This window comes from Emys orbicularis, chromosome 8 (assembly GCF_028017835.1).
Source record: "Emys orbicularis isolate rEmyOrb1 chromosome 8, rEmyOrb1.hap1, whole genome shotgun sequence".
NCBI lineage: Eukaryota > Metazoa > Chordata > Testudines > Emydidae > Emys > Emys orbicularis.
In genome coordinates, this window is record NC_088690.1 from 109843065 (window position 1) to 109987243 (window position 144179).

The following is a 144179-nucleotide window of genomic DNA, read 5'->3' on the forward strand; positions in this document are numbered from 1 at the left end:
GCTCAGCCAGGGGGACCAGATGTCCCTATCCAGCAGAACTGTCTCTCTTAGCCCAATAGCCAACTCTCCAGCTGTTGACTCTCCCCAGGACACCCTTCAGGAGTGGCTTATTGGAATTCCCATCTCCAGATTCAAACCGTCTTGTGCCTTTTCTCCCATCAGACCCACCCACATTCACAACAGAACTGCCCCCAACTGCAGCATATGTTACTCTTGCCTAGTCACTGGGCACAGACCCAACGCTGAAATCACGCCAGGCAAAAAGAGATGCCCAGCTGGTTCTGGATGTCTGGTCATGCAATGCCAAGTTCTGGTGCGCAGCGAGTAGCCCTCAGCCGCTGATTAATTCAGGCAGACTCAGTCTTCGGGACAGCTGGACTCAGCCCCTTATCTTTGCAGACAGTTGGCTTTTCTTCCTTGTACATCTGTCAAGCCATCTTGAACAGAGTGACCTATGCTCAGCCCTGGAGAGCGTCCATGTCTTTCCCGTCACGGACGCTCTCTGGCATGTATTTATGTGGTGGTTTGAGGGCCTCCATCAGCTGGGTGTTGTGATGCATCAGCTTGCCCTTCATGCACCCCATGATCTCAGGGAGCTGGGCAGTCAGGGTATAGCGCTGCAGGATTGTCCATCACAGACATCCCTGATTCCATCCAGAAGATCACAAGGAAATACTGGATGTTCTTCACACCGTGCATCTGGCTCACGCTCCCCTGGCACTTAGCCTTGCTGTGTTAGCACTCAAATTGCTGCTTCCTGACGATGTTCTTCTCCTGGGGTTGCCAGCTGGCACCAGCATGCTGCTCTTGTTGCGGCGCAGCATGACGCAGGTGGGGAAGAGCTGGGCGGCCAGGAAGCCAGGGCAGGCCAGGCACAGGCTGAGCGACACCAGCTGGCAAACTATAGCATCACTGACACGTTTTCAAAAACTTATTTTATCAGTTTGATTCCGCCCCCCGCCGCCCAACTTACTGTTACCAACCGAGGTTCCAACCTGAGGCTGAACAGCTGCCCTCTTCTAATTACACTGAGCCTACAATTCAGCCCTCTTTGCAGACACCAACTGGAGACCCAGCTGCTGCTGGCAGGTGCAGGAGCTGAATAACTGCGCATGCCTGTGGCAATGGATTCACTCCATAACACGGCTCCTTTCCCTTAGCCCTCTCTCCTGACCCCTCTGGCATCAACACAGGCCGAGAGCCAGCTGCTGGAACAACAATCTCACCTGCGAAAAGAGACAACTACTATCTGTGACACCACAGGATGCCGCTATAGACTGGCCACCTTGGGGAACCACAGACCTGAGAAAAACACCCAAAAAGGTGCTCAGTAGACACCCTCTCTCGAAGGGTAGGTACAGAGCTAGCTTATGTGCTTCTGGTGCTGCTCACCGTGTGCCAGGCACTGCCCAAACAGGATGGCAGACACGGTCCCCACTCTGAAAATCCTGAATTTTTTTTTTTTTTTAATAAATGCATTCATAGAACTAACAACAGGCTGTAAGTCTCTTAATGGAGTTGCCATCCCTAGAGTTTCCATCAGGTACCTATAAACCACTGTGCCCCAGAGTGCTGGTTGCTCCCTCTTTGCTCACCTCCTGCTGGCTGCAGCCTAGAAGGGGGCCCTGGGTCGCTGGCCAGAGCCCAATCCAGAACTCAATTCCCTGCTTTCCACTGCTGCTGTCGGTCCCTTTATCACATCCTCAGGCAAAGGAGGAGGGAGGTGTGTCTATAAGTGAGCAGCTGATTGTCTCCTCCCAGGCAGGTCATGTGAAGCCAGCATTAGGCCATTACTGGTGCTGGCAACTGTTACGCCCTTTCACTCAGACAGTTGAAAGAGAAAGAGAGAGACAGGGTGTGTGTGATTGAAAGAGAGAGAGTGTGTGTGTGTGTGTGATTGAGAGGAGCATGTTCTTCAAGGTGTTTATTTTTGCTGTAAAAGTAATTTAGCTACATCATTAAAAATCTTTTCACTTTTGTTTTCATAAGTTAGAATCATAGACTCAGGGTTGGAAGGGATCTCAGGAGGCATCCAGTCCAACCCCCAAGTTACACATAAATAAGATTGTAGATTATGCATATTGCCCCCATCCAGTGCCCTGAGCACAAATATTTAAAACCAGTGCAATTCAAGAGGTCAAAAGTGTATTTATTGGGACCAGGGAGTAGGGTGACCAGATGTCCCGATTTTATAGGGACAGTCCCGATTTTTGGGTCTTTTTCTTATATAGGCTCCTATTACCCCCCACCCCGTCCCAATTTTTCACATTTGCTGTCTGGTCACCCTACCACGGAGAGTTATTGGGCAATGCTGCTTAAGTCCTTGGCCCCCTGTCTTCACTACAAGTCTGACTTGTAGGGCAGGGATGGTGTCCCTAGCCTCTGTTTGCCAGAAGCTGGGAATGGGCAACAGGGAAAGGATCACTTGATGATTACCTGTTCTGTTTATTCCCTCTGGGGCACCTGGCATTGGCCACTGTCAGAAGATAGGATACTGGCTAGCTGGACCTTTGGTCTGCCCCAGTATGGTTATTTTTATGTTCTTATGACTGCTTGCTCACATTGCATAAGCAGGACTAGAGAACAATGACTTAAAAGGGCTATAGCATGATATCGGTCCTATCTATGTAGAAAAGATTAAATTGGGATTCCCTCGTGCTTAACAATAGTATTTACACGTAGTGAAGTCTGTCGTGTACATGAGAGCACTGGGTAGTGCAGGGCTGCTAAGAAGTAACTTGTGGCAGCCCTCACTTTTAGTATGCAGGTGTGGTCCCAGAAAATGCGACGTATTCCAGCAGATAATGTGGCAGCTGATCCAAGCTCCAGGAGAGGTGCTGTTATCCATCACCACTTTCTGGCTTTACTATCTGAGGAAGAAACAGAGACACCACAACACACTTCCACTTAGCCCTGCCAGGTCTGCAAGGCAAGTAAGCAGCGTCTCGGTTAATGGTGGCTAGAGCTCAGACAGATCCACCAGTATGAGAATCACAAATGTCCCAAGGTCTGTGGCTAATACCCTGTACTCATAACCACACAGACACTTTTCACCCAGCCGTGTTCTGAGGGAGGGACAGCTCTTCAAACTCCATTCCCATGTTCCCCCCAGAGGGCCACTTGGTCCCTCGGGCACTTGCTGTGACTTTATTTCAGAGCTAAACTGCTGTTACATTTCAGTAACATTTTCTCCTGACTGACACTAACTTCTCTGTGGTGGGGCTGGGCTCTTTCCTTTTTGTTGTTTTCTGGAGCCTCAGACTCAAGGAGAAGCGATGCCGCATTTCACAAGCAGAAACACAGCACAGAGAATGGAAATACACAGACTGAGTGAGGACAGAGTCACTGAGCAGAGCTTCATTCTGACTGGTTCTTGTAGTGGGAGGGTTATCCTGCAGGCATGAAAAAGTAGGTGAAAGACCATTGGAATCTCACCAAATTCCAGACTCTGGTGTTTTCCTTTAACTGTCACTTAAATAAGAACTTGTTTGCGACTGAATCACTCTCCCAACAGAGGACTGGATGGCACAGGGGGTTGGTAATGGGCTAGATAAGGACTTTTCACTTTCCAAGTTGCTAATTTGAATCCAATCCAGGTTGACAGTAACCAAAAGCATCTCCTATTTCTTGGCTATGCAGTGTCCCATCTGAAATGAGTTTGGTTCCCAGTGGATGGGTATCCACATCACAAAAAATCACCATTGCTCCTGAAAATAGGGTGACCAGACAGCAAGTGTGAAAAATCGGGACAGGGGATGGGGGGTAATAGGTACCTATATAAGAAAAAGCCCCCAAAATCGGGACTGTCCCTACAAAATCAGGACATCTGGTCACCCTAAATGAAAAACCTTGGACCCATGTAGGAAACTATCTGCATGAAAAGATTGGTTGTCTCATGTCCTTGCAATGGTTTAATACAGCCATACATACACTCAGTACTGCTTGTGACAGTTCTGTTTTGGCAGGGCCTACTCCTGGGGGAATTCTGCACCATTGCGTAGGCACAGAATTCATGTGCCCTGCAGATTTTTTTTTCTCCACAGAAAATACATTCTGCCGGACAGGTGCTACAATTATGCCTTTCGCTCACTAGGGACTGCTGTGGTGCCAGAACAGAAGGCAGCCAGATCACGAGCCAGAGAAACCAGCCAACTATGGATAGGGAGGAGAGTCTGCGTTCTTCACAGCACCTTGCCCATGGGGCCAGATGAGGAGGCACAGGATGGGATGGGATGGGGTGGAGTGGTGGGGAGGAATAGACAGAACAGGGCACACAGGGCTGCTGGAAGGGGATCACATAGACTGGGGTTCAAAAGAGCTAGTGGGGGGACAGACTGGGGTGATGGCTGAGTGGGGGTGCAGCGCCACTTGGGGACTGGGGATAGGGGGTGGATAAGTGGGGGTGCAGGAACACATGGGGATGGGGGGGATACAGGGACACATGGAGACAGGGGCAGATGTGCCTGATTGAATGGGAGAGGCTAGGGGTCAGTCAGGGTCTGCATGGGAGAGGCTCCCCAACTCCCTAACAATCCTCCCACCCCCAGGGCCGGCTCCAGGCACCAGGCAACCAAGCACATGCTTGGGGCGGCACCTGGTAAGGGGCGGCCAATCTTGGGGTGGCGGGGGGGCAGCGCGGCGCGGCATTCCGCGGGGGGGTGTGCTCCGGCGGCGCGGCATTCCGCGGGGGGGGGCGCTCCGGCGGCACGGCGCTCGGCGGGGGGGCGGCACGGGGCGCGGTGCTCGGGGGGGGGGGGTTCCGGCGGCACGGCGCTCGGCGGAGGGGGGGCAGGCTCCGGCGGCGCGGCGCTCGGGGGGGTTCCGGCGGCGCGGCGCTCGGCGTGGGGGGCCGGCTCCGGCGGCGCGGCGCTCGGCGGGGGGGGGCGGCACAGGGCGCGGCACTCAGGGGGGGCGGTTCCGGCGGTGCGGCGCTCGGCGTGGGGGGGCGGGCTCCGGCAGCGCGGCGCTCGGGGGGGTTCCGGCTGCGCGGTGCTCGGGGGGGGGGGCTCGGGGGGCGGCACTTTTTTTTGCTGCTTGGGGCAGCAAAAAAGTTAGAGCCGGCCCTGCCCACCCCAAAACCCCTGTTCCACACTTCTCTCACCCACACCCAGGCTCCTTCCCAGCAATTACTTCCCTCTCCCTCAGTACCCCTGACTCCTCAAAGCCTTTGCATTGCTTCTGAGGGGGGCAGGAAATACAGTTCTGTATTGCAGTTCAAATGAATTATTACTCAAAGTTCTGTATTAATATGCCTAATAAGGAATCTATTTGTCAAAAAAACATTTTCTGAATCTTTTTTTTTGTCTGTATTGTTACAGACTACTCGCTGACAGGTATTTTGATCATATTGTGTTATTTTGACAAATAAAATATGCAGAATTTTAAAATATCATGTGCAGAATTTTTAGTTTTTTGGCACAGTTTCCCCCCAGGAGTACATAGTGCAGTTAATGTCTAACTCATGCAAATCAAGGGCTATATGCTGCAGCTGAGAAAACAAAAAGGGAACGAAAAACAACTAATCTGGAAGATAAGCTTTGAATCCCTAATAACCTCAAAGATCAAGTTCAATAAATACTGAGTTACAAAAGCTCCATTTCTTTGCTTGAGATAGACACCATGAGAATATGCTGACATGGAAGAGGTCACTTGCTGGAAGGTGATAGTTAAATAAATGACTTTCATAGTGCTTGAAGAAATGTCTGTGTGAAGGGATCAATGTGAGGACTGGGATATTGAAATAAAACTGACATGAAAGGAAACGTGTCCAAGTAAGGCACTGATCTGAGATTCAGTGGGAGGAAGGAAGCCCCCTAACCCTGAATTGTGGGAAGAGAACAGCAACTGCTGTCATGTTTTGTAACAACGGTAGGACCCATGGATCTTGTCATTCAAGGGCCTCTGCTTCAGTAAAGCCAGATGCAGATAGGCAGGTATCTCCCTTGGAGACAGACTCAAGCGTAATCCAATTTAGAGCAGCAAAACCAGAGGCAAAATGGAGAGCACAGTCCTCTCGGCCAGGAACTATGCTTTGGCAGCTGGATCTACTGGGGATGAATGTGTTAGTGACGTTCCAATGAACCGTAGCAGGCTTGGGATTGGGCCTGTAGGCTCCAAGGAACCCTGGCACAGATAGAGATACCCTGATCAGACTGGGGTCCGCTGTAGCTATTGGTTGTGCTTAGATCCAGATGGGCTACCTTGGGTCTAGCTCCTAAGGGGATGGGGCACAGCCCACCAGGCCCTGTTGTTTCTGAGACATATATAGAAATATCCTGGACAAACCTTATTGAATTAAGTTTACATAGCTTATGAGTTCATTGTGTTAAAAATGCAAATGTTTGTATATTATGATGGGATTGTATGTAACTTCCTTAAGAGGGAGACATGACTAACGTAAACCCTGGGGAGTATTATGAGCTTCCAAGGACTCTTTTAAAATAATGGGCCAGACAAGATTAAATTTTTAGTTAAATGGGTTTCCTTGAAAATACTTGGGAGGAGATGAATGCAAATTACACACCTCTGGACCCAGACTTTTGAAGCTGCACCTGCGTAGGAGGAGACTTTTGTCTGCTGTTCACCTGTTACATGAGGACAAGATCAGAGGCCTAAACTGTATAAAGGTGTGACTCATAGATTCACGGGAGTGCTTGTTCTGAGTTAAAAGCTGTTATACACTTGTGACCACAGAAAATCCTCTTGGCGAGGTTTGAAAGACTGATCACCTGCCAGAGCCCTTACTGGGGGAGGGCAGGTGATCTCTGGTAAGCTGCTTATCATGTGTGTAGATTCTTATTTCACTGTGATACTTTTCACCTTAAGAATAAATGTACTTGCTTAGAGGAATATCTACAGGGACGTTTTGGCATAAGCCCACGTGACCTTGGCTCTTGAGACTCACTGCCCGCGAGGGTTTTTTCCTGTACAGACATTTCCTGGCTTGCTTGGGAATTCAGTGTAGACAGGGTACTGTGCAGCCTGGACAACCCGTCAGGAGGGAAAGCGACACAGGTCTGTGCCCAAGAGAGGTAGAGGTGATGGCTGCAAGCTGGGAGCAAAGTATGAGTACCCTCACATGGGGCCGTTGCCCCAAGGGCCCCAGCTATCATCCGGAGGAAGGGGAGAACTGGGTCCTGTCACCCCCAGGGCCCCAACTGGGAGCTAACAGAAAGTTGAGAGTCATTAAGAAAGGGATAGATAATCAGACAGAAAATATCATATTGCCTCTATATAAATCCATGGTACGCCCATATCTTGAATACTGTGTGCAGATGTGGTCGACCCATCTCAAAAAAAGATATATTGGAATTGGAAAAGGTTCAGAAAAGGGCAACAAAAATGATTAGGGGTATGGAACGGCTGCTGTATGAGGAGAGATTAATAAGACTGGGACTTTTCAGCTTGGAAAAGAGACGACTAAGAGGGGATATGATAGAGGTCTATAAAATCATGCCTGGTGTGTAGAAAGTAACTAAGGAAGTGCTATTTACTCCTTATAACACAAGAACTAGGAGTCACCAAATGAAATTAATAGGCAGCAGGTTTAAAAGGGGGGAGGGATAGCACAATGGTTTGGGTATTGGCCTGCTAAACCCAGGGTTGTGAGCTCAATCCTTGAGGGAGCTATTTAGGAAACTGGGAATTGGTCCTGCTTTGAGAAGGGGGTTGGACTAGATGACCTCCTAAGGTCCCTTCCAACCCTGATATTCTATGAAAAGGAAGTATTTTTTCACATAATACACAGTCAACCTGTGGAACTCTTTGCCAGAGGATGTTGTGAAGGCCAAGACCATAACAGGGCTCAAAAAAGAACTAGATAAATTAATGGATCGGCCCATCAATGGCTGTTAGCCAGGATGGGCAGGGATGGTGTCCCTAGCCTCTGTTTGCCAGCAGCTGGGAATGGGCGACAGGGGATGGATGACTTGAGGATTCCCTGTTCTGTTCATTCGTTCTGGGGCACCTGGCATTGGCCACTGTCGGAAGACCGGATACTGGGCGAGATGGACCCTTGGTCTGACCCAATATGGCCGTTCCTATGTTCTTTATAGAGCCCTGGGTCCCATCCCCCCAAGGCCCCAGCTGGAAGCTGTGAGGAGTGGGCCCTGGGGCCCTAGGATCCGGGTCGGGGCCCGTGGCCTCCCCCGGCCGGCCAGGAGCCCCCCTATTAACCCGCCCCCCCCCCCCCAAGCGTTTGCCTGTAGGCGCCGCTCCTCCCCCCAGCCTAGGGCAAGCGCCCGCCCACCCCGCTGGCGGAAGCGCCGAGCAGAAGCCCCGGGACCAGGCCCATCGAGGAAAGCGGCTACCGGAAGTTAGAGCAGCCTTTCCCCCCCCCACTCCTTGCGCATGCGCACGTCGAACAAGACGCTCCGCCCTCCGTCACTCCCTTGCGCACGCGCAGTCGGGCAGCCTATTGCCGCCCTACCAATCGCTTTACGAAGCTCGCGCCGTTGGAACGAGCGGTGCGCACGGGCAGTTGGGCGGCGTGCCTCCTTCCTCGTCCCCGTCCCCCCCTCCCCCCGCGCATAGCCTCAACTCTCGCGAGACGTTCTGACGCGCAGGCGAGGTCCGCCAGCCCGCCCGTGGCGGGGAAGGGAAGGAGCAGACGAGTATAGGCCGAGTGAGAGGCTAGAGCGGCCGGCGGGAAGTGGCGGCTCAGGGCCCAGCTTCCCCTCCCCAGCCCGCGCTCTCTGTCTGTGCGCCTGTGAGGAGACGGCCCGGGCGGAGAGAGCAGGTGCCGTGGGGGGAGGCCCCGTGAGACGCCCCCTGAGGGGAGCTGAGGGGGAGGGGGGAGTGGAAGAGGAGGGGGCTGGGGAGAGGTGGTTGGGGGGGGCTGGGAGGGGGAAAGGGGTGGGGGGGTAGGAAAGGATGCAGTGGGGAGCAGAGCCCCCCCAGCCATTGCCCCCCACGGCTAGCGCCGGGTGCTGCCAGTGGGGGTGACAGTCGCTGGGGAAAGGCGCCTCTGGATTATTTCGGTGCCTTTTCATTTCCGTGGTGACTGAGGAATGTAACTTCCTCTCTTGGAAAGCCCGTGGAAGGTCCTTGGGGGGCAGTTTCGCTGCCCAGGGCTGCCCTCCTGTGGCCGGATGTAGCCCCTCTTCTTCAAGGGGATTGATAGGTCCCGGCGTGAGACAGTCTCCTGCTAGATAATTCGGTGGAGGCCTGGTCCCAGATCACAAGTGTGCCCTCTTTCTCGGGAACAGGAGCATCTCGAGGCAGTAAACATAGGGCTTCTGGCTGGTGGCAGATTGCACCGGAAGCAGTAGATGCAAACTTCCCCTTTGGCTCTGGACCCCATTCCTGAGCTGCCCACAAATCCTTGGAGGCTTGGCTGAGGCGGCCAACAGGTATGCCATTTACATGGAGACCTGCCCACTAATAACGAGGCACAGATAGTATCTCATCCCTTATCGGCTGCCAAAAAGCCAAAGATGGTAACAGCGTAATCTCAAGGGTGGTGTGTTTCCTCTTCTCTCTGTCATGGCAGTAAGGAAATTCTGGGAAAACCAGAGGTGGCAAGAACCAAAAGGCCTACATTGATAATATTAAACTTAACGAAAGTTTAATTCCTTGGCAGGTAAAACAATATTGATCAGCACGTGCTTTCACAAAGTTTTTGGTGGACTGTTTAGTTTCACTGCCGCTTCTGTAAATAACTCCAGATGCCTTGCATGTTGTAACTTGCTATAATCTTGGTGCTTGTCTACACGTGGTTTCCATACTGCTTTAACTATCAGCACAATCCCCTAATGAGTGCAGTTATACCAATGTGTTTATTCCCATAAATGTATCAGAATAATTTTTACTGTTGTAACTGTCCACACTAGGGGTTGTACTGATGTAACTATATCAGCATAAAAGCTCACTCCTTACTGGAATAGTTAAACTTCTACAAAATCTTTGTAGAACAGGCCTTGGGGAATTGAAACAGAGAGCAGCATACATCTTTCAATAACAGTGTAGTAGGGAGCTATTTACTCTTACTTTCTAGCCCTAACAGAACAACACTGTTGCAAAAGCTGTACAAAATTAAGGTATTAGGTCCCTTTAGGCTTGTAGAAATAGGCCTTACATTTGGAGTGCAGACCTAAAAAAGGAGAGACACTGGCTTGTATCAATTGGATTTAGTAGTCCTGGATATCTTCTGCCAATTTAAAACAGGTTTTGCTTTTTTCTCTTACTGCTTATTGCAAGGATATTCTAAAAGCAGGAAAGAATTTAGTTTAATAACTCAAATATGCCAGCTGAAGCTGATACCCCAAACCAAGAACATGCCATTCTAACTTACTGTCTGTCGTTGTGATCTGATTTGTCAAGATGTATTAATATAAAGTAACATGTTTGTGTGTGCTTACAGCACTGATTAGATTACACAACTTGCGGTTCTACACTATCCTACTTACCATCCAACTTTGACATCAGGTGTTTCTACTCCAATTCCTGCAAGATGCCAGCAGCAATTGTGGAGAACAGTCAGGTTATCTGTGAAGTATGGGCAAACAATCTGGAAGAAGAAATGAGGAAAATTCGAGAAATAGTTCTCAGCTACAGCTACATCGCAATGGTAAATATGCTGTACTTCAATGATCACCTGCCTTACTAAACTGAGGAATTTCAATGCGGGTAGCTTGATTGCTTGTATGTAAATATAAGTGTATTCTAAGGTCAATTTAAGATGAATAGTAAGTGGGGGAACAGTTGGAAAGCTGCTTGGCATTTAAAATGTTACTTGATTTTTTTTAATATATGGTCTTCAATATCTTGCTTAGCGTTTATGTAGATTCTCTGTGAAATCACACAAGTATACAGTGGGGCTTGAGGCCACATTGAGCAGCTGAGATCTGTTAATGCTTAACAAGTAGGAATGTGGTATTTTGTTCATATAATAGATTTTAAAAATAATTAAGATGCCTAGTTGGTTATAAGCTGTTTAATGTAGCTAGCATATTTTTCTTTTGAAGGGCTAGTTCATATTGGCTTCATGCTGGTATATGGCAACAGGCACACAAGTCACAACTTGTTAGCTAATAGGATTGCTCGCCTTTTATAATGGCCAGGTACTGCTCCCTTATAGGAAAGAAAATGATTTGGGCTCGAATCTCATGTTGACTTATTCAGGTAAATTTGTTTAAAAGGTCCAAGAATCTTGTTGAGAAACAGTTTCAGGAGGGGAGTTTTGTAGGGGGAACTTTCAGACTTTAAAAAAAACAACAACCCATAAAGCTGTATGTTTTACTTTGACATATGTCATAGTTACAGTATTTACAAAAAAAACCCTTTATCTTCACATAGCATCTCTAAACCTCAAGGTATCCAAATTTCTTTACGAATGCACACTTAGCATCAATAGCCATATTTGCCTTTTGAAAGTAGAGAGCTCCGTATATGCTGTGGTACAGAAAAGAGACCATTTTTAATGGCACCCACTATGCAAGTGTGTAAATATGAATCAGTTCCATCACCACTGAAATGCACACACCTGTGGATGGATCGTAAAGGTGCTGAAGCAGGAGCTTCCTCCTTTCCCATCTATAACCTCTTCCTTTTTGAGCTTTCAAAGTTGAAATTTAAGTTGAATTTACTTGACAATTCCATGGCCAAACTGGTGTCTCACATGCATGATTGATGTAGAATCAGGCAGAAAGATGATGTTGGGCTGTGGAAGAGACTGTCAAATACCTAAGGTTGAATTCTTGTATACACTTGCATTTCCCATTAAATTAGACTATAGAAAATGCATGAGCATATCTGTGGGTGGAATTTACCCCACAAATCTGAAATAATAGTAGAGAACACACAAACATTACTGGCCAGATAAACTGTTTTTTCATATATTATATATTTTCTCCATTATTAATGTTCCTCTTTCTTTACATTTTGTTCATGCAGAAGTTTCTTATCAGTTTAGGGCACCTGGGGTGTGGTGGTGTTGTAGTAGTAGTGTCTCCCAGAAGCAATGATGATCTGCCACAGCATGGGAGATCACACAACAAATAACCACTGTGCTGATTTTTAAAGTGTTTTTAGGACATGTGGTCAACAGATTATAAAATAGGTTTTAGTAGATATTGGGGAGATAACTGATTTATTCTAGGAGGAAAAAAAAAACTTCTCTAGATTTATGCAGCAGCATTATAAACTGAAAGAAAGGGCACCATTGATAAATGAATAGTAGCAGGAGCTAACAAACTGTATCACCACAGAAAGATTCTTTTTTTAACGGAGGCCTGTGGATGAAATAGAAATTATCTAAAATTGCAGTTTCTCTTAGCATTCTCTAAACTTTTTGTTCACTTAATCCAGTTTTATTCTAGTTGTTCAAAGGGTATGAATTGTTCATCAGGTGTTCTAGTTATTAAATATAATTGGAGGATTTGACTTTAAAACTGTGAGCAGACTAGCCTTCCTGCTGGGAAGTAAAAGTAAAACGGCAACTCTCCCTGAAAAGCACCAAAACCATTCAGAGAGGTGTATTTAATTTTTCGTACTTTTCCTTTACAAATGTTTAAATCAGTAGCAGTACAGTGTATGCGGTGTGTGGTGCTGGTTTCAAAAACATAGCAAAGAAAAGAAAAATGCTTCAGTAGGAAATGAGTGTAAACCTATCGACTGTTTGTTTCCTGAATTTATCTCCCAGCTTCCTGACTTCCACACCAAAAATAAATAAATAAATAAATAAATTGTGATTTTGCTTATTATTAATGAAGAGACAGATTAGGAAACAGAAACATGGAGTGATTGTTGCATCAAGTCAGTGTATTGTACTCTTTGGCCCGAGTGTTACCATTAGATACCGAAAGTTTTGTTATGAACAGGAATGCCTATAAAATTCTGAGATTAAATGCTTGAACAATTTAGCTGTGGGCATCCTGTGATTTATCAGCTACATCATCCATCCCCCATATTTTAATATGGGAGTATACAGTCAATGAAAAATATCCCATTTTGGTAATACAAGAGTCATGGGAATACTTGGATCATGCGATGTCTAATATCGCTTTGAGTATGTGTGCCCAGAATAGATTAAGGGCCCTGTTCTTCAGTCTGTGTATGTAAGTTAGTGTTGATGGGTTGTGTGTGCACACTTCTCCCTTAAGATCTCTGAAGTGTGCTGTAAAAGTTGTTCAGCTCAAGTATTCTTTACCTCCCTCATACAAATATTTAACCTTCGTTTAATGTACTAATTTGTAAAAGCAGGTAAATCTTAAGGATAGGCAAAATTTCTTATGTGGAGCTATCGCTCTAGGTTCAGGGTGGTTGAATTATGGGGACGTTTTCTTGACCTTACTCCCTCATCCTGTCTGAATTTACATTTTGGTTCTAAATATTATAAGATCTTGTGTATTAGTATTCCTTCCTGCCCACTAAAAATAACAGGAGTACTTGTGGCACCTTAGAGACTAACAAATTTATTAGAGCATAAGCTTTTGTGGGCTACAACCCACTTCTTCGGATGCATATAAAGAAGTGGGTTGTAGCCCACGAAAGCTTATGCTCTAATAAATTTGTTAGTCTCTAAGGTGCCACAAGTACTCCTGTTATTTTTGCGGATACAGACTAACACGGCTGCTACTCTGATTCCTGCCCACTGTACTGCATCTGTATTGCTAAGGGGGCCAAGTATGGATTTCGTGGTCGCTGTATAGCAGTTTAAGGTTGTGTAGTAAACAGCATTGAGAAAAAGCTGATAAAGCAAATACTGTAATTTTGTACATCTATATAAAGGATGGGAAGTTTAGCATTGAGAGCTGCTAGTGTCAGACTGAATGTGCAACTTGCTGCTATAGCAAGGTTTAACTTTTCATGCTCCTTTCCTAGGATACAGAGTTTCCTGGAGTCGTAGTAAGGCCAATTGGTGAATTCCGTAGCTCCATAGATTATCAGTATCAACTTCTTCGGTGTAATGTTGATCTTCTGAAAATCATCCAGCTGGGCCTAACTTTCACAAATGAGAAGGGGGAATATCCTTCTGGGATCAACACCTGGCAGTTTAACTTCAAATTCAACCTTACGTAAGTCTTCTGAGTCAGAGAACAATCCACTACTCCCTGCTCTTCCCATTATACTTCTACCTGGCGACAGCATGTTTCAGCATGTCCATTGCCAGCAATCGAGGCTGCACCAGGAAAATTCAGATCTCAGCACAAAAGGACTAAGTTGTGAGCCTTTCTGACACCATGGAAGATGTTGTAATACTCAAAGTCAAAGCCTAGTTAAAATATTGCTCTTGATCCGAGCTTCATAACATGTTGTTTGCTTGACGGTACCGCCAGATAGTTTAGTTCCAAACCTTGAGGTACCTTACATTTGCTTTTTGGAACCTGAAAGACTCCTCCAGGTTATGATTTTCTGTAAACTCCATCTCCGTTGTCCAGAAATAACAGATCTGCTCTCTTCTGGTTCTGCAACACTTAAAATCTATGCCTTTTCCCAGAGCTGTGCTGGAGTACAAGTTATGACCTAAGCCAAGAATATTAACCAAATTCCATTAGCTGTCCAGCAGCACTAATCTTGTCAAATAGAACAGGGTAGTGATTCTCAATCTTCTCCATATCATGACTCCATGTAACAGCAGAAATAAGTTTCAGGACCCTTTCACATCTAGCCATAAAGAAAGGGTGGGTGTGCACTTTAGTAGAATTGGCTGGAAATTTTGTGACAGTGTTTTTCTGTCAGAAAATGGCACTTTGTCGAAAGCTAAACACTTTGCGGAAATGTATCAATTCCAACAAAATTTAATTTTGAACAAAACAGACAGCCTCTCAATGTCAAAATGTTCTGGTTTGTCACTTTTGGAATGGAATGTTTCGGTATTTTTTTTAAACTGCTTTTTGTTTTGATATTTCTTTAATATTAATTTTTAAAATTAAAAATGTCAATACAAATGAAACATTTTGATTGACCCAAAACAAATTTGTTTTGAGATTTCATTTTGTGGGAAACTTCAAAATCTTTGTTCTCGTTGTTTCAGAATGGGAAAAAAATTAACTTGTGAAACAGAAAATCCTGTTCCTGCCAAGCTCTGTGTGATACATCCCTTCTCCCCTTTCCTAGTCCTGTTTGGGAAGCCACAGAATAGTCAATAATTAGGAGTGGAAAAAATACAATTTGATTTCTCAAATGGCATTGGAAATGAAGGAAAATAATACATGCAGAGATGTGCAATGGCCTTTACTCTCAACTCTGCTGACCGTATTTGAGCCACATCTGCTCACTTCTGTGACAAAAAGTCTGTTTTGCTTCTGCTAGCTAGCAGAGGCAACAACGCTTAGAAACTGTCAGCCAACACAGTAAAGGTGGGTTCTTCTGGCTTGGACATCAGCAGTGGAATTAATAACCAAGTTACAATTGCAGAATCGCTATTGTTGGTGTTGCATAAGCCAGAAAGATGGTTTCAGTTGCAGCACCAGCAGTTTAGAGAACACTTTTACCTGTAATCTGAATTGATACGAAGTTCACTGAGACATAAAAAACAGTCCAGTGATGCCATTATCAGTCACTGTACTAGTGTTTTGAACTGAAGTATTTGCAGAATCAGCTATGAGCCTGCCAGATCAGCACATCTAATGCAAAGCTGCCTTTCTCTTTTAGGGAGGACATGTACTCCCAGGATTCCATAGACCTGCTTGCAAACTCTGGGCTGCAGTTCCAGAAGCATGAGGATGACGGGATCGATACCTTGCACTTTGCAGAGTTGCTCATGACCTCAGGGGTGGTCCTCTGCGACAATGTGAAATGGCTCTCATTTCACAGGTTGGTGCAAGAGGAATTGAAAGTGCGTTGCTTGTCAGAGAATATTGAAGCAGCAAAATGAATAATCTTGTCAGATTCACTCCCACCTTTGATCTTAATGAATAAAACACAGATTTTAAGGAGATGAATTTATAACTCTATAGTTTGTTTTTCAGCTACGTAAAGTACAAACTGTTCCTATCCAGCTTATCTGGTGTTGGAACTTCCTTTGCCCTAAACTCTAGACTTTTAAAACTTTCCCCTTTGAAAGCAGGAGTAATTACCAGAAAACTGAAATAAAAAAATAAGGAACAGCTTATTAAACTCCCAACTCATGTGCATTGTAAACTAAAGGGTTTGTTTTTCTGACCCTACCACAGTGCTGCTTTCTCCCTTTTATGAGCATCATTAGTATGTAAGTTTACTGGACAGAGGAAAAGGTCTGTGTAGCTGAATTGCCCCTCTTGTAGTTGGCCTCTTGAACTACTTAAGTGCACAGCCACTTTCTCATCTGTCGCTCACCCAGGTATCACTCCTGGAGGTGAGGATGAAAGGCATGGGACCCTAGGCTTTATGCCTTCTTATCTTACCTATTGCACATTGCTCCAGCCACTGAGGCCAAGTTTACACGAGTGTAGACAAGGCAAGTGGTAGGAGGTCCTTCCTTGAGGTAGGTGGTTGAGGTAAGCCCTACACTCCCACTTAGGGAAGTGAGTAAAGTTTTATAAGCCCCTTAGATGTTAATGTCTGAATTATATGCAGTAGAGAGCTATCACTGGTCTGAATGATATGCAGTAGAGAGCCATCACTGTGAGGAAGGGGATATTGCTTTTGGTTGTGGCTGCTGCTGGCTTACCAGATTTTGCACAATTCTCTCTCAGTGGCTATGACTTTGGCTACATGGTGAAACTGCTGACGGACTCCAGGCTTCCAGAGGAGGAACACGAGTTCTTCCATATCTTGAACCTCTTCTTCCCATCCATCTATGATGTCAAATACCTAATGAAGAGCTGCAAAAACCTTAAGGTATTTAGTTCTTGTCAGTAACTGTGTTGAGCGAAGAACGTATTGGGATTTGGATTTGCCTTGTTTATAACATTCTATACATAAGTGTGTAATAAGCCAAAATAGGGGTTGGTTGCAGATGTACAGTATTTTAAAATTTGGTGGTGAGGGGTAATTCCTCTGGCTGCAGCTATGTGTAGCCATGTAATGGCACTATGTACATACGACAGAAAGATTTGTTCGACCTCCTCTGCTCTTTTGACTAATCAATTAGGGAATAGTTCACAGAATTCATAGGGTATTTATTTCTGAAGCCTGCTGAGACTGGGCATACTTGTCCTCTCTCTGAAAAGATGTGGTCAGCATTTTCCTTTCAAATGAATTACTGCATGACTTGGATAACTGCTAAAAGCTGACATCTGTTCATCAACTTCCAGTCCCAGAGTTTTCCCCTCCCCCAGAGCTGAGTTGTTGTTTCCCGTGGTATGTTATCTGAGCACTGGAATACCCAAGTTCTCATCCCAATTCTGACAATGTGGCTTTAGGCAAGTATTTAACCTTTCTCTGCCTCACTTCCCTTGTCTGCAACATGGGAAGCACATGTACCTACTTCCCAGCTGCATTGAGGCTGTATTAATGTCTGCTAAGTTTTTTAATATTTAGCACCTATGGGGCTATACATCTTCAAATCTCTTTCTATGATATTGAACTGAGAACTCAGCCGTTCCCGTGCTCAGATGACCTAGCATTTGTCACTCAGTTCAGGCTCTTCTGTTTTTTTAATTAATACTGGCACATCAGCTGTGATTAACTCTAAAGGCAGCCATTAACCTTCATGTCTAGCGGAAGCATGGTATGTGGCAGCACTGGGAGGGGAGCGATTCCAGGTTATTAAATCAGTGGTTTTTCTCTCTCATTGTAGGGAGGCCTTCAAGAAGTTGCAGATCAGCTGGATTTGCAACGAATTGGACGACAGCATCAGGCAGGATCAGACTCTCTGCTCACAGGAATGGCATTCTTCCGAATGAAAGAGGTATCCCTGGCTCCCTCTCCTCCTTCCAACAGCAAGATGAGGGGGACATAGTTTATGGCCTGACTTTTCCCTCCCCTGCATGCACTCCCTGGCCTTTTCATTTTTGGATCCTTATTGTCAGCCCTTTAGGCCTTAGACTAGCAGTCGTGAAACTCGGTAGTGTTGGCAAACATTTCTTCTCCACCCATCCCCTCCTCCCCATGGGTTTGTTGATTGCAGCCACTTCTGGGGTGGAGGGTGGCATTTAAACAGAGCTGTACTTTGGGGTCAAAGGCACTATAAAAAAATGGAGAATTTTTCCCCCCTCCAGTTGTTCTTTGAGGACACGATTGATGATGCAAAGTACTGTGGGCGGTTATATGGCCTTGGCACAGGAGTGGCACAGAAACAGAATGAGGATGTGGACACAGCCCAAGAGAAGATGAGCATCTTGGCTATTATCAACAACTTGCAGCAGTGATAACTGGGTACCACTCGGCAAGATATGGTCCCAGAGTGGCAGCTGCAGTCCTAAACTGTTTCCAGCAGTCTCTCTCATACAAATGACGTCCAACAGTATGCATTTGGCATGAGGACTAGAGATTTGCTGAAGACAAAAGATGCTCCTCGTTTCGGTTCAAACTTAGAAGGGGTTTATAACAATGGCAGCATTGGTGACTTGCCATCTTTTTAGTACCAAGGACAAGAGACACACAATTAATGTATATACCTCTGTTTTCTTCCTTTTAAAATATACTGAATCTGCAAGGAAGACTTTACTCCAGAACGTTCAGCAGAACTGAGGTTCTGAAATGCCAGTGAAATCAGAGAGACAAACGCATTTGCAGATTGTGCTTTAAGAAGCTTATTTTAAATTTTTTTGTTGGCTGTAAGGATGACATCTGCTCCTCATCCTTTGCTTGTTTTTATCTTTGCGTATTCTGTAGAAACGACCCACTCGTTCATGGCAGAGTTTTGGGACAGGATAATGTAAGAGACTTTCTCTGGAGCTAAAACATTCAAATAGATCTGTCTTGGTAACTGTCAGACATGGTGTACTTGGAGCTGAGGGGACCACCTTCGTAGCTTCTAATTCAGTACAATTTCCCACTTTCTTTAGGACTGTTGTGCCAGAGAGGTGTGTCACACCTGTAAGACTCATCTATCTTCTCATAGGTATTAATACAATAAACTGTTCTGCAATCGTTTAAATGGCCTAGAAGTTTGCCTTTTCTAGAAGAGATTTGTAACAGTTTGGACCAAAATTGATGTTGACTTCAGCTACTTGGTATTACCTGATAATGTGGAAGATTTTACCCTTTTCATTACAGCATGAGCAAGTTTAGTAGGTGCATAAATGTGTAAAAAGTGGCTCTAGTTTTATATTTTAGTGATTTAACAGCCTGTCAAAGCAATTGGATTTCCCTTTTATAGAGATAATATCCCAAGGGTGGGAAGCTCACAATTCTGTCTTTTTAAAAAATTAGATATTCTAAAAGTACACGCCTATATTTTTGAACAGCTTGGAAATATGTTTAAAAGAAAACCCAAAACTTTTGTCCAGAGCAAATTAAAACTATTTCTGAGTCTTGCATTTTAACAAGCTTATAAAAATTCTTGATTTTTTTGCAATGATTAAAATGTTATAAGCTGGTATTTAAAATGCGTGTAAATACTATTGATGTTTTTAATTTTGTAAAATAAAGATTTTTTTTTTAAACCAGTTATAGGTTTTGATCTTTTCTAGTTAATTCTAATACTTACAGCCAAGTACCTCATGAAATTCTACATTAACTTTTCCAAATTCTCTACCGGTAAATGCAGCAGGATATGAGCATGGCAGCACTGATCAGACAGACTAACGCAATTGTGCTTCATCCAATAATTAATGGATCTTTACCTGCTGCACGTTGCCAGTTGTGGGATACCCATTAACCAACTCCAGGAGGCTAGTTATTATATCTTGGGACATATTATATTGGCTGTAATGAATGTGGGAGGTTCTGCAGTTCAGAAAGGGGAATGAACACATGATTAGAGGGTAGCTGTACCCCAGCCCTAAATACTTGTTAATGGCAGCTGAAGTAGTTTGCTGTTGGCTCCCAGGTCTATTGAGGTGAGAAACAGAGCAGAGTTTTCTTATGCTGTGTTCTCTTGGAGCCTTGCCAGCATGTAAGGCCAGTTTGCGATGGAAGCTGACTGTTTCCCTTATATCTTTGTCTTATGGTGAGGGCAGAAGCTTCCTCCAGGCACAGCTACGCCTGCCTTGGCAGAGGGTGAAGGGGACTTCCTTATGGAGCAATAGCACCCTCTTCTGGTTTCCAGGCATCTTGCTTTGAACATAAGAACATAAGAAAGGCCGTACTGGGTCAGACCAAAGGTCCATCTAGCCCAGTATCTGTCTACCGACAGTGGCCAATGCCAGGTGCCCTAGAGGGAGTGAACCTAACAGGCAATGATCAAGTGATCTCTCTCCTGCCATCCATCTCCATCCTCTGACGAACAGAGGCTAGGGACACCATTCTTACCCATCCTGGCTAATAGCCATTTATGGACTTAGCCACCATGAATTTATCCAGTCCCCTTTTAAACATTGTTATAGTCCTAGCCTTCACAACCTCCTCAGGTAAGGAGTTCCACAAGTTGACTGTGCGCTGCGTGAAGAAGAACTTCCTTTTATTTGTTTATTTGCACACAAGCAACATGATTCTAGGGTTACCTACTTCTCCATAGACCACGAACAAGGGTTCATCAGACCAAGATTAGGGACTTCGCTTCTACAAATGGTCTTTTCCTTAGTATAATGAATATGCTGCTACCTATCTCTGCTCTGCCAAAGCAGCTTTAATACCTTCCCTTCTATCCCTTTAAGTCAAGTTTACATGTTAGACCAGAACAAGTGCTCCAGCTTTACTCATGCTGAATTTCCTTGCCCTAGCTGCACCATGTATGTAAATCCATCCCTCTGAACACTCGCTGGTCTCAGTTACAGAGGTTCCTTGAGCTGCAGCTCAGCTTTTTGTGATGGCAAACGTCTGGGCTTCAAGGGAAGAACTGACATTTCAAATTAAAACAAGCAAAGCCGTACGTGAATCCTGAGGCTAGCTGTACATGAAATATTAAGGGTCAACAGTTACTTAGTTCACCTCTAACACATACCAAAGGCCTTGATTTTTACATCCCACCTGAAAGGGCCAAATATACCATCAATGTAGCAACAGGAGGAACCTACTTTCCTCTTCAGCAAACATTCATAAAAGGTTGCCACTCCTACCTTCCCCTAAGATGAACATGGAGACTTCATTTAGTCAGGAAAAATTTGTTTGACAGAACTGAACCTAAAGTAGCATATGGTACAATGTGAATAAAACCTGACTGTCAGCTTAATACACTAATACCCTTCAAAAAATAACCTCTGGTTTCTTTCTCCCCAACCATCTTTCAAATTAAATTCAAAGCGCAAAATGTAAGACTTTTATTTAAAGAGGAAGCAAAACACTTTGCCTTCCCCTACCCCCACCCCCCACACACACAAAAAAAACATGTGCCCAAGACAAACTGGGTTAAGTAGTAAGTTGCTTAAAATTAAATCAAGTTACTGCTCTTTAATTAGATGGCAACTACTACCTTTTTACTGCCAAAGTGTGGATGTAGCAGTCTAATTTGGTTACAAATGTGTATGTAAATTCAAGGGCTTCTCTGGCATAATTTCCCCTCCCCAAAGTTTTTAAAAAAGCTAATTTAGACAAGATGTATATATTAAAGGCAAAGGGCAGCTTTCCACTTTTACAAGCACAGTATCAATTATGGGCTGTAAGGGGCCATTAGTAACTGACAGTCAGTGTGAGTCTGTATATAAACTTGATTTTTGGTACTCCATTTTCTAGAACAAAATATCCTCCAAAGTATGGTGACCACAGAGAGAGAGAGAGAGAGTTCTTCACTTCAAAAAGAACAGTACAGCCCTGGCTTGGAGCAGCTGCTGGTAACTCAGGCTGCCCGGGCTTGAATATAACTTCACGTTAAGAACTTTCTGCAGATTTTTTCATAAACTTCAGCTCTGTTGTATTTCCTAACCAGGTCCAAGGCCTGTTGCTGCAGTTCTGGACTCAGCTCTGTGGGGCACTGGGATCCAATATGAAGTAGCACAAGGCCACACTCCAGCACATCTGGGAAAGGGAAGACCTGCAAAGAGAACCATAGATGTTATCTGCTCTTTAAACAAGGGGGTACTAGCATGTAAAGTAATTCAGGGAGAGGGAAACCATCTGTGGAAATACTGCTGACAGTGGCACAAAGTGGAAGAGCACTTGGGAAAAGCAAATCTTTTGCTGCAGTTTAATGCATTCCCTTTTCTAGTACAGAATATATTTGTGTTTAGCCAAGTTTGTTTCCTCCTTCTTGAGCTTGTATTCAGGATCAGAACGGCCGCCTTCTACTTTTACTGCAGAATCCAGAAGGGTAGGGGATGAGGACAAGCACACATGGGTTTATATTGATTTTTTTTTAAAATATCACGTTAATTCATCATCTAATTTCAGCTGTTATTGCTGAGCTAGTAAGAAGCGTTTATTTACACATGGTGAATTGCCTGCCAGGTGCAAAGGTGCGGACCTCAGACATCTGTACAGACTTGTGTAATGCTGGGGAGGAGCCACTGGTCATGATACATGTAGGAACCAGTGACATCAGGCAAAGGTTGGAGAGAGAGGTCCTTGAGGCTGCTGTTAGGTAAGAGATTGAAGACCAGGATCTCCATGGTAGCATTCTCTGAAATGCGTCCAGTTCCATGTGTGGGGCCAGTTAGATAGGCAGAACTGCAGGGTTTCAGAGCATGGATGAGATGATGCTGTTTGGAGGAGGGATTTAGGTTTATTGGGAATGGAGGAGTCTAGATGGAAAGGATGGGATCCACCTAACCAAAACAGAACCAGAGTGCTGGCATGTAAAATTAAAAAGGTTTGAGGAGTTTTTAAACTAAAGAGTAGGGGAAAGCTCACAGGTGTGGAAGACAGACAGACATCCCTTAGGGGAGGATTTATTAAGGAGGATACTTTATATCCTACAAAAGCAGAGAGGATAGAAGCTGATAAAAGTACAGGTAGGAGCTAAGAGGAACAGTCAAATGAAAGAGTTCCATTCAATTACATCAAATGAAGGCAGACTATTGACAAATTTTATAAGTGCTTGTCTACAACTGCAAGAAGTCTAAATACAAAGATGGGTGAACAAGTTCTTTGTATTAAATGAAGCTACTGATATAATAGGCATCACAGAAACAGGGTAGAATGATGATGATTAGTAGGACATGGTAATACCAGGGTACCAAATATACAGGAATGAGAATAGGTTGTGCTCGTGGGGAAGTGGCACTATCTGTGAGAGTCAAATATAGTAAAAACCTTAACTGAATCAAGCAGTACCATAGAATCTCTATGGGTAGAAATTCCTTGGTTGAATAGTAAAAGCATAGCTTAAATCAGCCTCTGTGCCAGGTGACTGATTTTTAAAAAAAGACTCCAAAGGCAATCACAGGCCTAACTTCAGTACCAGGCAAACTGGTTGAAACTACAGAAGAGAACAGAATTATCAGACACCTAGATGAACACGGTATCAGCACGGCTTTTGTAAAGGGAAATCATGCCTCATCAGTCTATTAGAATTCTTTGAGGGTGTCAACAAACATGGACAAATGTGATCCAGTAGATATAGTGTACCTGGACTTTCAAAAAACCTTTGACAAGGTCCGTCACCAAAGGCTCTTAAGCAAAATAAGCAGTCATGGGAATGAGAGGAAGGTCCTCTCAATGGATCAGAAACTGGTTAAAAAGATAAGAAACAATGGGTAGGAATAAATTATCAGTTCTACAGTGGAGAGAGGTAAAGAGTAGGGTCCCTGAAGGATCTGAACTGGGACCAGTGCTGTCCAGCATACTCAGAAATGGTCTGGAAAAAGGGGTAAACAGCGAGGTAGCAAAGTTTGCAGATGAAACAAAATTACTCAAGATAGTTAAGTCCAAAGCTGACTGCAAAGACTTAAAAAGGGATCTCACAAAACTGGGTGACAAAACAGCAGATGAAATTCAGTGTTGCTAAATGCACATTGGAAAACATCATCCCAACTATACATACAAAACGATGAGGTGTACATTAGCTGTTCCCACTCAAGAAAGATCTTGGGAGTCATTGTGGATAGTTCTCTGAAAACATCTGCTCAATGTGCAGTGGCAGTCAAAAAAGATAACGGAATGTTAGGAACCATTAGGAAGGGGATAGATAATAAGACAAAAAACCATCATGCCTCCATATAAATTCATGATATGTTCACACCTTGAATACTGCATGTGGTTCTGATCACCCCATCTGAAAATAGATATATTAGAATTGGGAAAAGTACAGAGAAGGGCAACAAAAGAGATCAGGGGTATGGATCAGCTTCCATGTGAGGAGAGATTAAAAAGACTAGGACTGTTCATCTTAGTATAAGAGACAAATATGGGGGATATGATAGAGGTCTTAAAATTATGAATGGTGTGGAGAAAGTGAGTAAGTGTTATTTAATCTTTCACATAACACAAGAACCAGGAGTCACCCAATGAAGTCAATAGGCAGCAGGTTTAAAACCAACAAAAGGAAATACTTTTTCACACAGCGTCCAGTCAACCCCTGGAACACGTCACCAGGGGATGTTGTGAAGGCCAGAAGTATAACTGGGTTCAAATGGGAAAAAACAAAAAAAACAAACCATACGTTCATAGAGGATCGGTCCGTCCAAGAGCTATTAGCCAACGTGGTCAGGGATACAACCCCAAGCTCTGGGTGTCCCTAAACCTCTGACTGCCAGAAGCTGGGGCTGGACAACAGGGGATGGATCACTCAATAATTGCCCTGTTCATTCCCTCTGAAGCATCTGGCACCGGCCACTGTCAAAGACAGGATACTGGGTTAGACAGACCATTTGTCTGACTCAGTATGGCTGGTCTTATGTTCTTACATAATCACCATAACTAGTAAGGAATATTTTTAAAGCACATGAAAGATTCATACTGGAGTGTAGTTCAAAGTTCCAGCTAGTGTGAAGACTTCTCAAAGTCCTTCTAACTATACTGAAGAAGTCACGTTTGAGGAGGAAATTACATCACAACAATCTACAACACCTCACCCAACTAGAGAAGCTACTCATGTTGTGTGGCCCAGGAAACTTTTCTCAGGTTTAGTGCAAACAGTCTAACCAAGGAGATGATGACTGTAACCAACTGAACTCTCTCAATGCAACTTTTGTGTTGTGACTAGAGCCAATGGCAAGCTGCCATGTGTCTATCATTCATTTTTGGACTGCAGTGAAGTGGTTTCTCCTGTCCAGACATGATGGGGTACTTGTCTCTTTAAAGTGGCACAAACAAGTATATCCAGGCAAAAAGCAGCACTTTGCCCCTCTACCTACATCAGACAGTGTGGAGATGAAACACTTGAGCAAGCCTAAATCTAGACTCCTGCTTCCCGTTAACTTGCAGAACTGGAGAGTGCAATAGTAGCATAGCACCTGAAGTGCTATTTTCTTTGGCCAAGAAACTACCTTATTAGCAAGCACCAAAGATTGTCATCTTATTGACCTGTATTATCCCATTTTAAACCTTACCTTTAAACTCTCTGGAAATTCTGCTAATTTCTGGTTTGCCTCTGTCAGCTGTTTCATCAGCTCAGGCAGGGAAACTGGTTCCTTTGCTGCTTCTTTACTGTCAAGAGAATATAACATATGTTACAATAATTGCTTTACCTAAGTGTACTGTCCCCACGTTCAAAGCAGGGGAGACTGGTAAACTAAACCAAACATGGCCACGTACAACTCTTGAATGACAAAGGCCAAACAAATCATGCACCAATGGAGAGACAGAAATTCTTCTGTCTAGCCTGCCCTTTCAATGCATTGCTTAAGCTAGGCAGCATTAAGGCATTTTGTATTTTAAGGGCATTTACTCATCTACAGTAAGCTTAGGAGTGTGGCAGTTCAGTTCAGAGCTCTCCGACAATCCTTTGCCATCGGACGTGAATTCTCATTTGTTCAAGTTTTTGAAATGGCATGTGAACAGCATCAGTGATTTTAGTTTCTCAGGACTGGTACAGTGAATGAATTAAGCTGGAGGCCAGAGCAACTGCAAACTGAGAAAGCAGAATCTGATCTCACTCAGCACCTCGCTGTTTTGAAACCTACCACTGGCTCTGGCGGCTTGGGGACACCAGCCCATCCGATTCAATCTCGGAGCTCACATGCATCTTGCTTTCCTGTGCGCCATCTTTTACGCTTTCCTGGAGGTTGTTCCGCTGGTGCTGGCGGATCATGTCTGCCAATGTCTGCTGGACCTCAGATACATCCTTCTGGGTGCTCTGCAAAGCAGCATGCACTTCGGAAAGGAGCATTTTATAGCCATTCAATTTCAACTGCCTCTCTCCCAAATCGCTTAAGCTAGCTGTTGTGTTGCTTTCTGTCCTACTGGTATGGTCTGCGCTGGGTAGGTTTTCTTCCATCTCAGTTTGATTAGCAGTTTCTTCAGGGGAAGAGACAGCTGTAGGGTAGCTCTGGTCAACAGCTGTCTGCTCACTAGGACATGGCACAGAATCCAGCACAGCCTGTATTGAGACAAGGGAATCCTTGGGTAGGTTCCACCATAGATCATACAGCAGCCCATAAGCCACAAAGCCCTCTAAACTTCTGTAAGCCGCCATGCTCTGAGTGTTTGTGCTGTCCAGATGGTCTCTCAGGTGATCACAGCCTGAAAAGGGATTGGAAAAGAGCTGTGTTAAAAGGGTTTCTCCAAAACAATACACAGAACTGCCCAATGCCCATATTTTGCAAAGCTACACAAGGGGCCCAGATTCACTGTGGAGTTAGCTTTGAAGTGCAGTGAGCAGATAGGGACGGCTTCCTAACATTTACAGAGACCCCCACAACTTCCAATGGTTTGGAAGCTAAATGATGCAATAGGCATTGCTATAGCAGATCACCCCTGGGGTCCATTTAGCCAGTATCCTGACTCCAGCAATACCAGATGCTTCAGAGGAAGATGTAAGTAACCCTGCAGAGGACAATTATGGAATAACCGGGTAGTTTCTTCCTAACCCCAGGTAGTTAGTGGTTGGTTTACATCTTGAAGCTGGAGAGTCGATCTCCCTTACACAATGTTTTAGCCTAACTAGTGTGAGCGTGGATGTGCTGATGGGAATGTCTCCTTCTTTTGAGTTCTACTAAGATCTAGTAAAGCCCACTGAGGGGACTGGCGTTTATGGAGATCCCGCACTGAAGAGCTGCTCACAATGCCAGCAAACTGAAGGAGGAGGTTTACCTTTGGGAAGGAGGAGATTGCAGATTTCTTGCATAAGAATAAAGTTCCCGGCATCATAGCTGCGGGTCACAGCTCCAAGAATAGCCTTCACTGCCTCATCCCATGAAGCTGTCTCATGGCTCAGCACTGCTAGGGTGAGATCGTGGGAGATATGGAACAGGAGCTAGAGAAAGCAGCAGGGTCCTTGTTAAGAGTTCTGTTGCAAGCCACGAAGGGGTCTTCAGGATAATAGAAGTGCAGCCATATGCAAGGCTTACAGGTTGTTTTCATTGTGAAAGGAACCCAGAAGAGTCCCACTTAGCTCTGCTACAATGTACATATCCTCTTTCAGCTGAGGAGGTCAAAGCACTTTAGAGCGGCAAGTAGGACTATGGGCTTTACAACGGCAAGCATGCATCCTATTCTACAGCTGAGGAAACAGGACTATGGAAAGGTTAAGTAACTCATCCAAAGTCACACCGGGAGTCTGGAGCAGAGCTGAACACTGAACTGAGATCTCCTGGGTCCCGATCTAGTACTTCAACGCTAAGGTCTGGTCTCCACGGGGGGCGCGGAGATCGATCTAAGTTACGCAACTTCACCTACACTCCTGCGGGTAATGTAGACAAGCCCTAAGAGCACTCTTCCCCTCCTAGCATCTTTTTATACACAGTCTTGAACCATCAACCTGGTCATGGGAGCCAATACAGTCTGCCACACAGTGAATGGTTAGTGCTGTTGTGACCCCAGTCCTATAGTTAAAGTTGTGCTTGCATTACAGTAGAACCCCTATTTTCCCTACTGGAGATTGTGGAGTTCATAAAAATCAAAAACATTAAATGGAACATCTCAAAATTACAGTAGGTCTGTTGCATAAGGTTCAGTACGGGGCACTGCCTCACTTTCTTCTTGCCCTTCACACCACTGCAATGAAGGCACCGGAACGGGAAGACTTGTTCTTCACAGACAATTTTCATTACGTGATTCTTCCCTCCCTCCCCACCTTGGGAAAAATGGTTCATATAAGTGCTCGATCGCAAGATCGGCATTTGTAAAATCAAGGTTCTATTCTATTACCTCACCCTGTCCCCACTTTCAGAGGCGCAAGTGCTAGTACACACAGATTCTAGATAAATTACCTGTTTGGGATGTGTGTTGCTGGTGGCAGGAGGATACTCAATACTGTGCAGCTGCTCAAATACAGTCTTGGCTTGTTCAGTGGTATTCACACCAAACACGCTCCGCCACACCTCGCTCACCAGCTCCAGGAAAGAGCCCTGGTTCCTCACAACCCAGCTGTGGTAACAGGGCAGAGAGCAGCTTTTCCGTTCAGTTGGATTCCTTTTGCTAAGGCATTTGCACAGCAATTCGTTAAGGCAGAAAACTAGTCTTTGTCCCTGAAAGCGAAATGGAAGAATGCGCTGAACTGTTGCTAAATCTGAGGATAAAGAAAAACCTTCAACGATATGAGAGCAGACTGAATAAACCCCCCTGGCAAGTAAGTTCAGTGAAATCTTGTTTCACTAGCTCCGTGCTCCAGGCAGCGCTACTGTGGGATGGTATTTATAGGCCAGAAGAAGACCCTTATGATCATATAGTCGGCCCTCCTCCAGAACTCAAGCCAGAGAATTTTGCCCACCAATTGCAATATTAAGGCTTGGCTGAGCTAGTGTGTATCTTTTAGGAAGATACTGAGCTACATATTCTTCCCACTGCTGACCTCTGCTTAGGTAGAGTGACCCCACTGCAACACCGGATCATAGTTGTATATTAAAAAAAGTCACAGGACAATTCAACAACGGTAACTCATTATTTAAAAAAAAAGACAAAAATGCTCTCCCAGGGTCCAGTTCTCCCCTTCCATGTGTTTTGGCATCTCTCGCCCTTCCACTCCTCCATGTTAGGTATGCATGGGGATATCCTATCTATCTTGGATTGCAAACCACCCATGACAGGGACCCTTTGCTTATGTCTGCAAAGTATCACACACACACAGTGCTATAGAAATAAACCTTGGGCAAAACTTTTCAGTCAGGAAGAACCCCAAAGGGAGTTTTCAGCCGGATCACAGCAATATCTGCAGGCTGTTCTAATGCAAGTCGAGTGGTTGCTAAGTGGGTCTGTATCTGGAAGGAGCCTGTTGCCGTAGGGCAGGGGTGGCCAACCTGTGGCTCCGGAGCCACATGTGGCTCTTCAGAAGTTAATATAAGCACTGACTCTGGGGCTGGAACTACTGGCGCCAACTTTCCAATGTGCGGGGGGGTGCTCACTGCTCAGCCCCTGGCTCTGCCACGGACCCTGCCCCCACTCCACCCCTTCCCGCACCCTCCCTTGAGCCCGTGCCTTCGCTCCCCCACCCCCCAGCCTCCTGCACACCAGGAAACAGCTGATCGGGAGGGAGGAGGAGGCGCTGATTGGCGGGGCTGCCGGTGGGTGGGAGGAGCTGGGAGCGGGAGCTGCTGGGGGGCTGCTGACGTATTACTGTGGCTCTTTGGCAATGTACATTGGTAAATTCTGGCTCAGGTTGGCCACCCCTGCTATAGGGGGAAGCAAACTCACCAATAAGCTTTCCTGCTGCCGAAGGACCTCCTGTGCCCCCACCCAATTCCTGGCCGATAGCAGCTCCTGAGCACATCGGAAAGAAAATGTTGTCGCCAGATCCTTTTCTCCAACTATTTGAGCCAACTCTGCCGCCGTTTTAAGGGATACCACATCCCCTTTTTTTGCCAGCACTTTAACTGCATCATAGGGAGAGGCAGCCCCCAGGTAACTAGAGAGAGAGATGAAAACTAATTAGCAGCAGGTTAGTATTAAGATGTCATTTTCCTACTACACATTGCAGCAGCCCCAACCTGCGCTGTAGGAGTCTCTCTCTCTCTCTCGCTCTCCCACTTCTTCATTCCAAGAGCTGTTCTCATCTTCCCTTTTCAAAAGATCTACGGCAAACAGGTGGCAGCTGATCGGGTGCAGGACTCCAAGGGGAAAGCCTGCAGTCACATCACCTGTAGATATCTCTGCCTGCTTTGAAGTGAAACGACTGATGGCATGCACACCAGGCACAGGAAATGAGAGATTCTGGGGGAGGAAAGTTATACCTGCCCATCCCTATTTAAGCTGTAGCATCTCTCTTCAAAAGACATTCAGTCTTGATATAAAGACTTCAAGTGATGGAGAATCCAGTCCCTTGGTAAGTTGTTTCAATGGTTATTTACCTTCATAGTTAAAAATTTGCACCTTATTTCTAGTCTGAATTTGTCTAGTTTCAGCTTTTGACCACTGGATCTTGTTAAGCCTTTTTCTACTAGAGTAAAGAGCCCTCTAGTATCAGAAATATCTTCCTCACGTAGGTACTTGTAGGCCATATCAAGTCACCTCTTAAGCTTCTCTTGGATAAACTAAATAGATGGAGCTTCTGAAGTCTTTTGCTACGAGACATGTTTTTCCAGATCTCGTAGCTCTTTTCTGAACCCTTTCCAATTTTCCCAACATCCTTTATGAAGCGTGGACATCAGAACACCACCTAAACTCAGAAGTCAGCATCAGCACCACATGAGAAAGTTGGCAGGCTGAGGTAAAACTATTCCAACAGATGATGACAGTTTTCAAAAGTGATGGGTGACTTTGGGAGCCTCAGTTGGGAGTATCCAACTTGAAACAACGGAGGTGGAGGAAGGATGGCCCAGCAGTTGGGATGCCCGCCTGGGACTTGGGAGCTGGGTTCAGTTCCCTGCTCCACCACAGACATCCTGCATGAAATTCACTCCAGGCAAGTCTACACTACAAAAGTAAGTCGACTTAAGTTAAGTCAACGTACAACCACTGCAGTAATAAAAATAGATTTTTCTTGGCTACCCTATGTTCCTTCTGTCAGTGGTATGCATCCTCACCAGGAGCACTTCCACCGATTTAACGGACAGTAGGGGCACTGACTGCCCAGAGCTGCGAGCCCCAAGCCGCGGGGCTCTGGGCGGTCAGCCACCAGCGGCTGCAGGAACAGTCAATGCAGTGTCTACGCTGACATTGCATTGACCTAACTATATCGACCTAAGCACTATGCTTCTCACAGAGGTAGAGTTATTAGGTCAGTGTAGTGGGCGCCTTCGGGAACAACATTGTAGTATAGACGCTTGCAGAGTAAGGTCGATTTACATCGACCTAACTCGGTTGTGTACAGCAGGCCTCAGTCTCTGTGCCTCAGTTCCCCATCTGTAAGATGGAGGTAACAGCACTTCCCTACCTCAAAGGGGTGTTGTGAGGATACAGACTGAGGTGCTCAGATACTAAGATAATCAGGGCCGTGTAATTACAGTCACCAGAAATCATGGCCTCAGAGATACTGGATTTATGGCTTGTTACAAGTCTGTAACCCACTTATGTCCTATGACTGCAGAGGTGTTAAATGCCTACTTCATTTCGAATGGTCTCTTGCAACATGTGTTAACTCCTTATGCTTAACAATCTCTTCCACCTTGTATTTAGCTGCGACTCTCCCAGTACTTTCCCCTGACCTGAAGAAGAGCCCTGTGGAGCTCGAAAGCCTGTCTTTTTCACCAACAGAAGTTGGTCCAATAAAAGATATGACCTCACCCACCTTCTCTCTCATTCCTCTCTCAGAAAATCTTAAAATGGGGCCACCAAAACGAACACTCAATTTCTCAAAAATCTCAGCCATTATGTTTAGAACAGTCTCTCCAGAAGAGCTAGGAAGGTTCTCGCTTTTAGCCAGTAAGACCATGTTGTTCCCCTCTGGCTGGCACCTACCATTTGGCTGCTGTGGAATAATGACCATCTTTTTCCAGTATTGATGCCCAGCAGGTGTAGAGATCCTTCAGGACTGGATCTTCGGGACGCAACCTGGCCTTAGCAATTACAATCGCTTCCCTGCGGCAAACAAGAGAAACTCGTATGAGAGAATCCAGTTTAAAATATTACCTGCATACAAGACCACACACTAAGGCTAGGTCTACACTACCCGCCTGAATCGGCGGGTAGAAATCGATCTCTCGGGGATCGACTTATCGCGTCTTGTCAGGACGCGACAATCGATCCCCGAATCGACGCGCTTACTCCACCAGCGGAGGTGGGAGTAAGCGCCGTCGACTGGGAGCCGCGGCAGTCGATTTTGCCGCCGTCCTCACAACAGGGTAAGTCGGATCTGATACGTCGAATTCAGCTACGCTATTCGCGTAGCTGAATTTGCGTATCTTAAATCGACACCCCCCCCCCCCCCCCGTAGTGTAGATGTAGCCTTAGGCCCACTCCTTTCACAGCCACAGTATCCCTGGGGTTTCAAAAGGAAACTGGCTGAAGTATTTTAGGCCCAAGATGTAGGAAAGAATTCTCTCAATCGATCAAGCTATTGGTTCAATTAATTATGGGATTCCACCTCCAGTAGCTGCAAATACCCGATGCTTCTGAGGAAACCAAAAAATGCAAACACACCTGGCTAGCTATGCAATGCGGTATGCCTAGGGGAGAGTTTATTTTAAAATATGTATCTTGTTTACAGTAACTAATGGTAATGAGAATGTTTCCATTCATTGTTATTTCACTGCATCCTATTTAATTTAAAAAAGGAACATCCATTTGAAATCCAGTAAACTAAAGTAATAATGAGTTAACAGTAGTTTCACAGACAAAAAACCTGCCCGGGTCCCCTTGCCCACTAAGTATTATGATTTTGTCTATTTCTCTATTTTGTAAAATGTTTTCTCAGTCAAGCAAACAAAAGAAAAAAACTGACTGGCTATACCAAAGAAAAAGTGGGACTGACTGAAAGCAAAGTACTGCCAAATTCACAAAAGAAAGAAATTAGTACATCTTTTCTCTAATCTCTTTCAGTGATCTTAGGAGTTACCTGTAGCAGTAGTTAAATAAATTCAGACAAAAGTCTGATTTTTAAGTTGTCTAGTTCCTTTTAAATACACCTCAATATAACGCTGTCCTCGTGAGCCAAAAAATCTTACCGCGTTATAGGTGAAAGCGCGTTATATCGAACTTGCTTTGATCCAGAGTGCGCAGCCCCGCCCCCCCGGAGCACTGCTTTACCGCGTTATATCCGAATTCGTGTTATATCGGGTCGCGTTATATCGAGGTAGAGGTGTAGTCCCCTGCAACATCTGTGATTCAGATATTACAGTAACATACTAGTACATCAAAGCCAAGAAGTGAAATTGACAACAGTCAGACCTCTCCATTTGCATTAAAAACTATCAAAATGGTCCAGTGCAGTGACCTGTAAAAATGGTTCGTTTTCAGTAGCTCCACAGCCTCGTACACTTTGTGAATGGAGAGGAGATGAGAGGCAGCCTTGACATACTGTTCCTGAAAGCACAGCTGTTTCGCGAAAACTTCTACTGTCCACACCCAGGCCTGATAGCCAGCTGCAAGACAGAAGGTAGCACAGCTAAAGACAAGGACGTACACTTAGGAAGGATTCCCTGTAAAACTGACTTCTAAACTCAGTGACTTCTGCACATAGCCCGTTTCTGCCTTAGGATAGCTCGTTATGTTGTAAACATTCTAAATTGAGTCACCTAAGCAATGGGACAGGGAAAAAGTTTGGAAGTGACCATGGGACTAGACGGTACCAGGATCAGTTCTTACAAGTTTATTTAAACAAAAATCAAATGACTGAAAGGACCATCACATGTCAGAGGACAATTCGTTTTTGTGCTTGGAAGTAGATGATTGCCCTGTCTGGGAATCCGAAAGGAATTCACAGGGCATTCTTCCCTCCTCCCCCAGTCCCAGAGATTGTCTATGGGGATTTCTCTCTGTCTGTTTTGTATGCAGGTATTGTTAGCACAGTGTTACAGACAAGACCTGCTTCGGGTCCTGCACAACTAACACTAGGATACCCTTAAGAGCTAAATCCATTTGCTTACATGTTAGAAGAACAAACATACCCATGGGTGACATTGCTACCAGCTGGTCTGTCAACTCTCCCCGCTCAGCAGCTGACTGGAGGATGCCCTTCAGATCTCCTTTCCACAACATGAGCTGCTGGAACAACTCCGAGTGCCCATTCTCCAAGTGGCTTTTTCCTATTTGAAACAAACATGCCTCTTGGTTCGGTACCAGCACGAGTGCAATAGTGCCCTATGCTGCACAGGGGAAAGCGAGTGCACCCAGGGCTAAAACAGAGGCTGCAAGTCTGAATTTGAGAGAAGCAAGCACAATGCCTTCTCATCCAGGCACCATGCCTGGCTCCAGCCAGTGCTCTCGCACCCTTGTTTTAATGGACAGGGCATTCACAAATTAAACAAGATTCACGTCTCTCTCCACATTTGGAGGATAATGGAAACAATCAGATATGTTTCAAACCTGATTCATTACCCCACTTACCTTCCACCTCCATCATCCTGTACAGTGCAGCTCTATCTGTAAACATCCCCAAATGAACATGATCCCCTGAGTCTGGGGCCAAACCCTCATTCAGGCCTACCAGAGAGAAAACAAAGAGCGAGTGAGAACGATCTACATGCAGTGAACATACTAGGAGCAACCAGGGAACAGAGGGTGGAAAGGAGAAAGAGACCTTCAAATCCATTTTATAATTACACTCCACTTTACCTTCAAAAATACGTGTAGCAGATAGCTTCTGCTCCCTGTCCTATATACAAAACGGATCTAATTGGTTCTCATATGCACACCACTTCTATATCCGATTTAAAGGACCTTCAAGGTGGAGTAAGAATATTTATCCAAACCCAAGTTCAGTTAGTATTTTGATTTATGCCCTTTGCATCTAAGGAAATCATTGTGTGAACAGAGACATCTCCCTCATAGCCCAACTTCTCCTGCAATGAAGTCATACTCTTGTGCTTGACACTAATCCATATTTGAGTTTGCTATAAATAATAAAATCTGTAACACAAACACAGAGTAGACTACTAACAGGGAAAGCCAAAGTCATGAATTTTCATGCCTACAGGTATAAAGTTTTATCCCACCTGCACTGTTTAGACCCCAGATTAGAATGTGCCCAGTATTGGTAAGGGTATTCCAATCCCCCGGTCTCAAAAAGTGGCCACAATGGCAGAAGAATGAAGCATTATGGGAAGGATAAAACAAGATTTGTTCACCCATTCCTATGTAACGGCCAAGATTTTCACATGGCGATGCCTAAAGTTCATCTCCGAAAGCCATATTTAGGTGCCTTGATATGGATCCAGGAGCCCTATCTTTGACACCCATTTGTGGTAATCTTGGCCAAAATGCTTTTGGGGTGGGGCGGGGCGGGGTGAGGTGGGGCGGGGGGGATGCCCTAGCTGAGCAGGAAGAGGAAGTGCAGCATTTCTCCTGTACCTTTGGATCTTAGACATGTAGCCAGCATCAAGCAGTCCTGATGCAATTCGTCTTTCGACCTCTGGTCCATAGATGTGCTGATAGGTAGGATAGACCGAGGTTTTCTCTTCTTCACAGAGGCATCAGGGACTGGAATGAAGTTAGTCACATTTTAGTCATTGTCGCACAGTTCCAGCACTAGCCATAATCATGTCTCTCCCTCCCACAAAAGAAACCAACTCATGACACAGTAAGAAATGGAAACTTAGGGTGCTGTAGAAACTATATCTAAGCACCACAGACATCTGTTTTAGGGTCTTTCTGCCTTATGAATACTGATCACTATGCACAAACCAAATGTTTTTCTGCCTCCTGGTTTATACTGAAGATAGCAGCTGTATGCACTGAGACATTCACATATCACACTAAACTTAGCCATTTTTCCTGCTTGGCGGGTCAGTTAAATCAAAAGTAGTTTGAACTAACATGATAAATAGTTCTGAAAGCTCTCTCTCTCCAGACATTGCTTAGCTGATGTAACATTAATATGGGAAGCTGCTCTTTTACAGGAAACAAGCCTCAAAGTATGGTGGCTCTGTCTGGTCCCTTAAACCCAATCTGTGTCATGACACTTGTGCTTGAAATGTACCAACCTGGTTTCTCTTTAGGGTGATCCTTTTTCACGGGAGTGGTTTTATGGTTCATGAAAGGTTTTGGCAGGTCAGACACAGAACAAACACGTGGATACAAAGGGAGCTCCTTGGAAACTGTGGGATTAAATGAATGAAAGAAACAAGAAGCTATGGACAAGCCCAAGACATTAAAAGACATAGTGTCAAGGTTTAATGTAGTGTCAGTGAGGGGTTGAGCATCTTTGTTTCCAATGTAGGTTTAACGTCTTGTAGTTTGAAGTATTAATTGAAATCAGTAATCTAGAGGGAATCTGCAAAAGCTGCTCCAAGTTTGGGCCAGGGACAAACCAGAGCCTGGCTGATTCCAGGATCACTTGAGAGGGGCATGAATGTGGCACAAAGCCACCCTCCCTTCTTCAGCTGTCCCAGGCACAGCCGAGAATCTGGTCCCTGGGCATGCCCTCTCACGACCATGATCTGCAGGCTACTAAGCCTCTTCCATTAACTAAGACAATCTTGGGACTGGTAATTACCTGCCAGAGAGACCTTGTCAGAGAACTCCTGCGCTTCCTTTTCTTCCTCGTGGTCTGATAGCCCATTCTCATCTAACAAATTGTCTACAACCTCTTCTCCATTCACTGTGTCGCTCACATCCTGCTTTGCTGGAACCTTCCCCATGGGCTTTTTCTTCTTCTTGGCTTTGAGTTTGGGTTGAGAGCTCCTTTTTTTCTCCAAGTCTGTGCTCTTTTTGCCTGGAAAAGATTGCAATAATTATGTCTATGAGAGACAGCAATCTGCTTAGATATTAGCATGTCACCTCTGGAGATCAGAGCTCCCATTCTGGCTTAACTTCCTAGTCTATAACGCTGGAGGTCCCATCTACAGCTCCACTTGATCCGGGACACTGAGGGTCTGCCTAAGAACTAAAGGGCAAATTTGAATTTAGAACAAATATTACCACTGTCTATTTCATTACTCCTATCCCCACACCTGCCCAGTACAGAATCCTCTGCTCAGGTATACTGACCTTGAGGGGGCCGGGTATACTCCTGCTTTGAGGTTAGCCATTTATGAACACAAAAGTCATCTGCTCCTGTATAAACAGAATCTGGATCCACTGGTGACCACTGAACACAAAGCAGCCGGCCCCGGTGCCCTCGATAATTGCACAGTGGCTCCTCCTTCAGAACATCCCACACCTAAAAACAAAAGCCCTTTTTTTAGAGAAACCAAATATCTAAACAAGTCTGATACCCCTCTAATGTTCCGCATCATCATCTTCACCCATCACCAGCAGCTTTACATTGAGGTCTCCAAAGTAGTCTAGAATGTTTCACGAACCAGTAACCCAAACCCAACACACAGAAGGAGATGCTGAATAGTCCCTTTTGTTGCTACTGATAACAATTGTACATTCACGTAACATCTTTTATCCTGAAGGATCCAAAAGTGCTGATGAAAGACCCGATGAACTGAACCTGTGAATCAGTTTACCATTACTGAAATGCAGTCACTTATGGCTTTAAACACAGCAACTATTAAGCACTGTCCAGAAACATGGTACAATAGAATATCCTTTAATAGATATGAAAAGACCTCATAAATAACCCTAGAACTAAGGAGTTCTCTAATAGGATTAAGTGATTGAGTCTAATAATTCAAAACACACTCATCTGAAAAGTTTCAGTGTCAAAACTGATAATACCTTCAGAAGACCGGAGGGCAAATTAAGAGGCCTTTATTTGTTAGAGATGTCTCACGCTATGCAAAGCATTGCAGACTTGAAACTGGATGTGTTTTGAAATATAAGATCAAAGCTTCTGTTATCCAGTGTAAACTCAGACTTCAACGAGATGATCAGACTACGTTGCAAATATATTTAACAAAATTATTTGAAAACCCATTCTCTTGCTCTCAGGCTAGGATTCTGCGCTTTCCTTCTGTTGAGAGATGTGATCACTTACATCTAAAACAGAGATAGTTGTCTGTGCGTGTGTGTCTGTGTGTGTCTCTCTTTCCTCTTTAGGTCCAAAATTTGGCAAGTAAGTGAAAGGGAGATGATGTTCAAATATTTAACTCTAAAATAGGAATGTCTGTAAACAACTTCTTTTATTCATCACATGGGCACTTAGATGTTTTAGTTAATCTTTAAGGCATTCTTACTGTAGAATTAGTGTAGTGTGAATATTTTCCCATAAGTGAGATGCGCAGTACTGATCGATAAGAAGATAGTGCCAAGTTCTGCATTTCCATTGCAGAACTTCTATAGAGCTGGATGGGAACTGTGCAATGAATATTTTTTTCCAGTGGAAAATACAGTTCCCATTTAGTTAAAATTTTCCATTAAAAAAATTCAGGTTTTGCCAGAAATGTTTGAAAATTTAAACAAAATATTCAATTTGGGGTCAGGTTGAACAAAGCGAAACATTTTGGTTTAACTTCGTCTGACATTTAACACACAATCCACAGCAGTCTCCCCTTTGCTTAAACTGCCATGATGCATCATGGGAGATGTAGTTCAGCCAGGGAGTGCAGCCCAGAGGAGCTTGGGTGCATGAGGCACTGGAACCACAATTCCCAAAAGGTACAACAGCAGCTCATGAGAACCAGATTAATATTGATTCAAGACAAAAATAAATGTTTCAATTGGGTTCAACAAACTGAAATAAAATATTCTGATTCTGGAATGTTGAAATGTCTAGTTTCTACATTTCCCAATCAATATTTTTAGAAATTTTCACTCCACAGAAAATTTTGATATTTTGACTGTCCCAACTTGTGAAGACGACAAATTTTAAAATATCAATTTCCAACCAGTTCTATGCAGTTCTCTGCATTTTCATTCTACACAATTATTTCAGTGCCAGAGGCATCATCAGGAAGTCCTTACTACTTTTACTGTTTCATTTTCTCCTCCAACCAAAAACACACATAAGAATAACCATATTGAGTCAGACCAATGGTCCATTTAGCCCAGTATCCAACAGCTGCTGGTGCCAGATGCTTCAGAGGAAATGAACAGAAAAGGGCAATTAGCAAATGATCCATTCCCTGTCATCCAGCCCCAGCTTCTGGAAGTCAGAAGTTTACAGACACCCAGAGCACAGGTTTGCATCCATGACTATATCTTGGCTAACAGCCATTGCTGGACCTATCCTCCATGAATGTATCTAATTCTTTTCGAACCCCGTTATAGTTTTGGCCTTCACAACATCCCCTGGCAATGAGTTCCACAGGTTAACTGTGAGTTGTGTTAAGAAGTACTTCCTTATGTTTGTTTTAAAACTGCTGCCTATTAACTTTTTCACTGGGTGACCATGGTCCTTGTGTTATTTATCCCTTCATATAACATTTCCTTATTCACTTTCTCCACACCATTCATCTCTGGTGCTGCTAAAGAAGCCAAGAAGTCTTTCACTTTACAATTTTATCCTGCAGACTCCTGCATTCCCAGTTGCTAGACTTACAGTGATTCCCAGTAATGGTTTCATCTCTCACTCTGCAAAAACAGAAGGTGATTACTGTTTGGAAACAGGTACTAACAGAAAGGTAGGGGAAAATCATGCTGTCCTTTTCGGCAGATTTCTATCACAGAGACGTTTTCAGCAATACCACAGTTTATCTGGCACAGGAGTCATCCCCAAATACTCTGCAGTCAACTCGGTATTAAAAAAATTGCAGAGGAAGGAGGATTTGAAAACAAAAGAAATGTAATCATAAGTGGTCCCACAACCATACCTGTGCTGTGCCATCGTAGCAAGCAGATACTAATCTCCCCTCATGATGCGGGCTCCATGCCAGACTGGTGATTTTAGCCGTGTGGCCCACCAGAGTTCGAAAAGGCTCTGTTATCGTCACAGGGGTTTTTGAAGAGCTCTCTGAAAGCAAACAATGGAGGTCAGGTAAGGTTGGGAGGACAAGTCACTCCAGTGGAATGGAAATTGTGACATCAGGCCACATTCGCAGTTGGCAAGGAGCCCTGGGGCATGCCTTTCTTTGTCTGAGCAAAGCAGTGGACAAAACTGCATATGCAAAAGTAGGTGAACCAGTGCACATGCACCCGAACCCTGTGTACTGAAAGCTTGGCTTACAATGTTCAACAATGCAGCATGCTGTTTTATTAGTTACCTCTGTCAAGAGTTTTAGGAGAGGGTGCGCACAAAGGACGAAGCAAAATAAAGTTGCCTTCTATTGGCTGCATTCATACCATAATCACACTAATTCACTTCTCCCCATATTGCAACTGAAATTTTTCTCGCATCACGTGCACGTTGGAAATTAACAGCACTGTGAAATATGCAAACTCTTTTTAAGCTGAGATTTCTCACAGTTCAATATGTCACAAATTTCTCTACCCCCCCCGCCCCCCCATGTATTTCAAGACACAAGCAATAAGCAATTTTTTCAGAGAACCAAAACAAGTGAGCCCCCCCCTACAATCAGAAGAGTGTACTGCACCCCATCGGAGCCTTGTTGCCAGCTCCCTATCAATTCTGCTCCTTACGCAGGCCTGGGAATGATCCCTGATGAGATACAAGGCGCCTCTCCCCATTCAGGGGTTATGCATGCAGTCCTTGCCAACAGTCCCAAGCCCTGCTGCCTGGGGAAGTGAACATGAGAATGGGACCCCAAAACAAATACTTATTATTAAAAAGGTAAGGAAAAGGACAAAATCAACTCCCTTCAGAGTCAAGTAGTGAAAGACAGTCGCAGAGCCCCCTAGGGAGTGTAAGGAAAGGAAAATACTGAAGGGGGGAAAAAAATCACATTCCTGCAACATCTGAAAGTATAAGCCCAGGCAGTTACCTATGACACCCTTTAGGTTATGCACATAAATGATGGCATTGATTGAGCCTGACGCTATCATGTAACTCAGCTCTGGCTGGGTCCCGTGCTCATGATGCCAGCGAATAGCATTAATCAGTTTATGATGTTGCTGGATGGTGCAGAGCAATCTCAAGTTAGGAGCCTGAAATATTTCAATTGATCTGTAATTAAAACAAACAAAAAACACAACATGAGAAATGCTGGGATTGGCTAAAGGATCTATGTTCCATCCCCAATGTGAATATTCTGTTGTTACTGCACAGTAACAGGGTATAATGACAGAATGTGGGTTGGAATGATTCAAGAAATTAATGAGATTTTCACCTCCGTAAACCTGGCTCAAATCCTGGCTTAAGTCACAGGTGCAAACAAGCATCCTGAACCTTATCAGTCACTTTTAAAAATCAACATACACTATGGCATGATGGGTTGCATGCGCTCATGAGAGACCCAGCTCTGGGATGATAGAGAATATTACCGATCAGGACTGAGATGCACGGGCAGTGCCATGCTGGAAGCACCAGCCTCCAGCATAAGTTGTTCTAGGTAGAACTGTTTCACTGACATGAAAACAAGAAATTCCTCCTCCCTCAGATACACTGACAGGGCTGACGGTCAGAGATAAATCAGAGCAGTCACTATGCTGACTCTAGATGAATTTACTTAATCAGCAGTTGATTGCATATATGATTTAGTTGGGGACTGGTCCTGCTTTGAGCAGGGGGTTGGACTAGATGACCTCCTGAGGTCCCTTCCAACCCTGATATTCTATGATTCTATGACATTAGCATTAACCTAGGCCTTAAAGAAAACATACCCATCTTCGTTACCAAGAGCCAAGATTTTGCCATCTGGTTTCCAGCTGATTTCAGTGCGTGCAGGCAATTTGTACTAAAGAAAGAAAACGTACCAAAGAAAAAACAAAGAACTATTAGCAGTAACTGCTGCAAACCCTAAACTCTTTCCTTCCGTGAATTCAAGAGAATTAAACCCGTACTCAAATTGGGTGTTTGCAATTAGAAAAAGTCCATAAAAAGAGAATCCCCAATGTCGGATTTCCAGAGCACATTTTGTAATAGAGATGCATGCTTGAGTGATGATAAAATAGGTTCTATTTATAGCAGGACTAATTACTGCAGGAAATGGTGACTCAGGGTTATCAATTTAGACTCTAAAAATCTCAGAGGAAGTTGCTCTGGGATCCAGTGGGATCTGGGCATCTAAGCCAGGGGGAGGGATAGCTCAGTGGTTTGAGCATTGGCCTGCTAAACCCAGGGGGTTGGGAGTTCAATCCTTGGGGCCATTTAGAGATCTGGGGCAAAAATCTGTTTGGGGATTGGTCCTGCTTTGAGCAGGGGGTTGGATTAGATGACCTCCTGAGGTCCCTTCCAACCCTGATATTCTATGAACCCCACTGAAAATCCAAGCCTTTGTGAACAAACTCATAACTTCCATGTCGAGTTTATAAAGACTAACTATTGTAATTCCCCCCATCCAGACCTACATTATTGGTAATTCTCAATTTAAGATGCTTGTTGTTTCCTGTTACGCATGGATTTCCCCCCTTTTCTCTCTAATGATGCTTTTGGTCACAAAGACTAGACCAGAACCTCAGCTGGTGTATGTCAGCAAAACTCCAAGTCATCAATGGAGCTTTGCTGATTTATACCAAGTGAGGAACTAGTCCACTGTGTTTACTGTAAAAAGCAACAGAGGGTCCTGTGGCACCTTTAAGACTAACAGAAGACACTAGTCCACTGTGTTTACTGCTTTGTTTTGCCAAGACATGATTAACCACCCCTCTGCCCCAATCTGAAGCCTACTCTGCTCCAGCTGCAGTGTGGTGTGAGACGGACTTCTCCGCAGTGCTTAGTAACCTTATTGCAACAGCATTTCATTAAAAAAAAAATTTAGTCAACTGCACTCAGAGAGGCAGTGATCTAATAGGTCCAATGCTCAGAGCAAAGGACTGGGAGCATTTTGAGTTCGCAGGTGGCTGACCCACATTCATTCACTATGTGATCTCAGCCAAGATATTGGAGGGAGATTTTCAGATGTTAGAGCCCTAACTGCCATTTGTGCCTCTGCAAATCTCTCCCTCTGCGCACAAGTTGAATGCAACAATGAGACTGAGGTGCGGTCTGAGTACAGGACCTACAGCGAAAAGCTTCACATTTTATTCGCAGAGCTGTGCTTCAAGTACTTCGCCTTGGTTTCCTGATCTGTAGAACGGTCTTAAGGATACTTGTTTGCCAGATTCAGAGGGGCAGTGTGGATTTTAATTAATGTCTCAAATGCTTTGAAGATGAAAAGTGCTATAAGAACCAAGTATTAATTTTAGAAAGCCAAGTACTCAGCTGAGTTGTCTTGGGTAAATAAATTACAAAAACAGAAAACAATTGGCGATAGCGAGAAGAGAGAAGATCTGCTGTCTTGCCTTAATGAAAGAGAAAGAACTCCTTCAGGGACAAAAGTGTATGTATTTAGATGCTTTAAATGTCTCTGAAGTGCATCTAGGAAGACTAAGGATTTCAGATGCTTTATTTTATTTGCTATAGATTCATCAGAAGGACAGAAAAGAAAAAACAGGGATGGAATGTTATCATGCAAGTAATTTCTACTCCATGATCCATAAAGAATTATACTCACTTTGATTGAATTAGTGTCCCTGATGACTTTATTGATGTCATTTGCCTCTCCACTAAGCTTCCAAGGATTGTGCTGCAAGACAATACCTTCCCCTGCACAGCTGTATAATGTTACAGAGGGCCTGTCACCATCGCCTCCTGTACAACAGAGATAAAAGCTAAATACAGCCTTTTCCTACACAGGCCTCAGTAGGGCTAATTGCTCCCAGCAAAAATAGAACCTCTGATTTAAAGCGTCATATGTGATTTGGCAGTAAGAGATTCTCCTGCTATAACCCATTAAAAGGGCCACTTTCAATACCAGAAGTACACACACCTCTTAACACACTGACTGTGCATGGGGTTTACCTCCCTCTAGTGGCTGGCCCTGAGCAACATTAAGAGCTTGTTATTTAACAAGGGTCAACTCAGTTGCTCGTCTAGCTCAAGTGGTACGGGCTGGTGGGTTTGGTGCTAAAGGTCCCAGGTTTGATCCTCAATGATGACTGCAGGGTCTATGCGTATCTCTCTCTACTGGTTCATTCCTTCTTGAGAATGAATCCATTATAAAAGTCTCCAAGGGCACAGGAATCATACCCAATGCACATTGACTCAGCAGGAGGGCTGACATGCCATCTTCACAGTATCCACATCCTCTACAAGTGAAAGGACTTAACATTTGCTATAGTATGGTTCCAAGACTCACCAAAAGAGAGAGGGGGAATTGGAGGTCCCCAGGCTAACGTGTACACAGTCTTCTTGTGATAGGTGCTGGAGATCTGAGGAGGCCTATTTTTGATGCTGGATAGGGAGAGGAGCAGGGAACAGCAAAATAAGTCAGATTTTAGAGAGGTGCAGTGAACATCCCCAGACAAATCTCATATACAGAGAAAGCTCAAAGCACAATGGCCATGAGTGAAAATGGACAAGCAGCAGTTCAACAGCCCAACAAGCAGAAATGCAACCAGCAGCACATCTCACAATTGCATCCTCAGGTACACTGCTGGCTACAGTTAAGGTTATAGCAGGACTTTTCTTGTATGCCACATTTGCACATGCTCCTAGTTCCCTGGAAAGTTCTTCTGGCTGAAATTTTCTATGCCTGGTCTCCACCCATAGGTGATATTTGGTTGGGCAATTGGAGCAAACTTACATCAGGAGCTACTAGGCACAGCAGGGAGATACTGGCAAGATGGACACACCCCAAATTCAACCAACTATGCTCTATGGCTACTTGTAATTTAATCCTACTCTCTGAGCAATAGCTTGCCTAAGCTAAGGACACTGCAACAGAGAAGAGGGATAATGTACACTGAGTTTCAGCATTGGCAGTGATACTGATTATCTAATGCTATTGAATGCATGCAATGGAAAATCATCACTAGAAGCATCACAATAAGCGAGAAGTTAAAGTGTCACTTCACACTGCCCATGAGTTTAAGAAGGTTCCATTATTCCCATCACTGTAGCAACTATAGTTTGCTCATAAAAACACTGATCAACTTGAAAACTAGTTTCTTACTTGCTGGAGTAGGTGTCGTACATGCCAACCTTTCCATCGTCCGTTCCAAAGGCTAAGCAGCCTTCTTTAGTCGGATGCCAGGATAACTGCAAACAAAATAGTAATAAAAGGTCAAACAACCAGACAGGCATATGGCTATTTCCTATCCCCCAGTGCAATTTTTCCAGGGATTAACTAGAAAGAAAGAAAAAAAGAGGAAAATCTTGAAATTGGGGAGGTAGCATCATACTTAAGATCAACCTGTTGCTACCAGGCCCACCAGCTAGACACTTAAACTGATCTCTTGTTGAGAATATCCACGGCTCCCTCTCCGTTTATTGTGGGTTGGGAGAAACAGAGCTGGGGGAATTAGAATGCTCAGAGTGGCAAAAGCCGTTTCTACTGAAGACAGATACTGTTGTCTTGCCATCATGACCTTAACACTCGCCACAGAGCAGGAACCTTTCGCTAAGCTGTGGTTGAACTATACCCGCAGTCAACTATGCCTTCCCAGCAGGGTGCCAAAGGAAAGCCTAGAGACAGAGTTGGAAGATGAGAATGGGGAAAAACCGGCCAGAAATACAATGCTATATAAATTGACCTTTGTCAGTTTTTCCCTACATGTCACACAGGCACCTGTAGCTGCATCGGTGTCTAATATTCTGTCTCTACACATGAAGAAATATGTTGCCTGCAAATGAATCCACACATGTGAGAACCTGGGCAATATATTGGCTTTATGTATCCATTAGCTGGATAAAACATTTTCCAGAAGGGAGGGATAACTGAGTAAGTGTGACAGATATGGGCAATTTCCAGCAATAGACTTGAAAAACCGTATTATATTAAGTTTATGTATTATTGTGGGCCTCTTGGAGGGATGGGGGAGAGGGAAGGGAAGGGGATGACACAGATATAAAACTTAAGAGTTCAAAAAACTACATTGAAAATGTGCCAGACAAGTATGGACTTTTGGGACAGTAAGTGTGAAGTGGATTTCATGGGGAATCCCAGGGAGATGTTAATTCAAATTCCCCAACTCTGGTTAAGCAAAACCCCAGCCTTTTGAAGCTATACCCAGAGGAGAGGGTAGTTATCTGCTGATCAGCTTTTACAGAAGGCCAAGATCAAAGGCCCCGAGCTGTATAAAGAAATGGTTGATTTGCCCAGCCTCTGTTCTGGTTCTGGATCTAAGACAGATGAACTTATAACCACAGGGAAAACCCAGTTATGGGTTTTGATGGACTAAAACCTACCAGAGCCCAAGGTTAGAGTTGGGGATGACCTCTGATAAGCTTTCTAGCCAGCGTGTAGGTCCTTTTATTGTTGTAATATGTTTTCTCTGTAATAGCTTTTACCGTACCAATACATGTGCCTGATTAGAAGGAGCTGTGGGGTAACTTATACCTGTAGGCAACACACTAGTCACAGCCCTCGGAAAGAAAGCAAAGCACAGAGGCTATCCCTTTGATGCTGTCTAGCTTGCTGGGGATATCCTGGTGTAGGCAGGGAGCTATACAGCCTTAACATCCCTAATCAGGAGGGAGTGAGATGTGGGTCTCTGCTCAAGAGAGGTGATTGCTAGGAGCTGGAAGTTTAAAGTGGTGTCCTTGCTGGATCACAAAGGGAGAATACAGATGCAATTGCCCTGAACTGTAACAAACAGCAGGAAACAAAATGCAAGAGAAAAGAGAACTAGAAGTGCACTCACAGCTGTGACCTTGGATTTGATGCCCTGCCAGAATGTTTTCACATCGTAAGTATTGCTCAGAGACAAGGTGTTCCACACCCGGATCATGCTGTCCCCAACACCTATGGCAAGGCAGCCTGTGTCCACAGGGGAGAAGGCCAGGCTGTAGACAAAGCCTCCGAGAGAAGGCAGAGTCCAGCAGCAATCTAAAGTTGTCAGGTCCCAACACTTTACCTGGAGAAAGTTGAGAAACAAGAAACAGCGAGGCTATGAGTTAGTAATGTAATGGCAATAAAAAGAACATGAGAGCAAAACAGATACTGAAAGGGTCAAATTCAAGACTATACCAAGGATGCCTGGTCCCCCCTTCTGAGGAGTACACAACATAGAGACGTCTCAGTATCATGTGGGAGAGTGCCCATTCATTAAAGGTGAGCAGTCCCTATGGATAAATTAACTCATCCTCATGGCCCTTCTCCAAAAATTGCACACTTCTTGGCTACTTTAAGAATGGCACCCTTCTAGACAGCACTTTAAAATGATCTAGGCTCTACAAGCCACATACTACAGCGCTAATATATGTGATTTTAACAGGGAAACTGGGTCTTGTTAAAACGAGGAGAGAAATGTATATATAAAAAGAAGAAATGGATATGTCCCACTGTTAAACACTTCTCCCTCAAGCCCAGAGGGAGAGCAAGATTCACCAACCTCATTGTAATAAAAGTCTGAGCTCATAAGTCAACAACATAAATACATACAACCTGCCCCAGCTCAACCCCAATTCTTAGGAGCAAAATTTGGGATATTCAGATTTAGCTGAAGTGAATGGTCTCAGATATTGCTATGCTATTGTAAGATGACAAATGGTCCTTACATCCCTGTCCATTGAAATGGAAAGAAGTAGCTCTCTCCCGTGGGCCTGCACTGAACATAAATTGAACACAATCCTTGTGTGATTTTGCCCTTCCGAAGAAGATCCCAGAAGCGTCCACTTGCGTTTCCCAGATTGGGTCAAATCCCATAGCAGCAGCTCACCTCTGTGAAAGGAAAGTGCACACTTTATTTTTCTCTGCACAAGAAATAGCTCTATGCATATATGTACACCCACCGACCTGTGTCAAACCAAAGTCAGAGTGAGTCACACAGCTTTCTCCCTCAGGGATCTCATGGACAAACATGTATCGTTAGCAGTGATATATAGTTAGATCTTTGGACAAGTCCCAGGAAACACAGAAGTTACAGTCTTCTAAAAGTTTACCCACATGATAAGGCCAAAATCCTGTCCCCACACTAGTTCCAATATCAGAAGTGCCTTCTTCCCCAGCACACAGAGGGCAGGGTTTCCTACTCAATGCTTTCTTGGCTAGCAACTAAAACGTCCAAAGCTGTACAACGTGTCCAAGCTGGTAAAACCCGCTCACCCAAAGCAGCTGGATACAATCTCTGTGGGATGGCCACAGGGCCAGTGAACAGTCAGCCAAATGCGCTCTTTAATAGCGGGGTCAACACCTCCACTTCTTCTCTTCAGAGTGGGCAACTTCAGGGTCATCACCCCTACGGAATCAAGAGATTAATTAGAATCTGGCCACTGAGCACAAGACAGTCCTCTGAGAGGCTGCCAGGCCTTGCTAACACAAAGTCTCAGACTAAAGCCCCAAGTGCATCCACATGTGTCCTTTCAACTGGATTTTAACAATTTCCCAGTACGCCAGTGTCTAGCTTCCTGTTTTTAAAATCTACAGTGTACTGTGAGGGTTCCCCAGCGTGGAGTCCTTTGCACTCTAGATTCAATTCTTGGAATCCCTCGAATGATGGTCAGAGCCACCATTCCCCAGAACTGGTCAGGATTTCTTTACTTCCAGTAAAACATGTTCTGGGATGTGGAGGAGGGTGCCCCTTCCGCCACTTACTCCAGCCCTGGGTGGCCCAGGAAGCTAAATATCTAGGCTGACAATAAAATGTGGGATTTGGTACACTAGGGGTAGAGCATATTACGGCACAATGGGGCCCTGATCACATTGGAGCATCTAGACACTATTAACATACAAATGAATCATCACATTGCTGAACTAGCAGGCTAGCAGACAGAGAGTGGACTTATCATTCCACACGCACTGGCATTATTTCCTCTAGAAAGGTCCATTGGACTTACCTCTGCCCCTAGCGCAGCTCCAGATTCGGATGGTCTGATCTTTGCTTCCTGACGCCAGGTAACAGCCTTTCGTTTCAGCTGCCTCCTGCATTAGCTCTCCATTTGGAATCTCGCCTTCTTCCAAGGGGAACATTAAATGGTGTTGAAATGATAGCATAGTATTTGAAAAACGTACAGCACTGTACATATTAACAACTGCAATTACACTGCCCTGTGTCAGATAAACTTTATTTTCAACTCTTTGGCTGCCTTAGATCAGCTAGTGCATTTTTATTAATGAAATAAGGAACTTATCTGGCTACTAGCTGGACAGTCATATGAACTACAAGATACTTTGAAAGCACCTAACCATTTATTTACCTTGAAGCTCTTCTTGCCGACTGTATAACACTTCTTCACCAGGCACAGGGCACCATGCCAGAGAGTGAATTTCATCATCGTGGCCTCTCAGTCTATGAACAACTTCTCTTTTCCTGCTGATGTCGATTATAACCACCATGCCATCTTTATAGCTAAAGACAAACATTTAAATTCATGGAGAAATACTTGGATTCTCAAATAAACACACAGGGCCAGACTCTTAGCTGGTGTAAACCAGCGCAGCTCCACTAACTTCAAAGGAGCTACACCAAATGAGGATCTGGCCTCCAGGGCTGATGGTGCTGAGACACTGGCAGACCAGGTGCCAGCTCATGCCAAGGCCCAGAGCACCACTGAACACTGACAAATGCACAGCTGGAAACCAGTCTGGCTTACCTGTGGGTTAGTACAGTTAAAACAGATATTAGTGTTATAAGAATGTGTTTAGACTTTATGGAATGCTTGTAGGATGCTGCATGTATTAATCCTACTTGTAATATCCGTATCCCATGGTATAAAGTTACATTGAATGTTTTCATTGTAAACTTCTGTAATTGTGTAACTCACCAAAGAGGAAAAGAAGCATTAATGTAAAGTGCTCATCATGTACACAAGATGCCCCATTGAAGACAAATGAGGCATTGTGTAGCATCAAAAGACTGAGATCTTGTTGCTTGCATGCCTCATTCCCTCCAGGAAGGAGAGGCCTACGCATGAACTCATCATCAGCTTGGATTCTAGAATGGAATAAAAATCCCTGACAAGGAGAAACTGGGGCTTTATGCTGTCTGGAATCTGAGAGGCAAAGATTCCTAAACAAAAGCAAGAGATCTTCATGCTGCTTGACATGGGTCAGCCCTAAAGGACATATAGAGCTGCTTATTATAGAAGCTTATATTACCTTTTAAAATCTAACACTAACTCCTTTGTGTGTGTGTATGTTTCCTGTTTTAACTTTGTAAATAACTCATTTCTTTTCTTAGTTAATAATTTCTTCAGTTAGTTTATTACAGCCCACCCACCCCGCTAGGCTTCAGAGGCCAAGTTCCAGCCCAAGCCTGAACGTCCACACAGCTATTTTTCGCCCCATACCGTGAGCCCAAGTCTGTAGACCTTTGCTCTGAGACTCACTGCCGCAGTGAGATATCTGCTTGCTGTGTAGACGTACCGCAAATGTCATTTGGGGTTGTTAGAAGCCACTATGTCATACACCAGGTCAATCACATACTTAAAAAACAACTAGAACAAAACAAAACAAAAATCCTTTAAGCCGTACTGGCCAAATCCCCAAACTACTGAAACCTCTGAAAGAATAATCTTAAAATTGTATTACAGGCAAAACACACAATATCTACCTTGCAAAATAAAAGGGAGACACAATGTAACTAGTACTTACCCAATGGCCACCAAGTTCTCATCATGGGGGGAACAAGCTAGACAGAATATAGTTCTGGGCTCTGGGAAGAACTGCTGGCTGTCATTTCTGTTATACCAGTAACAAATGACTGTCCCTTTCTCATCACCGGACACAACCAAATCTTTCACATGGGATGACCAATGCAAGGCGGAGATCGTATTCTGAAAAAAATAGAATGAAGACTGATCAAGGGTGCCTACTGAAGCCTTGTCTCTAGGCTTGTTCTGTAGGCCCTTTGTCTAAAGGAATAATTTACAAACACACACTAGCAGGAAGCACATGGATAAGTCTGTTTAAGCAGCTAGAAGGTATCAGAAGCAGTAGATCAGACTTTTCAACCTCTGGTCCGCAGACCCCTCGGAGTCCACAGACTATGTCTAAGATTTCCAAAAGGGTCCATACCTCCATTTGAAAATGTTTAGGGGCCCACAAATGAAAAAAGGTTGAAAACCACTGACATCAACTATTGTAGACAACACTGTGAGAGGACGATCCTTTCCTGGGGCCACCTCCCCTATAGCCCCACTGTTTGGTTCCCAAGTGTTTTGTTTGATAGATGACGAGGAAAGACTCCATGAATCAAACTGGAAGGGCATATTGAGTGGGGTCCTACAGGGATCAGGTCTGTTCAATATCTTCATCAATGATTCAGATAATGGCATAGAGAGTACACTTATAAAGTTTGCAGACAATACCGAGCTGGGAGGGGTTCCAAATGCTATGGAGGATAGGATTAAAATTCAAAATGATCTGGACAAGCTGGAGAAATGGTCTGAAGTAAACAGGATGAAATTCAATGAGGACAAATGCAAAGTACTCCACTTAGGAAGGAACAATCAGTTGCACAAATACAAAACGGGAAATGACTGCCTAGGAAGGAGTACTGCAGAAAGGGATCTGGGGGTCATAGTGGATCACAAGCTAAATATGAGTCAACAGTAAGAACATAAGACTGTTGCAAAAAAAGCGAACATCATTCTGGGATGTACTGGCAGGAGTGTTGTAAGTAAGACACCAGAAGTAATTCTTCCGCTCTACTCCACAGTTAGGCCTCAACTGGAGTATTGTATGCAGTTCTGGATGTCACATTTCAGGAAAGATGTGAACAAATTGAAGAAAGTCCACAGAAAAGCAACAAAAATGATTAAAGGTCTAGAAAACATGACCCAAGAGGGCAGACTGCAAAAATTAGGTTTGTTTAGTCTGGAGAAGAGAAGACTGAGGGAGGTCATGATAACAGTTTTCAAGTACATAAAAGGCTGTTACAAGAAGGAAGAAAAAATGTTCTCCTTTAACCTCTGAGGACAGGACAAGAAGAAATGGGCTTAAATTGCAGCAAAGGCGGTTTAGGTTGGACATTAGGAAAAGGTTCCTAACTGCCAGGATGGTTAAGCACTGGAATAAATTGCCCAGGGAGATTGTGGAATCTCCATCATTGGAGATTTTTAAAAGCAGGTTAGATAAACACCTGTCAGGGATGGTCTAGATAATATTTAGTCCTGCCATGAGTAAAGGGGACTGGACTAGATGACCTCCCTTCCAGTCCTACAATTGTATAATCACAATATGAGAACCACTGGGCTGTGGCCTCTGTGAAGTCAAGGATGCAATATATATAATCTTACTAGCAGGTGAAAGCCCATACTGTCATACTGATGTGGCAGTTGGGCCAAGAAATCCACCATATATGCAGTCTCCTTCATACAACCAATGAAACTCTCGCATGAAATTACTATATGGTGGGTGTACAAGTGGATGAAAGATCATACTCAAAGAGTAGTTATCAATGGTTCGCTGTCAACCTGGAAGGGTATATCTAATGGAGTCTCGCAGGAGTCAGTTCTGGGTCTGGTACTATTCAAAATGTTCATTAATAACTTGGATAATGGAGTGGAAAACATGTTTATAAAATATATAGATTACACCAAGCTTGCAGGGGTTGCAAGCACTTCAGAGGATAGGATTAGAATTCAAAACAAATATGACAATTTAGAGAACTGGTTTAAAATCAACAAGATGAAATTCAGTAAAAACAAGTGTGAAGGATTACTTAGGATTAGGAAGGAAAAATTAAATGCACAACTACAAAATGGGAAATAACTGGCTAGGTGGTAGTACTGCTGGAAAGGTACCCACCATCTGGGGGTGTCACTGTGCATCGCAAATTGAATACGAGTCAATAATATGAAGGTGTGAAAAAGGCTAATATCCTTCTGGGGTGTATTAACAGCAGTGCTGCATATAAGAGACACGACAGACAATTGTCCTGCTCTACTGGTCAACGGTGAGTACCTCAGCTGGAGTACCGTGTTCAATTCTGGGCGCCACCCTTAGGAGAGGTGTAGACAAACTGGAGAAAGTCCAGAGGAGAGCAACAAAAATGATAAAAGGTTTAAAACACAAGACCTATGAGGAAAGGTAGGGGAGGAAACCAAAACCAGGCATATTTATTCATGATAAAAGATGACTGAGAGGGGACCGGATAGTCTTCAAATATGTTAAGGACTGTTATAAAGAGGATGGTGATCAACTGTTTTCCATGTACTTCTTGTCTTACATTAATGGAACGGCTTAATCTGCAGCGAGGGAAAAAACTTTCAAACTATAAGGGTAGTTAAGTTCTGGAATAGGCTTCCTAGAGAAGTTGTGAAATCCCCCTCACTGTAAGAGTTTAAGACCAGGACCGACAAACATCTAACAGCGATGGTCTAGGTTTACTTAGTCCTGCCTCAGTGCAAGGAGCTAGACCTGATGACCTCTCAAGGTCCCTCCCAACCCGACACTTCTGTGATTCTGTGCAAATTAGCTGTAGAGTAAGGGTGGCTGAGTTACCTCTGATATCCCAATGGCCTAGGATTCTTGGCATGGAATAGATACATGCCTTACTGCACAGGCATAATTTGTAAAATCAAAATGGCCAAGAACTTAAATGCTGGATAACAGACTGCGAATCCCAGTGATAATTAAACTAGGTGAAATTCTAAACAAAAAGTGCTTTCAAACATGCTTGTAGCTGTTTCATTACTTCACACTGACTCAGCAGACATTCTAGGCTTCGGCGTGACACACAAAGTGACAATCCTGGAATCTTACTACTGTACGTACATTTTTTTGAAAATCTACCTAGAAATCAGAATTAGAGACACCTCTTGATTTTGGTTTCAGGTTATTTCACAGACTGAAGTACAATTACAGACATACCAAAACATACAGCTCTTCTACTGCTTCCAGTAGGAAAGGCAAATGATTTAAATGAGTTTCTAAACAAATGCAGCTTTCAAAGTTCTATTCTACAGTTTCAGTTTGCAAATTGGTCCTCGGACCTCTTCTGGTTTCCAACTGTCTGACAGGCATTGAGAAATTGATGCAACTTTATCTTTGCCTAAGAAAAGAAAAGAATTTGGAACCTTGTTTTAGAGTTTTTCCACAGGCAGGGTGACAGACTACTATACCTGATGCAGCATATGCTCAGTCACGACAGTCAGCGTCTGCGTATCCCAGATTTTCACAGTCCCATCGTCAGAGCTGCTGGCACAGAAGTTGCTCTGACCAGGATAGCGACAAAACGTGAAACCAGAAACCCTTTCCGTATGGCCTACGAGTTCCCCTAGGATTGCAAAAGCAAAAGACATACACAAAACAAATTCTAGCTTCAGAAACACAAATGTTTTTCTAAATCTAGACAACGATATTTTCGATATAGCTTCTAATGGTCACAAAAGGCAAAACATCATTCATCGCAACATCCACTGACTACTGCTGCAAAAGCTGTTTAAAGCAGGATGATTGTGAGAACACCACAACCAGTCCCACATTTGTTGGACAGCTCAGATGTGGGCAGGTTTCTCAAGCCTGGGTGACATCCAGTGTGCTTTAAAACACTCCAGATATGCCTACCTGATTTAAAAACCCACCCCTGGCCCATGCCAGCTGATTCAGGCTTGTGGGGCTCGGGCTGCGGGACTATTTAATTGCAGTATAGACGTCCGGAGTCCGAGCACCCCACCAGGTGGGACCCTTGCTGAGTAACGCCCTGTGTGGACACTCTCACTCTGGAATAAACCTGGACTAAGCTAAACGGGAACAAGTTACTCTGGAATAAGAGTGTCCACAAAAAGACAGGCCCTTAGGGTGCATGCATCTGCACAGCCGCCCCGTCTCCCACGTGCCCCGGCCCCGGGCTCCCCGGAGAGCAGGGCGAAGCGGGTGCGCGGCGAGTGCCAGAGCCCCAGTGAAAGGCCGGGGGGGAGGTAGGTCCATGAAGGGGATGACTCGAGCTCACCGGCACCAGGGCTCCCCCGCGCCCCACGGCACCGGGCTGAGGTGCCCAAAGCGCTCGGTCTCAGACCCGGGGTAGATTCGTGCGCGTCCTTCGGTGGGGCCCCGAACCAGCGCGGGGCCCCTCCGGGCGGCTGGGAGCGGCCCCCTGCGGCGGGTGAAGGGGGGGGGGAGGGGGGGGCCCGCCAGGGCAGAGCCTACCGTGGAAGGCGGGCGCGGCGCCGATCTCCAGCAGGCAGACGCTGTTCCTGGCGCCGAAGCCGAAGAGGCGGCCGGCCCCGCAGGTGTCGCAGCAGCGGCTGCAGTACCAGTTAGGGGAGGCGGGCAGCACCCGCTCCGCCGCCATCTCCCCTGCCGCCCGCAGTCACACTCGCTTCACCCGCCCCCGGGCAGCCGTTACCAGGCGCTGCCGCAAAGCGCCGCTCGCACGCTGCCGCAACACGACCCCTGACCTCCCGGCGCACGACAGCCTGGCTGAGGTCACTGGCGGCGCTGCGCATGCGTGGGGAGCAGCTGCTGTAAAGCGAGCCGGGGAAGATGGCGGCGCAGGTGGTGACCGGAGCTGGTGAGTCTGAGGGGATGTGAGACGGGGATGGGGGAGGTGTTTGTCCGCCACTTCCTCACTAACTCCCCGCTTCGCTGTTGTAGGGGCCGCCTGGGCGCGGAACCTTCTCAGCTGGGCCCGGCCGGAGAGGTAAGTCTGACGCCCCCCCCCGCAGGCAGGGTCGGACCTCCCGGGCTGAGGCTCTGCCCCTGGGGGCGTGCTGGTTTTTTGGGGGGGTGCGGCCCCTCGGGAGGTGCTGGTTGTGGGGGGGGCGGCCCCTCGGGAGGGGGCGGGTGCTGGTTGTGGGGGAGTCAGTTGGGGCTTGTTTTGTGGCTCAGACCTCAGCCCCAATATGTTAGATCAATTCATTCACATGGAAAAATCTTGTAACCCAACATAGAATGTTTCCTTACTGATTTGGTCACGTGGTGTTCATACCGTTATTTCACATCAGTGTTCGTCAATTAATACATAGCAATTCCTGCAGTGTTCATAACGGTACTAGTAGCTGAAAGTCTGTGTTGTCCCAATAATGAAATTTGTAAATTCGTGTGTATAAAAGAAAAACGAAAATGGCTGAAAAATTTAAAAAATTGGATGGTAACAGACTGCGAATCTCAGTGATGATTCAACCTAGTGATGTTCTAAACAAAAAGAGCTCTGAACTATGCTTGTGGCTTGTCAATCACTTCACACTGACTCAACAGATGTTCTAGGTTTCAGAGACAGACAGTGACAATCTTGGAATATTATTATATAGATTACATATCAGCTCAATTTCTGTTACAGTATATTCATGTTTCTTCTCTTACTTCTCCCTTTTCTGCCTGGCTTGCAATATAATCCACTTTCTCCTTCTCTCCAGAATGGTTTGAATCACTCTGAGTTGAGGAGTAGCACAAGATCGCTTTGCTTATCTTACATTGTATTAATCCCCCTGCTGATTATGAAGACAATATTTATTTTTCTGAAGGAGCTCCTTTATTTCATCTGATATATACCAAAAGATTGAGATTCTGTCTTACTAGCTTATAAAAAGTTTTAAATGCTTTTCCGATGTACTATTCAGTGTTACCATGACTCATGGATGGTGATACAAATTAAAAAATTTTTGTTCTCTTCTGACAAAAATACGTAGAAGTAGTGCTTTGGAAATGGCTAGTGTCAGAGTAAAAGAAAATGAAATATCTTGGGCAAAATGTCTTTCTAATGTGTAACAATATTAGATCCAAGCAGTTGGATAAGAGCTTTTGGTGCTGTATTTTCTTATCTCATCAGTCTTGCTTTCAGTGACTCTCTGTACAAAACTATTTTCCTGGTTATGAACCTTGTTTCTAAATGGTGTGGAGAGTGCTTATTCTGCTTTAGTCATACAAATTTCTTCTTCAGATGTAACTGCTTAGGTATTACTATACTGATGAAGCCTATATTAATTTCACTTAAGACTCTAGGATAGACTTGAAAAGTAATTCTGATTAAAGTGCTACATGACAGTAAATCATCCAGAGATTAAATACTGTTTGTCTTAAGGAATAAGCATGTTGATTAAAACCTCCTAAGACAGCGTATTAGCTAGTCATGCAGTCTAAAAAAATAATAATAATCTTGTCTGCTTCCATTTTTATTCTTGCAATTAGCTTCTCATTTTCTATTTTCCATATTGCGGACTCAATTTCAGTCCCAATATTCAACAGGGGTGGCTGTAAAATATTCTGTTGTTTGGCCAGCAGGGGACATCTTTTTACTTAAGAATATTTCTGTCTGGTTCTTAGTTTAGGAAATAACTGATAAACAACAGACATTTCTCTCCGTAAAATACACGTTAATCTCATTTTGCCTTGTGAACCATCTGATAAAATTTGGCTTCACTGTGTTTTGAAAGTAATTTTAGAATAGTAGCTTTCATTTAAAATTCAGTAGGAAGCACACTTATTGCTATTATATGTTACTTTACAACTTTTGGTTCTAAATCAGTAGTCAGCTGTTGAAAAGGGCAAAAAATTATTATTGCTATAAGGTCAATTGCCAAAAAGCCAATAAGTGGGCAAGAATTAATTAAATGGCAGAAGTTAGTGTCTCCTTGCCAGATGATAGGATTCTTTCAGATGAGTTCATTTTTATATATAGGGACAAATGAATGGATTAAGTCTTTAAATCTGGAATGAGGTGTGCTGGCTGTGTTATTGACCAGGACTGAATTACTTTGGCAGCATTGATGGGCACTTAAGTTTGGAATAGCTGTAGAGGAAGGTTCTCTGCTCATCTCAATGAGTCCCAAATTTCTCATATGCACAGGAGAAATGCCCTTGACATAAAGGCATATCTCTTATAACTTCCTTTTGCCAGTTGCCCATGTTAAATATGCATGTAAGTTTACCAAACTAACATTTTTCTTTGCTGTTTAAACTCATCTGGTACATTCTGATGTTTCAGTGACTTAGCTTACAGTCAGTTTCAGTTATCTGGATAGGATCACACTGCACAGGTCCAGCAGCAAAACGATTAAAATATCGTTTCTTGCAGGTTACTAGCATCTTGCAGTATTTCTCTTCTGTCAAATATCCAAACAAGAACGTATCAGCAGAATGTTGGGAGATGGGAGAAGAAGAACAGAATAGTTTACCCTCCGCAGCTGCCGGGAGAGCCTCGAAGACCAGCAGTAAGAAGTCACCTGTGAAATCTCTCTACCTACTTATATGTAGCAAATAGTTGCTTCCAAGCAGACTGCTGCCTATCTCTGGCTAATTCCACAAGGCAATCACATATGATAACTAGTTAGCAGACTCAGTCCAAGATTTGGGTATTTTTGGCATCTCTTATTCGTAACTGTATGAGCAAAGGAGGTTCATTTAATCTTAGAATTTAGAGATGGGAAAGAGCTACTGAATCTTCAAGTCTCCGCTTGGACCTCAGTTATTGTTTAGTTTGCCCAACTAACGTATGTGTTTTGCATAATACAAAGCTACAAATTAAATAAGCTTTATATTGTTGGTCACTCTGCCAAACTAATTAAATGCTGAGCCTTGAACTGACTGAGGAAAGCAACATGAGAATCCTTTCTCTAATTATTTCCTTAATATATCCTTCCTCTGCTGCCTGGTTAAGATAGTGTGGGGAAAGATAGCTTAATTATGTGCATGCTGAGTCAAATTCACTTGGTAGAAAAATAGAATAATGTTTTATGTAGTTGAGTTCATGTAATAGGCTTATTTTTCAAGATTTGAAATTAATTGTGATTACATTCTTACCTTGCTTCGTTTGGCCACTTAAGAGCTGGAAATCAGGGTGGATAAAAATCAATGATTAAAAAAAAAAAAAAAATCGGAAATTTTTTATTTAAATTGGATTTTTTTGATAAAATGCTTTGAGGGGAAAAAACCATCTAAAGATAGATACATTATAGCTCAGAGAGATCTCATCATGGAATAGGGATTATAAATTCTAATTCTATAGTATGAGACAATATATTCATGTAATGTTTAAGAAAAGTTTTGTAAATGAGTTCCAATAGTTCATGGATTAGGGGCCCAATCTTATGGGATTCCAGGGGTTTCTGTATAGGTTATTTAGGTTAATCTTTCTATCTACCCAATGGAACTCAGTGCTCAGTCTAGAAGATACCATCAGAGATGCTTAGTTTTGCAGTTCTCAGACTGTCGATTTGTGTCTCCAGAGATGTGCTTGTTAACAGCAAAATTGTTTTTAAATAAGTAAATACATACATAATATATAGAGGGGAGAAATAACAGACCTCAACCCTATTGTCCCTCTTCAAATTTGTGTACACAGAGTCAATCCCTTACCTCTCTCTAAAAGTGCAAGCTTTCAAAAAGTTCAATGAATAGAAGATTGTTGGGGGCGGAATAGATCTGGACAAGTAGAAGAAGTCTGGAGATAAATGTGAGAAGGGAGGGACAGGTAGTAGAAACAAAAGTGAAACTGTTTGAGCAGCATATTCCAGAAGTCCTGAGGTCTTTCTGAGTGTAGCCTTCATTGATTTGAGATCTACCATACCATTCTCTCACTAGAAAGGGAAACCTATAACGGTAGCAGGCCATAAAAGAGACCCAGTTTGGAAATAAGAGCCATTCAAGAAATATATGTTTGCTGATGATGTTTTAAAGAAAGTTACACCAGTGAACTGGTGGAAGTCACTTAAGCACTTGGATTCAGAGACTGTTGAAGTGATAATCTCACTTTTAACAGCAGTAGCTTCTGCCGGTGTAGAAAATCCAAAAGGAAGAAAATATTCTAATTCATTCCAAATTAAGAAATCGTTTGGGACCTGAAAAAGCAGGAAAGCTTGTTTTTCTTTTCCAGATTATGAACAAACAGGAATTTGAAGGTGAAGATGACTGAGTTAAATTTTAATTTTTTAAAAATATTTCATTTAACTATTTTAGTTAAAAAGAATGTTAACAAAAACAAACCTGATTTAAAAAAACTTGAATGTTTAACTGAATTCAAAAATTCATATGCTTGTTTTGTTAAAATATTATGTTTTCTGTTGAAGAAAAAAATCCAGAATACATAACGTTGTTGTTTTAGTGAAATAAAACAATTTAAACATCTGTCTGGTGATGTTCTCCTCCTAATAGAGCATGGCAAGAAAATCCTCCAAATATTAATGATTAACCTGTTGAACTGGAGATAGTTCACCTCCCAATGACTTCATAAATATCTGCTTCAATTACCTTTGGTAAATCAAATAACCAGACAATCATTCGTTTTCTGATATAGCTGTAAAAAGAATCTGAAGAGTTTTCAAAATAAATCACTTTAAAAATGTATAGTGTGTACCTTTTAAAAATGAAACCTACATCTATCTCTGAGCTATGAAGAATATGTATTAAGATTATAACAACCAACAAGAATGCACTTTTATATAGAAATCCATGATTTAAATCACTAGTCAGGAAGACTTGATTTAAATCATGATTTAAAACAATTTGATTTTAATCAAATCCATCCTGCTGGAAATGTAGTTAGATATGCTACCGCTAGAGTTTTTTCTGTCGGCTTGTGTTTTATGTGGAACTAGATAAACTAAATATTGAAAGGCTGGGTACTGGAGGAAGGAGTAATGCTACCTTTAAGATCTCAAAATTAGCAGCCTGCACTGAGATGTATGGGAAATTTTGGAAAGTTCATTTTAAAATTCTTCCAAGTATTCCTCTTGGAACTAAAAATTGTAGTCCTGCATTTTTATAACTCTTCTTCACCTAAAAGTAATGAATTTAGTGTCAAGTGTTTGGGTTGTTGCTCAGCAAAGCTTAAATGAAAAGCAGTTGCATCTCAAAAGAATAGTAGATGTACTTTTTTAAAAAATACACTTTATTTTGTGTGGGACATGAGCCTTTGATCTTAAGCCTTAAGGATATGTGCAGTGAGTAATGAAATGAATGAAACTTTAAAGAATAGAGGGTCCTGTGGCACCTTAAAAACTAACAGAAGTATTGGAGCATAAGCTTTCGTGGGTGAATGCCCACTTCATCAGACGCAAGCGTTCTGGGCATTCACCCACGAAAGCTTATGCTCCAATACCTCTGTTAGTCTTTAAGGTGCCACAGGACCCTCTCTTGCTTTTTACATATTCAGACTAACATGGCTACCCCTCTGATAATTAAAGAATGTGTCTTTAAAATTTTGCACTGATGTGTTAAATTCTACTTGCTGTTTCTAGCCCTTGCTGGTGCAGCAGTGGTGCTCAAGTGGCTCTTTGGAGACAGCTTTTCTTATCCATCACTGATTGAGAAACCATCCTGCTTCTGAAGGGTTAATTAAGTTCATTATAGCACCAGTGTGTAGAAGCGTTAATAACATGCTTTGACCAGACATGTATGACATGTTTGACCTGGAGTTCGTGTAGTGTAGTAGCAGAAGTGCTGAGCTTACCTTGATCTTGTAAGATTATTTTTTGTTCCCGAGACATTATGAACATTCCATCTTCTCACTTTCACAGCCAAATCACCAGTATTATAACTTTAAAAAAAATCTCTTTTCCCTAGGAAATATTCCACTGTCGAAGGGACATAAAATACAGTAAGGATAAGATGTGGTATTTGGCAAAACTGGTAAGAGAAAATTTTAACTTTATGCAATGTACTTGGCAGGAAAGTGTAAATTTTTTAAATTCCTATATTTCTAACTTACTGCTTTAGATAAGCAGAAGCCTGATTCAGCCAGTTTGTTCAGCTTTTGCATTGTAAAATCTCTGGAAAACTCTTCTCATGGTTTTGTATAAGGTTGCCCATCGAGTGCAGATGACTAATATTTTGCATTTCTGTAGAGCCAACTAACCGCTGTTCAGCAGCGGATGGTGGTAGGAATTTTGGTCAAGGGCCATTCTTCCCTTATGAAAAATTGTATGGCAATTGGCTTCTGCACTAAAGACTTTATTGTGTGGTGGATGGGAATGGAGGGCTAAAATCTTTGAAATTTAATTACAATATCAGCATTCTTCCTGACACTGCAATCTTAAATAACATTTTTTTCCCCTCTTTTGTTCAGAAGGGTTTAATTTTTCTGTTAACTTTTTCTAATTCCAGATAAAAGGAATGTCAATTGATCAGGCTCTTGCTCAACTGGAATTCAATGACAAGAAGGGAGCAAAGGTGGTCAAAGAGGTATATTGTGCAATTCTTTAGTCCAAACAGACTTTTTCAAACTCCTACCTATATTAGAGTTTCCAGAGACTTTCCATTAAGACCACCTGGAATATTTGATCAAATGTTATTGGTTACAGTAATTTGTCCAGGCATTAATGATCTCTGCATACAATATTTTAGTAACTAGTGGTAATAAAGTGCATATGAGTGTTCTCTGTTCATAATGACCAGCCTTCAAAAACATTTAAACTCATGTCTCTGAGCTTAGCTTAAAACATGATTTGAATTTATAAATTGTAGGGTACAAGAAGGGAGAACAGCTGAGTCTCTATTTTTGTCTTTATGTTGCAAACGTCATAGGCCTCTTAAACAGGTGACCCCCTTGTTCACTAGAGGAAGCATCAGTTTTCAGTACAAAAATACTGAAGTAAAACATGTCCCTTTTCACCTTGAAATAGTGAACTGCAGTGGTTAATCTCAGAAATTGCATTTCTAGTCTAGAGTGTGACACTTCATGAAGATGACTATAAGAACAGCCATATTGGGTCAGATCAATGGTCTGTCTAGTCCAGTATCATGTCTTCAGGCAATGGCCAGTGCCAGGTGTTTAGAGAGAATGAACAGAACAGGGCAATTTTCAAGTGATCCAACCTTGTCTGTCATCCACTCCTTCTGGCAGTTAAAGGCTTAGGACACCCAGATCATCGGGTTGCATCTCAGGTCTATCAATGGCTCTTAGCCAAGATGATCAATCTTCCATGAACTTATCAAATTATTTTTTGAACCCAGTTATAGCTTTGGCCTTCACAACATCCCCTGGCAATGGGTTCCACAGGTTGACTGTGCGTTGTGTGAAGAAGTACTTTATTTTGTTTGTTTTAAATCTGCTGCCTATTAATTTAATTAGGTGACCCCTGGTTCTTGTGTTGTGTGAAGGGGTGTAAACAAAAGATTTAAAGCTGGCACTTGCTGAAAAAAAAAAATCTTCAAATCCTTATCTCCATTTAGCATAAAAGTTGGTCACCATCAGTTTGTGCCCCAAATTTAACATCCCTCAAATATTTACAATATTGTGCACTTTCCCTAGAAGTAACAATTTAAAGTTTTTGTGAATCTCTTAAGCGCAGATTTTTAAACATTGCAGCCCCTTTTGAAAATGAGATCTGGGCTCCTAAATCAGTTAGGCTTTGCAATGCTGAGTGGTGCAATGCTTAAGTACCTTTTAAAAAAAATCTGGGCTTAAATCACTAAGAACTCTTAAATGCTTTTGTGGGCCCCATATGTTACATCATGCTACAGAGAGGGTTGTTGCTAATGTATGATCATCCTACTAGTAACAGCATTAGAATGGACAGTGAGAAAGTATCCCATGAAGCAATCTTTAATGTTTAAATTAAATTCCAAACTTTATATCTCAATTTCTTACTGACCTTTCCCCTTTAGCTAAAATACGTCTGTGTTTAATTTGTCAAAACTGAACCGGCATCCAAATATGTAGAAAAAGAACCCCCTTCTAGAGTACAGGTCAAATTCATAACTGGCAAAAGCATGCGGCACTCCACTGATGCTAATGAAGATGACCACTTCCACCAGTGGTGAGTTTAGCCCTACATCTGCACCTATATCACAGCTACACCATAGACCATCCCTGCCATTTTCAAAGCTTCTCTGAAAGAGAGAAACAGGTCTCCCTGCTTGTAGTCTCATCCTTTTAGAATCCATTTCTACTACTAATTTAAAAATGGAAACAATTACAGGTATCTTTACGGAGATGAGAAATTGCATTGCTGTAATTCATGTTCAACATTTATTTTCTTTCGCTATAGGTTCTTCTGGAAGCTCAAGAAATGGCAGTGAGAAATCACAACGTAGAATTCAAATCAAATTTATACATAGGTAAAACTTTTTCTTATTTCTTAAATTTTTTTTAAATTGCTTCTGCCACCGGGGGGGGGGGGGGGGGGGGGGGCGGGCAGAGCAGCTGCTGCTGGAGCCTGGAGGAGCATTCTGTGACTGCTCTGGCAAGAGAGGTACCGGCGGCTCCCCCCCCTCCTGTCCTGAGCACAGCTCCCCCTCCCCCATCCTGCCCCACCTCAACTCTTCTCCCCCCTGTCCTGCCCCACTCACCACCCTGCCCAGCTCCCAGGGGGTGCGGACTGGGTAAGGAGGGGGCGTGATTGAAAACATTTGGGGACCACTGTGCTACAGGGTTGCGGCCTACTCCAGATGCAGTCCTCCCGCCTCAAGCTCCAGGCAGCTACTGACCATGCTCTGCCCTGAGGCTTTTTATATGGGCCTGCTGGGCCCTGATTGGCTGCTCCTCACAGCCCCTCTCCCATTGGCTGCTTCTCCTGCAGCATCCCTAGGGCTCTATTAAGACCTTGCAGTCCAGCATGGGGCTGACACCATCACAGCTACAAATTTTATTCTTTAGCAAAATGCTAATATTAATAACCAGAGAACCTCAGGACTCTGTATCTTCCAGAGCAGCTAAGAATTAAGCAATCAAGCCTTTAATTAATACTTGCGATTACCAGCACTTTCCATAGAATTTGACACCGTTTTTAGTAAGAGAGACATACATCCATCAAAACACCACATAGAATCTCTACTAGCTGTATACAAATGGACAGTCTTATTTGGAGGAAGATGCTTGACTTTAGAAAGTATTAAGCGGTGGCAAATAAGAAAAGAACTCAATCTTGCTTACTGGTACTGTTTCAGTGCTATCAGGTAGCTTTGATAATTGTGGATGAGGAGAGATCAGGTTTCCATTCACCTTCAGTATTAATGCTAACACTTATGTCTGCAATCCATCAAACAAACTAATTTTAACTTGCCTTAGAGGCATCTTATTCAAGAGCAGGTACATTTTTATGGTGTGGACCACATCTTAAGACTACTTGTGGAACATCTCCTTTTCCATGCACAATCACCTAACAGGCCTGGGGCAACTACAGCAATGTCTTACATGGGAAAATACTAGGGAAATATTTATGTACTTTTTGTTTTTTGCCCTAAAGACAACTTTTTTTATTAAAAAATGTTTATCACATTCTGTCCAACTCTCTGTGCCATCTCTGCCTCTGATCCAGTCCCTTCTCTTCCTCAGTCTTTTCTGCTTGGTTTCCTTCTCCTTTGCATGTGCTATCTAATCTGCTGGTGCCCTTCTCTCCCTGGACATTCTGCACACAACCCCCCCCCACCCCCACCCCCAAAAAAACAGAAAAATTCAGTTGTTCTCTGAAGAGTTATTGAATTAAATATGGAGACTGAATTTAGTAGTGTGAAATAACAAGATGTATATCCCACTTTAAGTGCAAATCTGAACATCCCAACTGTGGAGTTGTAATAACGTCTCTAATAGGACACTGACCTACAAGACTTATCAATGGTAGTGTCATATGTATAGTAATGTGTGGGTTTTTTTTTTTCTGTATATGACTGCTGTAGCATCACATTTTCAAGGATCTATCCCTTCCAATAGTGTGTAACTTACATTTAGATGTGGAATACTAGCCAACAGTTATCTCTTACTTTTGAGTATCTGAACTTCTGTCAACCTCTCATTAAGATAAAAAAGATTCTAAATGAAGTGCTTTTAGATACAGCCTTACATGCAGTCTTCTCATTTGTCCCCTATCAAATTTCTGCCATTACCTCCCATGGCATGATCAGTGCCATGGAAAGTTCATTTAGCTTTTGAACTTAGAATGATGAAAAATAGAATCAGAGAATCATAGAAGATTAGAGTTGGAAGAGACCTCAGGAGGTCATCTAGTCCAACCCCCTGCTCAGGGCAAGACCAACCCCAACTAAATCATCCCAGCCAGGGCTTGTCAAGCCGGGCCTTAAAAACCTCTAAGGATGGAGATTCCACCACCTCCCTAGCATGTCACTTCATAATATTCATGACCTCCAAAGTGGACAGTTTGGGAGAAAGTGACTGAGCTGATTGGTGAGTTACTCGTTTCTGGGGGAGGTGTCTTGTAATATTAAAGTTGTAAAGGAAACATTTAACGGAAATGCTTGTTGGAGTACTAATGGGCAAGGCCAGCTGTTTAAATCTGTATTCCACCTTAGTTCCTTTCCTGCCCAGTGACACAGGTCCTGCTTACTACTCAACCACTTCATAAGGTGCTACACTTATTCCCATTGTGCTACTTAAGAAAAAAATCTACAGCTGAGTAAATCAAGAATGAGATAAAAGCACAGACGTTCTAGGGCAAATCCTGAAGATGTGGCTTTAGCACACCTCTAGCCAGATGTAGCAAACAGCATATTCTACTTCAGATCATGCAGTTTGTTTGCAATATCTGGTTGGTCTGTTTTGGCAAAGCTGGTACTCAGGAGCAGAGGTGCTAAAAAGCCGAGTGGAAGTTGAGCAAAATCAGCTTTTGTTGTTGCTAGTGCAGTGTGTGGTGGGATTTTGTTTGCATCACAGCCCTACTTGGCAGCAAGGAGAGACACCAGAAGTAAAAAGTAGGGCTGTAGATTAATCACAGTTAACTCATGCCATTAACTAAAGAAAATTAATCGTGATTAAAAAAATTGATCACAGTTTTAATCACACTGTTAAATAATAGAATCCCAATTGAAATTTATTAAATATTTTTGGATGTTTTTCTACATTTCAAGTATATTGATTTCAGTTACAACACAGAATACACAGTGTACCGTGCTCACTTTATATTTTTTATTACAAATATTTGCACTATAAAATGATAAACAAAAAATAGTATTTTTCAATTCCCGCATTACAAGTACTGCAGTGCAATGGGGGAATTGAAAAATACTGTTTATTTTGTTTTTTACAATGCAAATATTTGTAATAAATATAAAGTGAGCACTGTACGCTTTTATTTGTTGTAATTGAAATCAATATATTTGAAAATGTAGAGAATATCCAAAAATATTTAAATAAGTGGTGTTCTAACTTTTTTCAATTGCCTGACAGCCATAGTAAAAAGCATTGTGTTGGGCCAAATGACAAAGTTCTCAGAATCCTACAAATGACACATTAGAAGCCCAGCACTCTGTAGCCGACGGAGCTGTGTACACCTTCTGTTGTAGCCCTTGAGGACATTTTCAGGTCTCATAACTGAATAAGTTACTTTCTAATGACAGGCCTTAGTGCTTTGTGGTTAGTGTATTGCACAGCTATCCAAGATCTCTTTTCTAAGCAACTCTTAGTCCTTGGACTGAAGGGGCTATAGAGGGAATGTCATCGGCTCTTCCTCGTGTTACCTTAAAGGGACCTTCGTTGCACAGCAGATAGGCTCCAAAGAGTCCCACCCAGGTCACCAAGGTCAAGAAGGGTCAATGATTTAGATAATGGCAGAGAGAGTACACTCAGTTTGTGGATAATACCAAGCTGGGAGGGGTTGCAAGTGCTTTGGAGGATAGGATTAAAATTCAAAAGAATCTGGACAAACTGGAGAAATGGTCTGAAATAAATAGGATGAAATCCAATAAGGACAAAAGCAAAGAACTCCACTTAGGAACAATCAGTGGTGCACACAAAATGGGAAATGACTGCCTAGGAAGGAATACTGTAGAAAGATCTGGGGGTCATAGTGGATCACAAGCTAAATATGAGTTAACAGTGTAACACTTGTAAAAATAGTAAAGATCATTCTGGGATGTATTAGTAGGAGTATTGTAAGCAAGACACAAGCAGTAATTCTTCTGCTCTACTCTGCACTGATTAGGCCTCAACTGGAGTATTGCGTCCAGTTCTGGGCGCCACATTTCAGGAAAGATGTGGACAAATTGGCGAAAGTCCAGAGAAGAGTAACAAAAATGATTAAAGGTCTAGCTAACATGACCTATGAGGGAGAAATTTTTTTCTCTTTAATTTCTGAGGATAGGTCAAGCAGCAATGGACTTAAATTGCAGCAAGGGAGGTTTAGGTCAGACATTAGGAAAAACTTTCTAGCTGTCAGGGTGGTTAAGCTCTGGAATAAATTGACCAGGGAGGTTGTGGAATCTGTCATTGAAGACTTTAGGAGCAGGTTAGACAAACACTTGTCAGGGATGGTCTAGATAATACTTAGTCCTGCCATGAGTGCAGGGGACTGGACTAGATGACCTCTTGAGGTCCCTTCCAGTCCTACAATTCTATGAGTGCATGGTTGGGTGTTCAAATAATGAAAATATCTGGTAAATACAGTGAGCGCTGTGGGCGGAGGAAATTCGACAAAATGGAATCTGTTAAGTCTCCACTAAGAATGGAGGAGACAGGAATCTGTTACCTTATGTTAATAGTTATTGATAAGAAGTTGGAGCAGTCATTAAAGGGACACTGTAAAACCTCGTAGGCCCCAAAATTAGCTTCTCTTTTTTTGGTGTTTTCATTCACTTTGTGAAAAGTGAATAAATTACATGTGCATGCTTTTTATAAACAACGTTACAGTGGTCTTAAAGAATTCTCTCAGTCATGAGCTACTATATAACAATTCATTATGCATGCAATAAAATGGAAACAAATGTCTGGAGGGAAAGGAATTTGAGGGTGCTTATAAAAAATACCCCGCCAATGTCCAGTTAAAGGTTCCAGTAGCTCGCTCACACTCTGAGACTCTCCCCTTTTTTTCCCTCTTCTTCTAGCTAGCTCCTTTTCTGGAAAAGGCCACTATCTGAAACGGATTCGCTACCATGGCCGAGGCATGTTTGGCATCATGGAGAAAGTCAGATGCCATTACTTTGTGAAGCTGGTAGAAGGCCCACCTCCCCCTCCGGAAGCACCACAGACTGGATTTGACCAAGCTAAGGAATATGTGCAGCAGCTCCGAAACAGAACCATTATTCATACACTATGAGACACTAATCCAGCAGTATATATTTTCTTCATAGTTTGAAAATGTGTAAATAAAAATAAGATTGTAAGACAGTTTGCATTGTTTGATTGATTCTCAGTTTGCTGTTGGCTTATGCAAGATCCATTGCATGATGGAGGATCACAAGCTTATTTTTACTATTTGATTATAGCACCAGAGATGTGCTTAACACTTGGAAAGGCAGTGAGCATCCCTTCTCCTGAGAAGTTTGCAGTCACACAATGATGCTTTCTTTAAACTTGTTTTTGGTATCTGTCTTACCAATTTTTCTCAGCCTTCAAATTGCCAATTCTGTTCTCTGAATTATGCTGAAAATGGAAGAATTAATTTAAGGACAACTGAATTTTCTAACTTATCCACTAGTGCCTTGTATAGTAGCTGTTTTTGGCTCTCATGCTGTAAGTATATCTGCAGAGGTGCAAGGAACTGCTGGTGCAGATCTGGTTGTGGGCTCAGGTCCTTAATTAGTAAAATGTACATAGTCTTTAGCTGGCATAGGTACAACAATGTGACTAAAGTGTAGAGACAGAATCTGATGAGCTCATAATTTCAGTCTCAGATCTTCCATTTTATTTACTTTTAATATTAACCTCTTTATTTAGTGCTGGTTTATCTTAGCAGCTTCTGACACAGAGCTTTCCTGTGTAGAAGATTGTCTCAACTATGCACCTTAAGTGCTAGGCTGACTTTGTGGATTGTTGGGTGTCCCTTACTCTGAAGCATCTTTGACATTTCCTAAAGCACATCTTTAAGATCATTGATGGGATTGTTGTCCCTTCAGTTGTAGTGGATGCTTATGGCCCTGTACATAATGACCTCTCTCATTAAGGCCTGGGCTACACTAGCGGGGGGGGTTCAAACTAAGATACACAACTTCAGCTACACGAATAGCGTAGCTGAAGTCGAAGTATCTTAGTTTGACTTACCTGGCCGTCCTCATGGCGGCGAGTCGACTGCCACGGCTCCCCCGTCGACTCCGCTTACTCCTCCTGCTGAGGTGGAGTATGGGTGTCGATTCAAGGATCGATTTATCATGTCTAGACGAGACGCGATAAAGCGATCCCCGATACATCGAACACTACCTGCCGATCCGGCGAGTAGTATAGACGTACCCTAAGTCTCCAAAAGAGATCAGAGGAGGGGGAATGTTGAGATACTTAATCCAGGAGTTCTCTGGCAGGGAACTGCAGTTTCATTAGTGCCCTGGATATCAGTGCCTCATACACATTATAGAAAGAAGGGATATGATTTTTAGAGCCTGTTTCAGTTCAGCTGCCACTGAGTAAAAAATTAAGTCAAATTTCAGCTTGGGAGCTTTAAATTGAGTCAGTAGGTGGCACTGTCTAGTTTGTGAGTGGTAGGATGACGCTGAAAACTTGTAATATGTTAAAGCTCATTCTTTGGCCATCATGATGGTATTAACGGATACATGCACAGAATTCCAGCTGATCTCATTGGAAGCTTTGTATTGGTAGCAAGAGTACAATATGGAACAAAGTTTTTTGTGCTTTGTTGGTCACTAGGAGGAAACTAGTTTTTCTATACCATGCTTGAGACCAAATAGTGCCTTTGAGAGTTTTTTGTGATACTGAGGCAAATGAAATGCTCTGACTTTAATGGGGAATGGTTTATTATATTCTACAATCCATAGGATGGTTCTGTTATAAAACTCCACCTTGCTGCTGTTGTGTCTCACTTCTATCTTTGAGAGAAAACTTCAAGGTCTGCTTTATAGATGGATACCTTCTCCCTACTAGGCAATAGAAGTTTCTCCTCACTACCTGATGCTTTGAACATGATAGACCAAATACAGCGTGAGTTTCTATGGATCTTAAGGTTCAATACCTTAACACGAGTCAGGGATGGGGAGAATGATCTGTAGCATGTCATCTGCGAATGTCTGGATTCCAGACCTTCCTTCCACCTCTGGAAGCTACCCATTGTGAGTGGAATGGAAGAGATTCATTTTCAGTTCTTATACTGCACCCATCACCCTAGATTCTTCCCCTGCCTGGCTTAAGTTTCAATAACAATTGGAAGATAAAGATTGCTATGAGGATACAAACAAACTGCACCTTTTATACAACTCCTGGATAGGTTTTTATAATCTTGAATATCTCGAGTAAAGCATAGCATCCTTCTGCCATGAGGTGTGGTACATAGCATCTGTCTTGGGTGCTAAAACTGAAGCAATACGTGGTGCTAGCCGTTCTGAAGAAATAGGAAATGTATTCCCAAATCAGTACCATCAATGAGTGCTTATTTGTCCACTGGCTAACGCTGTCTTGAATTCATGCAATAGGAGCAGCGTATCTGTGATGCGGGGGTCACTCGCCTAGTGAGTGCCTCCTAGTGGTTGGGTGTGGTACCGCAGGCCTTTCCTCCCCACCCCCAACCTGGTAAGCTGTCAACCTCACTTGATGGCTCTTCAGTAGTTGAGCCACTCAATCAAAAATAGACAAACCCCTTCCTGGGTAGAAAAAAGTCCAATGCTCTGCCTGACCCTTCACCTAGGCTTCCCAACAGAGCCATATCCTCTTCTCAGGGCTTAGGCCACTTTGCTAGTAGGACAGCAGATGGGAGACGTGGGCCCATCACTACTCTGGGTCCCAGCAAAGGGACTCTGAACACAACAGCCATGTACTACTTCCTTCAGTTTGCTGTTGCTATTCCTTGGGCATTTCCCCATGTAACCCCTTACTCTTCACCCTGACTTCAGGGCTGAAGTTCTCAAATCCTCTTCCTCGCTGAATGCAAGTATCACTAGAACCCATCTTCTGGTTCTCTTGTGCTCCTGCGAGCAGCAACAAACCCTCTTCCATGCTCTGGTCCCAGCCAGGAACTGATCTATTCATGCCCTTCAGCTCCTTTTAGCTGAGCCTGCTTGTCTCTGATTGGCTGGTTCCATGCCTGGAGGACCCAACTCTGCTGCTCCTTTCTGGGGTGGGGTGTAGAAGGACCACAAGGCCTCCAGTATGGGGCCTCAAAGGGCCAGGTGCATCCTCTCACAGTATCACCAATGTGATTCCATTTTAGTTTTTCCTGAGTGGTGCAACCCTAATAAAACAAAAGGCATCCTCCTCTGCAAGTCTCTGATGCACATTGGAGAAGTCCTTCCTCAAAGTAGCTACATGCTACTAGCAGCAGCTGCAGTTAACCAATCCAGGTGATGTGATGAAACTATTTTTTAAAACTCCTGCTGCATCACATTGAATCTCTTATAAGGTAAGTTATCACACCCAGATGACTTAATTTGTTTGGGGTCACTTTTGTCTGGGGAGGGGAGACCATTGAACTACAATGTACACACATCCAAATTAAACACCAATTGTCATTTATTACGCACTGTAATATGTCTGCTCCCAGCTATCCTTTCAAGTTAGCTGTCTCTCTTGCACACTAAAGATTGTCCTCAACTGCCCTTCAGATGTACATATGACCTCCATACAAGGTTGGTTCCTGATAGGAATGTCGTTGCTCTACTTAAACACGATCTGCAACCCGAGGGGCAATGTTGTTTATATTCTTTTCAGCTTTTTTATACTGCTGTACAGCCCAAAATCTTAAAACAAACCCTTCTGTTTTGTTTTCCCATTAGAAATGCTATTTGTGCTTGGCCTGGAATGCTTCATGATAAATGGGGAACTACTGAAATGGTGACATAGCAAAAGGCAAGTCTGAGCTACAGAAAAGAGTTTTAAACCTTGACTTGAAATTCCTAGGTAGGGGTGTTAGCATCAGGAACTAACATTTTGGGTGAACAACTTCGTTAGAGTCAATGTTCCTGTCCTTTTAATTAAGGTGTGGGCTGCTCACAACGCACATGCTGTGCAGCAGACCCAGGAAAGAACCGTTGGTCATTCTCGTTTTTCTTCTTAGCAAAAGGAGACCATGAAAGAAATACCAAGCAGGAAAAACTCTATCAGAAAGAGGCACAAGCCCAATATCCTGAAATTCCTTCACAGGTCACCTTTCATTTCCATAACACCTCTTTCCCTTGTCACCAGGTCATTGTGCTCTCAGCTGATCATTGCAATGTCTACTATGCTCTCTTGATGCATCTGTCCACCTTAGAATGCGATAAACGGGATAATTTGGGGGGAAGAATGAGCCTGGATTAGTGTGGCTGGCTGGCTGCTATCTTTCCACCAATAATAGGAAAGAAATGGCTCAGTAGCGAATTGGTTTTGTTAACTTGATGCGTAAGAGCTTTAATGAAGGAGTTAATCTGAATCAGCTGTGGAAAATTCGCTACAGCTCTAATGCTACAAAGTTTTATGCTGTCAAGTGCTATAGAGAGAGAGCGCACAAGTTTTTGGGTGCTTTTTTTTTTTTTTTTTTTTAAACTTTCTACTGTGCTTTCCCAGTCAATAATCTGAATTTCAGTTAGGTTGTTTTGAGACAAGTACAGGGTTTTCTGTCTGGACTTGTCTCAAAACAACCTAAGTACTGTAACAAGCCTTTGGCAGAAGGTGATCATTGAGAGTGACCTCCAATTAATACAATTAGCAGAGGCCCATGTATTGATCCCAAGGTAGGACTCTAGTCAAGAGTATTGTTTAATGAAACATAGGACAATATAAACTCAGCATCATGTACATCTATTGATACAGACAGAGAGCAAGCAGAAGGAAGAGGGACTTGGCGAGATTAGAACTTAGAGCTGTACTCTGACGTGATTTAATGGAAGGAAATGTGATGCACAGTGAAACTTTGCTCAAATCCTTCAATAAGCAAACCCTTCAAAGCAGCCCCAGCTTTTCTAGTGCACTGAAAAATTGAAGGTTCTCTACCCTTCAGTAAAACTTAACACCCTTCAATATAGATTAAATTTCAGCCAAGCATCTGCTTAGGTAGGTGAGCAGCCTTTTGGTTTTAAATAGTCACTATAACGAGAGCTCGCTGAAATAACTGTGGGAAGTCATAATCTGTTTAGATGCAAGGTCAGGGGCTCAGGCTGCTATTTTGAAAGATGGAAGACAGAGCAATCTGAAGGTGATGAATGATAAACTGGAAATGATCTTGCAATATACCACTGATCGTGGCCAATGCCATTCTTAGTCTTGGCTGTATATAAGTTACACAGCCACAGAGTTACTCTTGGATGAGTTTGGCAAGCCTGGTGGCCATGCAGATGTTCTTATTTGACTCACCAGCTAGAGCTGTTGCTTGTAGGTTCACATGGCAGATCCAGTTTGGGGATGAGGTGACTCTGAAATAGTTGCTGCTCTAGTGGTTGGTCGCTGACTGCCATTAGCCAACGTTCATGGGCCTTGTTCTGCTGGAATGAAGTAGTTTTAGTGTAGATCAAGCATTGCCCATAATCCTGTCTGTCTAGTCAGGAGAGCAAAGGCAACTAGAACTGTCCTGGTTTTTAATCCTTATTGAGTTGCCCAATGTGGTCTAGGGGTTAATTAGGTACTGGGAGTTGCTACTCCTGAGTTCTATTGCAATATGGGAGTTAGTGCCCCTGATCACTGTTGCTGTCTCCGGCACTGACTCACTGCGTGACCTTGGTCACTCACTAAACTTTTGAATGCTTCAAATGTACCCACCTATGAGGTACATAATCCCATCTACATCACAGGCATGACTAGATAAATTTATAAAGCACTTGGAAATCCTTGGATTAAAGGTGCAAGAGAAATAAAGTGGTGTTTAGGTTCTTCCAACCCCTATGAAAAGCAGCCAGCGGGGATGATGAGACAGTCCTATGCAAGCAGAACTCTATCTTTTCAATAGAACTAAGGTTAAGTCTAATATCCTTGATGAACAACAAAAATAAAGTCTGACGTCTTTTGCCATATGTTCTATAGACCTTGCTGAAAATCCCCCTATAATTCTGGCTCTCTAGAGAACAGGCCATTGATTGCTGAGCGACATCTAGCCAGCTGCACTTCAGCCATGTAATTTAAAATAATTACTAATTAAACAAAAATAAGAGAGTCTATAATAACAATAATCAACTCAGCATTGGTCATTACCCAAGTTACTGTTTGCTGGAGTGTTACCTAGGGAAAACAACTTAACAGGAGAGGGAGGGGAAGAGGGAAATCTCTTAAATGGAAGGGGGTGGAGTGATTTCTGGAACTGCAGCCAGAGACCAACTTCTTGAGCATTAAGGTTCTAGTAAGAAATGGAGGGGGATCTCCAGGGTGCACTCGGCAACCACAGAGCTAATTTTGTATTCTATCGCTAACATCAACATACTCTTGTTTCAAGAAACGTGTACATTAACACAGAGGGCAGGCTGCCATTGAAAAGAGCAGGCCAAGGACAGCTTCATAGTTCTGTTCAGTTGGGCTAACATAGCCCACCTTGGAATATTAGTTGAGAATTGGTGAGAATAGTTCTTTGCCCCTTCTCCCCCCCTTCCCTGCTGATTTCAAGAGCAGAGCATTCTTGCAACCAATGGGAAGATTGTGTGGCCAGTATGTGTGGCTGGACAGTATGAATGTTCACGTATGCCTCTATCGACTGCCAGCTATGTGTGTCAGTATGATGTGAGGTGGCATTTTTATCCAAAGGTTTCCAGTTGGGGGGGGGGGGGGGAAGAGGAGAACCATAGCATTAGAATTGATCTTGTGTTATTTGTACACGATGCTAAAATATAGGTGTGAAATAGATACCATCTGGATGTAATTTGTTACAGTTAAGTATCAACAAGAAAGGTTTAAAAGTTAATTTCAGAAATATAGAGATTTGAAGTATAAATGCTTCACTGCTGGAAATGGAACATAAACAGTAAAGCTGAGAAGTCGCTCTCCTGTTAATAATCCAAGAAAGTGGCTCATGTAGATTAAAAGAGTGCCACGGTCAAAAGGTTCTGGTGATGATTATTTTTATACACTTGGACTACTTGCTCAATTTCTTTTAAAGTTCAGCTGAATGTAAACGCATTTGGAAAATGATCTGATTCTCCCCTCACTTATGCCAGTTTCAAGTGAATTCAGCTCCATTGACTTTCATGGAGTTACGCCAGGGTTATACCAGTGTGAGATCAAAATCACGCCCAAAGAATTTCACAAGAGTGGAATTACTAACGGACTATTGTACCCTGTTATAGAGAGGGACTCAAACTGAACTTCAGAGCCAGACGCAGATCTGGATCTGTTCTTCTCCAGGACTTCCATCACTGACTTTGGATCCTGCATTCCAGCATTGATTCCTCTTTTCAGTGCGATAATTGAGGACGCTTCTGTCACCGCTAAATTATTGGGTGGCTTGGATTAGCTTCTCCTTTTAATGGGAGGGTGCAAAACAGTTTTCTGTCCTGATTTATTAATCAAGACCATAGACTGGCCAAGAGTGGAGTGAAGGCATTTATACATGTTATTAAAGTAAAACTGCATCAGCAGCTAATAAGCACCGAAATGAGTCCACGTATCACCTGTTGATTATCGCCTGCAGAAGAAGGCAAACGTATGCTGTCCATGTAAACGAAAGCTTTAATTAGATTAAAACAGAATGGACTGCACCCAGCCATTAAAGGGTTGCTATGCCTAATTAGCTATTTTAGGAATCTCCAGTTCTTGGGTCTTCCCCCCCCCCCTCCACTTTAAAAATTCCCAAGTGTATTAAGATGAACACAGTAGTTAGTAAATTTCCCCGTGTATTTTACAAGCTCAAGGTTAGGAGCTAGAACGAGTACTGTCATGTCATACATCAGGTATAATGAAACCGCTTGAGACCGAGCACAGGCGAGTCCTGCTTCCCTCATGCTGTGCGTATCCTAAAGCTCTTAAGGTGGAGTCGGCAGTGAGACTGCTTAAACCACTAAGGATAAAGGGCCTGATTCTACCACCCCAACTGGCCCGGAGTAGAACTTTATTCCATGGGTGGTTGAGGTGGATACAAGGTACGATTCACGCTGTGTAAGGGTGGCAGAATCTATCCAACTACTTAGATAGAACCTCACAATCTGTAATGTATGTATCCTCACACCATCCCTGTGAGGCAGGGCAGGGCATTTGTCCTCAATGTACAGATGATGCCAATTTTTTTTAAAGGGCTCCACAGGTGATCCTGGCAATTACAGGCCAGTAAGCCTGACTTCGGTACCAGGCAAACTGGTTGAAACTATAAAGAACAAAATTGTCAGACACAGAGACGAACATAATTTGTTGGGGAAGAATCAACATGGTTTTTGTAAAGGGAAATCATGCCTCACCATTCTACTAGAACTCTCTGAGGGGGTCAACAAGCATGTGGACAAGGGGATCCAGTGGAGATAGTGTATGTAGATTTTCAGAAAGCCTTTGACAAGGTCCCTCACCAAAGGCTCTTAAGCAAAGTAAGCTGTCATGGGATAAGAGGGAAGGTCCTCTCATGGATCGGTAACTGGTTAAAAGATAGGAAACAAAGGGTAGGAATAAATGGTCAGTTTTCAGAATGGAGAAAGGTAAATAGTGGTGTCCCTCAGAGGTCTGTACTGGGACCAGTCCTATTCAACATATTCATAAATGATCTGGAAAAAGGGGTAAACAGTGAGGTGGCAAAATTTGCAGATGATACAAAACAACTTAAGATAGTTAACTCCCAAGCAGACTGCGAAGAGCTACAAAAGGATCTCACAAAACGGGGTGACTGGGCAGCAAAATGGCAGATGAAATTCAATGTTGATAAATGCAAAGTAATGCACATTGGAAAACATAATCCCAACTATACATATAAAATGATGGGGTTTAAATTAGCTGGTACCACTCAAGACAGATCTTGGAGTCATTGTGGATAGTTCTCTGAAAACATCGACTCAATGTGCAGCGGCAGTCAAAAAAGCAAACAGAATGTTGGGCATCATTAAGAAAGGGATAGATAATAAGACAGAACATATCATATTGCCTCTATATAAATCCACAGTACACCCACATCTTGAATACTGTGTGCAGATGTGGTCACCCCATCTCAAAAAAGATGTATTGGAATTGGAAAAGGTTCAGAAAAGGGCAACAAAAATGATTAGGGGTATGGAACAGCTTCCGTATGAGGAGAGCTTAATAAGACGAACTTTTCAGCTTGGAAAAGAGACAACTAAGGGGGGATATGATAGAGGTCTACAAAATCATGACTGGTGTGGAGAAAGTAGATAAGGAAGTGTTATTTACTCCTCATAACACAAGAACTAGGGGGTCACCAAATGAAATTAACAGGCAGCAGGTTTAAAACAAACAAAAGGAAGTATTTTTTCACACAACACACAGTCAGCCTGTTGAACTCTTTGCCAGAGGATGTTGTGAAGCAAGACTCCAGCAGGGTTCAAAAAAGAACTAGATAAATTCATGGAGGATAGGTCCATCAATGGCAGTGGCTCTCAAACTTTTTTTTACTGGTGACCCCTTTCACATAGCAAGCCTCTGAGTGAGACCCCCCCTAATAAATTAAAAACACTTTTTATATATTTAACACCATTATAAATGCTGGAGGCAAAGCGGGGTTTGGGGTGCAGGTTGACAGCTCATGACCACCCATGTAATAACCTTGCAGCCCCCTGAGCGGTCCCGACCCCCAGTTTGAGAACCCCTGATCAGTGGCTATTAGCCAGGATGGGCAGGGATGGTGTCCTTAGCCTCCGTTTGCCAGAAGCTGGGAATGGCGACAGGGGATGGATCACTTGATGATTATCTGTTCTGTTCATTCCCTCTGGGGCTCCTGGCATTGGCCACTGTCAGTAGACAGGATACCTGACTAGATGGACCTTTGGTCTGACCCAGTATGGCCGTTCCTATGTTCTTATGAATGAGGCACAGGGAGAGGAAGTGACTTGCCCATGGTCACATAGGCGGTATGTGGCAGAGCAGGGATTGCACCAGGGCATGCCAAGTCCTAGCCTTAACCCTTAACCCCTGTGCGATACTTCAAGCCATAGCTAATCAGCGTGCAATTATAGGGGCTGGGCTCTGTCTCCATTTCTCATGTTGAGTGGCACTTTACTCAGAGAGCGGCTCTAGTGAGACGACTCCTGTGAGTAGCAAGATGTTCACAGCCCAGGCCTAGTGCAGTAGCAGCTGTTCTGTTGACCAACCTGATTTCTTTCTCATGAATAACTCTGTGCAAATTTTAATTCTCATGATCAGTACCATACGGCTGTTCACGTGTGTCTGGAAATCAGAGGTGAGGCGTTTTGGGGGATGGAGAAAATCATCTCTTTAAGGAAATTTTTCACCTCTAGTTGGATATTAGTGCCCTATCAGATCCATCCTGGAGTTGGAACTTTCTTTGATACAGCTGAAAATTGATATATACGTAGAGGGCCAGATCCTCACCTGGGGTAAGCTGACGTTGCTCCAACTAACATCAAAGATGTGGACAAATTGGAGAAAGGTCTAGAAAACATGAGCTATGAGGAAAGATAGAAAAAAATGGGTTTGTTTAGTTTGGAGAAGAGAAGACTGAGATGGGACATGATAACAGTTTTCAAGTACATAAAAGGTTGTTACAAACAGGATGGTGAAAAATTGTTCTCATTAACCTCTGAGGCTAGGACAAAAAGCAATGGGCTCAAATTGCAGCAAGGACAGTTTAGGCTGGACATTAGGAAGTTTTCCCTATCAGAGTAGTTAAGCACTGGAACAAATTGCCTAGGGAGGTTGTGAAATCTCTGTCATTGAAGATTTTTAAGAGGAGGTTAGACAAACACCTGTCAGGAATAGTCTAATTATCACATAGTCCTGCCTGGAGTGCAGGGGACTGGACTAGATGACTGTGACAAAGTTCCTCCTCGGATTCAGTGGGTCCTGCGCTTTCTGGTGGATTTGCTCGCCTCAGAGGTTCACAGCAGCCCTCAGTTTGTCTGCTTTTGCTAGAGGCTCAAACCTGCTGTTCACTCAGCTCACCTTATCACTGGCCAACATGGGGGAAATGGAGAACAATCTCCGCAGTCTCTGTTGTCCCACCTAGTCTGTCAGGGACAGGTCAGATCCCTTTCCAAATTAGACCTTGCCTTCTGGTGTCTCTCACAGACCAGGTCAACTCCTCCTGTGTCAGATAGGGAGTTGGGGGGAACCTGGGCCAACCCTCAACACCAGGTTCCAGCCCAGATCCCTGTGGATAGCAGCTGTCTACAACATCTCCTGTATCAGCTTCATGACAGCTACAATTCCCTGGGCTACTTCCCCATGACCTCCCCCCAGCACCTTCTTTATCCTCACCGCAGGACCTTCCTCCTGAAGCCTGTTAACGGTTGTACTCCTCAGTCCTCCAGCAGCACACCTTATCACTCCTTGCGCACCTTTCCATAACTGAAGGGAGGTCTTTCTTTTTAACCAGGTGCCCTGATTAGTCTACCTGCCTTAATTGGTTCTAGTAGCTTCCTAATTGGCTCCAGGTGTCCTAATTAGCCTGCTTGCCTTAATTGGTTTTAGCAGGTTCCTTATTGTTCTGGAATAGTCCCTGTTATTTTACCCAGAGAAAAGGGACCTGCTTAATCTGGGGCTAATGTATCTACCTTCCACTACTGTCCTGTAGCCATCTGGTCTGACCCTGTCACAATGACTTATTGAGGTCCCTTCCAGTCCTACACTTCTATGATTCCCGTGGAAGAACCAATAGAATTGAAGAATTCCTGCTTCTTATGAATAGTAAGATTGCTCGAGAACAGACCTAGAATGTGCTATGGTATGTGCTAGAACATGGATCTGCCCCTGTTCCTACCATTTTGGACAGCTCCAAAAGTGGGAAAGGGTTTGCTTACCAGTTCTATTGCAGATACAGCTAAAAACTCATGAGAATAGATTATTATAGATCCACAGATTTCAAGGCCAGAAGGAACCATTAGATCATCTAATTTGACTTCCTGCATAATACATACAGGCCATAGAATTTCACCCAGTTATCCCTACCCTGAGCCCAAGGACCCACTTTTGACTACACTAAATCCTTTCAGAGAGGCATCCAGGCTTGATTTGAAGACTTCAAGAGTTGGAGAATCTACCATTTCCCTTGGCCATTTGTTCCAATGATTAATCAACCTCACTGTTTAAAAAAAGTGTCTTCTGTCTCATTTTAATTTCTCTGGCTTTAACTTTAAGCCATTGGTTCTTGTTATGCTTTTCTACTCTAGGTTAAAGAGCCTGTTTGGGCCCCATAGTTTCTCCCTGTGAAAGTACTAATACACAACAGAGTTGCTCTAGTTTGAGCAGGCTAACAGTCTGCCCTTCTTTAAACAGAGTTTGCAAAGCTCTAGCCCTGTTTCCAGGGATTTTCCATTCTGTTATAGCTATTATAAAACTATACTATCCATACTGTATTCTACCTGTGGCTAGCCTGCAGCCTGTCTACATGGCTCAGGAAAGCCATGTCAGAACACTGCTAGTAGCAACCATGTTTAAACACACCTGTGCTAACAGCTTCCTCCTTAGTATAGACAGGGCCTTAGGCAAATGTGCAGTTTGACTACAGAAATTTGGACAGGAAAAACGTGGCACCTTCTTGAACACTTTTCCTATTTTGACTGAAACTTACTTGCCAAAATAAAGGCCATTCTACCCTATGCAAAACATTTGGGATTGCAGCGTTCTTAGAGGGAAGTGTTTGCCAAAGATAATTTCTAAAGGCAATGAGGTCTGGGAGTAGGACTAGTGAAAATGACCAAACTCAACCCAGCTCAGACTTGGGTGAGTGTGCTAAGGGAAAGTGTCTGGCACGGCTGGCCTCATCTCAGCTGCATCTGAGTTGCTGACTGAGTCAATACCAGTCTGACCTCCTGGTTTACACAGCCGCAGTTGTCTGCTTTTGTCTTCAGAGTGTTACATTTAAAATTGGGGATTCCCCATCTGTGCCCATCAGTTCTTAGCTATCTTGGGGGGAGGGATAGCTCAGTGGTGTGAGCATGAGCCTCCTAAACCCAGGGTTGTGAGTTCAATCCTTGAGGGGACCATTTAGTGATCTGGGGCAAAATCAGTCTTTGGTCCTGCTAATGAAGGCAGGGGGCTGGACTTAATGACCTTTCAGGGTCCCTTCCAGCTCTATGAGAGAGGTATATTTATTTTATGTTATTTGCTTGTATTTTGCTTGTTTTGTGGAGGATATCTGTGTTGTTTTGGGCCCACGCTTGCTGCTTTTTCAGGGATGGATGGTTTCGAACCAATTATTTAGCTTGTCTTTCCCCATCTGTTCTTATGTTGGATATTTGTTTCTTTGGGGGCCTTTTATGTCTGTGTTGGGAATGCATTTCTCTTTGCAATGTTAAGAGAGATTTATATTTTAATGGGTATTTGTTTTATCTATCACATTCTGGATTTCTTCATTTGATAGGCTTAATCTCTCAGCAATGCATGCAATCTTTCTAGGTCCTGATCTAGCATGCAGGGATTTTACTCATTTAGCAGTTGGGCTTTTCAATCAGATAGCGATTAGGACTTGATCCTGAGCGATGCTGACTGTGTTCGACTCCATAAGGAGTTGGAGGCGCTCAGCAATTTGCAGAAGGCACCCAGCACCTTGCAGTTTTGGGCCCTAAAAAGATTTGTCTGCGTACAAATCATCTGCATAAGTTAGCATGCAATACACATCTTCCCAAGCTAGGTCAGACCCTTCATCAACTATTACTGAAGGAGATTTCCCTCTGGTAAATTGGATTGATCCATAAGCGAGGGATTGAAAACAAAGAAACAGACAAAAATGTCCCCTTGAGCTGGATTAACCCCTTTTGGGGGCTCTGCTTTGAAGCTTGTTTGAGCTTTATATCTATCCCCAGCCCTCTGGGGATCTAAGGAAAGACAGCTTTGTTTTGCAGGAAGTCCTCAAACGAGAGCTGTTTGGAAATAGGATTTTTTTTCCTGTGGAAATTTTTAGACCAGAGCAAAATAAAAGAAGTTTTCACGTCAACTTTCAGCTTCAGTTCTGACTTTGTCAGGACAAACTGATAGCTGTTGTCCTTGCAACTTACATCTGCAGCTCATACATATCTCTCAACTTCTGCTTAGTCTTCTAGCAGTTTAAATCCCTTTGTCTGAGGCAGCTCTATAAACATCTGCATTTTTTTAAAAAAGTAGACCTGCATATGAAATCTGGTTCAGATATTACATCTATACCTTCAAGGTGAAATGCAGCAGCATCCCACAATTGGTAGTTCGTTTGGCACAGCTACTGTTTTGGCAGACTAGCATAATCCATAGCATTGACAGCATAAACATTTTGAGGCAGCTTTGCAAAGTTTTGCAGGCAGCCAGTTATTTACTAATGATCTCCATCTCAGGACTCTCCTCCGCCTTCCTCAGCTCTAGACAGGAAAACGTTTCCATTTTATTTGGTCTTCTTGGACAGCGGACTAGATGGATTCTGGCTTCCAATATGCAATAACAGCAAGGCCACCATAGGTATTTTTGGTGTTGAGTCAGCCCTATGCTAATCACATTCCTCCTTTTAGTTCCCTCGTTACCCAGGCCTCTCTTGCAGATCCTGTTCATGTTTACAATGACCTGAAGGGGGGATGCTTTGCAACTCTGATTACATCCAACCGGAGAAAGCACTCCCCTCAATAGCTCTCTTCTAACAAAGGAAATAGAAGAGCATGTTCTTCCAGAGTATTTCCAACCATTTGCCTCCCCAGACCTAATTTGTCAGGTGCTTGGACCCTGCACAAAAATGCAGTGTTTGTCCGCTGACTCACTCTGACAGCCAGACCAGGTGGATGCTATTAGCTCCAGCTGAAGCATACAAAAAGTCTGTGTGCCTCTGAGATAGGCTAGGGAAAGAAAAGTCTTGCAGGGAGCAAGTCTAGAACCAGCTAAGCCCAGGATGAAGCTTAGGGCTATGTTCTGTTTTGGTTAATGAAAAGGCACATTCCAGGAAGGGGTAAGTTTAGCGCAGCTGCATAGTGTGTGTAAGGAGCAGAGTGGGAATGCCACTTGCTTACAGGTCTATGTATAGTCTTGATTTAGTGACTAGACATTTAGCTGCAATTTTCTAAATAGGAGCAGCATGGCTAAAACCCCAAGAACTAACCAGAGACTTTCTTTTTTCATCCAAATCCATAGAGGGCATGCATGTATCGATTTGGCGCATCCTGGAGGTTACAGGTAGGTGTGTAGTGCTGCCTAGCTTAGAGGAAAGCACGCGGCTTTTGAACGGGAGCCCTTCCAGAAATACTTCCTGGCTTCTTTAGCAGAGTCCTCTGAAATTTTCCTTCGTAAACAATGATGGCAGCTCTTTATTGAGAGGCCTTTGAAACCATGACATCACACAGACATAATTCTCTAGACTCCATGTGACTTGACTCAGCTAATCGATTCTCCCTTCGCTTGGTAAGGAGAGGGGTATAGCTTCCTAACTGATGACTATCCTGCGGCTCAGCAGTGCTGTCAGCGACGGAATCCGATCTAGTACTTTCATTCAGTGACAGTGATGAAGTGGTTATTAAATGCAATAGAAATCATTCAGGCCCCTTTTCATTAAAAGCTTCATTCTTATCTCTGGCTCTCAATGTTCCTAGGAACATAGGTGGCTAGAATTACACAACTAGTGAGAAAATCCTACATTATCAATAATTTTCCCTACACGCACACCCATACACTTTAAGCAACGGATTGACACATCATCTGCTAAATCTTAATCTTGAAAGCCTGCAGCCCCTCTCTCCAGCTTGGTCACTGGGCCTTTGAGTGATGATCGGAGTGGACTAAACTGTGTATAATTTTCATCTTTTGGGTATTCATCATGGAGCAAAGCACCGGGAGGTTGAGCAATAATCATTCCATTTCACAGAGCGCAGCCGGAGAAAGAGAGAGTGGGAAAATGTCAGAGCCCCTTCCATTATCCAGTTCTTTTGAATCTGAACATAAAGTATTAATTTAAATCAACTGAAACACATTAAAAACTTGATTTTCTCTCTTTGCCCCAGAAGTACGCTACTGATAAGAAATGAATTAAAAATGCAAGGTTTTCAAATAGCGGCAATGCTCTGTATTTCAAATGAAGCTGGTCTTTTTATAAAAAAAATTAAATGCACATAAAAATGATTACTGTAAAGGGTGGAAACATCAAAGTTTGGCATCAAAGTTAATTGAAAGCGCCTGGAATTCTGTTTATTTGATCTGTGTATAAATAAACTTTAAAGAAAGCAGGGACCCCTTTGCACAGCCAATGCTGGGTAGCAAGTCCATGCCCTCCCCACCCCAGCACTCCCAAGAGAACTCCTAAACTAGGTTGGATCATTCAAATAAAGTCATTAGTTGGCAACTAAAAACAGGGACTTAAAATGGAAATGATTTGGTAACCTTCGCTATAGTTTTCAGAGTAGCAGCCGTGTTAGTCTGTATCCGCAAAAATAACAGGAGTACTTGTGGCACCTTAGAGACTAACAAATTTATTAGTCTCTAAGGTGCCACAAGTACTCCTGTTATTTTCGCTATAGTTGTCACTACTTCTCCAGCTAGAATGCAAATGGACTATTGTTTGGAATAGCATTTAGGAAGGGAATGCCGTGCTTTTCTGTCTTATTCTCACAGTGCAGAGAGAGTGCTCTTGCTGCTGCTACTCCGTCATGGTCTTTGTTTCATTGCACTGGAGTTAAACATTCTCTCTCTCGGGGGGGACGGACAGCCTGGGAGAAAGCACATCAGAACTATGCAGAGCAAGAAGGCAATGCCTGTGGTGACAGCTACTTCAAGCCTTCTTCGGGGAGTTCTGGATGAGATCGCCTCAGGGCAATCAGTGGGGGAAGAGTTCTTTGAAAATTCATCCTCAACCTCTGTGTGCGTACTTGGGATTTACACAGGGGTCTGTTTTTTCCGGCTGAGAAAGCAGAAAATGCCTTCTTCCCTGTCCTCTCCCATCAAAGAGTTCCCAGGGTCATTATGCCTGGAAAATAGTTAACCTAATTTTTGTGTGCTTTTTTGTTATCATAATGCTCCCTCAGCAAAACACTGTAAGGCAGGATATAAAGATACTAGATCACTTCTGGTTTCCCATTTTCTTCCAGTGAATAGGGCTGGAGGGAGGGATGCACGTAATCAAAACTGCTGGCCTTTTAGTTAGACAAATAACAATAAGGAAAACACTCCCACCGGGAATGGAAACAAGCAGTCTCCTCAGCCAAGCTCCTGGATTTGGCTCTGGGGAATTGGTCTGGTTAGAATAAATCTGCCCCTGTATTCAGATTTAGAACCAAACTCGACCTTTTCCAGGAATTGGAACTGTTTAAACAAATGTTTGTATTGTTTCATTTTCTCGCTTCAATCTTCCAGCCAGAACTGGAACCCTCAGCGCCGCAAGGTGGAGCAGCAGCAGAACAGAAAATCTCAGGAAGAAGTTTGTCTTTGGGGGATTACCAGTGCAGGTTTGCTGACTCGTGTATTTTTGTAACGTGTCTGGTAACCTCTAGTTAGCATCTGATTAAAAGAGGTAATGTGGTCTAGTGGATTGGGCACTAGATTGGGAGTCTGGAGACCTGACTTCCATTCCTAGCTCTGCCACTAAACGGCTGGGTGTCTTTGGGCAAGTCACTTCATTTCTGGGTGCCTATGTTTCCCCTCCCTCCTTCTGTCTGTCTTGTCCATTTAGATTGTTGGCTCTTGGTGGCCATGTGTTACCCTTACTACGTGTTTGTACAGCACTGCACAATGGGGCCCTGGTCTCAGCTAGGGACTCTAAACACCTGTTGTAATATGGATCATAATCATTATTAATACTCAGGGTTAAATCTCACGAAACACCCATAGACATCACTGGGAGCTTTGCCTGAGTAAGGACTGGGTAAGAAGAGAGGGCCAAATTTGGCTTGGCTTGCAAGGCTGAGCCCGGGGCTGTTAGGCCAGATTGCAGGTAGGAGCATTGTGGGGGGAGACGCACCCAAGGGTCTGTTACATATCCACCTTGTGCAAATGGGCAAGAACGGGTATGATAAGGCAGAGAGTGGTCTTCACCCCGCCAATATACCAACTAGCATAGTAATGCTGGGGGTCTGCACTGCACCGCACCAGGCCTGCGGGACGCTTCCTCCATGGAATAGGGAAAAACCAGAAGGCCGGTTTTTCTTCCCAGAGCCGCAGGCTGCTTCCTGAGGTGCTTGTGGGGCAGTATGACAATCGGCTGCGCCTTGCTTGGGGCTCATGGCAAAGCAACAGCTGAGCTCTGAGCAGAGTAAGGAACTCTGGGTTTGGTCCAGGCTGAAGGGCAGTGACATTGCCAAGAGTCTGCTGGGGTATCCGGATGAGATCGCCGGAGTATTTTCCTCTGGAGATTTAAGCCAGGATTTAAAAGCGAGCCCTTTGTGGTAGAACGGTAATGTGCATCTGAACCCCCACACATGGATTAAAATGACTGGATTTTTTTTTATTTTTTGTACCAGCTCCGACATTCTCTGCTGTTTCCATGTAGTGCTAAATTGAACTCCATGTAGGATTGCAAAGCATCCTGAGAAATGAAAAGGGGTATAGAAATGGAAGACATTGTGTCTCCGTATTGTAAATAAAATCTATTTCAGGGAGCCCGGCATTCAGTTACAGTCTATCTGCAGAACAACTCATCTTTCAGGTATGAAATTAACTTGGAAATTCACATGTTTGTGCTTCACGGACAACAGGTGTATGCAGGAGGGTTGGATGTTGTCATCTACATCTCGAACATGTCCTTGGTCACCTGAAAGAGAGAGACGCTGTAGATGTGCAATCAATCTCTTTTCCCTACGAGTTTAATAGACTTTTGGAACAATCTCATTTCAATGCCCCTTCGTTCTATAATGGAGTCCAGGCTGAGCTGGTTGCTCTGTAAAACCTTTTCAACATACGAATTAAGGATTTATCTCGACTGAATATTCAGTCCAATTAAAACCAGTGTCTTCTGCTAAAGCAAGTGCAAAGGGAGCAATGGTGAATGATTTAATGAAAATCAGACAAACAATAAAAGCGAGAGGAGGGCACTGTATTATTCATGCATATTCTTAGAGGTAATGATAGTACTTCCCCCTCCTAAAACGCCTCTGCTCTTAGAGGAAATGATTCTAAATACTTGTTTATCAAACTTGCTGTAACTGGAGTCCAGCATGAATTATTAAAATGTATATGAAGTGCAGGGGGGTTGGCTGGTTTATTTTTCTGTTGACAGCTGTCTGTGAGAAATAAAATTAAAAGGAGACAATTCAGCAAAGATGGTGATGCAGCGACTGGAGGAAAAGAGCTGGACTCTGGATCAAAGGTTGCGAATGGCTGATGAAAACGATGAGCTATGTAATTACGAGACCTGTCGCTTGCATGGGTGTGAACTCTGGGAAGGAAGGTGTGGCGGTGGGAGGGAATAAGAGTATGGTAGGGTTGTAGGAAGTGACCAGAATGGAGGAAGGGTGAGTGATATGGGGAAGGGGCTGTGGCAGTGGTGTGGGAGTTACGTCTTTCTCTATTTATATCTATAGCACCCATCACCATATTTCTAAATGCTAGATAACAACGGCGAATGTGTGCCAGGGATTTCAGGGTGCACTAGGAATGGGCCAGTGGGGAGTAGCAGTGGGGAAGGGGAAATCTGGAGCAGTGAAACCAGATTCAGCCTTGTACGCGGATAATAGTCTAGCAAAGTAAAAAGATGACAAGAAACGAGATGAGGCCCACGTGACACTTCGACACGTGTTGGCTGCAATGTAATAAACGTGAGGTTCTTTTGATTTATCTCAGAGTCTTTTCATGTTTTCAATCTTTTCTCCCCAGCCATGAGGGTTTGATAACTACCGTTCACAAAAACAAAACAGCTTCTCCTGTCAGCACCTGACTCGGGTCTGGGGTGAACAAAAAGTCACCAAAATATTTCAAGTCTTGCAATAAAACCATGTTTCTCCAGCATGAATTTCTCTCAAGGATTGCTGGGTTCAGAAACAGGACAGATGAGCCCGAGAGATGCCATGGCGATTCCTTGACTTCAGTCTGACCTTCTCTTTCATTAAGTCCATGAATTCAGGGGAAGACTCTGAACCAGCAAAAACAAAAAGTCAGTGCCTGTGGTGCTGCATATATACTCCTGAATGCTCATAACGTACCTGAGATCATGCAGGCACGCGTGCTATCTTGACCCAAGTCCACACGAGTAGCACTGCTTTCATCGAAGTCCCCTGGTAGAAAAATATCTCTGTGTATTACCGTGCTCAGATCAGCAATTAGAAACTTGAAATGGGCTTCTGTTTCCTTCCCCACTATCACATCCTTAACATTTATAATTTAATCCTTTTCAAAAAGAAGTAAGAATTTGTCTTCTCCAAAGCAAAGGACAAAATGACTCTTCATTAATTGTTCTTTCTCAGTCGCTCGCCTTGTAGGCCATATAATAGCATGAGGCTTTTAGTGCAGTGGGCCAAAAAAACCAAACAAAGAAACCATCATTGTACTGACTGGTACAATTCCCTGACCAAAAAATTGTGAAAAAGGGGAATGTTTCTGTCTATTTTTATCTGCTCTGAAGTCATTAACAGACACATTGGGAATTCTACAAAGCAACAGCTCAGAAAACAAACAGAATTGCTCAGTGCTGAATATGATTCTTACAACATCTATGCTTTTAGAGAGATGTATGTACAGCTGGAATAATTCAGTCTGTGTTTTTCTCTTTCCCCCGTTGGCTCTCATTTTGGAATATGGTCAGGTCCTGAGAGTTTGGTTTTTGCATAATTGAAGCACCAGAACATATTAAATTGAAGGCTAATGGTGATGGGGTTTTTTTCTTCCAGTCTGAGTTATCAATTATGCATTAGCAGGCAATCAACGATCAAAGGGATTCTGTTTTCTCAATTGAATCTGAGGATTTTGGAATTGGAACGGATGAAATGTAGCTAATGAGTCATTTCAGGAGGGAAGAGACAGGATCCTGGTGCCTTCAGCATCCAGCACTGGGCTTGACTGCTTTGCAGAATGTTGTAGAATGTCTGCATGATGTACGCATGTGTTCCCTCCCGCTCTGAGGGTGGGGAAGGGGGAAACTTGTCCAAAGGTTACCAGACAATGAGCACTGTGAACTAGAGCCCTCTGCCCAGCAGTCCTCCCGACATCTTGAAATAATAAGGCAAGCAACTGGAGCTGGCCCCTGCCTCTTAGTACCGGTAACAAATAACAACCATAATAGTTAATAATAATTACAATGAGCAGAAAATACACAAGACTCTGACATGGGATTTTGCTGCTAGGAAGCACTTCACCTGAACGGGACAGAGTCTAGGTCATTTTTTGTTGTGCGCATATTGTCGGAGGATAGTTGCCTGGCACTGTTTTGTTATGTGATTGACGTGGCGAGCTCCAGTTTCAGGCGAGGCAGCCCGCATTTCGGCACAAAGTCCCACAGGTTAGTGCTCAGATCAGCAATTAGAAACTTGAAATGGGCATTTGGGCATCTCATTTCCAATCTACGGCCTCCGCTCCGCAAGGTACTTCATCAGGTTCCTAACTACGAGCACATGGGTAGTGCGACTGGCTTCAGCGCGCTGCTCCCAGGCTTCAAGTTAGGTATGGGCTTAAGTATGCTGCTGAGCAGCGCTTACGTGCCCAAACGTGCAACTGGGCATCCAAATGAAGGCACCCAAATTTGCAGATTGTATCCTTTGGTTCAGATCCCCAACTAGAGTGTGGCGGATGTGGGGTGGCTATGTCATATTTTTATAAATACTATATATGACGTTGTTACTCAGAGAGACAGTGTAACTATATTCGGGTAAGTGGAATATTTGTTATACACCTATCTTGCCTTAATTCAATCCGGGCTGCCTCCAAGAAGAAGACAAGAGCTCCTAGAGAAGAACATCCCAGCATACTCTTGAAAGACATCAGGGAAAGCTATTAGCCTCAAGGATCCTGCATCCTGTCTCTGATGAAGTTGCAAGCCTTATTGTGCCAGTGCTGGAATTTTGCCATTCAAAGGTAAACAGCTAAAATGTGACTTGGACTTTATGAATGGGGATGGTCAAAAGACTGAGCAGGAGTTAAGGACACACTCCCTGAAGCAGCAGGAACTGGTTTGTGAGTTAAGGGAGCAGATTATGCCAGTCAGACCTTAGAGGCCTTGGGGTGTTAGTCGGAAGTTTGGGCCTAACAGAATCCGCTGATGGAAGGTGGATAGACACCTGCTAAGATAGACATGTGTATAGACGGTTTATTGATTGCAGACCTTTTCTGGTAAATGTTTCAGTTCTAAATAAACAATACTTTGCTTCAGAAGACTGTCTGGTGACTGAGTACCACTGGTCATAGCTCCCAGAAGGAAGAGAACTACAGGCACTGAACCCTAGTCGGACCTGCTGAGGTAACCACGGTTAGTTCCGGGGGACTGCAGTGCAGGGCCAGGTCTGTGGGAGATTTGCGTGATTCCACTCTGAGGAAGAGACAGTTTGAGACTTGAGAGGGGTGCACTCAACTGAGACCAGGTGGGCTCAGACATGCAGTTAGCCCCATAACTGTGACATTGAATAATTAAGTTCCCCTTAAAATGCTTTCAGTATTCTGTCCCATCTATTGTTTTGAATGTAGACAGAAATCTGTCTGTCTGTCTAGCACATTCACCATGGTGTCTGGGTTTCTGATAGAAGGGATCTTATTTTACAAATACAGAAAATAGGCAATTATGACACAAAATAAAATCAAACTTTTTGCCTTAAAACCCACCATTTTAATAGGATTTTAAATGAATTCCATGCTCATTGTCTCTTGTTTTGTTTGGATCATGCTTCATAATAAGCTCTGTGAAATTAATGTGAACCTATTACTAAATTATAATGGAATAATTATGGAAATAATGAATTTATTATCACTAGTGCTAGTAGCATGAATATCGAAGCAAGCTCTAATGACCTGACTCTTTGTAGCTTTTATTAATATATCTATAGCAGAAAAACTGCTTGGGCTTTACACTAAAGATGGGCTGAGCCAAAACCCCAGACCCAAATATTTTCAAACTTGGGAGATACTTTGATCGCTAGCAGACCTTTGTTCTAATTCTAACCTCTAGTGGCTACTTTCTGTCTGTTACAAAACTTTATTGGCCTGTCAAAACAAGTTAAATCTGAAGGTAAAAATAATAGAGTTATTCAAAAATGGCGAAGGGCGTTTTCCAAATATTCTGAAAAATTTCAAAAGATTGTTTCATTCTGCAGGTTTTGAAACAGCATGATTTTTCATTTATTTTATTTTTAAATTTATAACTCAAAATGGGGGGAGGGTTAATTCCCCCTCTTTCTCTCCTTTTTGCCTTTTGCCATTTTGCCAGGTGGGGGGAGGAGAAGGGAGGGAAAAAACTGAAAACCAAAAGCTTTTCATCAGTGACCAAAACTGAACCTTTTGAAATTAATTAATTGCTTGATGAAAATTTGAGTTTTTGAAAAAAGACCATTTTCGATGAACAAAGTTTCATTCAGAAAATTTCAGCCAGCTCTCTCAAAATACTTAGCACCCTCTTTTGGCGTAAACATGGTTTCATTTCCAGAAGGAGAGCGATTCTATAGCCTATATAATCGGTTTTGTGGATTACCTCATTTCCAAGTGCTGAAGTCATTTCAGGAAACAGTACTGGATCAAATAAGCATTGGCAGACCACTGCACTGCTGCTGAGCTTCCTTCATGATCGTGGGCTCTTTATGGATGCAGGGGTCTACTTGCATGGATCTGAATGCAGGATTGAAGCCATAGAGCAGGGGTGGCCAAACTGTGGCTCACGAGCCACATGTGGCTCTTTTACTGTTAAAGTGCGGCTTGCAAGCCCCCCACGCTGCCCCCCTTCTCTGCCTACCAGATTGGAAGGGAGGAGCTCAGGACCTCTGCCTTGCAGTGGGGTAGGGGCTTCAGCCCTGCGAGGCGCACCTGCCGGGGCTCGGGGCTTCAGCAGGAGTGGGGCTGAAGCCCCGAGCCCTGGCTCTCAAACTTCTGAAGATTGTTGTTTGTAGCTCGGTGGGCCAGGAAGTTTGGCCATGCCTGGCATAAGAGTGTAAGTGAAAAATATTTTTATAGCAGGTGTCACCATTACACATAGTCTTCCATGTTCTTTTCCTTAGCAGGTGAGCAAGTTTTGACTCTTTGGGAGACATGCTGTGTTGTTAAGGGTTATACAAGGTTTGTGTGTAGAGGCAGGTGTGTGAGCAGCAGGCGCGTTTGTTCTCTGCTTTGGGCTCTGATTAGAATCAATTCTTGAGGCAGCGTTGCTCCCAGGCATTGGTGCTGGGCTGAGAAACCTGGAAGAAGGGATTGCCCTCGGTGCTATTTGACCATCTGCATCACTGCTTTCCCCTGCACTGGGATGCTGCCCTGCAAGGCCTTGGACATCTGCTACCACTTGGCAAAGGGGCAACGCTGGTGTCTGAAAAGGACACTGGAGTCAGAAGGCGGCCAAGGCTATCTTAATTCTCTAAGTGGTAATAATAAGCCCAAGTGAAAAGGTCTGATTAGAGCAGATATTTTATTCTGTCTCTTTAACGTGTTTAGTTTCTTCTGCACTATCCATCCGTATTTTTGGTGCTAACATTTCTTGGAGCCATTGATTGTGGTGCTTTCTGCTGAGTTTATGTAGGAAATGTTTGTGATGACCAACTCCAGGAGATCAGAACTCATCCCCTGCAACACACAAATGCACCAGCTGTAAAGCATTATTTTAACAATCCCTTTACTGACTGTGGGTCATTACCTGTGACTGGATGTGTGTGTGTTTGCACACTCTTCAAAGGAAGTTTCTCCATTTCCTTTCAACAGGCTTTTTATCTTTTATTTGGTAACTTGAAAATCAGAGTGAAAAACAATAGAAGGAAGTATGTCCCAGGCATAGCATTTTGTAGAACAATAATGACATAAAAAGGGTATTTATTTTCAAAAGAAAACAAACAAAAAGCCAACCTTTAAATTAAATGTAGTTGCAAAAAGCCACTGACCCCTCATAAAAAACTTTGAGCCAGATTTGTTCTTAATGTAACTCCATTGTCTTCAGACCATATAATTGTCACATTAGTCATTTTCAAAAAATCATTTTGAGGAAACCAAAATGTTTCTTAAGAAGAAATCCATCTGCTCCATATTTCATCTGGAAATGAGTACTTACTGGTGCACTGGTAACTATAATAACTTCCACACTGCTGCCTTGCTCCTCATCCAATGAGTTCAGTTTAGTCCAGGCATGAATTTTGCACATTTTTTTTTTTTTTTTTAGAGGCGAGCTGGCTTTCTTATATTTTCTGAATTTCTCTTTGGTGGGTCTGTACTAACTAGAGCCAAATTTTTGGCAGCTGGATGTTTCACCCTTAAGCATAGGTGCTGGAATTAAAGGTGCGGGGGGAGGGAGGAAAGGGGGAGGTGTGTGCTGCCGCACCCCCTGTCTTGAAGTGGTTTCCATTAAATACAGGGTTTACAGTTTGGTTCAATGGCTCTCAGCACCCCACTACACAAATTGTTCCAGCCCACCTGCCCTTAAGAGATCATTGGCTCCTGCTACTGATTCCCCACCTAGTGTTGTTAAGGGGCCCAATCCTCCATGTGCTACTGTAGCGGGGTGGTCACCCCGCTCCGGTCCAGAGGGGGCTGTGGCTGGAGAAAGCAGCTTTTAGGCTGAGCTGATTGGGGGAAGTGGCTGCAGCTGGGGCCATGCCCCAAACAGACTCAGCAGGCCCTATAAAGGCCAGGCCAGCCAGAAGCTCGGGAGTCTCTCTCTGACTGCAGAGCGAGAAGGGCCTGGCTGCAGCAATCTAGGGATAGCGTACCTGAGTGGAGCAGGGCTGGGGACAGGTTGAGGAGCTGGGGAGCTCCAGCCTGGATAGCCCCAGGCTGCGGCCTAGCAGAAGGCCAAGGGGTACTGGGGGTTGCAGAGGGCAGCCCAGGGCTAGGCCAAGGCAGCAGGTCCAAACCCCCCTTGCCAGTGATGAGTGGCCTATATTGCAGTCTGCCCCAGGGAGCGGGGGCTAGTTGGTGACTGGCAGTGGCCTAGTGCTGAGGCAAGGTGGGGATAGTAGGTGGGGGTTCCCCAGGGAGGGGAGACCCAGATCTGTGGGGTACTGCCAGGGGGCAGCATCCCAGTAATAGGGGCACCGGGTCCTGGGAGGGACACGGGCGCCGGAGGACGACAAGTCGGATCACTGGCCTGCAGAGGGTGCTCCAGAGGCTGGTGAGCTAATTCCCTGGACAACCAGCAGGAGGCACTGCAGGGGTGAGTCCGGACCTCTTACAGCTACCCATGGATCTGAAATGCCACCCGTGTTTGGATGATTTACTGAAGTACTGCGTGTTGCTACCAGCCCCAGAAATACTTCTGGCAGTGGTAGTTCTACTCTATAGACCCTCACCTCTGTCAAAGGCATATTTTTCTCTTAGGTCTTGCTTAATATTGTCCCTCCATATTCTTGGTTGGCCACAAGATTGGACTTCATAAGTGGACTTGTCGAAATGATACCACAGGGCCAGTCACTCAGATTTTTTGATGCTGCTACCTCATTTCTTCCTTCTCAGCTGTGTTTAGAGTAGATGTGGGGAATGCTTGCCTGCAATCTGCCCCAGATGGCTAGGGGGAAGTGTAACAAGACACTCAGGAATCTTACCTGGGGGAGGTAGGTACCTGAATTCTTACAAAGCTATCCGGGCCCATCTGTTAGAGGAACCAGGAGATGAGGGGAAATGGAAAAATCTCTCTTGCTTCTTGTTTGCCTCCTCGTGATCCTTGTAAGTAGGGAAAGATTCAGCACTGTGCAAAATAGGACCAGATCATTCTCAGTTACCTTAGGGATGGGTCATTTTACTCATGGCATCAGCAATATGTCTGGGACCTCTGGACTCCGAGAGATAAGAGTTCCCAGTGTCCCATGGATCAGTCTCACCAGAATCAGCCTGAGAACTCGGTAGCCACCGAAGAACCCCTCCGCAGCCCACCCATCCCACTTCCACTGAATCTGGAAGACCCACTCATCTCCTGCTAGGGTGTTATTTTTGGCAGCCGGACACCCTTAGCGATTGTACTGAAACTACTGCTAGAAAGAGAATTCTCCCTTTACTTTAATGCCAACAATGAGCACTGGAGACCATGTAAGCAAATGGTACTGTGTTTTCCTTAGAGCAGCTATATATTCCAGCTCTTATGAGGACTCTTGGGGCAAAAATATGATTTCAAGTCATCGAAGGAGGAGAAAGGAAGCGCAGTAAAACCTATTATCTTTATTTTATTCAGTGTGTCAATGAGCTCTCACTACCAGTGGAAATATGGAGAAGTTTGACTTCTTAAGACACTTGAGGTTTTATTTCTTCAAAATGAATTCTGTGTGTGAATTCTGCTAGAATTCTGTGTGTGAATTCTGCTAGAATTCTGTGTGTGAATTCTGCTAGAATTCTGTGTGTGAATTCTAGTGGCTAGAAGCCGGTGTGTGATGGAAACGCAGTTAAGCAAAGTGATCAACCGATGTTGTGAACGGCCAAAATAGACCAGGTCTGAAGCTGGCTGTAATCAAGAGCAAAGCATGGAGGTGTTAAATAGATTTCCATTCCCCCTGGTCACACCTGTCATGGCTCTATGGGTGGGAAAGGTGAGACTAAAGACTAGTTAAAACGGGTCACAAATTGATTGTCGGCGCTCTAGGGCAGGGATGGCTTTTTGTTCTGTGTGTTTGTACAGCACCCAGCGTGATGGGGTCCTGGCACATGACTAGGGCTCGTAGGCACTACGATCATGCAAAGAAGTACTGTAATAAGAACAAATAAAGTATTCATGAAGGCTAATAATTATGATGTCCTCATCCTTCCCAAAGTGACATGGGGTGAAATTCTGCCTTGTGCAGAGGGGCAGAGCAAGGAGTATATGCCACTTGGGCAGGGACAACTTGTGCTGGTCCTTTGCAGAGGGGCAATTGCTACCCAGGAAGCAGAGCCTTCTCTTTGGAGAACATGCAGAGGCAGGAAACTAGACTAAAGGAGGCTATTCAGAATTACTGTTGGGGGGGCGTTTAGCAGAGTTTGGAGGGTGTGCAGTTAATTCTCTTTTGGCAAACCTAGAGGAGTGGGGAAGGCCAGGAGGTATGGAAGTGGCTCAGGGAAAGGCAGGAAGGTGCAGGGAACGGACCTTGGCGGCTGTGTAGTAGAGGGTCCTTGAGCTGGAACCCAGGTTCCCCGGCCAGCCACTGCGGGAGTGGCACCTGGGGCAGTGAAGCGGGAGACTGTCCAGCAGTCTCAGGCAGCAGGAACATTGATTACCCCCCGTCCCCAGAAAGGGAAACCATAGGAGAGACCCGGCTGGAGGGCTGAGTTGTGAAGAAGACGCTCTGGTTCCTGGAGCGAGGGAGGGGAGAGGAGAAACTGACAGGGTGTAACTACTGGCAGGAGCGTTGCCTGACCGAGCTAATCCCCAGAACCACGTCGTCCAGCGGTGAATACCCATCAAAGACACAAAGTGGGACGTGTAACACACACACGCACCCTAGCCAGTAGGTCGCAGGGGCATGATCTGCTCCTCTGTGGTTAAAATCCCCATCTTAATTCTCCCTGTCCTGGCCCTTTCCCTGTGCTGCTGCAGCGCTCAGCAGTGCCATTCCCTGCTCCATGCAGCAGGCAGGGAGATGGAGGGGCCATCTCCTCTGTTTGCCTGGGTTTTATTTGATGCGTCGTTAACCTTTAGTCAGTGCACTTATTTACTTCGGGTTTTAATAGTGTGATAAGGTCACAACAAACTTAGACTCAGGCATTTTAAGCACTTAATAAATCACAATGTGCAGCACCCCAGCACTGGCTGCCCAGAACCAGAGAAATCCAATTTGGTCCCTAATACAAAGGCAAGCTCAGTACCATGGTGAGAGGGCTTTGACGTATGGCTCTGAAAGAACCTACCCATTTCTCCTCTATAAATTAACAGCTCTTTCACGGAGCTGACAAGTAACTCAGATTCTTGGCGTTGGTCCTGTTTTGGTTTTGTTCCCAATCAGCCCCCATTCCAGCCTCTTGATCTTTCTGAAAATCCACGAGGAGGAAATACACACCAGCCCCTAGGCTGGGTATTGGAAACGCTAGTGATGTTAGCAGAGCTCCTGGGTTCAATGAATATGTTACTTGTGTACTGAATGCTGGAATCTCAGGCACTTGTCTCAGCAGGCCTTTCTTCCTATCCCTTAACACACTGAAAATTCCTTCCTTCCTATCCCTGACCCAGGACACCTTCCCCAGGTGGGGGATCAGAGCATCCTGCAGGTCATCTGGTCACCAGAGCCTGGGTGAGCAGAAATGTAACAACTGCAAGCACACACTCTACTCCAGTACATGAACAAAGCACTGGAGAATATGCCCTAGGAAACTGAACTGCATTGGTTGAGACAGGCTAGATAACCTAACATATATGTCTCTCTCTGAATTCTTTGGCCCTGGCTGCATTCCCAAGGCCTGGTTAACTTTTTGACTGCAAACCTCTTTTTGGTCTAGCAAAGTTAGAAGGTGGTTTTTAGGGGGTAGGGACGGGAAGTGAGAGAATAGAAGGAATGAGCTAGTTTCAGGCTGTTGTCTTGGAGTTGTGAATCCTGGAAAAGAACCAACAGGGGATTGGTTTTGCTGATGAATGACACATGACAGCTCCCTGGCGTCGTCTTCTTCTTCAACGCTTAGCCAGACAGTCGGTTGTAGTGATTGTTCGCCATTTGGTCAGTTCCTGCGCAACCGCAAAAGCTTGACGGCTTGATACTCCACCCCTTGGTTGGTGGAATTTTATCCCGGATGTTACAAGCTACCCAGAGAGCGGCGTTCACTGGAACGTCTTGTGGCATCCTTGTGACATGTCCGAAAAGTGCAAGGCGCCGCCTGCGGACAATGGCCCCTGTAGTCTGTAGACCTGAGCGACCATAAACATCTGCATTACAGATGAAATCATTCCACTTTATGCCCAATGTACGATGTTGACATTTTGTGTGGAAAGCCTCCAGCTTTGTCCAGTCTGCGCGGCGTAGTGTCCATGTTTCGCAGCCGTACGACAGTATGGGGAGGATACAGCTCAAATAAATCCTGAACTTGGTTGTCATACGAAGATGATGTTGATTCCATATCCATTGTAAACGGCCCATGGCAGATGCTGCAATGCCAATCCGATAGAGAACCTCCGTGTGAGAACTGGAGGAGTTGGTAAGTATAGAACCCAGATAGTAAAAGCTGGAAACTGATTTGATGGTTTCGTTGTTCAAAGAGATTGGAGTTGCGGGTGGACGTGGTCCTAGATTTTGCAGTTTTGTCTTTGACCATGAAACATGGAGACCAATCTTAGCTGACTCCGCCTCCATATGCTGGAGTGCCTCATGAAACCTGTCGGGGCTCTGTACTAGAAGAACAACGTCATCGGCGTAGTCAGGGTCTGTGAGTGAGAGATCGCTGATCTTAATGCCTATGGACCTGACGGAATGCTGCATTATGAAATCCATTGCTCGACAAAGGAGTGCAGGGGCTAGAATGCAACCCTGCCTAACATCAGATACTGATTTAAAAGGTGCTGACATCCGGTTCCCCAGACAAAAGCGGGCAGTGGTTCCATTATGCAGCTCTCTAATCAAGTCCAGCAGAGGGGTAGGGACACCTATACCCTTTAAGGCCTTCCATAATGCGACATGGTCTACTGAATCAAATGCAGCCTTGAGATCAACATATGCTACGTGCAGGGTCTTCCTGAACTTGCGATGTATCTCCAACAACAAGTGAAGGGCCAAGTTGGCATCCAATGTGAACCTGTTCCTCGTAAAGCCTGGCTGTTGGGGATGAAGCTTCCGATATAGCAAAGGCTTCAGGCATGCCAGCAAAACATGCACAAACACCTTCTCTGGAACAGAGAGCAAGGTGATCGGCTAGGGTGACCAGATGTCCTGATTTTTGGGTCTTTTTCTTATATAGGCTCCCATTACCCCTCTACCCCATCCCGATTTTTCACATTTGCTGTCTGGTCACCCTATGATCGTCCTGTAGCTCTTACATTCACTGTGCGGTCCCTTGCCCTTATAGAGTGAGACCACAATACTGTCTTTCCAGGCGGCTGGCAGGGTTTCAGTTCTCCACAACACATGAAAGATGGCCAGAAGTGATTCTGCTACAGGAACAATAACACATTTTAGCAGCTCTGAGGGGATACCATCAGCACCAGTTGCACGTCCACTTTTCAGTGTAGAGATGGCACACTTCACTTCATCCAATGTTGGTGCATCTGTACAAATGTCTGGATCCAGAACTGCAGTGACTGCCAGACCATCCAGCTCTGAACAAGCGGCAGCTGGAGGATGGTTCAGGACATTGTGATAATGTTCCACCCAGCGTGAGAGAATGTCCTCATCCGATTTACATGGATGGTCTTGGCTGTCGTTCAGGATGCCATTTGTAGTGACTACCTCTTGACTGCTGAGGTTGCGAATGGCATGGAATGCTGGCCTGCCTGCCGACATCAGAGGACGTGCGTCCCCAGGGGGCTTTGGCACGAACCCGTCATGTTTGCACCGAGGGGAGATGGCACCAACAAGGCATCTACAGCTGAAAGTGAGGCAGGGCTTTAACCCTGGTGCTGAGCACTAGGTTATTTATGGGGGGAAAAAAACACACACACACAAAAAAAACAAGAGCAAATGATTATCCCAGGAAATACCTTGTCCCACTGGGATGAGATGGAGGTGCAGTAATGTGACCCTTTTCCTGGTCTACCAGTATGGGCTTCACACTGTGTGGCCCAAGCCATTGAGTCTTTCTCAGCGACCTCCTTCGCCTTGGGTAGCTAAGTGCAGCTGCTGCCCTGCATCTTTGCTGCCGGTGTTAGCCATTATTTTCAGGGTTCATGTTGGATCTGTTCACCTCGCATAATGCCCAAGGCGATATTTCAGACAAGCCTTCATCACTGATGGCATAGCTCCAACGGGCAATCCCCTACTTCAGATGTTACACCCCCTCCATCACGACGAGGTACAGGTCGGACTTGCGGGGAGTAGAGCTCCCTGGGGTAGAGATGAAAATTTAAAATAAAATGGTGGCCACCTTATTTTATTAAAGAAGGTCAAATGAAAAATAGTGTTCCTTAAAAAGAATGCAGACTAGTTTATACACCATGACGGAGGAGGGAATTCCCCATGGTCGGCCATATTGGCTTGATGCCTGCAGAACTTGAGATAGGCTGGGTTGGCTGTGTCAACAGCACATCTGATGGCTGCTCAAAAGGGGACTATAAGTCTGTGGAAGACTCAGGAGACCTAGGTTCAATTCTCAACACTCCCACTGGCCTGGTGGGTGACCCTGCACAAGTCTCTCTCTGCCTCAGTTTCCCCATCTGTAAAATGGGGATATTGACTTTTGAAGAGCACTTTAAGATCTGTACGATAAGAGCTAAGTATTATTAGTATTTTATCAACCGTAATGGGAGCCTCAGTAGCTTCCTTGTGCATGTGCTGCCAAGTAGAAAATAACAAAAGCTGGTCAAAATTTCAAATTTTGACCAATTTTTTCATTGACCGTTTGAATGTCAATGGGGAAAAAAGAGAGGAAAGAAAACATTGTGGGTTTTTTTGTTTTGGTTTGTTTTTTTTGTTCCCCCTCCTCTCCCAATTTTTTGACCAGCTCCAATTTTTTCATTTGCAGAGTGTGCTGGTCCCACCAGAATTCTCTGAAACTGGACCACTGTAGAATCACCTGTGTCCCACTTGCTTATGCGATTACGTTTAACTCTTAGAAAAAATAACAGTTTGCTAATTCAGCCCGAGATTTTTAAATATTTGTATGCCAAGGGTAGCCAGTGTGGAGAATCTGATTAGCTAGCAAAGGTTGCAGCCTGTTATGTTGGATACAAGATACGTACCAAACAGGATTTATTTATCCACATCAGGCTCCTCTAAGGAGTCTGATCAAGGAAGGATAGAGAGGAAAAACCTCTCACCATCTGACCTCTCCACAAGGGTGAATTTTCCCCATTACTTGTACTCAAATATCCAATGTTGCCAACTTTCATAGAATCATAGGTCTGGAAGGGACCTCGAGAGGTCTAGTCCAGTCCCCTGCACTCATGGCAGGACTAAGTATTATCTAGACCATTCCTGACAGATGCTTGTCCAACCTGCTCTTAACAATCTCCAATGATGGAGATTCCACAGCCTCCCTAGGCAATTTATTCCAGTGCTTAACCACCCTGACACTTAGGAAGTTTTTCCTAATGTCCAACCTAAACCTCCCTTGCTGCAATTTAAGCCCATTGCTTCTTGTCCTGTCCTCCGAGGTTAAGAAGAACAATTCTTCTCCCTCCTCCTTGTAACAACCTTTTATGTACTTAAACTGTTATGTCCCCTCTCAGTCTTCTCTTTTCCAGACTAAAGAAACCCAGTTTTTTCAATCTTCCCTCATAGGTCATGTTTTCTAGACCTTTAATCATTTTTGTTGCTCTTCTTTGGACTTTCTCCAATTTGTCCACATCTTTCCTGAAATGTGGCAACCAGAACTGGACACAATACTCCAGTTGAGACCTAATCAGTGCGGAGTAGAGTGGAAGAATTACTTCTCGTATCTTGCTTACAACAATCCCGCTAATACATCCCAGAATGTTGTGTTGTGGTGTTTGTTTGTTTGTTTGTGGTGTGTGTATGTTTGCAACAGTGTTACACTGACTCATATTTAGTTTGTGGTCCACAATAACCCCCAGATCCCTTTCCGCAGTACTCCTTCCTAGGCAGTCATTTCCCTTTTTGTATGTGTGCAACTGATTGTTCCTTCCTAAGTGGAGTACTTTGCATTTGTCCTTCTTGAAATTAATCCTTTTTATTTCAGACCATTTCTCCAGTTTGTCCAGATCAATTTGAATTTTAATCCTATCCTCCAAAGCACTTGCAACCCTTCCCAGCTTGGTATTGTCTGCAAATTTTATAAGCTTTGATTTTTCATGTGTTTCTTAAAGCTCCAGCTCCTGGAGCCATATGACTCCATGAGAATCTTGCTTTCATCTTAACAAAAAAAAAGTTTCTGGTCCCCATGCTTGGCCCCAGGGCTGCCTATCACCTCCCAGTGTTTTGTTTTAAATACCAGAAATGTTTCATGTACCAATGACTGGGCACCACTGCCCCAGTATATCTTGCCTGGAGAATAGTCTTCTTCAGAATTTCAGGCATAGCTGTTTTTTTAATCATCCTCTTTTTGCTCTCTAAATATGCCCATAATTTCTTCTTTACAGTGAAAATCTGCTTATTGCATAGCTGTAAAGCCAAGCTCCACTTCCAAGCTCCTGTTCCTAAAAGAGGCATTTGTTCAAGAGGGAAATAGGCTTTGATTTGTGAAACAGAAAACATATTCGCTTAACAGAACCAGTCATGTGACAGGCCAATATTTTACCCTTTTGGTGCAGTAAAAGTTTATTCTTGTAATAGGTTTAGCCCTTCTCAGCTGTTCACTTCCCAAGGACTCACCTGACTGCCACGGCTGTGAGCTGGTGCACAGAAAATGAATTCTTTTTATAGCAGTCTATTCCTTTCACAAGCCCTCGTTTCAAGTGCAGTTCGACTGTATTACACATAACAGCGTGTGCTCCTAGCAGGAGCGCCCAGACTGTAATTTAATTTTACACTGGGTGCTTTATAATGTCAGCACAGCCGAGCCAAACTTCTGTTTGAGTTCTCCTTTACATCCCAATGGGAATTCTACATGGCTCTGTGTAAGGTACAATGATGGTTGCCACCAATTTGTTACCCACTGTCACTGACTGGGGGCTTCTCTTTCCTCGGGTTTCATATTTTCTGGTATGAGCCTTCATTAATGAAAGCAAATGTCCACAATGAACACTTCACCGTAAGTATGAACTGGGAAAGAATTGACAGCAAAAATAATCAGAGACAGCTGGAGTCTTACACTGAGATATTATGGCCTGTAAAGCACAAAGTCTCATGTGAATATCATAAGCTTCCTTTGCTGACATAGAACACACTTCCCAGTGATTCCATTTTGTGGGCCAGACTCTCAGCTGATGTAAATGGGTGCAATTCCGTTGACATCCCGGGAACTCCACTCTATTACACCAACTGAGGAGCTGGCTCTAAGTCTCAGAAAAGGATCAGTTCTTGGTTCCCAAAGCCAAACCAGGATACAACACAGCCTACGGCGTTCCAGTTCCCAACAATTCCCTTATGAAAAAGTCTTGTAGAATGTAATAGGGATGAAACCGATCTGATTTAAGAGCAATACAATAGGTTTCTATGGAAACTACACACTCTACAGAATTTAATATAAAATAACCATTCTATAGGTGGTTTTTAAATCTATTCAATGGAATTCTAAGGCAGGGACAGAATTCTCCGTGAATTGCAGGGTGGCTCAAAGGACCTAGGGGAAGTCTCTTTATTATATTGTAAAGGTCTGTTCCATATGGCTTTCCTAAGTTCACATGTGTCTGTAATCTTCCCTGGCTAGCTCATCCCCCTCTCCATACGTGAAATGATGCAACCGGGATCTAGTGCCTCTGCCAGCGGGGAAAGAAGGAGGTCTCTTGCCTTTGTGACGTAGATGCTAGATACTCCCCTTACCAATGTAAACTAGTCGTGGTTTAGAGCTCAGTGAATTCTCATAATTTCTTGGAGCTATGAGTTGCTCGGACCTTTGAGGATGGACCTGAGACTTTGAGATACACCTTTACTGCCTTGTTTCATGTCTTGTGAACTCAAGGGCCAGCCAGGGCTCTTCTGGGCTGTAAGAATTAGGTGACATTTTTCATCTGGCTTCGAAACACTGAAAAGGCCCCAGGTATTAGCAGATGACAGGCTCAGTGTTCAATACTGTTACAATTAGGGTTGCCACCTTTCTAATGGCGGGTAACTGGACCCTGAGGTACAGAGGAATCAAGGGTCAGATTTTCAAAACAGCTCAGTATGGTGGGTATTGAACTCTTCTGAAAATCTGTCCCTAAGTGGTTTGCCCAAGGTCACACAAGAAGTCTGGGGCAGAGCAGAAACTGAACCCAGAACTGCTGAGTGCCAGTCCAGTGCCTTAGTAACAAGTCTCCTTTCTCTTTCTCTTTTCAGGTAACTGAATGTACTTGACTGAATGACACAGACTAGGCATGCACCAGTAGCTCACCAGTGCACCCACCCCTCGAGCTGAATTCTCTGCATCACCCACATAGCAGTCAGCTACATTCAGATTCCAGACTCTTTATGGTGTTAGTGAGTGGCAGTAAGTAGACCGAGAATCTTTTCAGATGCTTTGGTTGCTCTTATGTCGCTGGCATTTAGGGGAACTCTGATCTGATTTCTAAATGGAGCAAACTGGATGTAACACTCGCTGTGAAATGATAATCATGATTCTGCGGTCACTTTTGTGACTGTCCCTCTACTCTACAGGGATGGTGCAGAAATCTAGCCGCTCTGATTATCCGGTTGCCTTCCCGAGGCCGGTTGTAAAGGGAGCTTGTTTGCCGTGGCAAAAATAAGGAAACCAGAATTCTCCAAAACTGTAAATCACTCACAGCTCCCAGTGACAAAAAGGACCCCCTCCCCCAAGGTGACTTTATTAATCTGGGCTTTATCATCTCATACATCACAAAGGGAGGTGGAGAGAAATCAGTGACTGTGCGTGGCCCTGTCTGTGGGAGGAACAGGCAGCAGCTGTCTGTGAAATTGAGCACTTTCCATCAAAAATTAATTAAATTAGCTCAGATTCCATCAATAATATAGCTGGATCCCCCTGCACCTCCCAAGAGAAGCTAGCTCTAAGATGAGTGCACCAGGAGACTGTTTGTGGAAATTAGGTAATTATTAGTTTAATTCAGTTATCAAATTAATTTTACAGAATCAGAAAATGGCAAACATTAGAGGAGGAGCTGACATGTGTGGCACGTGAAATGCTTTGGATTCCCTGAGGCCGGAGCCCGGAAGGGACTGACAAGAGGGTCTGCATTTTGCATTGTTCACAACAAATCTTAGTCACCAGCAGCTGAAATATTTATTTCCCCTTTTCTGTTTGATTCTCGATGGGCTTTTATACCACCCTCAGCACCGGCGTGTCTGAGTGCCTCCCCGGAGTGCCCTGAGCCACACAGCTAACATCTGTCACGTGTGGTTAGTTCTTTCACCTCAGTGGAGTGGTTTGTTTCAGTAGGATTATTATTTTTTTAATGCCCACCCAGCTCTGTGTTTAGAGAAGGCAGGTTGAGGAAGTGCGCCTGGCACTTGAGGTGGGAGCGGGTGAGATTTGTGATGGCCCCTTGTTGCTGGGGGAGTTGGTTCCGCAGTCTGGGACCAGCCCCCGAGAAAGCTCTAGCTCCTGCACCAATGGGCTTTCGCCTTGTAGTAGAAAGTTCCTTGTGCCTGAGGAGTGGAGTTGTCCATCTTATTTGTTCTCCCCTTCCCCCCATCATTTTAGTTCAGCCTGTCTTAGTTGCTGCATGGTTACTCCTTCCCAGGGAGGCCCGTTCATCCATAGAGGTAGAAAAACATTTATCTGACTCTAGAGTATGGGTTGGTGTCTTCAGACAGTTTGCAAATGTACCCCACACACCTTCTGGGTGTGGTGTTCTGTCCCATCTAGTGGCACCGAGACCACAAAGAGAGAGAGATTGTCTGCTCTACAGCCTTAGCTAAGAGCCATATCACTTTTAGTTCATGCAATACAGGCTCATGCATTTAGCTCCAGAGGTCCCAGGTTCGATCCCGCCCACAGACAACTGGGGTCTGTCAGTGTTAGCCCAGTAACTGCACCTGAATGTTTGTGTAAGGCCCTGATCCGACAAAGCACTTAAGTGCGTGCCTCCTGTGACACTGTGTACTCCCCACACTGGTTCTGAGAGGGCTGAATTAGGCCAGGTGGGTCCAATCAGTCAATTAAGCAGCAACTGAGGGAGTTAATTGGGAGGAAGCTCACCTGTGAAGGAAGAGGAGGGGCCTATATAAAGCCCAGGAACTCAGAGCAGACAGGGGTTGGGAAAGTCTGCAGTCACTCCCTGAGAGGAGGGAGTTGGGAGGCTGGTGAACCCAGTGATGGGGGAGTGCTAGATGGTAAGGAAAGGGCTCAGGGAAAGTAAGGTCTAGAAGGGAATGGGCCTTGGCTGCTGTGAAGAGGGTCTCTGAGCTGGAACCTGGAGTAGAAGGTGGGCCTGGTTTCCCTGTGAGCCCTGAGGACATGACACCATGAGGCAGTGAGTGGGAAGACTGCCTAAGATTGCTGAGGAAAGACTTTGATACCCCCTAAAGGGGAAAACATATAGTGACCTGGCCAGAGGGCCAAGTCATGAAGCGGCAGCAGCAGCTGTTTGCGGAGTGAGAGGAGTTGGAGACTGAGAGAGGGGCAGAGAGATGGCGTGCATGGGAAGAGATGTTGACATCGTGAAGCTAATCCCCAGAATGGGTGGGAGGAGGTGCCATCCTAGCGGTGAGTAGCGTTGTTCCATTGACATCACTGGGTCTCCTGACATGCTTAAAAGACAAACATGGGCTGAAGTGCTCTGCAGGATTGAGGCCCAAATCTTTGTTTCTGGTTGCCAAATATCTCCTTGGTGTCATATGATCTTCTCTTCTCTAATTCTATGGGAAGAAAGCAGCAGTCCTTTCTCTCCTTAGAGCAGCGTGAAAGCACATCAGGAGGGAAGTGCATCTCAGCATCTAAAATACAAACATGCAAACTGTGGCTCAAAATACAATTTTCAAATGTCAAACCGTGGCATTGCAGGGATTTCGGTTGGTGTCACCCACTTGCTGCAAAGTTACTGCGTTTGTGACCCCGGCAGCAAAAGACACCAACGTCAAGATCAATATTTTTTTCATGTTCATTAGAACAATAAGGGGAGGCAAACTTGTTTTGACTAATTTCAAGCTCACAAGTGCTGTGGGGTTCAACTGCAGATCCAATGTAATTGGGTTTGCATAGCTACTTAAGTAGTCACAGGCAGGCCCATCGAGAGACATTTGGGGCTCTGGTATATCATGTTTCCTGGGATCGCACCTCCTCCCATTTCTGTCTTTACCAGACATTTACAGATGTTTTGGGGGCCCCTGAGCTTGTGGCCACGGTACAATTGTTCCCCCTCTTCCCTCCCTCTTGTCAGCCCTGGTTACAGGGCATGTGTGACATAAGACCTGCGCAATCATCCTTTGGGATCTGTCTCTGTTTACTAAGACACATAAAGCTGCCACTTTATTATTATTACGATTTGCAATTTTTCCTGGTTTATTCTAAGGGTCATTTATTTTTAGACATCAGAACTGGGGTTTATATACTCTGCTCCCTTTAAAATAAATACAGCTGGTTCATTTTAATCAGTTATGCTTTTTAAATTTATTTACTTACCATAAATTAACTTGCAGAGCAGAAGTATTTGGAAAATGGGACTCCCCTTGGTTGAAATTCCCTCTGTGCAGAGGGCAAACCCAAAACTGACACACTACTTAAGCCCTCAAAATGGAGCTTATGTAGGACTTAAGTTGTGCCCAGGCCTTGTGCTGTCTCTCTGTATATAGGGGGGAATTTCATATTTTTGTTACCTCTTTGACCATGACATGTCAATTAATTGACACACACAATTCTCACTTGAGAAAACCCTTTTTTGTAAATTTGAATACTGCAACCAAAACAGCTTGTGAGTTAGTGATTGACGAAAGAAACCATTTTTGCTTCACTGGTGTTTCAACTGGGGAAAACCACAAGCTTTCCTCCACAATTCCATGCATGGGTTAGATCTGGGAATAGGGCTTGTTCCATAGACAGAGAGAGGACGCCATGACCTCAGTGGATTTTGAAACTCTGATTAGGTAACCTTAGCTGCCTGTTGCCTGCATCCACGCTTGAAGTGAAATGAGACACAAGGGAACAGTTGGCAGGTAAATATTTAGTGCAAAATGCAGGGGATTGAGCTATCCACATGACTACTATTACTGCTAATGATAGTTGTGCAGCTAAATCCTCATGCACCATGTTGCAAAATTACCCCTTTGGGGCAACTGGGGATTCCTTGGAGATTCCCTGCTAACTTCTCTGCCATCAGAAAGCCTGCTCCCCTGTGGAATCTGCTTCGCTGCTCTCCTGTAACCTTTCATTATCAAGTGGCATTCAGTCAGTGTTTACGGTCAGCGTCTGTAAATAATCAAATCAACAGCAGATGAAACTGGAGGGGGACAAATAAGGAATCTCAGTAAAATAGCTTCAGGTTTCCCAATATATAGCAGGGAAGTATCACAGTTCTGATGCTGCATCTGAGTTCAGAGCAAAGGCTGTAAGAGCCTGAGCAAAATAGGCTAAGGCCTCAGTCACCCTAAGATAGATCGCCAGAACTCTTTCATAGTTACTATGTCTGATGCATATGTTATACCTCCGAGAAACGTGGTGTACGGAAGAGCATGTTTTCACTGAAGAACTCAAGAACCAGGGGAAAATGTTGAATATTTCATAAGAGCTCTGTATACATTGGCTGAAAATTTATTTTTGGGGGGAGGGGAGGAATGCAAAACATGGAAATATCAGACAGGCTGGTTATTAGTTTAATACAGAGGTTCTCAAACTGTGCTCCATGGACCACCTGTGGTCAGCAAGCTCCATTCAGGTGGTCCGTGGATAGTTCCCTCTAAGATGCGCGCGCCTGGGCGGCTGCATACAAGACAATGAAGGGCCACCCACCTAATTAGTGGAGCCATGCAGAAGTGGCTCCACTAATTAGGTGCCTGAACCCTAGAGAAAACGCACATTTTAAGGTGAGGTGGTGGCCTTGGGAGGGAATAGGAGGTAGGTGGGAGGGGGCAGTGGGGTTAGAAGATGGGGTAGGGGGAATTTGGATTGTGCAGGGCTGCGGCAGCCAGAGAAAGAGGTGACTTTCCCCAGCTCAAGGGCTGCGGCTGCTGGGGAGAGACCCCCCTCCTTCCCAGGCCCAGCTCGGGGGCTGCCGCGGTGGGGGAGAGGGCACATCCATCGCATTAGAAAGGTAAGACTACTGATATTAAAATATGAGTTGTGTGCTTTAATTTGTAGAACAAAAAACTTTTATTTTAATATATATATAGCTAACTATTGTAAAGCGCTTTTATCCAAAGCGCTTTACAATAGTTAGCTAACGGTACAAACAACATTTGGAAAGATCAAGTGGTCCGCCGAGACCCTCGGCAATTTTCAAGTGGTCCATGGAAAATTTTTTTGAGAACCACTGCTTTAACAGATAAAAACCTTTCACAGCCGCTACAACTAAAGAGATATTTAATTCTCACCAGTTCAGACTGTTTTGCTATTTGAATACCTGTGGTTAAACAGCAAAATCTAGAGCAACTTGATGAACTTGGAAAACCTGAAACTAGCTTAGAAACAGTAAACCGACACCTGAGTGTTAAAAGTTGTTCCCATAAAACCCCTGAGACCAGGAGAGAGAACTCCCAGGCTAAGGGGTCAAATTCCAGCTTGCATGCACAAGGTGTGGAAAAAGTCCTATCCCAAGATGCATGTCCAGCCGAGGCACACAGTGTAATATAGGGACATTTTGTAGCTGTTTGCTGCACAAAAGCAATCAGGGAGTTGACTTGTATTACACACAGTCGGGAGTCATAGTTTCTTGTGATGCCATGAATACTCTTCAGGCAGGTTCTGTGTCAAGAGTACTGATTTTAAAATTCACTTAGGAGCAGGTTAGCGAGACAAGGTGGGTGAGGTAATATCTTTTATTTGACCAACTGCTGTTGGTGAGAGAGACAAGCTTTCAGGCTACACAGAGCTCTTCCTCGGGCCTGGGAAAGGTACTCAGATTGTCACTGCTAAACATAGGCACTGACTCCGTGGGTGCTCCGGGGCTGGAGCACCCACGGAGAAAAATTAGTGGGTGCTCTGCACCCACTGGCAGCCAAGCACCCCTCCCTCCCCGAGCGCGCCGCATCCCCGCTCCTCTACCTACCTCCCAGCATTTCCCGCCTGGTCGCCGCCAAACAGCTGTTTGGCAGCATTCGCACACTCCGGGAGGGAGGGGGAGGAGCAGGAACATGGCATGCTCAGGGGAGGAGGCGGGGCCTGGGCAGGGATTTGGGGAAGGGATGGGGAGAGGTGGGGCCTCATGGAAGGGGTGGAGTGGGAGGCGGGGGCGAGGCCGGAGGCAGAGGAGGGGTCGCGCACCGACAGGAAGGAGAGGAAGTCGGTGCCTATGCCGCTAAATACAAGATTAAACAAATAATTTAGCCATTAGCAGTTAGCACATATTGTAAGGGCTCATTCAAGGTGAAGTGGCCCATTAAGGGTATGTCTATACTGCAAAGAAAAAACCACAGCTGCCAGCTCAGGCTCGGGCTGCGGGGCTGTTTCATTGCTGTGTAGACTTCTGGGCTCTGGGTCCTGTGCCTCAGGACAATGGGTCATGCATAAAATATTCTAAACTGGGCACATTTTCCTTTGCTGTGTTTTCTCTCTCTCTCTCTCTCTCTCTGCCATGTTGCCCTGCACTATCAATCGGACTTCAATATCCTGGAATATGTCCCTTGAAGGCCACTGGTGATGTCCTGACCCTGCTAGTGTGGTGGCTACCTGTATAGCTCCAGTGAGAGTCCAGAACTACCAGCTGGAGGCCAAATGGTAAAGCTAGCTATGGCCCCAGCAACTGAGGGGCTGATTCTTTGTTGCCCTAGATGCTCCCCTATGCTGGGAACTAAGAAGGTTGTTTTGATATAGGAGCCATTATAAATTGGCCTTAATTCTGCTTTGTGCAGCCATCACCGACCAGAGGATCTTGAAAGATCTTTGAGCCTTTCAGCAAACCCGAGCTGAATCCATTGTGGACCAAAACCTGAAAGCAGATGAGTTTCAGGTTCTGCTGCAGACACTTCATAGCGCCTTGATTTAGAAATGGTAGGGACATACCAAGGACCTCATCCTGCTTTCTAGACCCACAAGACAAGCTTAATACGGACCTGCCCCATTACAGAGCCTGAAGGCTAAATTATCTTTGGTGTAATTCACCACCATTACACCACAGATGAATTTGATCCCGAATGCCATTTTGTTACCCACTTAAGCATGTTACTTCTCTTTGCCAAAAAGATGCTGTGTGAAAATTGCTTTTATTACCAGAAAGAGAAGTTTGCAATGAAACCTGGTTCCTTGGATGCACTAATTCCATTTTACGAAGGAAGAACATATTGTTTTAATTAATCATATGAAAGCAAAATTAGCATGATTATGTGAAAGGTGCTGTAAATCATCCTGATCCACATCACTGAACAAAGAGCATTTAGTTATTCTAGAGTTGTTAAAGATTTTTATCTACCCAAGTGAAAATTCAATTAGCACAATCCAGTCTCATATAAAACTAAGGATTCTGACTGCAGGAAAAAATGCCTTGTGTGTGAATACTGCCTTGTGCCAGTTTGATAAATTACTGTAATTAACTGTATCCCATGCAAGCTAAACAAAATTTACAGAAGTGTTATACAAAAGGAATATCTTCTCTCTTGCTCTTATGGAGATTACTCTAATTTCTACATAATATTGCTCCAAGCATCACTTTTAAAATCAGGGTAAAAAATAAATAACAAACCCAGATGATTCTAATACTCATTATTTTATATCTTCCTTTCCATGCAATGGACACAGCCACAGCACTTAACATGTTTCAATTAAACAACTTGAATTTAATTAGTTAACTCGAGACATTACTAGCAAGAGGTACAGACACCCACACACAGAGAGAAGAGCTCTGTTTCATGCCTATAGGCCAGCAGAGAGAGAGAAGGGTGCAATGCAATTTAAACAGAGAAGGCAGAAATATTGGTCATGGCAAACTATCTAAAAATACATATTTTTAAAGAGGGAAAATAAGCAGGTAAATTTCTCAGCTACATGGTTCCTCACTGGCTAATTTAGCCATCGAAGTCTGGACCCAGTCCTGCTGCAGCAGAAGTCAATGGCAAAACTCCCATTGACTTTAATGTATGCCAGGATCAGGCCCTTTTTAAGCAGAGACTCTAAAGAGATTCATGATGATGTGGTTTATGAAGACCACTGCTCAGTGGAATAATAATGGGCCAGATTCTATCACCCTTACTCATGTGACATCGTATATATATCGACCATTGAAAGGAGGGGCTATTATCAGGGCCAGGGTGGTGGGATCAAACCCTGTAATATTCTGTCATGCTCTTGCTTCAGAAGACTAACCCAAAGTTGCTATACAGATTTCTGTATATTGAGGGTGAGAGAGTGTGCAGTATCATATAGTGAAATGCAGCTGCCTCTGGGGTGGAACACAGACTGTTTATCAGCTCCAAAAACACAGCACAAGATTTTAGAGCAGGTGGTGAAGAAAACAGTGTAATTTACAGTAGGCAGCTCCAGGACACTGGAGATAACTGACCTAATTCTTGTCAAAAGGCATATTGTCCACTTCTTGACTAGGTATTGGTCTGGTCCTTGCTTCATCATCTCCTCTGAGACAGACCCTCTGGCAACACAATTCCTCCTAATGAGCGCCATGAAAAATGTCTGTGATGAAATCCAAGACCTGGAAAAATTTAGAGGAGGGAAGGGGGGAAGAGCTTCCCAAACATTCAGGTATGGAGTTGTTCTTCTCCCTTCTTGCTAGGGTGCACATGGTGGTTTTGTCTGAGTTTCACATTGAGTTTAGTGGATTTGTTGAACTTGGGCCAGGTCAATACTAAAAAGTTGGGTCAACCAAAGTATATCTCTCAGGGGTGTGAAAAATCCACACTCCAGAGTGATGTAGTTAAGCTGATCTATCCCCCAGTGTAGACAGCTCTAGGTCAAAGACCAAATTCTTCCATCAACTTAGCTACCACCTCTCCGGGAGGTGGATTAACTGTAGAGATGGGAGAACCTGTTCTCACTATAGCGAATGTCTCTGCTGAAACACTGCAGTGACGCTGCTGTAATGGTTTAAGTGTAGACGTAGCCTCACAACCAGAGAGAGGCCAGAGCCTCGATTCTCACCCTCGTCAAATGGCAAGGGGCTTAGATTTGACTATCTAGATTCAAACCCATCCCTAGGGCTTGGGTTCCAGGCAAGCTCCAAACCCAGAAAGGAGCTGTTTCCCTCTGACTCTCAAGCTTCTGAAATGTTGCAAGAACAGCTAATCTTGTGACGCTTCAGCCCCTTGGGATTGAAAACTTCTGAGCTCTCAACATGGCCAAATCTAAATCCAACCTTGGAGTCAGCCTCAAACAGTCTGTACCCTTTCCTCCTGTACTCAAGCCTCAAGGCAGATTTGGTGGTGTGAATTCATCTATGTGAAATAAGGGAAAAGGTTTGTTGGACCAGATCCCTGTGCATGAAACCCATCACGTGTTGCCTATCTCCATCCTTAACACTGTGCTGAGCATTGGCTCATGATTGATTCAGAGGGAAGAATGCTAGCTACTGAATCACTAGCACCGTTTTTATGCAGCACCCGGGTGTTTCTCGGAAGTATTACAAGAACGTGTTGACCTGACCCAGTCAGGTCATCGCAGCCCAAGTTTTATGACCAAGTACAAAAAGTTCTGGGGCCAGCTCCTCAGCCAGACTAAAATGAGTATCGCTCCAGCTGAGGTCACTGAAGCTGTGCCACTTTATCCCAGCTTATGATCTGGCTCTCGATGTTTAAAGCAAAACGTAGGCGCATTTTAGTGCTAGCTGAAGGGAGAAGAGGGATGCAATTGGCTGTAGAGAGAGGCAAGATGAGTATGAGCTTGGCATGGGGAGTGAGGGGGAGAGGATGATAGCAAACATTTTAAGCAGCTGTCACTGTAATTTAGATGATCTAAGTGAAAATGTTTACCCAGAACAGGAGTAAAAGGTCTGACTGTGCAGCTGAACATTACATTGGGGCACGTTCACTTGGACAGATGGGGGAGGGAATTCTTTCTCCTATATATTTTTTTTAATGGTTGGCTGGGGTATTGTTTGATTTAACTGCTGCCTTGGGCAGTAATGTTCCCTCCAGACCTGCAGTCGTTCCTGAGGTTCTGTTCCAGTGGAAGTTTCCTTTTCTGTCTCAAACTTTTTTTTCCCTCCTCATCATTAATTTTGCATGATGCCACTGCTGGTATTCAGTGAACTTAAGGATTCAGCCTTCATGTTTCCTTTCCCCTCCCCTGTTACAAAATGGTCACTTGTGCTCGGAGCTGTCACCCGAAGGCACTGCGTGTTTTACTGGTGACCAGTCGGCCCATACTGAACAAATGCACAGAGTGGTTATACTTACTGCCAGATTAGCAACACGATTCCCTGCTGGGCGAGGAAACAAGGGTCACTGGTATTTTCACTTGATTTCTTCCTCCCCTAAAAGAGAACCTGAAGCCACACTGAGGATTGTGTAGCTCCAAAACACACACAATTTCTTTGTTGTACCGGATTCCATTTGATAGCAGGGTGATCGGTTCCTTAGACCTACCTAAAATCGGCAGATTATACCTATGCATCTTCTCTTCCGGGCCTTACTCCGGTAAAGCGAATGGGAATTTTGCCTGAATAAGGTTTGTAGAATTGAGCTGCTAATCTACTGGTTTTATCATTTCATTTCTTAATTAGGGGCCACAGTTGGACCTTATAGAATGGTTGAAGCCCCCAGCCCCAGACTCAGCCTGCCTTTAAATATTACAATCCTGAGGGGAATCCATTTTGGGGTTTTTAAACACTGCCCAGCCCCCCCCCCCTTCCCCCCCCCCTGCAATTTGCCTCATATAGCTGAAACTTTATTTGGAGTCACTTAGAGGCTGCATGAGCAATAAAATCAGATGTTCTTAAATAAATTTCACATCCTGAATTATGGCTGGAAAAAAAAATCAGGCTCCGCTAAGGCCAAAGGGCTAATCTGGCCTGTTTAAATTCACCGCTGTCACCATGACTTTTATTTTAAGGCACTTGTTTGGGCTGTTATTATTTATAGCCCCCTATTGCATTAGTCCCAGCCTGTGTATCTGTGCGATGTCCTCATTTGAGTGGGGAGGTGTTTTCCAGCTCGCATAGCAGCGTAGGTGAGGTAGCACCTCAGGCAAGCCAGCCAACTACCTGCATAGTGGGGTTAGGGCAGGTTTGTGCTCAGGCAGCTAGCCCAAGCTACCCTGCTGTTTTGAAGTGTGCTGGCTGGAGCAGAGCGTACATGCGTAGCTCTGGGCAAGCCGGGAATCACCCGTCCTAGCACCGATGTAGACGTAGCCATAGTGAGAATCCCTGCCCGCAAGAGCTTGCAGCCTAACTAGATGCAAGGTGGGAGGGGAAAGAACAGCCCGGATAAGGTCACCCAGAGGCCAGCAGCGGAGCGAGCAACAGAGCCCAGGTCTCCTAACACCCAGGCCAGTGCCCTTTCCACTAGGCCACACTGCCTCATGTGCTGCTTCTGCCTAGGAGCTTAAATAGCCCGATCTGAAGAGCTGGAGGGACATTAGATGGCATCTCCATGACTCTGGCTGCTCTAGTTAGGGTCTCTATGGTTAGGAAGTGTCTAGACCCAACCAAGAGGAATCCAACCATAGAGAGGTAGCCTAGCATATCGTCCCCTACTCCCGCACGGCCATTGGCTGGGAGTTCTGCCTAAACCAGGGGTAGGCAACCTATGGCACGCGTGCCAAAGGCGGCATGCGAGCTGATTTTCAGTGGCACTTACACTGCCCGGGTCCTGGCCACCGGTCCCGGGGGGGGGGGGGGAGGGGGGCTCTGCATTTTAATTTAATTTTAAATGACGTTTCTTAAACCTTTTAAAACCCTTATTTACTTTACATACAACAATAGTTTAGTTCTATATTCTAGACTTAGAGAAAGAGCCCTTCTAAAAACATTACAATGTATTACTGGCATGCGAAACCTTAAATGAGAGTGAATAAATGAAGACTCGGCACCCCACTTCTGAAAGGTTGCCGCCCCCTGGTCTAGACTGTAACGTTGGCTAATGGGCTTGCAAGCGGGGGCAGCCAGAGCTCCTAAACCAGGGGGCGAGAAACCAGGATGGCCTTAGCTAGGGGCTTGCAGACCAGCCACAGCATCCTTCAGCTGATGACCGGAAACAGTTAGACCCTCTCCCTGCACAGGGCAAGCAGCCAGCAACCCAAACACAGCCCTCCATTCAGCCCAGGGCAAGGAATAGTCCTGGGCAGAGTCTCGGAGCCCAGACTAGGAAGATGCTAGAGGCAGCCAGCAGGAGAATGCTTCCTTCATTCTGAAGCTCATTCCATGCAGTCAGGGTTAAGTTCCAGTAAGCAGACATTTGCTCTCACTTGTGCAAACAAGGCAATGTGTCTTTGACCAATGTGCAAATTAGCGCATGATCACATTTTGCATAACCGTTCTAGATTTCTTTACCATCCCCCGGCGCATACCTTAAACGTGGCTTGGAGCACGCTCAGCTGGATCTGCGCTGGCTGGTCTGCAAACAGACTAAAGCTATTTGCAGATCAGTGCTGACATCAGGGGTGATGGTGATGCAGAAAGAAAATGGAAACATTTCAAGCAAACAAACTCCTGCCTTGGTTAGAAGCCAAACATTGCAGCAGAGTGCCTGAGACCCTGTGTGAGAAATGGAACCTGATTACAAACAAAAGCAAAATTGATCCGTCTGGTTACAATCACACTCTGAGAAATGCAAATGCAGACAAACTGCATAAAGAGTGAAACATAAATTGGATTTTAAAAAAAGTTCAGTTTGATTAATCGAATGTGGTGTGTGTTCTTTTCTTTTTGTATTACCTTGGCAGCTCTTGACACCTTGTCGTTATTTGTACCTGTTTAAAGCGAGCATAAAACACGACTATACTGATCTGATAGCATTTCACACCTGCTTTGCACAAATGTAAATGACTCCAGAAGGTGCACTACAGGGCAGAACCAGCTCATATAGCAACATAACACATGGCAAACTTCTACAGCTAACAGCTGAATTGTATAGCTATTCCTTACATTATCCAGGTGTCTTTTGTGAGATCTTAGCACATGACTGTTTTTTTTTTTTTTTAAATGCTCTTTCTGTGTTTCCCAAAAGCATGTCAGTTAATCAATCAGGTTCTTTCTTGGTTATGTAACTGAGAATATATAATTACACCAAAAGGACATTTGTTTTCCTAAATATGATTTTTAACCTGATGTTACCCCTTTAACAAAGTTTTAATTCCAGTAACACTGCTGGTTTCAGAGACCTCTCAGAAATGCTTCTGATCTGTGAATGAGGTGGCATTGCAGCAAGGGTGGTTTAGGTTGGACATTAGGAAAAACTTCCTAATTGTCAGGTTGGTTAAGCACTGGAATAAATTGCCTAGGGAGGTTGTGGAATCTCCACCATTGGAGATTTTTAAGAGCAGGTTAGACAAAAACCTGTCAGGGATGGTCTGATAAGCCTCACTTCTGCTATGAGTGCAGGGGACTGGACTAGATGATCTCTCAAGGTCCCTTCCGGTCCTACGATTCTAGAATGGAGGATAAGATGGGGGTATTTGCTTATTTGTGTGAGATAAGGAATAGGAAAGGACACTTTTGTGATGAGAAAATGTGCAGCAAATTGAGTATAAACAAACAGTCTTGGTTTTGCCCGGTTCAGTGGTTTGCTGGATCCAATATACATGCCAACTCTGATTTCCACCTGAGTCTACATATGTGTGTGCATCACCACTGGCAGGGGGGCTAGCCAAGCATGTGCAAAACAGTGCACACTTTTCATGTGTATAACACTCTAACAAAGGCACAGTGGCTCTATCTCTAGTGGCTTGTCAACAAGTTGAGGATTGTGTTATCCTATCATGCTGAGGTCATTGGTTCAAACCCTCCTGATGGCTGGTAGAGAGGGGGTGTTACTTTTTTTGCCAATCCCCTGCCAAGCAGTGCCCATTGGGATAGAGGGAAAAGGGAAATTTGTTGGCTCCTTCTACCCACTTTCCTCCTTGTGTTGGCACTTCTGGAAATCAATTATTTATGAAATAGTTTTCATTTCCCACACACACACTCTGTCTGTTTTCCCGGCTAACATTCACTCGTTTAATTTTACGGGCTGACAGGCTGTTGTGGAATTTGTTTGGCAAGTCACTTTCTGTTTTCCAAAATTAATTAGATAGGGATGTATTTAAGTGGCTGTGGAAGCCAACAATAAAACATTATGTTCTCATTAGCTGAAATAACACTGTTGCCTCTCGCCTCATCTAAACCATCTCAAATATGTAAATGAGATGTGAGAGTTGCAAGAGGAAACTTTTACTGTGGCCTTTTCGCCGCGGGAAGGGAGAGGGGGACAGGCAGCTGTTAGCATGATGCCTTCGTGAAACAGGGCCTCTTTCTCAGCCAGAATTACATCGCCCATCAAGAAGAGGGTCCCCTGCAGGGCTATATTCAGTGTTTTTGAGCAGGCCTCTGAAACGTTGGGGAGTGTCTTTTTGCCCAACCCTGGCACTGCTTCCTTTGCCACCAGTGTTGCCCTGGCAGCCGAGCCGTTGTGTTTCTGCTGTGTAAGGAAGGATGAGGGTCGGGACTGCCCCTGGGTTTGCCACATTCCAGAGCTGTGCACCCACTGCATACCATGGAATTTTGCTCTGAGAGGGCTCCCTGCAAGGTTGTGTCCAGGCAGGGGCAGGCCCAGAAAAGCCACGACTGCTTGCATCCTTTGTTTTGTTGTAGGCTGAAGTAGTCCCTGTGGTATGGTGCAGAGCCATAGGCGCCGTCTCCGTGGGTGCTCCAGGGCTGGAGCACCCACAGGGAAAAATTAGTGGGTGCTCAGCTTCCGCACCCTCCCAGCGCTTGCACCACTAAACAGCTGTTTTGCACGGCTGGGAGGGAGGAGGGGGAATGCGGCACGCTCGGGGAAGAGGCAGGGCCGGGGCGGGGATTTGGGGAAGGGGTCCAATAGGGGCAGGGAGGGGGCGGAGTTAGGGGAGGGACTTTGGGGAAGGGGTTGGAATGGGGGCAGGGCAGGAGCATGGAAAGGGTGAAGTCGGGGTGGGGCTGCAGGGGGGCGCAAGCCCCTCCCGGCGCTGGGGAAAGTTGGCGCCTATGCCCAAAGCCACACTGCAGCCCAAGGGAAGGATTCCTTCATCTACACAGAATCTAGCGCAGCCAGTTGAGCTTTCACCAGCATGGGGATTTACTCCTTATAAGCTGTAGGCATCGCCTGCCCGAGTTATATACTGCTTTAGAGGCTGAAAACTTGTCCTCAACGACGTATATTCTAGTGATTAAGGCTTCCACATTTGGTATCAGTTTTCCAGTCATATATTTGCCACCTGATCTATATGAATATCTCATGTAACCTTCCAAAAGCCTGATCCCAAACTCCATTGTAGCTCCAATACTTTGGAAGCCTTCACAGTCTTGATTCCCAGAAAAAAGCAAAGCCAATGCATTGAGTAGCACCTAGGTTATTTGCTTTTTGGGGGTGGAGGGAGACAGCAATCCTATGACAAAGGGAGCAAGTTATTTGGGTGTAGCGATGGGTGAATTTGTTCGTGTGTTCAACACCGAAGGAGAACATCATGGGTTCAAAAGATCAATGCTAATGTGTTGTGTTAGGAGAGGATGTGTAAGAGAAGCAAAGAGAAAGTGTATTGAAAGAATCAGGTGAAAAACAGCGGAGAGTGGGCAGAGCAGAAGAACCAAATGGAAGAAAGAAACAAAATATAATACATACAGTAAATGGGACAATGGCATGTGCCTGACTTGGAGGTCATTGTATCTGCAATACCTAGCACTCACGGCTTCTTAACTGTAAGAATAACACATGATTGTTTTTTTCAAGTTGAGCTCCTATTGGAGGGGGGGGGGGGGAGGCAACAGTTTAAATGACAGGAAGGGAGAATTGCAATCTCACACTAGACTGGAGAACCTTGCATAGCTTGAGAGGGTCTCAATACCCCAGGTTTACCAGGTTAGTGCATTTCCCCTTTGGTGGAGAAAGAGCTGGACTGGCGACAAAATGCACATATCACAGGTGGGAAGACATAATCCAGTGGAGAGGGGTGAGACCTGTGACCATCAGAGCTGTAGTCTCTGAATAGGAAGGAGACAAAGTGATAAACTTCATCAGAGATACTCAGCTGGAGTGGGCACTCAGTATGTAGCTGGGGGCAACTATGTTCAGAAAGACTTAGAAAGCAGGAGTCAAGGGGAAGATGAGTGGCTTATGCAAATCACTGCAAAGGAATGTAAAGTACGGAAATGGTGCCCATGACCAGGGAATATACTGAGAGTGAATCATACAGTGGAAAACACAAATCAGAGCAGCAGATTGCTCTGGGGTTCTAGAGAATAATGATGCATTTTTTTTCCTGCAGAGTGTTCTGGATCAAAGGCATTCTTTGAAAGTTCTTGTTTAAACTATGGGTCTAATGGAACTCCCCTTGTAGCCAATGGGATTCTTTCCACTGACTTTAATGAGAGTTGGATTGGGCCATAAAGGCCAGATTCTAATCCCCTTAATTCATACTGAGCAGTAGTTTACTCCACTCAGTGAGTGGTCTCATTGATTTCAGTGGGACTCTGAGAGCAGTAAGGTACAAGTCACTGGGAATAAGGGTATCCGACTCTGGCACAAAATATAGTGATCTCTTTGCCTACCAAAGTGCTGCCACTTCTGGTGAAATGTGGCATCTGATTAACACACATAGAGCACAAGCTAGGAAGTTGAAATCACAGGAAGAATCTAGGCAGGTAGAATGTAATTACCAAACTGGAATTTGACTAGGACTCTGGGGTTAACCCACCTACTCTTAAAAATCCCATGCCACTCGTTGTAATGCTCACCATGGGGCTTCATATGCCATCTACATTATGGTAGTGCCAGAGCATTGGCCGGTAATTGTCTCAGAGCTATGTGAGGTATTGAAGTTCGAACACCACTCCTTGCAGCTCCTAGGTTTTCCTTTTACATCTTCCTTGAAGTGGCTGACCCTGTCTAGCTCTCTTTAGCTCAAGCTCTGACAAGATCACAGTCTGAGGTGGTATGGTTGCAGAATAGAATGTTGTCAAGGCTTCTTCCCCACTCTGAACTTTAGGGTACAGATGTGGGGGCCTGCATGAAAACTTCTAAGCTTAACTACCAGCTTAGATCTGGTCCGCTGCCACCACTCCCAATGTGCTAATTCCCTTCCCTGGGTAGCCTTGAGAGACTCTTCACCAATTCCCTGGTGAATACAGATCCAAACCCCTTGGATCTTTAAAATAAGGAGAAATTAACCATCCCCCCTCCTTTCTCCCACCAACTCCTGGTGGATCAAGATCCAACCCCCTTGGATCTAAAAAACAGGGAAAATCAATCAGGTTCTTAAAAAGAAGGTTTTTAATTAAAGAAAAAGGTAAAAATCATCTCTGTAAAATCAGGATGGAAAATAACTTTACAGGGTAATCAAACTTAAAGAGCCCAGAGGAATCCCCTCTAGCCTTAGGTTCAAAGTTACAGCAAACAGAGGTAAACACCCTAGTAAAAGGTACATTTACAAGTTGAGAAAACAAAGATAAAACTAAGACGCCTTGCCTGGCTGTTTACTTACAAGTTTGAAATATGAGAGACTTGTTCAGAAAGATTTGGAGAGCATGGATTGATGTCTGGTCCCTCTCAGTCCCAAGAGCGAACCACCACCAAAACAAAGAGCACAAACAAAAACCTCCTCTCCCCCCCCCCCGCCACCAAGATTTGAAAGTATCTTGTCCTCTGCTGGTGGTGACCAGCAACTACACACCACACCACAGAAACACCAACCCAGGAACCAATCCCTGTAGCAAATCTCGTTGCCTACTCTGTCCCCATATCTACACTGGCGACACCATCAGAGGACCCAACCACATCAGCCACACCATCAAGGGCTCATTCACCTGCACATCCACTAATGTTATATATGCCATCATGTGCCAGCAATGCCCCTCTGCCATGTACATTGGCCAAACCGGACAGTCCCTCCGCAAAAGAATAAATGGACGCAAATCGGACATCAGGAATGGTAACATACATAAGCCAGTAAGTGAACACTTCAATCTCCCTGGTCATTCTATTACAGATTTAAAAGTCACTATCATTGAACAAAAAAACTTCAGAAACAGACTTCAAAGAGAAACAGCAGAACTAAAATTCATTTGCAAATTCAACACCATTGATTTGGGCTTGAATAGGGACTGGGAGTGGCTGGCTCATTACAGAAGCAGCTTTTCCTCTCCTGGAATTGACACCTCCTCATCTATTATTGGGAGTGGACTACATCCACCCTGATTGAATTGGCCCTGTCAACACTGGTTCTCCACTTGTGAAGTAACTCCCTGCTCCCCATGTGTCAGTACATAATGCCTGCATCTGTAACTTTCACTCTATGCATCCGAAGAAGTGAGGTTTTTACCCACGAAAGCTTATGCCCAAATAAATCTGTTAGTCTTTAAGGTGCCACCAGACTCCTTGTTTTTGTAGATACAGACTAACACGGCTACCCCCTGATACTTGTCCCCTTATTGGTCCTTTGGGTCAGGTGTCAGCCAGGTTACCTGAGCTTCTTAACCCTTTACAGGTAAAAGGATTTTGGAGTCTCTGGCCAGGAGGGATTTTATAGTATTGTACACAGGAGCGCTGTTACCCTTCCCTTTATAGTTATGACAAATGTAAATCAGGAAAAGGATCCGGGGGTGTAGTTTATTGTCAAGAGATCGCAAGATTAATAGTAGTGGATCTGAGAAGGAGCTGTGGCGTAGATTAGATAGGACACTAAATGCAAAATATATTTTCATAATCCGGGAAAACAAATGAATTCTGGACTGTATGATTGGAGCTAATGAACGCATGTGGGAGAAAACCACTGGAGCCTTGTGACTCTTATCTGAATTCCCGAAGATAGAATGGGCTGCATTAGGAACTCTGTGTGCTGTTCTGGATTCCTTTCTCTGGAAAGAATATTAGAGTTAAAAGAAGGGCAGGCAGGCTGACTCAGAGGTGCCCAAGTGAGGCCTGTATCCTTGGCAAAAGCAGAAATGCCAAGGTCACCTCCTTGAGCTCTACACATTTCTGATGGGAATAAAAATTAAAGATTTTCCCAGGTTCTTTGAGGTGGTATCAAAAACAAAAACTAGGGAGCATGAACTAAAGCTAAGGAATTGTTGCACCCTGAAAGATTCATGCCAGAATTTCTTTGTCTGGGGGGTCGCGCAGTACAGTACAAGAAGTTGAGTAACTGAAGGCATCCATATAGGAAAACACAAATACAGCAAAAATTAAAATAAAATTGAGATTTGTGTTTGGAAAACAGTATTGCAAGGTTCAAATCCTAATTCAACACAAGGAATCAAATTTGTAATGGCTCCTGGATCATCTTCCATCCTAATGATTTCCTGTGATTCCTCAAAGGTCCTCCCATGCAGATGCCAAAGTATGACACCGGACCAAATAGGCCACAAAATGTTGAGACAAGAAGCTTTTCTACCAACCAATTGATGTAATAAAAAGCTAAGACTCCGTTATAATAGCTCAGTGGGCAGAGAGCAGGCGAGACAGTTGAAGATGCATGAAAAGGGCAGTTTTTTCACATGCCTCTGCAGTTTCTCATGGATTCCCCACCATACGGCCCAGTAATTTATATATGTCTATAAAGCATTTTGGAATTCTTCAGAATGAAAAGTGCTTATCCAGGGGCAGTGCCTCTGCTTTCCCAGGATTTGGCTGGAATGGGGGCTTAGACAAGATCAAGCTGATTACCAAACTCATTCCTGACAAGATAGAAGTGATGCTCATTGGAGTTGGGGGCCATTCTGAGTGTATGGGGGCAATGGTGTCTGCCCCATGCTTTCTGGTCTTGCAGAAACCAGGAAGTAAAGAGACATTCAAGCCCTGATCCAGCAAAGCACGTGACTCCAGTCAGGCTTCTCACATGCTTAAACACTTTGCTAAATCAGAGTCTCACGGAACTTTTCTAAACCTCTGAAAGGTTTGGTTTGAATATGGGACAGTTCTTACTTCATTCACACCTCTGGACCCTTCCTCAATTATTTCCTTGTATCTGTCTTCATCCCACCTCTGAGTCTCTTTGCGCTATCCAACTAAGGAGTGGCAGCGAAGTGTGTTTGTTTGACAAAAGATTGGGCATTTGTCCTTTTGCCTAGCAATGGGATAAGACAATGGCAAATCCATTGCCAGTCATTTGCATGCAGAGTGGGCCATTTCATTAAGATGGTAATGTTTAATGTTTCCTGGAAAAAATGAGTTTTTTGGGTTGTTCAATTATATCATTAAAGTCAGAGAATTAGGGGAAGATTGCAAGCTGGTTGCATAATGCGGGCAAGTTTAATGGTAAAACTTGTAAATGAGCTCAAAGGAAATGAGCTTTGGTGTCTTGTCTTTGTTTCCATGTTGCTGGCCTTGAACCGAGTCCGCCTCATGCTAGAGGGTGAGGAATATGGAAAATGGCAGATGGGGAGTTAACGGGCTTTGACAGCAGAATGCATTTGTAGGTAGGGCTCGTTTATCTCGGAGTTCAAGTAACAAGCAACAGCTGACCTCCTGGAAAACCAGCCTGCTGAGTGAACTATGCAAGTGGGATCACTGGGAATAATACCTTGTAGAGACACAGATTTAAGAGTATTTCTTCTATTTTATTTAGCACAGCACTAGGTTACAGTGACATTGGTGTCAGGATGTTGCAAACTCACTTTCATTTGTTCCCTGTGATGTTCGGTCTTTGTTCCTCCCAGGTGCAGAGTTTCACTGCAGCCTGCACCTTTTTCCAGGGCAGAGAGAGCTGTCCGCTGTTCTCGTATATACTCATGGACTTAACTGAAACCAATAAAAAATGATAAAGGGGGGAAAGGGCACATTCTGCTCGTTTGCAGGATGATTGTCACAGTTTTAGTTAGTCCTTCTAGTATGAAAGCAAGGTATAGAAGATGATATTTCTCTGGTCCTGAACTCAAGAGAATGGGAGCCAATTAGAAAAGGGATCCTTTTGTCTATACAATGCAACCCCAGTTGACCAAAACACCAGTTAACACAAGTCCCAGTTAAGCAAGATTCCCTTATCCTCTCTGTGGTCACTCTGTACCTGTTCAGTGCTGCCTGGCTAAGCCCAGTTGGCTTGATAGCATTCTCCCTGTGCTGTGGGTTTCCTAGAAGCTATACAACAAGCTCCATGCTCTAACAACCTGCCAGCATCCCTCACTGCTTCTGGATTCCCTTGCCATAAACACCCAGGTGTCTAGTCAAGTTTGGCATTTGACAAGTTGTTTGGGTAATCAAGACACTGTTGTGCCCCTTTCTGTAGGGGTTATGGGCTCCATTTGGCTCTTCCAGCAACAGTGTGAATCTTCTCATAACATCTTCTTGATATTGGTGCCGAAACAGACCATAAAAAGGGAATTTATTAGGATGAATTCCCAGCCGAAGCTTTAGTAACAAAACACCTTTTAAAAAAAATAAACTGACCTGACCATACCACATCAATAAATCGTGTGTTATATGCTTCTCGATTTTTTTTTTTTTTAGTGCCTTCTAAACTTTATTCCCAGTGGATAACCATTTCAGATGAGCCACTATTCTTTATATCCAGAAAAATAAAAATCCTAAACTTGCATACTTGATCTAGACAAAATAAGAATAATACCTGTCTGGGGATTTTTTGGGGATACACTTTACTGTATTGTGTGTTTTATTCATGATTTAACAGCTTGTTGAAAGTTGTCCAGTGCACTAATATTTCATATGGGCAAATAATTCACTGATTCATTTATTCAGCACAGTTTGCCTCTCCCAGCTTGTGAATGGCTCACAAATGGATCACAATTTTCTTGAATTCATTCATTGCTCTAAATTATTTAATTATGGCAAATAAATCTTGGTTTGTGGACTAGATATGAACATTTCAGTGTGAATGTTTAATATTAAAAATGTAAATCAGTTTTGGAGTAGACATTCAGGTCACATGGTATATTTCTGTTCCTTGACTAGAGGAGCATAAAGGGTTTGATCATCTCATCATTTTTCTTATCCTTCTGTGGCCAAATTTATTTCTGTTATATCATTTTTTGAGATGGGGTGTCCAGAACTGAATACAGTATTCAAGGGAAGGACATTGTATGGGGGGAAAAGGGGTGTGAGAGAGAGAGGCATTACAATGTTTTCAGTAGACCTTTTTTAAAATGCCAATTAACACTGTTTGCTTTTTTTTCACCACCTTTCTGCATCCACCCGACATTTTCATTGCAATGTCAAGAACAATGCATAGGTCTTTCCATTCCATATTATAGTATACATGCAACTCTGATATTTCCCTTCTGCCCAAGAAGTATCTGACTAGAACCCAGTAATTTAATGGAAAAATTATCCGAAGTCCCTTGAGACTAGTACTGGGTCAATATAAATTTGTAACACCATTATGCTGAACAAAAAGGGGGTAATTAGCTAATTGAATGGGAAATGAGCAATTAAATCAGTTAAAGTATCTATTTGTATTTTGGACTGGCTAGGAATTAAATTTTCCCTATGTATGTTGCCCATTGCCTTGTCTCACTGATATCTACAATACTGCTTTTCAAATGTGGTCTATTGATAGGGACATTATTCTCTTCTGGAGTTTTCTAATGGAGCCGGTCCTTGGCTTTTCAGGTGTGAATTATCGGTCACTTCTGAACTAGCACTTTCTGACCCAATTGTGCAGGTGACAGAAGAAATGAGTTCCACCATGGACTTTGTGGGTGTATCTGTGATCTCTTGATAAATTTGCCAAAAAATCAACATTGTTCCTCGAAGACAGATCACTTATTTATATGTGTTGAGGTAGCACCCAAAATCCCTAGTCCTGGACCAGGACCCCATTGTGCTCAGCGCTGTACAAACAGAAAACAAAAAGTTTACAATCTAAGTATAAGACAAGAGACAACAGGTGGAGGGAGACAGATAGATGGGGGGGGGAGAGAGAGGAGGGCACAAGGAAACAGTGAGACATTTAAATAAACATTTCATTGACAGTCTTATGTTTCATTATTTATCCAGTCATTTTGGCCCTGATTCAGGAAAGAACTTGAGCACGTGTTTAGCTTTGTCCCTGGAAGTTAATGGGATTAAAGTTAAACATGCACATGGGTGCTGTGTTGAATGAGGGTCTCAGTCATATCCCCTACCTAGATCCAGAAGCGCACTGCAGAAAGTTACTCTCCAACATATGTTGTCGTCAAACCCGCAGCCCATCTTAGTCCCTTTCTGTGACCATTTGTACGAAGAAGCTTGTTTGCAGAAATGCCTTTGGAACACACACGTGTGTGAACATTCATGGCATCCGCCTGAAAGCTCTGTGGGCACAGTCAGGAAGCAGCAGGCTTGGACGGGTCTATGCAGCTGGAGCGGAAACTTCCCAAGAGGCCATCAAGCAGTGGCAGATTAAGCACAAATCCCACTGATCTGTGGACATGAGCCCAGCTGGCAGGGGACCAGGACCAAAAGAATTAAATATATAGATCCATGAGGAGAGGGCATGAGCCACCTCTCTCCAGACCATGCTGGGAGACCTCCCATCTCTTCTTTCCCTGGAGGCCTTTGCTTCCCCAGTCTTATGCAGGAAAGCAGAAACAATACCATGTGACGTAGATGGCCAACTGCACAGCATAAACAGCAGATCAAGAATAGCAAATGTGTCACTGTCAACCACCTCCCACACACTCCTTTGTAGCCAGGGGTGGTTTTGCATCATCCTGACTCAGTTTCCCCTCTTGGTTCCTCAGTAAACTCAAATAGAGGCTTTCACAAGTCCAATAACAGCCCTTCGTGGAGTCTGGTTTTATTAAGACAAAGTTCAAAACACACAGGGAAAAAAGTTTTCCACCCAACTGAAAGCTGAGCATAGCCGAAAGCTTCCTCATGGAGGCACTGTCTCTTCCTCTGCGCCACTGGAGAAGACACGAGACCTGGCCAGCCTTCCCGAAAAGGAAACACAACTTCCAGCTGGATCTCTACCCAACCTCACCAACCTTCTTCAAGGATCACTGCAGGAGACTGTCTCCCCCGGCAGCTTCACACTACAGTTCCCTCCTTTTGGCTGTCCACAGACCTCTGATTTTTCTACTCCCACCCAGAGGCCTGGTTAAGTCAGAAGACTGCCTGTCACATGACTTGCTGCATATTCTCCACCTTAGGAGGCATATCAGCTGTGTCACAGGTGGGCTGAGACCTATCTCCCTTTGGAAGGGCTAGCCACCCTGTGACAGTCACATGCCCTGCAACTCACCAACATTACAGAGAGTTGCATGGGCCCCTTCGGTGCTAGGCTTTTAACTGAGCTTCGTGATCACCATTGCACCTTCCTACAACAGATGCAACTTCTGCAGCCTGTTACATACTCACCCAGGTGTAACAATGCTGCAACACACCCCTGCCTTTAAATACACTTGAAAAAACACTTAAATAAAAAAAAAGTGTGGTTACAGCTAAAATGGTTTCTACTAGTTTATCTGTTTATAACAACTATGTTAGCTGGGCTTAAATTGAGCTAAGGATGCACTGTAAAAAGATTCTTAGCCATGCAGCTCCCATTAAAATCAGAATTGGCTAATTATTTCCCATGCAACTCTCTGAATGTGTCTAAACCATTTTCTAGCTCAATTGTCTGCTTAGCCTTGTTTAAACTCAAGTCAAATGTGATATTTACAACCTTGAGAGGCAACACATGTCATAGAAATGACTAAATTTTTAGGACCCTCTTGGGCAATCCCCAGGCAGTATAACAGGGGGGAATTGTATTGTCTGGCAAATACAAAGGGAGATTCGGAGTGACTCTGTAGGTCTGTTTAGCTATCCCCAGCTGAGACATTTTAAAAATAGCATCAAGTCAAAGGTGGGATTATGAAAAGGGTGCCTATTAGACCGTTCCTTTCCCATCATCTTTGGATATTCAGAATGAGTGTGACTGAATTTTACTTCCCAGAAAGCAGCCTGGGGAAACAGCATGAAAGATTTTGCTCTGTTACTGCTAAGCAGTTGAGAACACTTGGACTGATGGGGAAGATTGATGGGCATCAAGTAAAACATTTAAAAATGCGTGTGAGACCAGCTTTGTGTGGGATTCATTTTCCATCTTGAGCACGTTCCATATCAGAGGCAGGTTGAGAGTTTTAAAGGAACAAACCAGAATTTTTGTGGCAGCAGGTTTGGAAAACTCCAATGAAGAGCCCTTATGAAATGGACATCTCTGGATTTTTCTTGCACAGTTAGTGGTTACGTGTCTATTGCTGCGAGGACCTGGGTGTAGCTGACAGCAAGAAGGGGACAATCAAATGAATGAACAAAAAGGAATTTACTCTAGCATGGAGGCAACAAAGTTTTTTCCAAGGTCATGTTGTTACATCAGCGACAGGCTGCTGCCTTCACCTCATTTTTATGCCCACGCATAGACACTCTTCCGGCTGATATTTATGGAGAAGTCCTACAAGCATTTTAATTATGCACAACATACCAATGCCTGCTTCACTGATCATAATTGCAACTTTGACCTGTTTTGTTTCTTGATGTAGATGCCTTCTCTTAAGCACCGCTCTGGGGGATGTTTTACAGTGATGGGTAGGAGAAGCAAGAAGACAGCCATTTGGAATGTGGCTTCAGTTGTCAGAGGCTAAAATATGCTCTCTGGCTGTAGATGTAGGATGATGATGATGGTGGCACAAAGAGACGTCATACATCCAGGAAACTGTACAGCTTTAAGCTGCCTGCTGTGCTGGGAGGAGTTAAGAGGCACTAGATACCAGTGGGAGTCCCTGGAAAAAACCTGGCTGCTTCTGCTCTACCACCCTTACAGTCCACTGGCCACTCTCCCCTCAGCTAGCTTCTTTTTGAGAGCAGTTACCCACTCTACCTAGATTGTGGTTGGTTCCTATGCTGTGGGCAGGTCCAAGAGAGATGTGGAAAGCACCTTGTATACCCACAACCCAACCCTCTGCACCATATCACTGGTAAAGCAGTGAAGTTGGAGTCTCTTTCTCCTGTCACATTAAAGATTCAAGAACCAGAGAAATCCATTTCTTGTAAAACAAGGAAATCTGGGGCCGTGGCATCTCACGAACAGCGGCGCTGCCTGCCTGTGTCTCATAGCAAAAGCACCTCCAGGGAATGTCTGGCATGATTTAATTTTCTTAATGCCTTGTCATGCCATTATGTCACACTTTCATTTACTTGCAGAGGTGTCAAAAGACGAGTCCCATGGGCCTTCTGCCAGGTTTGGCACCGCGGCATTTGTCACCTGTTAATTTTAAGTGGTTATCGAGGGGGAAGGCATGGGTGTCTGACAGAGGAGATGACATATCTGTTTCTTTAAGAACGCTCTTTCCCTGATACAGCTTTGCACAGCAGGGTTTTCTACAGATGGAATAAGAGCAAAAGACAGCAAGTTATACAGAGAGGTGCTCTCCCATGGAGCATTGGTCTATAGAGCTTAATTTCTTCCACTTAATTTCCTCCTGGGTTCCCCTACCAGCCACTGGGAAGTGGCACAGGAGCATTGGAGATGCCAACCGGACAGCTGATCCCAAGAGGCTTTGTTACCGTGGAGGGGAAGGACTATATAATGACCTGGCCGGAAGGTCGAGTCATGAAGAGGTAGCACCCTGAGTTGTGAAGAGAAAGAGGGGTCACAGCTTGAATAACGAAGAGAAGAGGGCACCAGACAGGGCAAGAGCTGATCCCCAGAGCAGCCACAAGGAGGCACCACCTGCAGTAAGTGCACCCTGTCATAGTCTACTATAATCTGCCTTTCATCTTGGCTTTGGTGAACTTTTAAAAAAATACTCCCTCCCTCCCCAGACATGCACCGACCATTCCCCAGCCTGCTCTTGGGCTCAGGTCACCATGATCATATCATAGAAGATTAGGTTGGAAGAGACCTCAGGAGGTCATCTAGTCCAACTCCCTGCTCAAAGCAGGACTAACCCCAACTAAATCATCCCAACCAGGGCTTTGTCAAGCTGGGCCTTAAAAATCTCTAAGAATGGAGATTCCACCACCTCCCTAGGTAACCCATTCCAGTGCTTCACCACCCTCCTAATGAAATAGTTTTTCCTAATATCTAACCTAGACCTCCGCCACTGCAACTTGAGACCATTGCTCCTTGTTCTGTCACTTGCCACCACTGAGAACTGCCTCCATCTTCTTTGGAACCACCCTTCAGGTAGTTGAAGGCTGCTGTCAAATCCCCCCTCACTCCTCTCTTCTGCAGACTAAATAAGCCCTTGCCTAGTGGCACGCTGAATAGCCAAACTTTTATTGTAAGTTACACAAGGGTGAATTCAAGCACATTACATCTTTTCAAACCAGAATAGATTTCCCCAGTGGCTAGTAAAATATCACAAGTTCTGAGCAAGCAGTATCTGTGGCATCCCAAAGACTGGAACTTCCATCTCCCTGTGGAAGACATGTCCTGCACTAAAGACCTGAGACAGCTGCTTCAAGCGGGCTGCAGCTCCAAATTGTATGTATTCAATTGTTTGTTCGCAGAAGCAACTGTTCCTTTTTGGGAGATAGCTCGGGGAACAGCTCTTCCTTCTCTTCTTTCTAGCAGGGTGGCTAGAACTGCTGTTAAAAGGCAACACTGTAAAACTAAACCAAGTTTCCAGTGGCCAGACTGTGTACTCAGTGTGACATGAGAGCATTTACATCTTTCTCTTTCTCTCCCTCTTTCCTTTTGCCAACCGGCCTCCTCGGCCCACGTGGACGCAACAAGTCCAGTGTCTATTCCCGAAAGCAAACACGTCACTAAATGCAGTTGAAATCAAATGATAGCACCAATGGTGGCAGCTTCTTAAAGCAAATGTGACAGTTACAATAGGGCACATCACCCAGATGGTGCCATCAAACCAAATGTGACAGTTACAATGCATTCCAGGTCCTAGTAATAAGCGTAAGAGCCCCTGAGAACATCTCGGCGCAAACTAGGTTATGAATGATTGATCGGTAAGTGGATGAATGCTGCACAGATCACTACATGCCAGATTTACTAAGTTCAATAATCTCCCATCCAGCCTACCCGGGATCACAGAATGTGCAGAGGGAGAGGTGCTGCCTGGTGCCTGTGGCCAGAGCGAGACTGTTATCAGTTTGATATTGGGGGAGCCCGGGCTGGAGCTCTGCCCATCCACCCTCAGGGTCAGGGGCCTATTTCAGAAGCGTTTTCTGCAGCACCTGGGTGCTGTGTCCAGCGTAAAGCTGCTGTTCTCACAATACGCAGAATATTGTACTTGATAAAAGGGGTGCTACAGGCTGACAGTAAATGATAATCCTGGAAATAAAACCCTTCATAATATGGTATCCATCCCCCTCCTTACTCTTGCTACCTTGCTCTCAAGGTATTGACTGGTAACTGGCACTCATCCTCAACACTCAAAACATCCCTTGGTTAGAGATCAAACATCTGGGCAATGATCTTCTGACTGTGTATCTACAATACATAATCATCTCTGGAGGATAGGCCAGTAGTCTGGCTAGATGTCTCTAGTATGAAGCAGAGTAGAAAGAAGGATGAACCTAATGCACCAATGGGCATTTTCCATCTTGTATTCGCAGGCCTCAGAAGAATCTTGGTGGTATGTATATCTCCTGCTTTTTATGAATGCTTCTTTTTCACTCTTATCCTTCGAGGTTAGCCAGTCAAATTAGGTTAGCAAAGTACAGGCAGAAGGCAATTCATTAACCGTGGCACTTTATCACAATACAACTAGTACAGAGTTCTCTGCTGCTGTCACCTGAACAACGGTTTCCTGATCTTATATTCCCTAAAACTTTCAGCCACTCACTGCAAACAATCATAGATTCATAGATTCTAGGACTGGAAGGGACCTCGAGAGGTCATCGAGTCCAGTCCCCTGCCCGCATGGCAGGACCAAATACTGTCTAGACCATCCCTGATAGACATTTATCTAACCTACTCTTAAATATCTCCAGAGATGGAGATTCCACAACCTCCCTAGGCAATCTATTCCAGTGTTTAACCACCCTGACAGTTAGGAACTTTTTCCTAATGTCCAACCTAGACCTCCCTTGCTGCAGTTTAAACCCATTGCTTCTTGTTCTATCCTTAGAGGCTAAGGTGAACAAGTTTTCTCCCTCCTCCTTATGACACCCTTTTAAATACCTGAAAACTGCTATCATGTCCCCTCTCAGTCTTCTCTTTTCCAAACTAAACAAACCCAATTCTTTCAGCCTTCCTTCATAGGTCATGTTCTCAAGACCTTTAATCATTCTTGTTGCTCTTCTCTGGACCCTTTCCAATTTCTCCACATCTTTCTTGAAATGCGGTGCCCAGAACTGGACACAATACTCCAGCTGAGGCCTAACCAGAGCAGAGTAGAGCGGAAGAATGACTTCTCGTGTCTTGCTCACAACACACCTGTTAATACATCCCAGAATCATGTTTGCTTTTTTTGCAACAGCATCACACTGTTGACTCATATTTAGCTTGTGGTCCACTATAACCCCTAGATCCCTTTCTGCCGTACTCCTTCCTAGACAGTCTCTTCCCATTCTGTATGTGTGAAACTGATTTTTTCTTCCTAAGTGGAGCACTTTGCATTTGTCTTTGTTAAACTTCATCCTGTTTAACTCAGACCATTTCTCCAATTTGTCCAGATCATTTTGAATTATGACCCTGTCCTCCAAAGCAGTTGCAATCCCTCCCAGTTTGGTATCATCCGCAAACTTAATAAGCGTACTTTCTATGCCAATATCTAAGTCGTTGATGAAGATATTGAACAGAGCCGGTCCCAAAACAGACCGCTGCGGTACCCCACTCGTTATGCCTTTCCAGCAGGATTGGGAACCATTAATAACAACTCTCTGAGTACGGTTATCCAGCCAGTTATGCACCCACCTTATAGTAGCCCCATCTAAATTGTATTTGCCTAGTTTATCGATAAGAATATCATGCGAGACCGTATCAAATGCCTTACTAAAGTCCAGGTATACCACATCCACAGCTTCACCCTTATCCACAAGGCTCGTTATCCTATCAAAAAAAGCTATCAGATTGGTTTGACATGATTTGTTCTTTACAAATCCATGCTGGCTGTTCCCTATCACCTTACCACCTTCCAAGTGTTTGCAGAGGATTTCCTTAATTACTTGCTCCATTATCTTCCCTGGCACAGAAGTTAAACTAACTGGTCTGTAGTTTCCTGGGTTGTTTTTATTTCTCTTTTTATAGATGGGCACTATATTTGCCCTTTTCCAGTCTTCTGGAATCTCTCCCGTCTCCCATGATTTTCCAAAGATAATAGCTAGAGGCTCAGATACCTCCTCTATTAGCTCCTTGAGTATTCTAGGATGCATTTCATCAGGCCCTGGTGACTTGCAGGCATCTAACTTTTCTAAGTGATTTTTAACTTGTTCTTTTTTTATTTTATCTGCTAAACCTACCCCCTTCCCATTAGCATTCACTATGTTAGGCATTCCTTCAGACTTCTCGGTGAAGACCGAAACAAAGAAGTCATTAAGCATCTCTGCCATTTCCAAGTTTCCTGTTACTGTTTCTCCCTCTTCACTAAGCAGTGGGCCTACCCTGTCTTTGGTCTTCCTCTTGCTTCTAATGTATTGATAAAAAGTCGTCTTGTTTCCCTTTATTCCTGTAGCTAGTTTGAGCTCACTTTGTGCCTTTGCCTTTCTAATCTTGCCCCTGCATTCCTGTGTTGTTTGCCTATATTCATCCTTTGTAATCTGTCCTAGTTTCCATTTTTTATATGACTCCTTTTTATTTTTTAGATCATGCAAGATCTCGTGGTTAAGCCAAGGTGGTCTTTTGCCACATTTTCTATCTTTCCTAACCAGCGGAATAGCTTGCTTTTGGGCCCTTAATAGTGTCCCTTTGAAAAACTGCCATGTATTATGAGATAACCTCTTTGAGAAACAATGCTTTCCAGCCCCACTGGCAAATCTTCCTTCTCCTGCCCTAGAATTCACTGTGATTCTCTCGCATCTTCTATAGCTGCAAAGCCACATGGGCCCTTTGGGGTTTCCCCAGCTCTGATGTCCTGTTTGCAGGTTCCACATTTAAACCAGTTTCTTGGAAAATCACTTGGATAATATGTCAGAAGACTGGCAGTAAATGCTGATGGAAGAGCATGTGTTTCCATCGGGACACGGTTGCTTTCATTCCAAGATGCACCAATCTGTTGGTAGGAAGGAAAGCAGTGAACAGTGATGCAATCACTTTATAAAGCTGGGGAGGGCCAGGGGTGAGAATTCATCTGTGTTCCATCTGCCCAGAGGGAGAGATCCCCCAGTTAGTAAATGTCTAAGGACTCCTGTTCCCCCTCATTCCTGGCAGTGGATGCACCTATGAGCTAAAGAACGGGAGATGTTTGTTGATGATTAACACTACCACTGAGTACTAGACGCTGAATTGAAGGATTAGCACCAGAACAGAGAATTCAGCTTTAGCACCCCGAGACTGGTGTTCCACAAAGCCGCATGCAAGGGTATAACAGTCAATCAATTAGGCCATTTCTATTGCATCACATGTCACTGCTAGAGCATCTATGTGCTAAAGGGCGTTTGGCCCACCAGCACATCCAGCCAGCAGTCCAGATGCATTATGAATATTGTTTTAAGTCGTCTGGACGGTAAAACTCGTCGGCCACCAAAGCTGAGGTTTGTGGATTCAGAGTGCAGCACCGTGAACTAGTGGGGGAGGAGGGATAGATCAGTAGTTTGAGCAGTGGCCTGCTAAACCCAGGGTTGTGAGTTCAATCCTTGAGGGGGCCATTTAGGGATCTGGGGCCAAAAAAAAAAAAAAAGTTAGGGATTGGTCTTGCTTTGAGCAGGGGGTTGGACTAGATGACCTCTTCAGGTCCCTTCCAAGCCTGATATTCTATGATCCTATAAAGGAGTCAGTCATCCCAAAGACCCCAGGCAAGGGTGTTTTGAATTCACGGCCATTAAGATGGATCAACTCTGTGCCTGAAAGCAGGCTTGGGCTTGGGCTGTAATAATTGTATAACTGTCAGCTAGTGAGAAGGAGGGGAATAGCAGCAGGGGAGAGGAACAAGCCCATTATTTTTGTTCAGTGAGATGTGAGCTGTCCACTGATTAGAATAATCCCCTCAGAATTTGTTTCAGAGCCTTGTGCTTCCCCTGTCGATTCGGGGCTAGATCTACAGTGGGCGTAAATTGACAGTGGAAGTAAATGAAATCAATGGAGCTACGCTGATTTACAGCAGTCGGGGAACTTGTCCCAAGAGCCTCTCTCTGATTGTGTGTTTGGGTCCTCCTCAGCCTGTGTAACTGATGCGTAACTGTTTGGCTGGTTGTTACAGGCACAACTGCAAACTCTCAGATCCTCCTGAGTGCCGTAAGAGCTCTTGGTTAGCGACTCCATCCAGGCTTGTCCAGTGATGAAGAAGAAACGGGTGGAGTTTGGGGGACAGGCAAGGATACTGAAGCCCGCATTATCATTCAGTGTATTTAGATTGCTTAGGTGATCTGCAGCTTAGTACAGTGGCTGGACATGTGTCAGGATAAGTTCCAGACTTTATTAATTGTTATTAGACACTAAATGTTTTCATTGCTCCTCTGTTGTGGACAAAGTTTGGAGAAATCTGATGAGGAAGCAGAAGGGGAATGTTTGTGGAAGCCTAGCTTGCTTGAGGGGAGCCAACCCCATCTCGGCAAAGGAGAAGTTTTCCTCCTGACCATTGTGCTCTTCAAACATATTGCTCCCAGCCCAAACCGTGGAGATGCAATGACATTCTTTATTGCAGTCACCGGTGCAAAAAGCATCCAGAGCTACCCAAGTGAGGCTTATCTCTAACCTGTTCTGTCATGAAATAAGTGGCAACTTGATGTATTAAAATAACAAGAGTACAAAAATAACAGCTTAAGAGGAAATCCAGACCGGAATGTCAACTCTTCCAGCTGGAAAGAAGCCTCTGCTGTGGCAGCATCTGTGAAATATGAGTTGGTGCAATATTTCCATGGGTAGAGTGCTCTCTTGCTTAAGTTGGGTAAGAGATTTGATTTTCTGACTCCTCGCCACTTACCTGGATATAAGAATATCAGAGCGGCCATATTGGGTCAGACCAAAGGTCCATCTAGTCCAGTATCCTGTCTTCCGATGGTGGCCAATCCTCTCATATGGCTACACAAATGTTCCCCAGCTGGCAATAACGGCTGAATGAGTCACAGGTGGGGCTAGACCCCTTACCTCTTAAAGGGCCAGTCACCCTGTGACACTGTCTCACCATGCGCAGGTGAACAGGCAGCTTAGCATTTTATAATATGGTAACGAATTAGCCAAAGTCGGCAGGTGGCCAATCCTCTCATATGGCTACACAACTGTTCCCCAGCTGGCAATAACGGCTGAATGAGTCACAGGTGGGGCTAGACCCCTTACCTCTTAAAGGGCCAGTCACCCTGTGACACTGTCTCACCATGTGCAGGTGAACAGGCAGCTTAGCATTTTATAATATGGTAACGAATTAGCCAAAGTCGGCAGAGGGCAATGTGATGGGTCTGCTAAGGGTGCCTGCTGCTCCTCTCTGGGCTCCTGATGGGTGGGGGAGGTTCTGTGGCAGTTGGGAAGACCCCGACAAAGGTAGCTCTTCTTGTGGGGACTGAGCTGGGGTGTTCTGGAGCGGGTTGTGTGTGGCTGGGTCTGTCTTGATTTTAGAATAGCAGGACTCCCGTACATAGTGTAGATTTAAAAAAATGACACCCTATCTGACTCAGTGACATTTCCGGAGCCTGGAAGCTGGTCAGCTTCCATTGTCATTGGCCGCCGCTCAGCCCCACAGTCACCCTACTGACAAGCAGAGTAAATCAGCTGGAGGATAATGAGAAGATAGGAGAGACGTCTACATTTGTTTTCCATTGCAACCATGAATGGCTTGAGTTTATCTAAAATGGAGTCTCATTGTCAAATCAGCGGGTGTGATGCTGTTGTTGAAAAGCCAGATTGAATTTTCCAAGTGCCAGTCGAGTTATAGCAGCAGCGTTGACGGCGGGGGAGAGAAAGCGCGTGAGAGTACACAGTGGTCACCCAGGGAGAGGTTGGAATTGTCACTTCACTCTTTAACGGAGACAAGAAAGGTAATTAACAGCCAGCGTTGTGTACAGATTTGTATTTCATGGGGGAGATGACTCACTTTGGCTTCAAGCAGACGTGAGAGCGAAATTAAACCAGTACCTGGTGTCATGCCAGCAAGCAGCTCTGGCCTGTTAAGAATATCTTCCCTGCGGGTCCCAGTAGTGAGAGGGCCATATTTTCAAACCCCTGCAAGCCGCACTTCAGGGGGTGGGGAACAGAAGTTCTCTAGGTCCTTCTGTGGGTGAAATAGGAACATAAAGAGTATATTCCCACCTGCAGCCAGGTTAATTTGCATACTGAACTTTCTAGCTCTTTCAGCAGGTAAAAGGGGAGAGCTGAGTGCATGTCTATCTGCTACCAGGCGTAGTTCGCATGTGCTTCAGCATTGCTTCATGAAGTGCTTGAAGGTGCTGAAGCACACGCAAACTACACCTGGCAGCAGATAGAGTTTCTTTATGGGACACTTTTTGTGGTAAGGTTATGGCCACAGAATACTCAAGCACTCGGCATTCTGGCTCCTTTCTTTGGTCTGCTCCACCTCAGTTAGGCCTTGTCCACACTTGGAAATTCACTGAAATAACTATTCCGGAATAATAAATGTCCATGTCTAGACAAGCCCTTAGAAACTCCTCTCCTGGAGTGGAGGCATAGATCAAAGAAAAGCTGAGCTCTGCCTCTTCCTCCTCAGGCCTTCTCTTGCCTCTTTTCCCCTCCCCTACCCCCAGGCCCTCGCAGCCACAGAGAAGAAGAAAGTGAGTTACAGAGGGACTGCCAGGGACTCACCCCGTCCCTTTTCATCTCTCTCCTAAGGAGCCAGAGCAGAGGTTTTGCAGTGACTAGCCTGGGTCACTGACAAATGGGGGGAGGGATAGCTCAGTGGTTTGAGCATTGGCCTGCTAAACCCAGGGTTATGAATTCAATCCTTGAGGGGCCACTTAGGGATCTGGGGCAAAATCAGTACTTGGTCCTGCTAGTGAAAGCAGGGGGCTGGACTCAATGACCTTTCAGGGTCCCTTCCAGCTCTATGGGATAGGTGTATATCTCCATATGTTGTTGTTACTCACTGGACTTGTATTGCAATGTTGTCACTTGACAAGTTCTGAAACACACACACTGGCTTTGGGATGAGAGGGGGAAAAGGGAGGTGCAAAACATTTGATCTGTGCAGCAATATGACCTGAATAGACGTGCTGTGGTTATCTGTATAAAGGGAATCTATTGATTGATTAAATGGAAAAAACAAACAAATAAAAAACGCTCCAACATCATCACCAACACAGTCCTGGCCCAGGAAAACAGGGGCCTCTGATCTCTTTATCCGGCAGTAGCCCTGATTGTCCACTGTGCTACTCCAGTTTTATACTGGAGTAACTGCTCTGAAATTGATGGAGTTACACTGGCCCCAGTGATTGCTCAGGCCCAGAGTGTGTCAGTGTAATGTTTACTCCCGCTCCCGCAGGGCACATATACACTGGGCTAGAGCGTGCTTCCCAGACATGACCGACATCGGCTAGCATGCTAAGTATAACAGTGTAGCCATGGTAACATGGGCAGCAGCTCAGGCTAGTCACCTGAGTGCAAACTCACCTGGACCCCCTGGCTACACACTCGGAGGGCTAGCCCCAGCCACTGCCCATGATACCCCCAGCAGCTCTGCTGTTTTTAGGGTGGTTGCTCAAGCAAAGTTAGTGCATGTCTGTTACAGCTGTAGTGTAGATGTCCCCCACTTCATAGAGTTGCACACTAAAATAGGCAAAATCGGTATCTGATTAGGAGCGGGTTTGCTTTCTCCCCCACCATGGTTGGTACAACTCGGTCAAAACCAGGGGTCCTGCTTATTGAAATGGCCAGTGTAACAAGCAGCGGCGGCTCCAGGCACCAGCACTCCAAGCACGTGCCTGGGGCGGCAAGCCGCAGGGGGCAGCCTGCCGGTCCCTGTGAGGGCGGCAGTCAGGTTGCCTTCGGCGGCATGCCTGCGGGAGGTCCGCTGGTCCTGCGGATTCGGCGGCGGGTACACCGAAGGCACGGGACCGGCAGACCTCCCTCAGGCGCGCCGCCAAAGGTAGCCTGCCTGCCGTGCTTGGGGCGGCAAAAAAAGTAGAGCCACCCCTGGTAACAAGAAAAAGGTCTCTGCCTATTCTGTAAGCAGGGCGATGCTGTGCTTTTCACAGATAGAACAGTCCCCATGACTTCTGCTTCTATCTTGAAGTGACCTGGTTGCATGGAGCGAAATCCGTCTGTGGCAGCATGGCCACTTGTTATCTTTTCCCACCACCAAAGTCAATGCTGGGAATCATTTATTTCACTGGCTCATGTCAAATTGCAGCATGCCCCAAAACACACCAGGCATTTGCAAATGAAAGCCTTTCACCTAGGTGGAAACTCTGTGGACGGCTAACTTTAAATAACGTCGCAGCAGCTCATCTCACTCGTGTCACCAGTATGTGTCGGTTCGGTGATCCTGGGTATTCAGATCCCATGGCAAGTGTTGTCAGAGTTGGGAAAGATGAGGAAGAATAATGTTATTTGTTTGTTCCTTATACGTTGTGCCTCCTACTTGGATCTTCTAGCAATGTTGCCAATAAATGGGTGGAAGCTGTTATTTATAATTTCAGTGGTGCCTAGGGAACCCAACCAAGATCAGGGCCAAATTGTTCTAAGGACTGTACTCCCACACAGCATGAGACAGTCCCTGCCCCAAATCACTTACAATCTAAATAGGCAAGACAGTGAAGGAAGTGGTGTTATTCCTGTTTTACAGATGGGGAAGTGAAGTGGAAAAATGTAAGACACTTCCCTGAGATCACACAGAAAACTGGTAGCAGATCAGGGACTTGAACTTGGATTTCCCAAGGCACTAATCATCCTTCCTCTCTAAAGGTAATGGTTGTCCTTCAGTTTCTCCATGGGTCCTTGGTCTCCATTATGGTGCAGCCTCTCAGCTTCAGTTTTTCTCTCCATCTGTGAACAGGCCATATCTATACTAGTGAACAGTGAAATAGCTAGGCTTGGAAGGGTTAGATTTTTACTGGTAAATGTTGATTTCACCACACACACAAAAAACAACAAACATATTTCCATCAATAATTGAAATTTACAGACCGGCAAAATAAGAGAAATGCTGCTTGAGAACTTATTACAGTTTGTTCTAAGGATATTTACTTTGTATATTTTGACATGTGACCTTGACCATTTGCATTTTAACGGTTGAAAAGCTTTAATGTTTTGAACCTCAATGTCAACAGTCATTAAATAATTGTCTGAGCTCCCCTATTGTCTGCCCCCAGAATTTACTGCAACTGTGAAAATGTAAATCAATAAACATAAAAAATGTATAAACCCCTTAATTTTGCACAAATGAGAATTTAAATAGTTAAAAATTGAAAAAAAAAGCTTAAAAATAAACATAGGTGTCGAGATTAAAAAAAAATAAAAAATCAAATTCTGCCAAGCCTAGAAATAACCTAGGAGTCAGTATTTCTAGGCCCTGAGTAAGACGCTCCAATACATAGAGTATATGTTGGATGGAGATACCATGAGGGAAAAGAGATTATGACAAATAAAATGCAATATTTAGAGCAACATATTCATTCAGTGACATGAATTTACTCCATTTATTATCCTTGATGGGAAATGACAGCTGACAAAGCTCTCCCGTTAGAACTGCCCTATTCTCAGCTCAAAGCCATTTTTCCACGACTCTGCTCACTCTAATTTCTCTTTCCTTCTTTTCCCTGAACAATACATTTATTCTTTAATCTCTCTTCTTCCTAACTTTTATGTCTGCCAACTGGCAGCCAGACACTGGAGCCGACATCACCAATTAGCAGAGCTGCTAACCGGCAACTCGGCTTGCTAAGTATGCGAGCTGTATACCACCACGGCCAAGGATTGAGCCGGGACCCTTTAGCTTGTAGGCTGCAGGAGAGCCAAAAGGGAGCTGCCTTCTGGCTGAGCTAATAGAAACCTTGATAAGACTGTCTCAGCTGGAACCCTGCAGCTCTTTGCAGTCCTCCTACTAATGTATTTCCTAAGGTATTTCCATAGACTTTGCTGTGGTGTAGTTAAATGGAAAGCAGATTCTCCATGGTCCTGCACCTAATGCGATCATTTACACCAGTACAAAGTGGGTATAAATACTAGCAAAGCAGAATGGCAGTGTTTTTACACTTCCCTTGCACTGGTGTGAATGACTACAGGAGGTGCAGGTTAGTGGAAAATCAGGCCAGGCACAGTTTTTGAAGCATCATAATATAACCCACCATTATAGTTCCATTGTGAATTCCTAGTAAAAGGCAAGTCATCATAGGTAGGGAGAAAGTAATCTGATAACGGGAGATGACTTCCATAAATAAACCTTATTGACTGAATGAAAAAAACAGACACAGTTTTACTGCAGCAGGAATAGAATTAGGATAATGAGGGCAGAAGGCCAGAAGGGAAAGGTTACAGAACAAAGCTAAGGGAGCTAAATATAGAGAAGGAAGCGCTAACAGGTGGCCAGAGACAAAGAGTGGAGGGAGACTTTTGAGAGATAGTGAATAGAAATGTGATTGCATTTGTTAGGAGGTTTTTGTAATAGAGAAAAATGTTGGGCGTAAAACAAATCCTATAAAGAACTATTTAAAATGTATTGTTTGCAGAAAACTGTAATCAATCTAACTGACACTCAGAAAGGGCTATTGAAATTACCGGGCTTCTTTCCCTTATGCTCATCACAAAATCAGTTTTAAGAAATTGGGTAGAGGGTGGCAGCAGATTTGGCTTCTGATATGTTAAATCATTTTCAAGTCTTAACTGCATTTTGCACCCAACCATTTCCTTTATTTTACTGCATATTCTGACCTTTCTTTGTCTAATGGTTCATCCTGGGATTACAACACAGGGATCCAAGTACCTTCCAGAACTCCGCTATCTCCCATGTCTCTAGAGCAGGTTGCTTTTTTTGCATCTAAGCCAACTCTTATCAAAAGAGCTGTAAAGAAAAGAACTGGGATCTGATGCAGAGGCATAAAAGTACCTACTGTTTTCACTTGGCATGATTGCAATGTAACTCATGGAACAAGCAAAAGTTCTTGCTCTATCTCCCATGAATGGCATTAACAGAGCATTTAGGGGATTGACTCTGACTGAGACATATCCAACAGAGGTGGAAAAGATTGTGCCCAGTTTTGTGGTGTTACATACTTGTGTGCAGCTCTCAGTGAAGTCAGTGGGGGGCGTATCATCCATATCACTGAAAGCCGAATTTGATTCACTGTGAGTGATTTATCCTGACGACTAACTCTGACATTCTTGGTTTCATATAGAGTGGTACTGAGGCTCTCTCAGTATTTTTCTTTACAGGAATCCTGTAGAGAATTCCATATCTTATCCAGAAAATCTACCATGATTGGTCATCTCAATAGGAAGGATGATATTGTGCTTAAAGCACAGATTGGGACTCAGGAGATCGGTGTTTAATTTCTAGCTTGTTACCGACTCCTGGGTGACCTTGAGCAAATCATTTAATGTCTCTGTGGCTCAGGTCCCCA

At 44.2% G+C, this 144179-nt stretch overlaps 3 protein-coding genes and 1 pseudogene across 7 annotated transcripts; 2 read left to right on the forward strand and 2 right to left on the reverse strand.

Annotated features, from left to right (window-relative positions):
- Window positions 1–347: 347 nt before the first annotated feature.
- Window positions 348–3101, reverse strand: LOC135882975 (gamma-interferon-inducible lysosomal thiol reductase-like; annotated as a pseudogene).
- Window positions 3102–8627: 5526 nt separating this feature from the next.
- On the forward strand, window positions 8628–19476 carry CNOT8 (CCR4-NOT transcription complex subunit 8). 4 transcript variants are annotated; one of them, XM_065409086.1, is made up of 8 exons: window positions 8628–8737; window positions 9207–9350; window positions 10426–10567; window positions 13822–14015; window positions 15595–15756; window positions 16617–16761; window positions 17663–17773; window positions 18084–19476. In XM_065409086.1, exons 3-8 carry the CDS (start codon window positions 10451–10453, stop codon window positions 18231–18233), a joined length of 879 nt encoding a protein of 292 aa, XP_065265158.1. In that variant the 5' UTR covers window positions 8628–8737; window positions 9207–9350; window positions 10426–10450; the 3' UTR covers window positions 18234–19476. The 4 variants fall into 4 exon arrangements, with proteins under 4 accessions (XP_065265158.1, XP_065265156.1, XP_065265159.1 ...); XM_065409084.1 differs by lacking the exon at window positions 9207–9350; XM_065409087.1 differs by lacking the exon at window positions 9207–9350 and having other exon boundaries at window positions 18873–19476.
- A 1816-nt stretch (window positions 19477–21292) lies between these two features.
- On the reverse strand, window positions 21293–55210 carry GEMIN5 (gem nuclear organelle associated protein 5). Its single transcript, XM_065408885.1, has 28 exons — window positions 55050–55210; window positions 54023–54177; window positions 50550–50731; window positions 49154–49305; window positions 48794–48910; window positions 48063–48195; window positions 47516–47678; window positions 46660–46872; window positions 44970–45055; window positions 44154–44248; window positions 43470–43606; window positions 41638–41711; window positions 40800–40981; window positions 39732–39871; window positions 37021–37192; window positions 36527–36745; window positions 36015–36128; window positions 35383–35511; window positions 34420–34515; window positions 33981–34118; window positions 33308–33455; window positions 31834–31953; window positions 29632–29842; window positions 28212–28469; window positions 27094–27256; window positions 25965–26523; window positions 25392–25488; window positions 21293–21937 (listed from the first exon to the last, which is right to left on the reverse strand). The coding sequence occupies exons 1-28, from the start codon at window positions 55192–55194 to the stop codon at window positions 21770–21772; spliced, it is 4566 nt and encodes a 1521-aa protein (XP_065264957.1). The 5' UTR covers window positions 55195–55210; the 3' UTR covers window positions 21293–21769.
- Window positions 55211–55344: 134 nt separating this feature from the next.
- MRPL22 (mitochondrial ribosomal protein L22) lies at window positions 55345–68892 on the forward strand. 2 transcript variants are annotated; one of them, XM_065409545.1, is made up of 7 exons: window positions 55348–55413; window positions 55497–55542; window positions 57916–58051; window positions 61401–61466; window positions 61941–62018; window positions 63827–63896; window positions 68610–68892. In XM_065409545.1, exons 1-7 carry the CDS (start codon window positions 55386–55388, stop codon window positions 68819–68821), a joined length of 636 nt encoding a protein of 211 aa, XP_065265617.1. In that variant the 5' UTR covers window positions 55348–55385; the 3' UTR covers window positions 68822–68892. The 2 variants fall into 2 exon arrangements, with proteins under 2 accessions (XP_065265618.1, XP_065265617.1); XM_065409546.1 differs by lacking the exon at window positions 55497–55542 and having other exon boundaries at window positions 55345–55413.
- Window positions 68893–144179: the final 75287 nt, after the last annotated feature.

Bases quoted from the DNA above. Each gene is read 5' to 3' on its own strand.
- MRPL22 (XM_065409545.1), top strand. From the start codon at position 55,386: ATGGCGGCGCAGGTGGTGACCGGAGCTG. The intron at 55,543-57,915 runs GTAAGTCTGACG...CGTTTCTTGCAG, and splicing joins AGCTGGGCCCGGCCGGAGAG to GTTACTAGCATCTTGCAGTA. The intron at 62,019-63,826 runs GTATATTGTGCA...CTTTCGCTATAG, and splicing joins GAGCAAAGGTGGTCAAAGAG to GTTCTTCTGGAAGCTCAAGA.
- GEMIN5 (XM_065408885.1), bottom strand. From the start codon at position 55,194: ATGGCGGCGGAGCGGGTGCTGCCCGCCTCCCCTAACTGGTACTGCAGC. The intron at 47,679-48,062 runs GTGAGCGGGTTT...TTCCTTTCACAG, and splicing joins ATTGTATCCAGCTGCTTTGG to AGGTGAGCTGCTGCTATGGG. The intron at 44,249-44,969 runs GTAAGAAACTAG...CTCCCTATCCAG, and splicing joins TACGACACCTACTCCAGCAA to CATCAAAAATAGGCCTCCTC.
- CNOT8 (XM_065409086.1), top strand. From the start codon at position 10,451: ATGCCAGCAGCAATTGTGGAGAACAGTCAGGTTATCTGTGAAGTATGG. The intron at 10,568-13,821 runs GTAAATATGCTG...CTCCTTTCCTAG, and splicing joins GCTACAGCTACATCGCAATG to GATACAGAGTTTCCTGGAGT. The intron at 16,762-17,662 runs GTATTTAGTTCT...CTCTCATTGTAG, and splicing joins AGAGCTGCAAAAACCTTAAG to GGAGGCCTTCAAGAAGTTGC.